The sequence below is a fragment of the Ranitomeya variabilis genome, chromosome 7 (genome assembly GCF_051348905.1).
Source record: "Ranitomeya variabilis isolate aRanVar5 chromosome 7, aRanVar5.hap1, whole genome shotgun sequence".
Taxonomy (NCBI): Eukaryota; Metazoa; Chordata; class Amphibia; order Anura; family Dendrobatidae; genus Ranitomeya; species Ranitomeya variabilis.
In genome coordinates this window covers 37,612,416-37,735,200 of record NC_135238.1, presented here as the reverse complement: position 1 = coordinate 37,735,200, position 122,785 = coordinate 37,612,416, and the positions used below count along the sequence as shown (strand labels likewise).

Sequence of the window (122,785 nt, the reverse complement as noted above, 5' to 3'; positions counted from 1 at the left end):
TAACGGGGGAATTTACTAATGTAAAGCCCAGCTCTGCCCCTATTTCACACTATTTTTATCTAATCTTTAAAAAACGGGGTGATAGGTTCCCTTTAAGGGTCAGGCTGCGTGCCTGAAGAAACAGAAACTGTTTGCCTCTGAATAAGGGAAAACGATGTGCCGCCTCCTCAAAAGTGAGCATAGAAAAGCAATGGTTCAATAGATCTATCACTAAAACACATTTCTGCTGTGCAGATTGTAAATAGTGCAAAACCTTTTTCCTCTTAACTGGGGAATTGAGCCCATTCACAGTCCAAGAACACCAATATAGTGAATGCACTGATGACATAGTAAAATTTCTGGAGTCTGACATTTAACCTACACCTGAATGTGGTGCAGTCAACCAAAGTAGTATCAGGTGGGTGTAGACCCCACACTCATCCCAGCGAGTGGGCGTAAAGGTCATTATCTGAAGAATGAAATGAACATTAACTACTTAATCCAACTAATCATGCCCAAGGCATAAATGAACTTGAACCTGTTCAAAAAGGAAGGATCAATGTCTCAACAAGGGTAAAACATGGAGGGTGACGTCCCCCTATTAGGCAAAAATGTAAAGGAGAAAATATGTCCCGTGACCTCTGGTCTCGTCCGACGCCTGCGTAGTTGATTGGGTATTTGCCCGAAGATGTTGCAGTGCTTTTTCCGGGTCATTAAATACCCAGTTTTTCCCATTCATGGAAACGCATAAAATTGCAACCCAAAACGAATATTCTTTCCTGACAATATTGCACATGTACGGTTAAAGGCTTTGTGTTTAGTTGCAACAGCGGCCGAGTAGTCTGGAAACGATACCGCTTACGGTGATCATATGATAATGGCTGCTTCTTCATGTATGCCGATAATAAACTAATTTTATCTTGAAAATCTAAGACCTGAAATATTACTGGACGTGGTCTAGAGTCTGCATCATTCCTAGGAGGGCCCAAGCGATGGCCTCTCTCAATTTTCTCAGCCCCCGAAGGTGGCGTTAAGTTTAGTGCTTTTGGGAGCCAATCCAAGACCACCCCATCAAATCGATCGATTTAGAGTCCCACCAATTTCAGATTTACGGCGAGATCTGTTCTCTAAATCGTCAACTTTGTCAAGAAGGTATGTGATGTTTTTGTCTCTCTGATCTAACTTTCCTGAGAGATCCGCAACTATGTCCTCCAAATCTGACTCTTAGTTCTGCGGCCGTTAGGCGTGCCCCTTGTATGTTAACTTGAGGCAATAGCATCCAGAGCCGCCTGAAGCGCCACCAGCCTGGAGTCTATTTTTGGCATTAGTAGGTCTGTAATGGCCTGAGCAATAGATTGCGTATCCTCATGCTCCATGTCTGTAGTTATCGTAGGTGGAGAGGTCGTCTTCTGTTGTCTAGTTGAGGGCCGATTTGTTTTTCAAGATTTGGCCACGTACTTTTCCATTTTGTATGAGAGACCTGATGCACGAATGTAGATATGTCCGTGACGTCACTATTGAGTATTTTACTCACATTGAAAAAAGTCAAGCGTTCCGCACCTACAATAAAGAAGCTGACCTGGGAAGCACCAGGTGCTTTATTACCAAAAGGAGTGGGAATTATTCCATAACAGCATGTGCCTCCACAGTTATTAATGCAGAAGGCAGAACTTGAGACCAGCAAGGGCAATGTCCTTCAAGATTTGATCCGCGCACCGACCCCCCTTGTTATTATTATACATTTGTATAGAACCATTTATTCCATGGCGCTTTACATGCGAAAAGGGGGCAAATATAGACAAGTACAATAAACATGAGCAAGAAACAAGGCACACACAAGTACAGGCGGAGAGAGGACCCTGCCCGCGAGGGCTCACAGTCTGCATGGGATGGGTGAGAATACAGTAGGAGAGGGTAGAGCTGGTTATGCGGCGGTTCAGTAGGTTGAGGATCGCTGTAGGCTTGTCGGAAGAGATGGGTCTTCAGGTTCCTTTTGAAGGTTTCCAGTGTAGGCGAGAGTCTGATGTGTTGGGGTAGAGCGTTCCAGAGTGTGGGGGAAGCACGGGAGAAGTCTTGGATGCGGTTGTGGGAAGAAGGGATGAGGGGAGTAGAGAAGGAGATCATGAGAGGATCGAAGGTTGCGTGTAGGTAGGTACCGGGAGATCATGTCACAGATGTATGGAGGTGATAGGTTGTGGATGGCTTTGTCATTGTGAGGGTTTTTAACTGGAGTCTCTGGGTGATAGGAAGCCAGTGAAGGGCCTGGCATAGGGGAGAGGCTGGGGAATAGTGGGGAGACAGGTGGATTAGTCAGGCAACAGAGTGTAGGATGGATTGGAGTGGTGCCAGAGGGGAGACCAGAGAGTAGGAGGTTGCAGTAGTCGAGGCGGGAGATAATGAGGGCATGCTCTAGTGTTTTTGTGGTTTCGTAGTGAAGGAATCAGAGCCAAGTCACTGAATGAGAATTGCACAGCACAGTGACAGCACCTGAATCCAGCAGGGGGCAGCACCATCCGGGACTGCGTCCATGTGCCAATCTGTAGTGTCAAAGCAAAGGCTCCAAGTGATACAAGATTGATTGCTCAGTACTAGTGATGAGTGAATATACTCGTTGCTCGGGTTTTCCTGAGCACGCTCGGGTGACCGACGAGTATTTGACTGCTCGGAGATTTTTTTTCATCACCTCAGCAGCATGATTTACAGCTACTAGCCAGGACGAGTACATGTGGGGGTTGCTAGGGAATCCCCACATGTAATCAAGCAGGCTAGTAGCTGTAAATCATAAAGCTGAGGCGATGAAAACTAAATCTCCGAGCAGTCATAAATACTCGGAGGACACCGAGCAACGAGTACACTCACTCATCACCACTCAGTACCTTTATCTTTTTCTCCGTGCCTCGACTCCTCGAAGTTGTGGGCTCATATAGATGAGCACAGCCTGCGAGGCCCGGCACAGCCTGCGAGGCTCGGCCCAGCCCCGCTGCTCTCCAGATCCCACGCTGTCAGCCTTTCTGGCCCGCCTCCGACTTCACTCCGGTGTGTGCTTCTTTATATCGGCCACCGTTCTAACTCTTCTTCCGCTAGCAGGTATCCGACGTCCTCTTCTCCCCGTATACCTTGTAGCCCGGGGTGGTATGGTGTGCTCTGATGCGGCCTCTGGCTGAAGCCGCGTGATTCTCAGTGCTGCCTGCGTCTGGTACCTCCGGAATCCCCGGAGCGCTGGACCCGATGCTGGGAGTCTTGCCCGAGCCTTATCCCCGCTGCCTGCCGAGTTTGGCGGTGTGATGGCAGTGGACTTAGAGCTGCCGTCGGGGAGATCAGTTAAAATGTGGCCATCATACAGCTCCGCATCCCGGAAGTTCCTGTTTTTTTTCTTAATGACATTCTATGGTAAAATGACCGGCGTTACTCAAGAACCAATCCTGCAGAAAAGGAGAAAAAAAAGCTCTAAGGCTACGTTCACACGATCCTTTTTTTGCTGCGAATCCGCAGCGGATTTTGCACTGCGGATCCGCAGCCGTTTTCCATGCAGGGTACAGTACAATGTAACCCTATGGAAAACTCCAACTGCTGTGCCCACTATCCTTTTTTCCGCTGGAAAATCCGCGCGGATTTTCTGCGGAAAAAAAGAAGTACCATGTCAATTCTTGCTGCGGATTCTGCTCCTGTTTTCAACATGCACCAATAGGAAAGTGCTGTTGAAAACCCGCAGAGGAATCCGCAGAAGAAACAGTCGGAAAATCAGCAGTGCAGTTTTGCACTGCGGATTTTCCAAAACAGGACCTGAAAAAAAAAGGACCAAAAAAAGGATCGTGTGAACGTAGCCTTATACAGCTTTGTGGATGGGAAAAAATGTAAGAAAAGAAAGTGATGTCTTTTGGTGGGAAAAAACAAATTTGTCCAGCCAAGGAGGGGTTAAACACAACCGCACGTGATCAAGAAATGGAAAGTGCAGAACGTGAAACATTATCGGAGGAAAAGAATAAGTTGTGAAATGCGACGAAAGATGAAAAAAAATTACAATTATGGGAGGAGCCCCTAACAAATGCTTGGTGTGTAAGGTGTTAACTAAAGGCCCCTGTGGTCGGGCAGAGCCCCTAATGGTTGGTGCGTAAAGGGTTAAAGGTCCCGGTGGTCGGGCAGAGCCCCTAATGGTTGGTGCGCAAAGGGTTAAAGGCCTCGGTGGTCGGGCAGAGCCCCTAATGCTCGGTGCGTTAAGGGTTAAAGGTCCCGGTGGTCGGGCAGAGCCCCTAATGGTTGGTGCGTAAAGGGTTAAAGGCCTCGGTGGTCGGGCAGAGCCCCTAATGGTTGGTGCGTAAAGGGTTAAAGGTCCCGGTGGTCGGGCAGAGCCCCTAATGGTTGGTGCGTAAAGGGTTAAAGGCCTCGGTGGTCGGGCGGAGCCCCTAATGGTTGGTGCGTAAAGGGTTAAAGGCCTCGGTGGTCGGGCAGAGCCCCTAATGGTTGGTGCGTAAAGGGTTAAAGGTCCCGGTGGTCGGGCAGAGCCCCTAATGGTTGGTGCGTAAAGGGTTAAAGGCCTCGGTGGTCGGGCGGAGCCCCTAATGGTTGGTGCGTAAAGGGTTAAAGGCCTCGGTGGTCGGGCAGAGCCCCTAATGGTTGGTGCGTAAAGGGTTAAAGGTCCCGGTGGTCGGGCGGAGCCCCTAATGGTTGGTGCGTAAAGGGTTAAAGGTCCCGGTGGTCGGGCGGAGCCCCTAATGGTTGGTGCGTAAAGGTCCCGGTGGTCGGGCGGAGCGCAGCGTGCAGTCCCAGCCGAGAGGCCTAGGACGTTCTGACCGCACGGTCACTGCAGGACGACGAAGTAGGAACCGTATGTGAAAATTCCACCAATCAGCGACAGCGCCCGGGTCACATGACAAGCTGGAGCGTTCGCCATTTTATTGTTTTTGGACCGCGCTCGGCATCCGTACGACAGAGGCACGAGCGGGTGGGCTGATCTGCGCAGCTCAGGTGACGTCTCTGTGCCGTCCCTATGATGGCTGCTGCAATGGCGGAGCAGGAGGGCTCCAAAGGCAGCGCCCGGAACCGAGGCGGGGTGCAGCGCGTGGAGGGGAAGCTGCGGGCCAGCGTGGAGAAGGGAGACTACTATGAGGCCCACCAGATGTACCGCACGCTGTTCTTCAGGTACGGGAGGGGGAGGGGCTTTTGCTGTTCCACGATTCTTCCTCCGGACTCCCAACGTTCCAGAGCTTTCTAAGGCCTGTCTTTCCCTAAGTGACGTATGATTGGCTGATGGCGTTCTGGTTGCTAGGGAATAGGGCGGGGCCTTTTATAGCTTGGCTGGGATTGGCTGCGTGCTGTGTCACTCTTCTGAGGACTGTGGGTTAACCCTTTCACCGGATGAAGTTGTGACCAGTCCCTTGCCGCTGATTGGCTGGCGGTGTGTAGTTGCTATGGGGCTCGTCCTGCTCTGCACAGCCCGGAATCCGGCTCCTTATTGCTTCAGCCTGAGGCCTGACCATGTGTGGCCCCTAACACCCAGAGTCCCAGATTACTGCCACCATGAAGGATTGTGGGGGCCCAGACATAAATATGCAAATGAGCGCTCCCCCAGAAGAAAGAGTAATGGGGAGGGGGGGTAACAATTGGCCCTGGCTGATTTCTGGCCACTGGCAGAGATTCTGGCGGCGGCTTTTGTCATAGAGAAGATGGCAGCGCTGCCCTGTATGGGACGGATGACCCCTCTCCCCTGCAGCCGTGTAATGTGCGCAGGGGCCTACACCGACCTCAGGCTTCCTACAAGAGAAGCAAATCCAGCCAAGTGTCCTGAGATTCCTGCCAACATTCCCCGCTCCAGTCTCCGCACCAGAACATACTCACTTGGAGACTTAGGGGGTCTTCACTAGGACCCCAGTTGCCATGAAAAGTTACTGCCCCCCTGTGGTCGCACTGCCAGGATTGGGGGACAAAGGTGGTTGATTATGACCCGCGTCTCGGATCATCAGGGACACTGACCTGTAAAGAGCTCCGTCGACTATAGCGGGCAGCGGTTCTATCCATAGAACATCTGTGTATGTGGGGCTGACTGTTTAGATGCTATAGTTGTTACTGATTGCAGCATCTAAGGGGTTAAACTGCTTGGCTCGCGGCTGTGTAGAGGGTCCAGTCCCTGCGTGCGTCCCCCATTCCTGGATCACTGACCCTGTATTATGTCACTGTAACAGTAACACCCGGGCCTGTTCCCGTCTCTCCCCGGCGTCTTCATGGTCTCACCCTATAACCTGATGAGCGGCTTTATCAGACCGGACCGACCTGTTTTTCGATGTTACTCTGCAAATAACCGGAATGTTAGGAACCTGACGATACATTAATATTACTCTGCATAGGCCGAAGGGCTGAGAGGCTCACTAGCGCCACCTGTTTTTATGGACTGTGACTACATATGTAAATTGAGAGGAAGAGGACTACATTTCAAGTGTGTTTTGGGATATTGCCCCTCATCAGTGCAAAGTATGAGATCCCATTTGGCTAGGTGAGAGGCTCTGGACTTCACTCTTCACCAGTAGAAACGTTACCCCTTAGACCCCAGTCCAGAGCCTCTCACCTAGCCAAATGGGATCTCATACTTTGCACTGACGAGGAGCAACAGCCCGAAACACCACATCTGCAAATTGAGATTCTGGTTTGGCTTTTATCCTAAGTCATGTGACAAGGCTCGTTATAGGGTCGATAGTGACTTTTTGAATTGCTGCTTCCAATAGGTGGCGCTACAGTTCAAGTCCTCTTCTCTGAAGAGATAATTTGCATATTTAATTCCCAGAGGAGGATGCATGGCCTATAAGTCTCCTCACTCTGACATGCCCGGCCTGGCTTGTCACTCTCCACATAGAGATGTGTTTTCCCTTAGACCTTTGGGTTGTGACTGAATGTTTTGGGTTGTTTTTGTTGTTGTTGTCAGGCCTTAAAGGGAACCTGTCAGCACATTTTTATTGTGTATGGCTCTTTATTAGCTCATACGCCTATAAAAAAGTAATATATATTTTTTTTTTTTTTAGAGATCCAAAGTGCCAGTCATGGGAAATCTAGGATAGAAACTGTATGCAAATCAGGCTGGAAGAGCACTGGGGGCGTGCCAAGGTACTTGAAAGAAGTCAGAGTATTGACACGCCCCCAGTGCACTTCCAGCCTGATTAGCATATAGCTTTCACCCTAGATTTCCCATAACTGACACATCGGATCTCTACAAAAAAGATCGTTTTTATTGGATGAGCGTGCTGTACCGCTGCTGACAATCACTTTTTATACAGAAGCCATGATGCTTTGACATCTGTTTTCGGTGACTCCCGTTGACTTTGATAGGGTCATCTGTGTTTTTTTGAATGGAAGAGAAGTAATTAAAGGGTTCGGACATAACAACTATTGTGTGATGGGGGGGTGGAGCTTCTGTCCATTCACTTCTATGGGGTTTCTGAAGATGGCGGCGCACGATAAATGAAACCGTGTAGATCACAGGAGCGGATCTGGGGTGACGGAGTGGTGATGATAGTGACATGTCAGCGCTGCCATTATCCTCCCTCCTGGTTGCGGCTCGTTCCCGCCATAGTTGATGCGACTCCATGCGGCGGTCACATGGCGCGGCGGTCACATGGCGCGGTGTGTATAATATCGCACCCGGCCCCATCATGATCCGCGGCGTCTGCTCTACATCTCCTGTTTCCTTGTGTTGCAGATACATGTCACAGAACAAACACGCCGAGGCCAGAGAATTGATGTACTCCGGGGCTCTGCTATTCTTCAGCCATGGACAGGTACGAACATGTTCCGTATTATTTATCGGTGACGCCGCTTCTCTGTAGTGAGCGGCGGCATTATGGGGAACACTGTACAAAATATTTAATGGAGCGTTCTCTTCTTTCTTCAGGAGCGCACCGCTACTCTGCCTCCTTGCTTGCTGTGGCAGCAATGCGCTCCCAAAGATCGACCGTTCCGACCACAGCATGGTCGCGCCACTGCTCCGAACTGGGGGATTGGGGCGGATGGGATCCAGTTAGCCTGCCAACTCCAGAGCATGCGCTCCTGGCTAGTCATCAGCCAACAGCACTGGTGGCCCTCGCGTCACTATGCTCTACAGTCTCTTAAAGGAGTATTCCCATCTTCAAGATCATATTCCAATATGTAGTAGGTGTAATAATATTAGCAAATACCTCCAATTAGAAATGTAGTTTAGTTCTTCTGATTAGCTATGTCGCTTACCCCATATGCAGGGTGTTGCAGCAGCTTAGGTATCCATGGTTATGACCACTTATAAAGTGACAGTTATTAGTGGTCATCATAACCATGGATACCTAACCTACTACACATGGGGTAAGTGATATAGCTAATCAGAAGAACTAAACTACACTTCTAATTGGATGTATTTGCTAATATTATTATTATTACACCTACTACATACTGGAATAGGATCTTGGAGATGGGGAGACCCCTGTAATTTTTGGGATTGGAGATACACTGTCACTTTATGAGATGGGAAATTCCTTCTAAATATATGCGCACATGGGACAGAAAAAATTATATTGCAGATTCCCCTCTTAAATGCAGCAGCGATTTCACAGCAAAAAAAAATGTGTGTTTCTTGAGAATTTTGTCATAGATGTACAACTTTCACCCCATGGATTGCAAATGGTGACGTCCACGGTGACAGTCTCCAGAATGAAGGGACATGCTGCGAGTATAGACATTGGCGCCATTTTTCTGGAGATGGTGGATGAGAATTGTTCAGATTTTGTGGTTTAAAGGCCTCTAGTTATTCACCTTCAGGAGCGCAGCGCTCCTCTGCCTCCCGGCTCCATGCTTTACGGGGAACGGTGCACTCCTGAAGATCAGTGTGAGGCGGCGGTATGGTCAGGCCACTGGTCTGGACTGTGTGCTTTCTTGGGGTCGGTAGATGGCGTGGCTAGGGTTCATAGGCGGGAGGCGGCGTGGCTGGGGGTTGTAGGCGGGAGGCGGCGTGGCTGGGGCGGGAGGCATTCGTGGCTGGGGGTCGGGAGACAGCGTGGCTAGGGTTCATAGGCAGGAGGCGGCGTGGCTGGAGGTTGGGAGACAGCGTGGCTGGGGGTCGTAGGCAGGAGGCAGCGTGGCTGGGGGTCGTAGGCAGGAGGCGGCGTGGCTGGGGTCGGGAGGCGGCGTAGCTGGGGTGGGAGGCATCGTGGCTGGGGGTCGGTAGATGGCGTGGCTAGGGTTCATAGGCGGGAGGCGGCGTGGCTGGAGGTCGGGAGACAGCATGGCTGGGGGTCGTGGGCGGGAGGCATTGTGGCTGGGGGTCGGGAGGCGGCGTGGCTGGGGGTCGGGAGGCGGCGTGGCTGGGGGTCGGGAGAGTGCGTGGCTGGGGGTCGGGAGAGTGCGTGGCTGGGGGTCGGGAGAGTGCGTGGCTGGGGGTCGGGAGAGTGCGTGGCTGGGGGTTGGAGGTGGGGCGTAGCTGGGCACGTCCAGTGATCTCACTGCAGAGTAGAGTTTGTAAGTGCTGCGCTTGTTACCTGGGAGGCCGCAGCACTGGCAGGTACCTATAGAACGATAAATCACTGTTTTTGGGAATCACTGTACAATTTCCCTGTGTAACAGCCCCGTTACGTGCCGGTAAGATCCAGCTAAAGATGGAGTCGCCCTCTGTGTGTCCAGTGCTGTAACTTTACATGTTTCATCTTTTTTTGTCTCTTGAAGCAAAACAGCGCGGCCGACCTGTCCATGCTGGTCCTGGAAGCCCTAGAGAAATCCGAAGCTAAAGTGACGGACGAATTGTTAGGTGAGCGCTGGCAGCGAATCGTGCGCTGATTTGTGTCCTGTTCTCACCAGGTCTCATTGTTCCGGGTCAGAAAATGTCACTTTGTTTTTCTCTGTTTGGAATAGATTTCCTTAAAGGGATATTGCCGTCCTATAAGATGAGGGTGCATTGCTAGGATATGCCATCACTCTCTGATTGCTGGGGGTCCGGCCAGTCCTGAGAATGAGGGCCGCTGCAGACGGCCGTAACTTCTCTCATCTGAGAGGATCGGGCCGGTTATGTATATGACGCTCTGACCATAGTGTGATCCAATTCTCTCAGATGAGGAGAAGATGGAGAAAAAAAATCTCCATCTTCTCTTGTAACAATGCGTGTGAATCAGACTGCACTCAGATGTCACCCGAGTGCAGTCCGATGGTTTTCACAGACTCATTCACTTGCATGGTCGAGTGCGAATATTGGATCACACTCTGACATGCAACAACTTTTTTTTTTTTTTTCTGTACTTTAGAGCTGTAATCACAATTCTGATGACTTTCATCTCCAAGCAGTAGACAAACAGCTTAGTTGAACCTCCATTGTGCAGTTCAGTACCCGCTGTAAAGGCGATTCCCAGAATGCAAATCACCAGAAAACATTCTTTCCAGGGCATGCTGGGGGATTTCAGCTGGGATGATGGCTCATAGTCCGCCCCAGATCAGCTGATCTCGATACCTTATCTTCCTTTTAACCTTCATTTTTATCGTTTTCTTTTTCTCCTGATTTCTGCAGAAAATTTGGCCAAATTGTTCAGTTTGATGGATCCGAACTCCCCGGAGCGAGTGGCTTTCGTATCCCGAGCCCTGAAGTGGTCGACCGGAGGATCTGGGAAATTGGGCCACCCCAAGCTGCATCAGTTACTGGCCATTACACTGTGGAAAGGTAGGCCGCGGGAGTGGCGGAAGTACTGGCTCCAGAGCAGAAGTCTACACACCCCCTGATGTTCTGTCTCCTTTTCCAGAGCAGAACTACTACGAATCTCGCTACCACTTCTTGCACTCCTCCGACGGGGAAGGCTGCGCCAACATGTTGGTAGAATATTCCTCCACCCGAGGCTACCGCAGCGAGGTGGACATGTTCGTGGCCCAGGCGGTCCTGCAGTAAGTCCGCCACTTATGTGACCACTCCGCTGCGTGGTGGGAAAAAGCTAATGGCGTCTCTTATTATTCCAGGTTCCTCTGTTTAAAGAATAAATCAAGCGCTTCAGTGGTCTTCACGACGTACACGGAGAAGCATCCGTCCATAGAGGGGGGTCCTCCATTTGGGCAGCCCCTGTTAAACTTCATTTGGTTTTTACTACTGGCTGTAGAGGGGTAGGTCTCGCTGTAGGAGGGGGGCAGCAGGCCAGCGCCACATAGTGCGGCATTTATCAGGCGCCATCCTAAGGGCAGCCCTATGTCTCCACTAATCCAACAAACATATATAATAATTTTTAAAAAATGTATTAATTATTTTTTATATATTTTATTTATTAATTTACCTTTTTTTAATATTTTATTTATTGACTTTATTATTTATTTGACTTTTTATATTATTTATTAATTGACTTTTTTTATAATTTATTTGACTTTTATATATTTTATTTATTGACTTTTTATTATTTATTTGACTTTATATTTGACTTTTTTATATTTTATTTATTGACTTTTTTATTATTTTTGACTTTTTATATTTGACTTTTTTATATTTTTATTTATTGACTTTTTTATATTTGACTTTTTATATTTTATTTATTAATTTACCTTTTTTAATATTTTATTGACTTTATTATTTATTGGACTTTTTATATTAATTGACTTTTTTATAATTTATATTGACTTTTTTATATTTTATTTAATAATTGACTTATTATTTATTTGACTTTTTTATATTTTATTTATTGACTTTTTTATATTTGACTTTTTATAATTATTAATTGACTTTTTATTATTTATTTGACTTTTTTTATATTTGACTTTTTTTTATATATTTTATTTATTGACTTTTTTTATTATTTATTATTAATTGACTTTTATATTTTATTTTTTGACTTTTTGTTATTATTTCTTATTAATTAATTGACTTTTCTTTATCTTTTATTGATTGAATTTTTTATTTATTGATTGATTTTTTTCTTTATTCCCAGTGGGAAATTAACCGTATTTACAGTATTGTGTGAACAGTATCAGCCGTCGTTAAAAAGAGATCCTATGTATAATGAGGTAGGTGGACGCTGACCCTCCGTGCAGCCCATATACAGATCCGTATACAGTCTGAAGTCGCTTCACTAAAATATTCAACAGTCATTAGATCAGATCTGCGTGGTAACATCAATGTTGTAGATTCATGTGGTCAGTGGGGGTCCCACAGGCAGCCCCCCAGCCATCAGCGGCTGCTGGATGTAGACATTGATCAGATGTGCGGCGGCGGCGGCTGCTGCCCGGTGTTGCAGCACAGATCCTGTTCACTTACTATTGGCATCCGGCGCTGTCAGAGTTAATCATTGGTGATGGTCCGAGGTGTCAGACCCCACTGATCTATACGGCAAGTAGTTTGATTTTTCTTTGGTGGGCCTATTCTTGGGGCCCATTCACAAGTGGTACCGACACTTCAGACTGCCCTTATCTCTATCTCTCATCAGAGAATGAGAATTCATAGGAAACATTATTCACAACTATCGAGCCGTCCAAAAAAATCCAGTGACCACCTGACAGACCAGCGAAATGCTCGATTGTGGGGTGCAATGATTTTATAATCTTACTTTAAAATCCTTATTCTCGGCTCATATGTCTGTAAATAGTAAGTGAACAGCTGGCAGAATGCAGTGCCTGCTAGGGCCCACCGGAGGATTTCCCGGTTCTCCGATTGTCCAGTCCAATGCTGGGTCTATATATGACCAAACCCCTTTAAACTGGTAATTGTGGGCAGTGATGGAATATGTGTGCTGTATTGTATCCTGTGCACATAGCGCCATCTAGTGCACATCTCAGATCTGTCCCCTATAAGTAGCATTTATAGATCCATCTTATTACATGTCTATACACAGGTCACAGCTTCTCCTCTTATTCTCCTTTGCAGTATTTGGACAGGATAGGACAGATTTTCTTTGGTGTACCTCCTAAACAGTCGTCTTCCTATGGGGGATTATTAGGTGAGTGTTGAAAAAACTGTCTAAACATACAACGTATGTACACAGCTTCATCCTCCCATGAAATGGCGTCACTCCTGCCCGTGTTTGGTATGAATGGGACAGTATCAGCCGTGGCCGTGCTGCTTGTGGGCACATGTTCGACCGAAGTTGTTCTATGGGTCACGTTAAAGGGTAGTTTTTAGAAAAGTAAATATATTACCCATTGAATACCCCACCGCTCTGGTGGTTCCTGACAATCCCGCAATCAGGAGTCTGACTACCATACAGAATGGCTGGCCTCAGTAGTCACGTGCCGGACAGTGATTCTGCAGGGGTCTGATGATGATGGATGGAACGTGGGACACTGAAATGTGGAGGACTCATGAGGTGTTATATATTTATGGAAAGTTTTTTGTTTTCCCCCCCCACGCCTCATTTCCGCTGTAACTGAGGCCAACATTGTTTGTGCCCCAGTTACACTAAAAATACCGTCTGATCAGGGTCTTCTAAGAACCAAATATTGGCCGTACTGCAGCAGTAGGTGCATTGTCGCTTCTTTATCGTTGGGGTCTGCACCCATTAAAAGAGCAATTTTATTCCTGCTCAATTTCAATTTTTGGACGCCCGACCACCACGCCATTCATTCTCTACGGGACTGTTGGAAAAAAGCAGAGTGCAGCCCAATAGGGAATGAATGGAGTGGTGGTTGAGCATGCAGTGTGTTTCCCAGCAGCGGGACCCCCACCAATCAATAAGTTATCACCTATCCAGTGGATTTTTTTTTTTTTTTTCTACCGGAAAACCACTTTAATGAAGAAAAATTATATAATCTCAAACTTCCTTGTCTTTCCCCATAAATATAATAATTACATTGTTGTCTTAAATTTTTAATATAATTTTTTTTTTTTCTTTCTAAAGGTAACCTATTAAATAGCCTAATGGGAGCCGGGGATGAGGACGAGGACGTGGACGACGGGCCGGATGACAGCAGTCCCATCGAGCTAGATTGAGCCAGAGCGAATATTTGATTAGGAGCTGCATGATTCAGAACAATAAAACAAAAACTGGAGCCCAAAAGACTTCATTCCATGATATCCGAGTCTTTGAGGAGTCGTTAGTGGGCAGCCGTAATGAGCTGTCCTCTTATCCCGACGACGGAAGATTAAACTAAATAAATGATGTCCCGGTGGGAATAGTGAATAGGGCGAACCTTCCCGCCTCTGCTATATATATATTTTTTATTCTTTCTATGAATGCCAAGCACATGGTTTTCTTACAATGTGATAGCCAAGCAGATCAACCTTCCTCTATCACGTCACTCGTCCGCAGCTTAATGTCACAGCCGAGCGCTAAGTGTTATCATGAGCACATAAATCATGAGGATTTGGGACTTCTCCCTCCCCGCCGCCATCATGTGAATATCTTGTTTGTTAGGGGGCACCGCCAATATAAACACCTCTTTCAATTTATTTAATTACGGTGGACTTTCTTTTAATATGCAATATTTATTACCGATTTCAGTGATTTTTTATTTTTTTTTGTACATTTTTTTTTTTTTTCCCCCTCCCTTCAGTACAATACCGGGGCGTCATCTCGGCACTGAAACTGTCATTTTATTTATAAAAGCAGAGAAGTGCTGGAATCGGTGGGACAGAGTAATGCAGTGCTATGGAATAAATCATACAGTGTATCTTATGATCGGCCGCCGCTGCTTGTCTTTTCTGCTTCTAGGATTACTAAGAATTGCAGTTTTGCATAGGTGCCCGAGTCTGCTATATGGAAGGTGGGTGAATAGATGAGACCGGGTGCTGGGGAGTTTTTATAGATTGACCCTATTATTATAATTTTTTTAATTAAAAAAAAATATATGTTCACATAACTGGGCAACTGTAAAGATAAGAGACTAAATCTTAATCCATATCGCTAATCATCTAATATAACTAATGCTTTCTACAACGTCATCACAAAATGCCATTTTTACTGACAGCTGCAGCCTCAGAGTTATTCACCTCTTCATGGGAAGCATCTGTAGCACTTGGTGGAGCCCTCTGGCTGTTATAACCTGCTGCACACATGATGCATAGCCATAATCCGCTTTTAGCAGCGTCCATTCCTCAGTCCATTGTGGAGGCAATGGCTTCTAGCTCAGGAATATTCCTTGGATTTGCTGTAAATGCTTTATTCAAATCCCACCATAGGTTTTCTATGGGGATCAGGTCAGGCGACTGTGAGGGCCACTCCAGAATCTTCCAGGAGTTTTGCTAAAACCAAGCCTTGGTGAACTGTGAGGTATGCATGGGGATCGTTGTCCTGTTGCAAGATCTTATCGTGTGAAATCTTCTGCTTCCTGATAGAAACATGTTTACACCTAGGGTTTCCTGATCCTTGATTGAATCCATCTTCTCCACACACTGCAGGTTTTTAGTGACAGAGAAAGCAAAACAGCTGGAGAGCATCACCAAGCCACTGCCATGCTTCAGTGTAGGCATCACTGAGCCAAAGTCATGGTTTACTGTAAACATCTCCAAGCCACACATTCTTCATTGCTTTGTTGTAGTCATCACTGAGCCGCTGCCATGCTTCACTGTAGACATCACCAAGCCACCGCCATGCTTCATGATGGGCATCATTGAGCCACCTCCCTGCTTCATTGTAGGCATCACAGAGCCACAGTCATGGTTTACTGTAAACATCCCCGAGCCACCACATTCTTCAGTATAGACATCAACGAGCCACCACCATGCTTCACTGTAGTCATCACTCATCTGCCGCCATTCTTCGCTGTAGGCATCACCGAGCAACTACCATGCTTTACCATAGGCATCACTGAGCCACCATCATGCTTCATTGTAGGCACCACAGAGCCATAGCCATGGTTTACCACATTCTTTACTATAGATATCACCAAGCCACCACCATGCTGCACTGTAAGCATTACTAGGCGAACCCCATTCTTCACTATAGATAGGGTGACACAGGTCCTACTGCAAAATATTGCTTTATATCGCTGTTACATCTCGGGACATGCAATGGTATGGGGTCACATTGTGATCTGCAAGGTGCTGCAACAAGAAAGTTACAAAAAAGCCAAACCATTGGGATTTTTTTGTGACCAAAATCACTGTGTTGCCTTAGCCTAAAAGAGGCATTTAGTGCTGAATTTGGAGAAACCCCTTGTTATATCAGTTATATTGGGCTACATACATTGTTCTTGTTTCATTGGTTTATGGCAGATACATTTATACATGTTGTTAATAACCCTAATTTTCAGTGAATAATGTTGTTAATAATTGTATATGCGCGCATCCTTGAGCATGTACTTAATAGGGGTCATTCCCAATTTATTGATCTCCGCACAGTCTATTGTGAACCCATAGGATCGCCTTCTGTGTGGCGCTCCTGTATCCTCGCTCACCTTGTAATGCAGACGACAGCTGTCAATCATTAATCTATTCCAGCAGGGGGCGCAATCACAGGTTTAGTGTAATAATTTATTGATCAGAGTTACATTTAGTATCACTTATTTGGGACCAACCAAAGTGTGTACACCATAATGAATGATCATTTACAAACACTGAGCCCAAACCCTATGTCACAGTCCAGGGGCGCCGCTGCGGATGGCATAACATGCTATATACAAGACGGACGTATATCCTCCCTCCGGCTGAGCCTGTGCTTAATTACATGTACCGGACAGTCAAATATTATATTAGTAAATTGGATTAAAATTAATAATAATGCATTTACACAGCGGGGTAGATTCATAATACATGGAAGGCATCTCACATCATATCAGAGACCGGAGGTTTTTATGGTACATTAATATATTGCATGACCCACGCATTGTTTGTTTTTTCTTTTACATCAATGACTAAAGTAAGGAAAAACCTAAGGTATAGTATCTTTTTTTTTTTTTTTTTTTTCCTGGCACATTGCTACAAATTCCCTGCATAGACAAAAAAACAAAACGCTGGCTTCCCGTTTTCACCACTAGAGGGAGCTGTAACACAGAACGCCTGTGCGCCCTCTAGTGGCTGAAATAGAAACTTGCAGAAAACTGAGTAGTGATCACTACAGTGAGATTTTGAGACCATGATGGGGGCAGAAAGTAAAACCTACGAACACTGAAACAAAAAGGAAAAAATAATCTTGTCATCTGTGCGTACGCTTTGTTCATCCGTATGACATCTGCATTTTACATCACCAATTTAATAAATAACTTAGCATAGTGGTGAGCCTGGTCCGAAAAAAAGAATCCAAGTAGTGCAAGCTGCGATTTCATATATATATGTATATATTTTTTTTTTACACGCAGACTATCATAAAAAACATTAATGTGAATGACCACATTGACTTGCATTGGTCCTTCTGCCATCATTTTAGCATAGGAATTGGCTGCAATGGTGGACACATCCCTTTAACTAAACAGGCTCCACCATCAGTAGGTAGAGGACTTCCACTTAAAGGGGCTGTTCACTATTATGTTTAATTGTATGAATTCGATCGTGGTAATCCAACAGGCTCCGCGTTTCCTCTTTCATGTTAAGTGACCGCTGCAGCCAATCATCGCTGACTGTCATTTGTTTGAACCTTCTGGTGCTCACTGACCCCATATACCATGTTATATCACGTCCGACACTTGGAAATCATGAAGACCACCCAGAATCTGCTGCCACTCCATGGTACATGGATGGATGTGGTTATTCTGCTTGTGACACCTGATGACATGCAGCTCATTAATATGCGGGAGGTGCTGCCTGATTGTACGCAGCAGACAATGAAGGGGAGAATATGTACTAGACGGGACTTTTACATTTTATGTATTGTGCATCTTATCTTATGTGTTGTGATGGAAAACCCTGAAGGGAATGTTATATTTTTTGTAATTATAATTCATATTTCCAGTACACAACTATGTGCAAACCCTGACTGCCTGCAGCCACCACTAGGGGGAGCTCAGGACGCTATTGTATTCTGTTCAATATAGCCACCACTAGAGGGCACTCAAGAGCCTACTGCATGCAGTTCCTTGCAGCTACCACTAGAGGGAGCTCAGAAGATTACTGTATACAGTTTATTACAGCCATCAATAGGTAGAGCTAAGGAACCTAATGTATACAGTATATTGCAGCCCTTAGAGGGGGCTCAGATGCTTACTGCATACTATTCATTGCCGCCACCACTAGATGGAACTCAGGAGCTTACTGTATAGTGTCCCTTGCATCCACCTCTAGATGGAGCTCAGGAGTTTCTTGCATATTGTTCATTACAGCCATCAATAACAGAAGTTCAGGAGCCTAATGTATACTGTACGTTGCAGCCACCACTAGAGGGAGCTTACTGCATACTGTTCATTCCAATCACCACTAGATGGAGCACAAGAGCTTCTTGTATACTGTACATTAAAGCCACCACTAGAGGGAGCTCAGGAGCTTCTTGTATACTATTCATTACAGCCACCACTAGAGGGCGCTCAGGAGCTTCTTATATACTGTACATAGTCACCACTAGAGGGCGCTCAGGAGCTTCTTATATACTGTACATAGTCACCACTAGAGGGCGCTCAGGAGCTTCTTATATACTGTACATTGCAGCCACCACTAGCGGGAGCTCAGGAGCTTACTGCATACTGTTCATTACAATCACCACAAGATGGAGCACAAGAGCTTCTTGTGTACTGTTCATTACAATCACCACTAGATGGAGCACAAGAGCTTCTTATATACTGTACATTGCAGCTACCACTAGAGGGAGCTCAGGAGCTTACTGCATACTGTTCATTACAATCACCACTAGATGGAGCACAAGAGCTTCTTGTGTACTGTTCATTACAATCACCACTAGAGGGCGCTCAGGAGCTTCTTATATACTGTACATTGCAGCCACCACTAGCGGGAGCTCAGGAGCTTACTGCATACTGTTCATTACAATCACCACTAGATGGAGCGCAGCAGCTTCTTATATACTGTACATTGCAGCCACCACTAGAGGGAGCTCAGGAGCTTACTGCATACTGTTCATTACAATCACCACTAGATGGAGCGCAGCAGCTTCTTATATACTGTACATTGCAGCCACCACTAGAGGGAGCTCAGGAGCTTACTGCATACTGTTCATTACAATCACCACTAGATGGAGCGCAGCAGCTTCTTATATACTGTACATTGCAGCCACCACTAGAGGGAGCTCAGGAGCTTACTGCATACTGTTCATTACAATCACCACTAGATGGAGCGCAGCAGCTTCTTATATACTGTACATTGCAGCCACCACTAGAGGGAGCTCAGGAGCTTACTGCATACTGTTCATTACAATCACCACTAGATGGAGCGCAGCTTCTTATATACTGTACATTGCAGCCACCACTAGAGGGAGCTCAGGAGCTTACTGCATACTGTTCATTACAATCACCACTAGATGGAGCGCAGCAGCTTCTTATATACTGTACATTGCAGCCACCACTAGAGGGAGCTCAGGAGCTTACTGCATACTGTTCATTACAATCACCACTAGATGGAGCGCAGCAGCTTCTTATATACTGTACATTGCAGCCACCACTAGAGGGAGCTCAGGAGCTTACTGCATACTGTTCATTACAATCACCACTAGATGGAGCGCAGCAGCTTCTTATATACTGTACATTGCAGCCACCACTAGAGGGAGCTCAGGAGCTTACTGCATACTGTTCATTACAATCACCACTAGATGGAGCGCAGCAGCTTCTTATATACTGTACATTGCAGCCACCACTAGAGGGAGCTCAGGAGCTTACTGCATACTGTTCATTACAATCACCACTAGATGGAGCGCAGCAGCTTCTTATATACTGTACATTGCAGCCACCACTAGAGGGAGCTCAGGAGCTTACTGCATACTGTTCATTACAATCACCACTAGATGGAGCGCAGCAGCTTCTTATATACTGTACATTGCAGCCACCACTAGAGGGAGCTCAGGAGCTTACTGCATACTGTTCATTACAATCACCACTAGATGGAGCGCAGCAGCTTCTTATATACTGTACATTGCAGCCACCACTAGAGGGAGCTCAGGAGCTTACTGCATACTGTTCATTACAATCACCACTAGATGGAGCGCAGCAGCTTCTTATATACTGTACATTGCAGCCACCACTAGAGGGAGCTCAGGAGCTTACTGCAGACTGTTCATTACAATCACCACTAGATGGAGCGCAGCAGCTTCTTGTGTACTGTTCATTACAATCACCACTAGATGGAGCGCAGCAGCTTCTTATATACTGTACATTGCAGCCACCACTAGCGGGAGCTTAGGAGGCTACCTGTGGGTGCAGGCAGCCATAATTCTATAATTTAATTCTATGTCTGTTCGGGATATGTAGCTCTGACCGCTGTAAAGATATATATAGAAATTAATCCACCTAAGATATTGAACCTACAAAAGAAATGATGTTAAAACATAGACAAACGCCTCAAAAATAGACATCACCCACTACACTAACACTTAAAGGTAACTTGTCCTATTGGCCATGGTGTCTGATCTGCTCAGATCATGTGATAACACAGAAGGAGCTGAGCAGGTTGATATATAGCTTCATGGGAAATGATTCAATAGAAGTTAAATTCCTGCTCTTTCGGTGCTCGGGTGTCCAGTGGGCGGTCCTATCTAAGGATTGACAGCACAGTCATGCATGGACGGCTGATTTTAATGAATAAAATACAAGGTATAATGAATGTTTCCCCACAAAAACCTTTATAAATCTGCTCAGCTCCTCCTCTATTTTTACATGCTGCTAAAGATAGGACCGCATGAAAAATGTGACAGGCTCCCTTTAAGAGTGCGGCCTCCAAGCTTTGAAGGATTATTCAGTGATATATCTTAACCTGTGAGCCTTGGATATAACAGAAATGTCAGATCTTGTACTACCAAATCACCGTCCTAACCAAAGTTTCCAAAACCTTGGTCCTCCTGCCATTTTGCAATCCCTCCATATCAGCAGCAGCATCAAACACAAAGGTACCAGCTCAACATCAAGTCTCCATGTAGGTAAGTCAGGAGAGAGCATTGGTTTATGAGCGCCAATTCCTAAAATGAACAGGTCATTTCTCTCCTTCTGGGCGAAACGTTCCACCGCTGACCCCCTGATGAAGCATCATGATCTCGAAACGCAAAAAAAAAGGACGCGTGTTTATGATCCGTCTCTGGAGGTGGAACGTCTCTACATCGAGGGTTAGGGAGCCGATAGAAAACATGGATCGTGAGAGTAAAAAGCTTCTTGTGCCTAAATGAAGGTTTGCTATAAGAGGCGCGTCAGATCCTTCGCTCGTCTCATGCGATGGGAGAGGTTCTCCGTCGGAGAAGCCTCAGGACGGGAGTTCGTCTTGGGGTCTTCAGTGATAAAATCCGTCCATTCGTTAAAAAGTTCTCCAAAATCTAATGCTAAGAACACGATGAATGCAGGATGAGGCCGCAGGAATGGTCACCTGTCATCTCCGCCAGTCTAGCCGGACCGCGGCGCACACACAATATGGCACGAGACATAAGACAGACGTTATGCTGATGAGCTCAGTCCTGGCTGAACAGCTGTAGTGGACAGTGCGTATTGGTTCGGCCGAGCCGGTGCTGGGCTCGTCACCATCATATTCACAATTATCATTGGGTTTTTCTCTTCTCCACGACACTTCATGGATTCGCTTTCCTTCTGCCGTTTCATAAATGTTTGTGGAAATGTCTTGTCCTATGGTTTATGCTTAAAATGAGCTTCCACTGTAAAAAAATAAAAGAGACACAGGATTAATGAGGTGCCCTGATTGTGGGCAGTTCAATAAAGCTAATTCTCTCTGCTGCCACTAGGGGGCACTCCCACAATGCGTTTAATAGAGGCTGTATACATAGATAGAGAGTGAGCTCCCCCTAGTGGTGGATGCAGGCAGAATAAATTTTTACATTGATTTCAAAGGGGTATTCTCAAGTTTGTAAGGTATCCCCTATCCATAGAAATGAGCTAATTTCTCTATAGCTGGAGTCTGACTGCTGGGATCCCCACCGATCCAGAGAACTGTATGAATGGAGCGGTGATCGATCATGAGTACATCCACCCCATTACCGTAATTCTTATAGGAGTGCTGAAGATAGTCGAGGTCAGCGCTCGGCTGATCACCACCATAAGAATGAATGTAATGACAGCGCACATGATGGACCACCATTTTCAGAGCCCCGATTCTCTGGATCAATGGGGAACCCAGCAGTCGGACCCACCAGCGATCAGGAAATGATCCCCTATTCTACAGATGGGGGATAACCTCCAAACTCGAGATTACCCCCTTCATGGTGTAAAAAAGTAAATGGAGCCAAGACCCCTATAAATGGAGCAGGTTGGGTGGGGAAACCTGGTAAAGAACGGCCTTGTCCCCTGCCTGGTGCACCCCTGACAGGTGGGATATGGCTTCATCTGAAATTTGGAGGATTGGTATGTAGTCGGCCCGTTCTATACCCAACGGGGGCCGGCTGTTTTACACAGCAGGAACTCGATGACTATTGGAGCGGTAGCTTAACCCCTTAGTCGCTGTGATGTACAATGACCATGGCGTCTACGTGGTTGGCACTACAGGTCGTTTGGCACGGCGCAGAGTGGTCTCGTGTCCCCTGTACTGTGCCCTTAGTAAAGTGCTCTGACCTGCGAACTCCTGGGGAAGCATCGGCTTGTTGAGGACCTTGTGGAAGGCAGCGATCCACTCTGTGCGCTCCAGGTCGCTCTCGCAGGTGAACAGGAACTTCCTGTCCGGCGTGGTAATGGTGATGCCGTACTGCCAGTGATTCCCTTGGGTGGAGGGAGGGAGGCCTTCTTCTACTTTGTAGTTATTTTCGGTGCTCCCAATAAACACTTCTCCTCTGGCGAAGGCGTCCTGGAAGGGGGACAACAAAAGACCAGTCTTACCAGTAACACCAGTATCTATGAGGATCGCTGGCCGGGGGATGTGGCAGTTCTCACTAACTGGCCTGACTGGAACTAGTTAAAATCCCAAACAAAAACCATAAGTTTCCATGAAATATTCACAGTCACATGGTCCTGTTCCTCCAGACTGAGCATTTACACCTATCTAGAAAGATCACTCGTCCTTTGCTCAGACCGTCGCTTTCAGAAATCAATGGCGCACATGAACATAAGAAACTCTGCAGAATATCTTATCAGAGAAATCGGCTTCTTCCTTCACCAGGACGGATCGTTCATTACCAATTCATGGAAGAAACGGTCTCCAGTGAATACAGATCTCCCCATTACGGAGATAGGAGGTGACAGTTGGTGCCTATAAAGTTCTATGGAGGAGCTAGTGATGAAGGTTATTCCTGGATCCACCAATCTCACAGCGCTCCATTACACAAATTCTTACCATTGGATCCTTGAAGTACATTAGTCTGCGGTCATCCAGGGTGAACCATCTCTTCTTAAAGCCTTCCGTATGCTGGGAACACAGACATGTACATCAGACACTGCCTCGGGTGACAGCTATGGGTCACATGTGGTCCAGAACATGCCATCATCATCATCATCATCATCACTCCAATTAACATGGTCTTAAAGGAATACTCTGGGCAGAAATGCCATACTGTGTTATTCATAGAGCGAGTCCCATAGAAGTGCACGGGGTCTCTACTGTAGCTATGTCTTCCCCAATATCCAACAGCACTAATATGTCCACAGCCCGGGTCACTGTGGGCCCAGGAGCACAGACGTAAAAGACTAGAACACTGCACTGCCAGCACTTGGTTCATGTATCCAGACCAGATTCTTCAAACTATTGTCTGTGACCTCTATTATACGTTTAAAGGGGCTTTAGGATAAAAAAAAAACATGGCAACCTTTTTTCCAAAACAGCGCCACCCCCATCTGTGTAGTACAGCAGCTCTACTACATTCACTTCTATGGAGCCGAGCTGCAATACCGCACCCAACCTATAGATGGGGTGGCGCTGTCCTTCTAATCCTGGACAAACCCTTTACCCTTGGCCACTAATGTGTGGTCGCTTCCAGTGTGGTGCGCGTGTCCTGCCATCTCGGGGACAGATTCTTCTTCCCTACTGCTCGTTATTCTGGATTTTCTGCTGTTGGACTATTAGAATTGCAGGATCACGTTTTGGCCCTCATTAGATTTTCATTCTCCCCATTAGACTCAATTACATTTTCCCCTTACAATTTCAGGATTATGCCATTTTCTTTACCTTGGGCCCCGTCTTTTCCATAAATCCCTCTTTGAGAAAGTTCCTTGTCAGCTTTGGCACCAACTGGTAGGAAAAAAAAACCAGAATAAATCATAGATATGATCATCTGACCAGATAATAGATTAATGTACAATCTATTCCCATTCACACTTCAGTGTTTTATCCGTTTTAGCTCTGGGCCCCATTATAGTCAATAGACCATAAACCATAATGGGAACATACACCCCAAAAAAATGGGTGTCACATGGGTGGTAAAAATGTTCACCTGGATCAAAAACGAATTAAAAGCGCTGATCAAAATTGATCCAATTTTCTTGAAAACAAATGTCTGAATGAGTCCTTTCTAAAGGCGCGGCGGCGCCCCCCGGTGGATAAACTGTGCAGTACTGATAGCTTGGATTACATCCTTCTTTACCCCTTAGTGACCAGACACTTTTAGAGATTTTTATCAGGATAGAGGCCCTCACTTTTTTATTTGTTTGAGCCACCATCATAATTGGGTTTTGTTTTTGTTTTACTCTTTTTTACTGCATTTGGGAGATATAAAAGTGCAAAAAGTAAAAAAAAAAAAAAAAAAAAAAAAAAAAAAAAAGAAAAGTTTTTCAATTTATACTTCTCTATTCTTTAAGTTTTGTACGCTGCCCCCTTGATAAATAATATGTAAGGAGTGGGTGAAGGGGTCAGTGAGGGCATCTTTACTTTATTTTTTTTATTTTACTTATATACAGTATATATATTTTTTACATTTTCGGGCCACGATTTGTATCCCAAGAGTGGCCCCAGGACCCTACCATGACGCCAGTCAGTAGGAGAGTTGATTCTTTTGCCAAAACCTAGCAGATCTATTCTGCCGCGGAGACAACCGGTGATCATTTATGGAAGAAATAATGGATAAAAATAAGGTATGGCAATAATTATAACAGGTATGGATGGTCCCTCTCCGGACCCAGACTGCGGGGTCACCCCTGTAGGGTTATGGGTGGTAGTGAAGCATATTAGGGCTGATGTGAGAGGTTGTGTACAGTCATATCACCCAGCGCTGATGATGTCCATGTCTGGACTCTGGACCCTGTTATCAGGCTGAGCTCTCCCTCTGACTTAACTCTTAAAGGGAATGTCTCGTGTGTGGCTCATTTGACTTTGACTGTTAAGCCACAATACAAGTGAATATGGTTGAATAACGACCCTGAGGGTACTGCAACTGCGACAAGCAAGTTGTAAAAATCCAACCTGGCCAAAACCCAAAGTCGCCACAAAGCTCCAGATTTAGTCTTTAGGGTGAATTCTCCCAGAGCATCAATGAATGCATCTGAAAAGTGGCTTTACCTCTTATCACCATGCTTTAGAAATTCATCGTTAATGGCCGCTTGCAGATTTACCTGCAAATCTTGCAAACATTAAAAGGATATATATCAAGCTTGGAGGCTCCCTATCTTTGGCGGGCCGGCCGCTGGGACCACCACCGACACCCGGAGAATGAAGCATTGGTCGATCATACCCAACGCCGCTCCATTCAATCTTCTTGGAGTCCTGAAAACAAGCGTGCTGCGCTCAGCTATCTCCGGCAGAGAGATTAAGAATGAAAGGAGCGGCAGTGCGCATGATCTCACCATTCACATGAGGCTCTTCAGAAACTCAGTTTTCCAGCGGTAGGACACCCAACGATTAGGAAATTATCCCCTATCCAATAGATAAGGGATAACTTCCAATCTTGAGAATACCCCCTTAAAAATAAACATTCAACTTTAGCTTATTTTTTGGACACCCAGTGTGTCTGATCTGCTTCATAATCCTCTCCAGGGATACCAATATCAAGGCTTATCAATGCATCTCTAAGATAAAGATGGAAATATTCTCAAATAATTACATTTAGTTTTTATCTAAGAACAAGAACAAGAGCAAAGAACAAGAACAAGAGCAAAGAACAAGGACAAGAGCAAAGAACAAGAGCAAAAGCAAAGAACAAGAACAAGACCAAAGAACAAGAGCAAAAAACAAGAACAAGACCAAACAACAAGACCAAGCGCAAAGAACAAGAACAAGATCAAAGAACAAGAACAAGACCGAAGAACAAGAACAAGAGCAAAGAACAAGAACAAGATCAAAGAACAAGAACAAGACCGAAGAACAAAAACAAGACTGAAGAGCAAAGAACAAGATCAAAGAACAAGAACAAGACCGAAGAACAAGAACAAGACCAAAGAACAAGACCAAACAACAAGAACAAGACCAAAGAAAAAGACCAAAGAACAAGAACAAAGAACAAGACAAAAGAACAAGACCAAACAACAAGACCAAAGAACAAGAACAAGACCAAGAGCAAAAAACAAGATCAAAGAACAAGAACAAAGAACAAGACCGAAGAACAAGAGCAAAGAACAAGAACAAAACCAAGACCAAGAGCAAAGAACAAGATCAAAGAACAAGAACAAGACCGAAGAACAAGAACAAGACCAAAGAAGAAGACCAAGACCAAAGAACAAGAACAAGACCAAAGAACAAGACCAAGACCAAAGAACAAAAACAAGAGCAAACAACAAGAACAAGAGCAAAGAACAAGAATAAGACCAAAGAACAAGAACAAGACCTGAGTACAAGAGCAAAGAATAAGACCTAAGAACAAACAAGAACAGGAGCAAAGAACAAGAACTGGAGCAAAGAACAAGAACAAGAGCAAAGAACAAGACCCAAGAACAAAAGCAAAGAACAAGACCTAAGAACAAGAACAAGAGCAAAGAACAAGATAAACTTACATCGACGTCCACTGCAATAGGATATGCCACTTGCAAGTAGTGAAACCGCGCTGCTCGGATAGCGTTAAACCAATCAACGATTTCCTACAGTGGGAAAAAAATTACAACATTTTATAGAAATCAAGAGCAAAAAATGACAATAAACATCACAAAGATATCCCAACCACAACTTCTGAGTGAGGAGGACACAAGTACAAATTGCATGCAGTTTTACCACGGCACCACTAGGTGGCAGCAGCCCGCCACCCTGAGGGCAGGAGCTTTGTCATATGGGAGCAGTTCTAGCAAGGAGCCAACTCCCAGTGGCTGCACCCTAGACAGGTGCCTGGTGGATAGCCTTTGATTCCTTACACTGATTAAAAGTGATATGAAAGGGCAAAAAGCTTCAAGATCCATTACTAATGTCCTTTGGCTGCGGCTTTCTCTGACAGCTGCACAGACATGTCATACTCGGCAGCAGGAAATTAAAGAAAGAAGCTCCTTACAGTGATATACATCTCGGATAGAAAAAATACTATTCTTGGAGAAGTCGAGCAAGTCGCAAAAATCGGGCACATTTTTATTGATCCTAGAAAACTGACATGGCCACATGGTAAAATGTCATCACAGTCAATATGAAACAGGCGCCGTCTCCATGCAGAGGCCATTTCTCTCACTGCTCCGCACAGATCACCGTCTTCTGCTATTGCTCCATGTTATTCTAACATTTCAGCTGACCCCGTTTACCCCCATTAATTCCTCTCCCTCTCGATCGCTCACCTTGCCATCCTCGTGGTACACAAAGATGTTCCGGGTGCTGTTGTCCCGCAGGTACGTGATCTGCAGGCCGTTGGGGTTTCCTATCTTGGCCGGCTGGAACGTGGCGTTCAGATGCTCAATCTTTATAATTGCTTTGGGCTCTCTGGCCTGGAAAACACATTGAGATCCATAACATTCAGAGAGTGCCGGTCATTTACCAATCAAATGCTCATTAACAAATGGAGAAGATGAAGTGAAGAGCGGAGTGTGATGAGGCAGATAATGTGCTGGGACTGCCTGGAATACCGCCATACAGCGCTACCAGATCACAGGGTCCTCCTCCCTCTGTGTAAGTCACAGTAATTGTAGGTACAGGATGCCCTGTGCTGCCCACTATATGCCCTGTGCTGCCCGCTATATACCCTGTGCTGCCCGCTATACGCCCTGTGCTGCCCGCTATACGCCCTGTGCTGCTCGCTATACGCCCTGTGCTGCCCGCTATATACCCTGTGCTGCCCGCTATATGCCCTGTGCTGCTCGCTATACGCCCTGTGCTGCTCGCTATATGCCCTGTGCTGCCCGCTATATGCCCTGTGCTGCCCGCTATATGCCCTGTGCTGCTCGCTATACGCCCTGTGCTGCTCGCTATATGCCCTGTGCTGCCCGCTATATACCCTGTGCTGCCCGCTATATGCCCTGTGCTGCTCGCTATACGCCCTGTGCTGCTCGCTATATGCCCTGTGCTGCCCGCTATATGCCCTGTGCTGCCCGCTATATACCCTGTGCTGCTCGCTATATGCCCTGTGCTGCCCGCTATATGCCCTGTGCTGCCCGCTATATGCCCTGTGCTGCCCGCTATATGCCCTGTGCTGCCCGATATACGCCGTGCTGCCCGCTATATGCCCTGTGCTGCCCGCTATATGCCCTGTGCTGCCCGCTATATGCCCTGTGCTGCCCGATATACGCCGTGCTGCCCGATATATGCCCTGTGCTGCCCGCTATATGCCCTGTGCTGCTCGCTATACGCCCTGTGCTGCCCGCTATACGCCCTGTGCTGCTCGCTATACGCCCTGTGCTGCCCGCTATACGCCCTGTGCTGCTCGCTATACGCCCTGTGCTGCTCGCTATACGCCCTGTGCTGCCCGCTATACGCCCTGTGCTGCTCGCTATACGCCCTGTGCTGCTCGCTATATGCCCTGTGCTGCCCGCTATATGCCCTGTGCTGCCCGCTATATACCCTGTGCTGCCCGCTATATACCCTGTGCTGCCCGCTATATGCCCTGTGCTGCCCGCTATATGCCCTGTGCTGCCCGCTATATGCCCTGTGCTGCCCGCTATATGCCCTGTACTGCCCGATATACGCCGTGCTGCCCGCTATATGCCCTGTGCTGCCCGCTATATGCCCTGTGCTGCCCGCTATATGCCCTGTGCTGCCCGCTATATGCCCTGTGCTGCCCGATATACGCCGTGCTGCCCGATATATACGCCCTGTGCTGCCCGCTATATGCCCTGTGCTGCTCGCTATACGCCCTGTGCTGCCCGCTATACGCCCTGTGCTGCTCGCTATACGCCCTGTGCTGCCCGCTATACGCCCTGTGCTGCTCGCTATACGCCCTGTGCTGCTCGCTATACGCCCTGTGCTGCCCGCTATACGCCCTGTGCTGCTCGCTATACGCCCTGTGCTGCTCGCTATATGCCCTGTGCTGCTCGCTATATGCCCTGTGCTGCCCGCTATACGCCCTGTGCTGCCCGCTATACGCCCTGTGCTGCCCGCTATACACCCTGTGCTGCCCGCTATACGCCCTGTGCTGCCCGCTATACGCCCTGTGCTGCCCGCTATATGCCCTGTGCTGCCCACTATATGCCCTGTGCTGCCCGCTATATGCCCTGTGCTGCCCGCTATATACCCCGTGCTGCTCACTATACGCCCTGTGCTGCCCGCTATATGATATCACAGGGTGGTCTCTCGTGCCCGTGCACCACACTGCATGGCACCACTGGTCACACCTTGCCCTCTGGTGCCCCATTCCTGGCACTGTGCCTATTAACACTAATGCAGATCCCTGGTGATTGTGTACGTGCGACTAAAAAGGGGAAGTGTCACGACTAAGAACGTCCGTACATTGTGCGGTGACGTCATCGGCCGGTCACGTCCATGGCACCGCAGTCTATAAATTCATCTGGGATGCACGAGGAGCGGAGCACAAAGTATCTCTGTCCTGCCGCAATACATCATTGCTAGACAGATCTCACAGGCACTAAGGGAGCAAATGTGCCCAGGGGGAAGGGGGACAAAAACTCACAGGCCATTTAATTTATTAGCTGCACACATGATTCCTACTCTCTCCAAGTCTACGGGGAGTGAATGTGATTATCGGCGGATCCTGCTGAAATTTTAGGTTATGGGAGGGACGAGGTTGGCATTGAAATAAACTGAACAGGTGAGCCAGTTATATGGCACTGGACCCAAGCTATGGAGCTGCCAGCCTTCAGCTCGCGGAGCAGCGTGCCAACTGTCTGCCAGCAGATTTATGCCCTCTGTAAACATCTACAGAAGCTCGGGCATCAGGCAGAGCAGTCTGACTGCCTTGTAAAACAAGATCCATGTTTGTAATATTCCACGTAATGGCGGGAACATGATTAAACTCCTTGATTATGTCACGCTCCATGAACAAAGGAACATCAAGATCTCCGGAGATGGACTTGCAACCTTGAGATTGTCGATATTGTTCAACAATTTTGGTTCTCAAGTCCTCGGACAGTTCTCTTCTCCTCTTTCTGTTCTCCATGCTTAGTGTGTAACACAATGCAAAGATTCACTCAACTTCTCCCCTTTTTATCTGGTTTCAGGTGTGATTTTCATATTACCCACACCTGTTACTTGCCACAGGTGAGTTTGGATAAGCATCACAAGCTTGAAACAAAGTTGTTTACCCACAATTTTGGAAAAGTGCTGACAATTTTGGGGGTTTTGTGTGAAATGATGTCCCATACAGATTTTTTCCTCTTGTTTTGTTCCAATAGTGCATGTCGGACGTGCCTAGGGGTATGTTCACACGTCGTCCTTTTCAGGTGGATTCCGCCTAAATAGTAGTTAAAAAAAAAAAAAAATTGACAAACAAATTGAACATAATTCACAGCAATGTAAAAACGACTTGCTGTGCACATGTTCTGCCTTTTGTCTCTTCTTCAGCCTTCCATAGTGAAGTGGTTAAAAGAAGTGAACTGACCATTCTTCAGAGGGGCTTACGCCACAAAGCCGCATCAAAAACGATGCAAAAGACATCAAGGAAGACGTAAAAACATTTTCTGCCTCAAACTCCACGTAGGTACGCCGGCGTCTAAAAGACGTAGTGTGCACATACCCTACGGATGGAACCACACGGGCTGTAACTTTAGGTTTTTGGTAAATCTGCTGCAAATTCTGCATGTCTTGTATGCAGATTTTGCCATGGAAATTCTGTGAAATTCCCAAACCCACCTGTAAATGCCCGATCCGTGCGCCTCCCCTGCACAAGGCACAATAACAGCAGCAGAAAGATTTACTCACATCATTTTTATTGAAGTATTTGAGCGCGCCTTCTCTTTCTGATAGTACAAACTTCCTGCTGAGAAACTGTCCATTGTCTCGTCCTCTCTTCCACAGAACTCCTTCTCGGTAACCTGCAAAAAAAAAAAAGAGACGTGATCAGCTTTTTCCATCCCGAAATCAATCACTCCTGACGTGGGATCCGGTGCTCACCTCCGCAGAGTCCTGGCAAAAAGACAGAGCATGATTTATGTATCGTGCCCATTACTGAGCGCACACTTAGCATTAAGAAAAGGCCCCGGGATTCATCAGGGGTCCTCAATCTGCTGCAAAACCACAATTCCCAGCATACCCTGACAGCTGCAGCGGGATAGGCAAGTGTCAGCTGTCCCGAAAAGAGCAGCTGGTAGAACCTGGTCATATATGTAGTCAGACTGCTTTATTTTATAGGGTTTATATTGCTTTTTTGTTTTGTTTTTTCTATCAACTACTCCTTTAGTAACAGAACTTGGTATATACCGTAATAGACATCCGGAGCTTGCCCATGAGAGCTGGCAGCCTGGCACCGGAGCGTTGGAAAAACTGCAGGAGTCTGGCAGGTTCTCTCGGGCAGATTTATAGCTGCAGGTGGAAGAGGGAGCTCGGATCGCCCTGTCTGGAGTACAGAGCGACATAGTCACCTGGCCGCCTATGAGTCACTATCATGGATGGTGGAAGTTCACAGAAGATCTCATTTTTATCTCTGCAGTAGTGATGAGCGAATGTGTTGGGATAAGGTGTTATCTGAGCATGCTCCGGTGCTGAGAGTCTTCAGCGTGCTCAAACAATATGTTCCAGTCCCCGCAGCTGCATGTCTCGCCGCTGTTTGACAGCCACAACACATGCAGGGATTGTCTGTTTGTTAGACAATCCCTGCATGTGTTGTGGCGGTCCAACAACCACAAGACATCCAGGATCGGGAATCGAACATATTATTCGAGCACACCGAAGACTCTCAGTTAGCACCCGAGCATGCTCAGATAACACCTTATCCCAGCACATTTGCTCATTAATACTCAGCAGAGCTACACTTAGATTATTTGCGGATCCAGTTACCTTCGGATGGATCCGCCAACATTTATTTCAATAAGCAATTCTCTTCCCGCTCGAGATAAGCGGCATCAGATGCGACAATCTGTCAGATGTTCCTCTGCAATAAGCCATTAAAGGCTGACCCAAAGTGCCAATACTAATAAGTGTAAGTGGTCAGAAGGGCCGAGATGTCGTGTAGGCAATCTGGCAGCTACATCCTCTACGCGCTGCACGGGAGCAGATACGGGAGACTCGCTGCGTATATCTGGACACAGACACCAACATTTTGGAAAGCAATGGACACCACAAATTTGTTAACATGGAAATCCCCTTTAAACCAAACAGACCATGTGGCATGGGTGCTACGACCTGCAGAGTCCATGTATAATTGGCCTACTGTATGGGATTTTTAATCCATCTGTATGGGAATTTTGGGGGGTCCGCTGCAGCTGGGCATTATTTTGCTTGGACGGCTCTGGAGACTGCTCAGTAGCTGCTCTCGATGGCACAGTGGTGTTCTTACTATAGAGGATATTCTATTGAGAACTATTCAGCTACCTGTTGAAATTTCCGTAATCCCACTAAGAGGCCGAAGACTAAACAGCGGAAATCATGACATTAGGACTCGCTGACCATAACGCAGAGGGTGACAGGAGCTCTATTAATATTAATTATAGCATGAAGTGCATGATTTATACCGCAATGCAAAGTGCATGAGGACATCCCAACATTTGAGAGCTTAAACAATGTCGGAGGGGTCAGGCCAACAACAGGAGAATGTGGTATGTGTGCAGCGGCAAAAAGAAACCTCAGGTGAATGGAGAATTAGGCAGGACGGTACAGCCGGAGGACCAAACACCGCCATACTGTATAGTACCCAGGACCAAGACCGATCACATACAGAAACCCCCAAAATTAGTATACAGCTCTGCAAAGCACATACATTATAGGGGTGCACCATTATACTACCCACTGTCCTGGTTCATCATTTGCAATTTTTTTTTTAATAAACTCCCTTCTCTTTTACCTTGCGGTATTCATTATGGTTTTATTATTTTTCTTTTGCATCATATTCTTCAAAATGGTGCACGGGGATAATGAATTTTGCACAAAGTAAAATAAATAAATCTTTCTTTCTGTCTTTAACCTTTTTGTAAAATCATGAAGACACGTCCCATGTGGATTTCAGTTTCAAATCAAATTCGGCAATGCGAGTCTATAGGTGCGTGACAAAAATTGGGCAGCACTTCAGCGTCATCCCAGTGCAGTCTGATTTTCACGGATGGATAGGAGAAGCTGGAGAAACATTTTTTCTTTTCTCTCTGATGAACCATGGACCAAACTCTTCTGAAACTCGAATCAAAACCACTGATGAAACTCGGTCCGTTTTTCACATCCATTAAAAAAGCAGGACGTCTGAATGGGGACTTGGCGGTAACGTATTTACCGCCTCTGGGCTGTGAGCAAGGTAAGTGACGCAAAATGTTTGCAAAGTTTTACATATAATTATAGTCACTGTCGCTTCAATCAACTTTTGTACACTAGAACATGTAATATACTTTCTTTACCCCAAATGTTTTGGAAGTGAAAATCTTCTGTAAAGTTATTGCTCCTTTCTACACAACGTGCTGCCTGTTGTTGAGACTTATCTGTCTATCGTTACAGACTAGCAGGACCTATTGCAGAAAGTGGGAGAGAATCCTTGCACATCTGATGCCATTTCCTCAAGTGTTACAAGACCACTTTGGAGCATACAACCACAGCAAGCTGCCGCACTGTTACCATGACTGGATCTATCCATGACTGCTTTCATCAGTCATTTGCTTGTTACATTCAATTGTCTACCCTCCTATCATCCCCCGGGCGTATTTCCATTGTCTTCTCACTGCAAATTTACCAGTTCTCTGAATGCTGAGCTCTGTATAACCCCGCCCACACAACGGATTGGCAGGTTTCTGTCTGGGGGCGGAGTTGTACAGAGCTCATGAATAGGAAGGACTTCCTGGCAGCAGGTTTACTAGTCCTCTAGTGATAATCTCCTGCTGATAAAACAGTGATTTTATCAAAACCACAGCAAGCACCCCAGTAAGTGACACATTGCTGGAATCAGGGTCTCTGTCTCTACATTATGCAGCGCTCAGATTAGGTGGCAAAAATCAAGTGGCAAAATCCCTTTAAGAAGCATGCACTATAGGGGCAATAGGATAAACTTGGAGTAGAAAACAGAAAAATGTCAGCACAGCTCTCATGAAAGGTCTGTTGCTTGTTTCCTCTCCCAATCTCTTTGGCCAAATCTGTCACCTTTCTTATAGATGTTGGAAAAGGAAAATTGATTTGGGCTCCTGCAAATGGTTCCCCCCTTCTCTATGGACCCCCATTACTATATTTAGTAGCACAAATTGCGGACCCCGCAGCTTGCTCCGCACCACACAATTTACATGCACGTCAGTGGAATTACGTAGTTAGGGTCCCTCACTGGAGACCAATAACATGAATATTATTGGTCCAGGAGGAAGAAATTACTAATAAATCAGGAATCCGCAGACCCATAAATTAAAGGATAAAATATATTTTTCATTCATAACATGCCGCGTTCCATTTGTCTTGCCCTTTAGGTTGGCTACCTATGATTAAAAGAGGCTTTAGAGAGTGACTCAGCCTCTGTACTTTCCAGCAGTGATTTACAGTAGCGGGGGAATAAATGATGAATAATTCAGAATGGATGAGCTCAGCGATCGATGCTCCCAGACAGGATATTTATCAAATGATCAATTTCTTTCCATGACAAGAATCGCCACCGCGTCTTAACTATAACTATCCAAACGCCTCAGACCCCATTGTATCCACCCCACAGACACATTATCTGCTTAACCCCGTGTGTACCGCGCAGCGATGGACATAATGAATTATAGTCGATCTCAGTACATCTGGAGATCTGCAGAGGATAACACAAAAGAAAATGCACCTTAGGTGTGCTAGAAATAAGGACCAGTGCTGTTGATCAAAGGCATCAGCCTTTAAAAGGACCTGTTACCAGGTCAAAAGTAAGCCGTTTTGGCTCTTATTTTATTCCCGCTGCTCCCCTGAGCATTTCATTTTTTTATTTTTCTAAATCCGTCATACGGATCCACAGATATGGGCCATTTTATTCACTATTTTTGGTCTGTTCAAAGAGGGTGTGGCAGCCTAAAGACACGCCCCAGAGGATCCTGTGAGCACCGCCCTTTTGGTTATGACCATAAAAAATAGCACTGGATAAAAACGTGCATATCTCTGCAGCCGTATGGCGGATTGTAAAAAGACAAACAACAGAATACTCAGTGGAGCATCAGGTATAAAATAAGGGGAAAAATTGCCAATTTTGACCCGGTGATAAGTTCTCTTTAAGAACAATTTACACGGACTGACAATCGACAAATGAGAATGAAACATGCCGCTGTTCTATCACCAAATGAGCATTGTCTAATCAGATCATCTATGTCATCATTGTGTACAGCACATCTCTCATCTAAACAGGGAATGTGCTGCCGACAACACACATGCTGTATCGGGAATGTATTAATGACTATAGTGCCCCTATACAGTTTTGTTAGCTTGTGTGAATGGGACCTTAAAGGAGCCCCGATTAACTAATTTATGGACAGAAAGGTTGGATTGTGCCTTGTGCTGTACCTTCTACCAATAAGTAGCAGAGGAACACAGTGACTAAATAACAACCGCCATACAGTGCTCAGATAATACCAACATACAGCAACATAACACATAGATATTGTATGACCCATGATGCCAGTTTAGTGCATTAGAAAGGTATAATAGATATGTGTTGCGAATTATAATGTTGATTATCCTCCATCAATAAAAATAAAAATATCAACTGTTTTTAACACTAGTCCCTACAGAGGCTGTCATCTCTCAACATTTCCATGTGAATAACCACAGGTCACTTCTGACGTGGCCCCTGCGGGGAAAATGAGCAGATGTCAGCAACCAGCAGAAGCCAGGCTGACAGGGATCAGCTCGTATACTAAAGGGACTTCTGTGATGAGATGACACCTTAAAGGAAGAGGGCGTTAAAGGGGTTGTTCACTTTTCAGATATGTTATCTTTACTTGGGGATAAAATCATTTTTGCAAATGGGTTTCAGTAAACATTTCGCACCATTTCCTTTCTATAGCCTCTCGCACTGCCTATTGCTGGCTGCATTTTATATCTGACACCTGTCATAACCTTCTTAAAGGGGTTTTAGAATTTTTTTTTTACATTGATTAGCTGCAGCCTCTTCGTTGTTTATCAGATATAGCGCCACGCATTTTATAGTGGCAGTGCCTGGTATTGCGGCTCAGTCATAGTCACTGGGATCTGAAGGATGAGGCCCATAATAATAAAGAGATCCGTTCAGCTGATCTATGACGGTACTGGAAGTCTGATCACCACAGACCTGATATTCACAGATTAAGGATAGGTCATCAATGTATAATTTACTGTAGTGCAGCATAACGTGATAATCATTAATGAACCCCTTTAAAAAGTAACCATTGTTTTAATTTTTATTTCATAAATAGTATAAATAAAAATAAGCAACTTTACAATATATCTTATTAGATAAAGCGGCTCTTTTCTGCTCCAGGACTGATCTTTCAATCACAAATCATTGGAAAATTTGTCTTTACTGAATACAAATTTTCTAATTACTGAGACAGGAGATGAAAGTTGGTGTTTTTAAAATTCTATGGAGGTGGGAGGAGCTAGCGGAATACAGTATAAAATTCTATGGAGGTGGGAGGAGCTAGCGGAATACAGTATAAAATTCTATGGAGGTGGGAGGAGCTAGCGGAATACAGCATAAAATTCTATGGAGGTGGGAAGAGCTAGCGGAATACACAGTGTAAAATTCTATGGAGGTGGGAGGAGCTAGCAGAATACACAGTGTAAAATTCTATGGAGGTGGGAGGAGCTAGCGGAATATACAGTATTAAATTCTATGGAGGAGGGAGAAGCTAGCGGAATACACAGTATACATTCTGCTGCAAGCTCTCCAGAAATGACGGTTACAATTCTCCATAGAGCTTTATAAGCACCAACTGTCATCTCCTATCTCAGTAATGGGAAACTCTATATTGACTGAAGACAGATTATACTTGTGAATTGAGAATTTTGAGACTGATCTATAAGTCCAGGAAGAGAAAAAAAACAGATTTCTCTGATAAGATATATTACAAAGTTTCTTATTTGCACGTGTACTATTGATTTATGAAAAAAAACAAACAATAAAACGACGGTTACTAGTTAAATAATGGGAGACGTTACTCCGTATATCTAGCAGTGCGTGCCTTCACATGCCGAGCGGCGGCTCTCCCTGTTGAGTTTATTTACAGACAAAGCAGCTTTACTCATAAATCACTATGACAAATGGCGGCCGGATAATTATCACGTTCTGACCTTAGGAGAGAACATAGAGGTGGCCCGACGTCTTCTCTCATTTACAGGATTCCTACACAGGTAATAAACTGATGCCTCCATCATCCAAGTATCAATGCTTTTTTAAAACTAGAACTCTATGTAAACAGCTGTTTTTGCCCTGCCTGGAGCATTGTAAAATCTGATCATGGGGATTAGTGATGTTATCTGAGCATGCTCGGGTGCTAACAGAGTGTCTTCGGGGTGCTCGAATACTATGCTCCAGTCCCCGCGGCTGTTTGACAGCAGAAACACATGCAGGGATTGCCTAACAAACAGGCATTCATTCCTGCATGTGTTGCTGCTGTCAAACAGCCGCGGAGACCCGAACATAGTATTCGAGCACACCAAAGACATTCGGTTAGCACCCGAGCATGCTCAGATAACACCTTATCCCAGCACGTTTGATCATCACTATTGGAGATCAATGCATTATTTACATCACACACTTACAATTATTGACTGCGTCTCCATGATTCTGAGCAAACCAGCAAGAAATACTAATTTATTCCTTTTTTTTCCCCAAATTTTTTGCTTTGAACAATCTCCTTGCATATTGGTGTAACTGCTTTGTCTATAAGTAATCAATCATCAGCCAGACTCTCAGTCTTACACTTCGTCCGGTGACACTTTGATGTCTTTGATGTGTTTATCCACTGAGACAATCGATAAATATGTCCAATATTAGACAGAAAATCCTGTGTGGTAAGTAATCCCCATGCAGCGGTTCTTGAATACTTATTTTATGAGACTGGCTGGGAGGAAATATTTCTTTTTTTTTTAAAGGGATTGTCCACCCTAATTTTATTTTAGCAAATGATTCTGTGGCGCTCACTAGTATACAAGTATTACGCGAATCTCCTTCTCTGATTGCTGGTGGTGTCTTACTCATACACTGCGCGGTTCTCCTGTTCACATAATGGCCAGTGGTGATGGCGCATGTGACCAGACTTGTCATCCGCCTCCTCCAATGGAAAAGCACTGTGTACGGGAAAGCTGTCTTTCCATTGGAGGACGTTGATCACAAGTCTGGTCACATGTTCCTCCATAAGTAGCCATTCTGAAAACAGGAGCGCTGTGCAGTCTGTGAAGGAGGCCGCACTAATGAGAGGGCAGAGCTACACAAAGGAGAAGAACGTGTAATATTTATATATTAGAAAGTGCCACAAAATCATTTCCCCCAGGGAATCTATCACCAGGTTTTAGCCACCTAATGTAGGGGCAGAGACCCTGATTCCAGCGATGTGTCACTTACTGGACTGTTTGCTGTAGTTTGATACAATCACAATTTTTTCAGCAGGAAATTATCACTAGAGGACTAGTAAACCTGTTGACAGGTAGTCCTCCATATTTATGAGCTCTGCATAACTCCGCCCCACTACTGATTGGCAGCTTTCTGCCTATGCAGAATCAGTGGTGTGGGCGGGGTTAAACAGAGCTCAGCGTTTAGAGAACTGCCAGATATGCAGCAGATAAAACTGTGATTTTATCTAAAGTGCGGCAAGCAGCCCAGTAAGTGATACATCACTGGAATCGGGGTCTCTGCATTATGCTGCACTCAGATGGGGTAGCAAAAACCTGGTGATAGATTCCCTTTAAGGCATTGTCACCGCAAATTATATTTTCAGCGGACCTTCCTTTTTAGGTGCTTATGAGGGTATATCGACGACTTGTAATGCCGTTCTTCATGTGTGCTACAAACATGTCTACGGTAAAGGAAGCTTTGCCTAAAGCTGTTCATCAAATTTTGATCTCTGAAGCGAGAGGGGTGATATGGCGGGATAACAGGATGGATATGTAGGGGTTAACGCAGCCTGGCTCATTGTATGGATATCACACAGAACAGCAGATCCAATGTGAGAAGTGAGAACAAGTGTCTCAAAATCAGGGGCAAAATTCACATTCTAGAACATGACGTTTAGGACCGTGAAGCCCCCCTTCTGCCACAACCGGCCATATTTACAGAGCCAATCTTCTCCAGACTTGCCCACTTTTCAAAACTTTCCATCCGGGAGGGTTATGTTTTCCATTCTCAACGGTGGGACGTTTTTAGCAGTAGCCATGCCCCCTATTAAAGGCCAGCTCAGTGGGCTCAATGAATGTGAGATCGGATGCCAGGGAATGTGAAAGTCCTACAATCGTGGCTTCCGAGAGGTTTCGTCAGGGGCCAGGAGATATTCCAATTCCTTCAGAAGTCTAGGTAGACATCTCTTATTCTTGGAGCAGACCAGAGAGTCCGAGAAAGTTGGCAAATACGTCCTACTCTAGAGAATTGCTAGAGATATCTCCACCATACAGTGCCGTAGTGAGGCACTAAGTGGCGGCACATGGAGCGCCTACGGTGGACTAGCGTGGAGATGCCTGGATTCTGTCTCTCGTCCACCAAAACTGAAACAACTGGCACCAAAACTGCTTTTTCTTGACAAAAGCAGTATAGTTCACCAAAAGTAATTTAGGATGAAACGGTGAAATTTTGCGCTTTAGGTTTTAATGCCCATGGCATTGCCAGCAGCGTCCCTCAGACAGCAGCTGCCACATCCTGCCAGTGTAGGCGCGGACCACGTCATCAATATTTAAGGTTGTGAAGATAAGCCGCCTTCTGATATTGTGCAGCCCCCTTCGCTCACGTTTAGCGATGACGGACTGACCTACTTTATAGAAGGTGCGGATTATGGAGCCCGGAGGGATGGAGACACTCGATAAGATGCAGAATACACAAAACACATTCTGTTATGTTCTCGAAGTCACTTCTGGAGACCCGTCATCCAGCAAAAGGTAAAAAGTCCTCTCGAATCACGTAAGAGAGCAGGAATCAGCAATCTGCCCCGCCGTGGGTATATGTGTATAATCATATACAGCGACAGCGTAAAGTGAAGGCTCCAAACAAGTCCAGCCGTGGTCCACTAGGTGGTGACCCAAATCTCTGATGGCCATTGTCCATCACTACCATTGGATCTGCAGACGACTCGCCCATACTCAAGTGCTCGGCTCAGTCAAGGGTTCATGTGCTTTCAATGGGGAGAGAGAAGAAATCCAATGCCAGGTTAGTTCCACAATTCCGCCCTCACATCATCTGTCACGAGAGAGTCAAGATGAGAGAGGCAAACACATCAGCTCTTCTGCAGACCCTGCCGAAATCTGCGGGATCAGCCAACTTCCAAGTAACTTACCGTATATGGAGTCCTTTATTTCATTCTTCTTAAAAAGTTCAGCTCCCCTGACCCGTTTTTTGGTAAATACTTGTGCAGTTCCTCTACAGTTCCTCCTGGAAATGTGTAACTATACTGACATTTTCTGGTCATTATGTTGTGTCCTTAGGCCACGTTCAGTGTTTGGCCAGTATTTGACATCAGTATTTGTAAGCCAAATCAGAGGGATGGATCGAAATCAGTAATGGAAATCAAGGGGTCCGTGAAAAAAAACAAAATTGGACTGCACTTGGATGACATCCGGGTGCAGTCCGATTTTCACGGACCCTTAGAATGGAGACGGTGGAGATATTTTTTTTTTAGCTTCTCAGACAACACACTGATCAAACTGCGATCAGAGCCTGATCAGAATATTGAGTCTCGTACGCAAAAAAAAAAAATCGAAAGTGTGAATGAGCCCTAACCTTAAAACTCTATAAAAAAAAAATTGTGTGCTGCGGCATCATACATGAAAGATGGCGACTTTTCATAATGCTCAATCTAATATGTTAGAGGGTTAACGCTGCCACCTATCCACATAAGGAACAAGGGACAGAAAGGCTGTGAATAGGATTAGAGGGGGCTCGGGCCTTCCTGCAGGTCTCATCTCTCCTAAACAATACTTAATGGAATTAGCTGACACCAGGCAATCATTTCAGGTTATCGCTCCCAATACAAGGCATCATGCCTGACTGACAGCACAAGTGCCAGAAGCCTGCTGTTGGGCATCATTATTTACTTGCATAGCGTCAAACAATCCGCATCCTATGGAGGAGGACACTTTTTTTTTTATATACTTCCTGCCCTTTCAGAAAGTGTGCAAAGGTGTTTTCTTACCATAAGAGGCTGGAATACAATGACAGGTAACAGCTGATAACTCACCAAAAAACAATAGACTATATCACATCTGACCCTGTGGTCCCTCCCTTGCACACGCTCATTAGATGCTTCAATACAAAAGATAGGTCGGGCTCTAACCATTGTGGCTATGTGCATGTGTTGTTTCCTGAAACTAATGAAAAATGAACATGGTGAATTATGGACTATAGCGTGTCATGGAGATGGTGTATAGTAGGGACCTAAAATAAGATCCCGCGTCATCCCAAAATCAACGGAATGTTGATATCCCAGATCCTACAAAATACTTTCAAAGAGCCGGAGAGCCCCACGTAGCACGGTCAGGGGGCACTGACGCGTTTCCAGAGCTGTATCAAACGTTCCAAGCACTGTGACAAATAAATAAAAAGTGTGGCTGTACGGCGGCCGTCCTGCCGGGACTGATATTATCAGACTTGTTGGAATAATTAATTGCAGCAGTGACGTTCATTCATCATCTCCCCGGCGGACACCTCTCTTTGATTCATGACTGACAGTGGACGTTTTAATGGTCTGCTGGCAACTTCTCGTGGCAGTAATTAACGTTCGCTCACGAGGGTCAGATGTCTATTAAGTAAGTGGGGACGTCTGTCTGCTGCGGACGTGACGTGTAAACTCGCTACTGAGATTTTTTTCCTTACCACTGCGGCAGGTGTGTGTAAAGATGGGGTCAGGGGAGGACTCATTAGCCGGGCGACTCGTCTGCTTCTCAAAGTCAAAGTCCATCCCAAAAGTCAAAGCCGGAAACACAAGTATAAAGTAAAGGTGCGCTTACACCAGGCGACTTTTTTTTATACCAATCGATGGTCAATTAGCCTGACACAAACCGACCCGGCTTCTGATGTGCGCTTTAATAGATCGTTTAGTGCTGCGTTTGTTCTCGGCAGCGCTGGTTCCCTTTATACAGCATGATGTGCTGTCGAGAACCTTATAAAGAAGCAAAAATTCAATTTGCGCAAAGAATTAGAGTTTTGCTTATTCATAAAGTGCTCGGCGCCTGTTTACGCTACATCACCTATTGTGAATGGTGGATCCTGTGTTATCGCTCATTATAATCCTGCCTGTGACGATAATGAGACTTCTGAAAAGTCCTCTCTAGAAATCGGGAAATAGGAAAGCAAAAAGGGAAGAGTTCTCTTTTTTTTAATACTAATTGGGATATTAAAAAAGTAGTTTGGCAGAACATTTTTTAAAAAATATATATTTAACACAATAAACCTGATTTAAACGACAGGTAATTTCCTGCTTGTAAAATTTTCTTTAACAAGTTTCCAGTGTTTTCAATTACAAAAATTCTCCAGGAACAAACAAGATCAGCAAACAGAGGTCCTCATGTAGCGACATATTCTATGCAGGTCATGAGACATTGTCACTAGTGATGAGCGAACGTGCTGGGATGAGGTGTTATCTGAGCATGCTCGGCTGCTAACCGAGAGTCTACGCGGCGTGCTCGAAAAAAATACTCCATAAAAGCAAAAGAAAAATCATATTAAATTGTGTAACAGAGAGATTCTGCTTTCATCAGAACAGTCAGGAATGGATGCTGTAGTAATCCTCTGTGACCACTCACTGAGCGTTTGGAAAGAAACGTCAGAATGAAATGTGAAGAGGCCATTACAGCTAATGCTTTCCATAAATACATTTTTTTGCAAGTATTTTCATCCAGCTCATTTTCCTATTGAGTGTCTCGGCCTCCTGGGGACGGGGAACGTTGCAGTATGATATGAGGGCAGGAATTACTGTTGCCTTGCAATACAAGGGTCAAGGCTGCAAATCATGACATAATCATATTCATATAAGTCATTTTATTCAAGTTTCTGCATGTTCATCATCAAAAGGTGAGACCCCCAAGTCCACCTCCAATGGTCTCAAGAATCGCCACCATAAGCTTTGAATGGAAAAGTGCACGGGTGAATAATGCTTCATTCAATTAGGGCACGCGGATCAGTTTTTCATGATTGTTGAGGCTTCCAATGGAGAGACGGCCAGCAATGAGACACTTACCACCCATATAAACCCTTTAAAAGGGGTTGTCCAGCCTTAGGATACAAGTCTGCAGTCACTGTATGTGATTGCAGACTTGTGACTCCTCACAGTGTGCACAGTGCGCACTGTGAGGATTGGAGAAGACCGCAAGTTTGTAATTTGCATACCTGAGGTCACATGCCGACTAGACGTGTCCAGCCTCGTAGAGTGCAAGTGTATTGAGAGAGGTCAGACACGTCTAGTCGTAATGTGGTAAACTGCATACTTGTGGTCACAAAACTGGAGAATCCTCACAGCGCACAGTGCGCGCAATGTGAGGATCGCAAGTCTTTTTCTTTAATAAGGTATTTTTATTAAAAAATTTCCAAACATACATAATGCATAGTCAAAACCATATTGAAAAAAGAAGCTACATAGAAGGGCAAGGAATGGGAAGAGGGGTAGAAAGACAAGAACGCAACACAAACAGTCGTCACCTTACTGATGAAACATATCATAAAAGCATTTTTCTTTGAGTGTCATTTCAATATATACATTTCTATTATGCCTAAAATGTACACGGATCCCATACCGAACAGTCTTCTAAATCAAGCCAAGTCTATGTCAATGATCGCAAGTCTGAAGTCACATAGAATGACTGCAGACTTGTAGTCTTAAGCACATTCGGTTACCTATAACCACCACTAGATGGAGCTTAAGAGCTGACTGTAGACTTTTTATACTCCGGCTCCCCCTAGTGGTGGCTGCAGATAATAAAAATGTTATGCTATTCCTGTGCTGGGGAATGGAGGCAGTGCATTAGAAAAAAACACACAGATAATATAGCATTGGTGTCCAACACGCAGTAAACCTCCCAATGTGTATACAGACCTCTCTTTCAATTGGGGTCCTTAGAGAGTTGTCAGGGGCCACATGAGCTGTACATTGTGCGTGTGTATTTTAGAACAAGCATTCTGATAACATAAGAATTTTTTTTTTCTTGCAAGATGAAAAAAAAAATTCTCTGCGCTCCCTGCTAAAATTAACAAGTGTTTAATATCCACTCATCTTGGTCTTTTACTGCCCCTATAAATACATATGATGGAGCTGGCAGGTCATTACATGCACAGATTTATCTCCCGGCAGACGGAGAACCATGTCCGGCATGTCCTGAATATTAGATTATACAGTATGGCTACATCTCTGCATCCCATCACTCATGTCTATGTGAAGTCAATTCTTATTTTAATACAATGGAGCTCATCAGATGCGCGGTCTGGTTACTATATCGAGGCCATTAACCTCGTCTAGATGACGCTTATGGCCAAAACCTGCTTGATATTGCAGTAAACCTAGAATTGGAAACCCAGACAGACGCTGCTCGTAATCTGCTGTCCTGAAGGATCTCAACGTACAGTGTACAACAAAAAATAAGAGAAAAAATGGAATGAGTCATCTCCCCCCTGGACGGTCGGGTGACGCCATATGCCGAAATACATGTGGTAGCCATCCAGCCCCAGCATGGAGTCCGGCAGCCTTAGACTGGCCATCCAGCCCCAACATGGAGTCCGGCAGCCTTAAACTGGCCATCCAGCCCCAGCATGGACTGCAGCAGCCTTAAACTGGCCATCCAGCCCCAGCAGGGAGTGCAGCAGCCTTAAACTGGCCATCCAGCCCCAGCATGGAGTGCAGCAGCCTTAAACTGGCCATCCAGCCCCAGCATGGAGTCCGGCAGCCACTGGCCATCCAACCCCAGCATGGAGTCCATAAGCCTTAAACTGGCCATCTAGCCCCAGCATGGAGTCCGGCAGCCTTATACTGGCCATCCAGCCCCAGCATGGAGTCCGGCAGCCGACTGGCCATCCAGCCCCAGCATGGAGTCCGGCAGCCTTAAACTGGCCATCCAGCCCCAGCATGGAGTCCATAAGCCTTAAACTGGCCATCCAACCCCAGCATGGAGTGCAGCAGCCTTAAACTGGCCATCCAGCCCCAGCAGGGAGTGCAGTAGCCTTAAACTGGCCATCAAGCCCCAGCATGGAGTCCAGCAGCCTTACACTGGCCATCCAACCCCAGCATGGAGTCCGGCAGCCTTAAACTGGCCATCCAGCCCCAGCAGGGAGTCCGGCAGCCGACTGGCCATCCAGCCCCAGCATGGAGTCCAGCAGCCACTGGCCATCCAACCCCAGCATGGAGTCCATAAGCCTTAAACTGGCCATCGAGCCCCAGCATGGAGTGCAGCAGCCTTAAACTGGCCATCCAGCCCCAGCATGGAGTCCAGCAGCCTTACACTGGCCATCCAACCCCAGCATGGAGTCCGGCAGCCTTAAACTGGCCATCCAGCCCCAGCATGGAGTCCGGCAGCCTTAAACTGGCCATCCAGCCCCAGCATGGAGTGCAGCAGCCACTGGCCATCCAACCCCAGCATGGAGTCCGGCAGCCGACTGGCAATCCAGCCCCAGCATGGAGTCCGGCAGCCTTAGACTGGCCATCCAGCCCCAGCATGGAGTGCAGCAGCCACTGGCCATCCAACCCCAGCAGGGAGTCCGGCAGCCTTAAACTGGCCATCCAGCCCCAGCATGGAGTCCGGCAGCCTTAGACTGGCCATCCAGCCCCAGCATGGAGTCCAGCAGCCACTGGCCATCCAACCCCAGCATGGAGTCCGGCAGCCTTAAACTGGCCATCCAGCCGCAGCATGGAGTCCATAAGCCTTAAACTGGCCATCCAGCCCCAGCATGGAGTCCGGCAGCCTTAAACTGGCCATCCAGCCCCAGCATGGAGTCCGGCAGCCTTAAACTGGCCATCCAGCCCCAGCATGGAGTCCGGCAGCCTTAAACTGGCCATCCAGCCCCAGCATGGAGTCCGGCAGCCTTATACTGGCCATCCAGCCCCAGCATGGAGTCCATAAGCCTTAAACTGGCCATCCAGCCCCAGCATGGAGTCCGGCAGCCTTATACTGGATTACTGGTATGTCATCCCTTTAAATAAATTTTGCAACATTCGCTATGTGTGAGCATGAATAATTCTGCCGGTTTTCTTTCCACATTAGATGGAATAACAAAAAGTCACAATGAATATGCATCACCAGCTTTGACTTGGGAACAAAAAAAAATCTGTTCAGCTTTTACGACAGCGAGAGATTTAATTCCATTTTACTACTTGTTAAAAAAACACAAATAAACTTAAAGACAAGAAGTAAAAGAATGATGTCACAAATATAAATGTAAATGTTAAAGTATATGAACAGATTTTAGCAAGTGTCCAAGCGATACCCGGTACTCAAATCTTCTTAAAAGAATTGCTTTATTGATCCAGTAGTAAAAAAAGGCACTAAAAATGGTTGAAACACAAAAATTAAAAAGGCAGAAAAGAAATATCCGCTGCGCTTCCAGGGAATATGTTACAGACCTGCACTGTCCTTTGTGAAGCCGACAAAAGTCTGAAACAAGTTCAACGCTTATTTCAATATCTGGATTAAACAACCATGCTGACATAGATTTCAAAGGAAGTACACCAGCCTCATCAGTACTAAGACCGGAGATCAACTCTACTCACTATGGATGAGTAATGTTTTATTTTTTGAACTATGGAGGAAGGGCATCATACATTGGGTAAAAGGGGGCATTAAAATGTTTGCGTATGCATGGGAGCATTCTTGGGGCATCGTGCTATGAATGGGAATGCACTGTGGACTGTGGTGGGCATCATACATTTTGGGAACACCGTGGAGGTATCATACTGTTTGTGTGTGTGTGTGTGTGTGGCGTGGGGGGCCACTGCAGTGGGTAACGTGTGTTACACAATGGGGGCACCATACTGTATGGGTGTATGGTGGGGGGCTCAGACTGATACTGTATAGCGGACGTCACAGTGTAGAGGGATCATCCTTATTCTCATTTGCACATGGAATCACGAGAAGCAATGGAATGAAACTGAAAGGGAGAAGTTACAGATTAAATATTAGATAAAACTTTTTGACAGTGAGGGTGATCAATGAGTGGACCAGGCTGCCACGAGAGGTAGTGAGTTCTCCTTCAATGGAAGTCTTCACACAGAGGCTGTACAGACATCTGTCTGAGATGGTTTAGTGACTCCTGCATTGAGCAGGGGGATGGACACGTTGACCCTGGCGGTCCCTTCCATCTCTAACATTGTATGATTCTGTGTATGGCGGAATACAGGGTGGGGACATTATACTTTGTGTGGGTGCATCTTTGGGGTTACCATACTGAATGGAGGGGCAATGTAGGGGTGCCATACAGAGTGAGGAGACGTGGTATTGTACTGTTTTGGGAACACTAAGGGACATCTGTAGAGGCACTATTTGCGGGTGGGTGCACAAAAGGGACAGGGCAGAAATTTGGGTGTGGATTAGCATTAAAAAAAAATTTTGGGCACATTGCAATATGTCTATCAAAGTTGGGACTTAGAGTATGTGTTTGCCTTTGAAGATCCTTCATTTTAATTCTTCTCTCCTTGGACCCACATGAAATGCAATGGGAGCTCTACAAATACATAAGCACTGAAATCCCATTAGCGTTTTACAGGATGGGTGTGTGTATCGTATAGGAAAATTGGAGCTTTGACCTCTCTAAAGACAAACTATAAAAGCACACAATATCAGATTCAGAGAATAACAGTAAAGTATGCAATAAGAATCTATTTTTTTCCTTTGGACTCTATGCGCACTATTCACTGAAAAAACAAAAATACCCATTACCGAACGGTTGACATACTCTCTAGTAGGTTATGACAAAGGAGACAATCCGTACGTGAGCTTTATCGGAGGCATCCATCATCCGATCTTGGAGTCTGCCCCCTCGGCACACATCACTGGTGACAGGGAGGGCAGGGATGATTAACGGCCGCTCTCATACATAATGAAGCACATTACTGATTTCTAATTTAATGGTTTAACGATTGAATCTTTCACGACCAACGATCCTCGTCAACAATGAAGACTTTAAAGGGTCAATAGTTTGTGAAGAGTAGATCAATCCTTGAGAGTTTACCATCACATTGACGACATATATGGGCTCAGATTAAAAGGGTTGTCTAATTTTTTTTTTAAAAATCCATTTTTGAATACCCAATTAGGGCAATCTGAGATAATACAGGAAGGTTCTCTAGGTAGGACCTTCATTATCCTGAGCGGAGAATAGAATAGCTCTCGTTCAGGGTCACTCTTCACGTCCATGCACTACTGATGTGTTCCCTCACACAAGGGGTCCCATCGGCTTATTAGGGAACCCTTCTAACAAGGGTGGGCTAGGAATATAAAAGAGAGAGACTGCCCTATAGGGTTATATTCGAGTAACAATGCAAAGACAGAAGGGAATGGTACTCACCTGGTATGGTAACTACTAAAAGGTTCAAGGCTGCTGCACACCCACGGCTTGGAAAACAAGTAAGTTATATGTAAGGGTTAATTCAGCGCTGCCGATAAGGAAGGATAGAAAAGAACGCTGTCCAGGAATGTGTTTTATGAGTCAACGCGTTTCGAAGTCCCAAAGTCCTTCATCAGGACACTGTGGTTTGATGAAGAAGTTTGAAACTTTGAAATGCGTTGAGTAAGAAACCGGATTCCTGGATATCGTTCTCTTCTTCTATCCTTCCATATTGGCAGCACAGACTTAACCCTTACATTCCATGTACTTGTAGACCTCTCTATATTAGCACAGCTTCTACACATAGACACTCACCATCTGAGGACCATGTTAAACGTACCGATAACCGAGGAGCCTCGGTGCACCGGTCTGTGGGCTCCACTGTTGTGTTTGGGGACCTTCATGTAGAAAGATAAAGCCCAAATCAGATAAGACTAAGTGCACAAGGCATATTTGGCTACTCATGGGAGTCTGTGTCATAAGGTCAATGCCCGACAGTGGCCACAGCATGGGTGATTGCCCTGACATCCTTCCACCGCAGGGCCATAGTTACAAAAAAAGAGTACACATTTTTTATGCGATGCCCCTCTATATAGGGTAGGGTAGCGCTCGACTATCTTTGAGCAGGTCAGTGTGAAAGTTATGAATGAAGCGTCAGGGAGCGTGCATGACAGTCACTTGTATCCTCTCTTGGAGTCCTCTACAACAACGTTCTAGTGCCGTCACATCTTTTCAATAGTCTAAACATGAGTTCACTGTCTCCTAATGTTTTCCACCCTGCGACGTGCAGCTGTGCCACGCAATTCAATCCTACCTCAAAGGCTGTTATAATAAGGGGCAGGACTGTTATATTTACTGACCGCACATGTAAAAGAATAGTGTTTCCAAAATTTGGGCCCGCACACGTCACATTTTGAGTCTTGGATTGACGAATATCCCGGGATATGGTGTATCCTATTGCATAGGCATGAAATGGGATAAGTTACCCATAAAAAAAAAAAAAAAAGTATACCACGAGTTAAACATTTTTTTTTTTACTGCACCCCTTTGTATTAAATAGCATTGTTCACACCACTAAATTAATGTAAACCACCAAGATGGAGACCATAAGGACACTCTTTTGGCCTCCATTGTGTAAAATAAGCTTTATGGATACACTTGTTGTGTATGTAGAGTTTTTCCTGCACCAAGAGTAGAGCCATTATGTGATATGATCAGGGTTTTACTGTTGCACTATATAAACTACTTGCACCCTTAAAGGCAAAGACAATCAAACCCTTTAAATTTGGTACAAAAAACAGATAGGTAATGAATGACATGTCATTTAGGGGAAGGCGAAACTGGCTGCTATGGTCATGTGCCTATTTACAAAATGCTGGCAGCCTGTGATAAGAGCAGGAGGCAATGACACCGCACTTAAAGGGATCTGTCACTTGCCATAAGTATGTAATTCTTTCACCTGGTGTAAATGCTGCTGTTCTCCTGAATCTGCCGTAGTTTTCCTTTTGTTCCTGCTCCTCTCCATTCCTGAGATATGGCCTCTTCTTCCCTGTATATAAATCTGTTCTTTTTTAGCCAACTAGGAGTGGTCCTCAAGAACACACCCACTGAGAGGAAGTGATAACCATGCCCACTTGGCCAAAAAAAGTCTAAATTTATACCCGGTGAATAGAAGGCCATATCTCAGGAACGGAGAGGCGCATGAACGAAAGAAAGACAACGCCGGATTCAGGAGAACAGCGCCATTTCTGCCAGATTAAGAAAAATTACAAATTAATGGCAGGTCTTCTTTAAAGGGTAAGAATAAGTTTTTGAACAATCTGCAGAGCTCTGTTTTGAACTACTCATAAAAAGGCTCCTCCACGAATTACATGCTCCAACATAGATGTAAATAATCCTTATGGCAAATAAAAGTGATAGAATTAGATGGCTGATCAGATTCTCCTGGTAATAATGGCTGAAGTACAACTTTTGAACCCTTATCAACACTATCCTAAATATTTGCAAACAGTCATCCTTTTGCAAAAAAAAAAAAAAATGTTTCTGATCTGTAACTAGACAGAATCTTACGGTCATAAGAAAAGAGCGTATTTTGTGGTTTTGACAGCTGGGTGTGAAGAGTGCAGTTTACCATTATTTCAGTTTTCCTGTTGAACTAAAATAGTTTAGAGAAGATGAATCACTGACAATAGACAACATGCCGGATTGCATCTGGGACGTTCACCACAAAGAGAAATGTCAATCACAACCATGTTCCCAGAATTACTAAATCTATTGCTTTGTGATAAAGAACCCAATTCAGGTTCAGACAGGAAGCATTTAGGCCGGAGAGATGTGAGGCTTTACACAAGCTAAAAACCTCAGAAAGGTAGCTTTATGACCCAGACACTGTAGATCTTCAGGTTATGGGTAGAAAGTGATGGATTTATTAAATCTTGACAATTCTCCAGGCTGTGCAGCCAATAGAAGACACGCAGTGTTAGTAATAGATTAGATCTTTTTACTAAAAAGTATTTGGATTCCGCCATTACCATAGAAACAGCCGATTTGGGTCATCTCCTCGTCGCCACTCTCTTCTCTGACTAATAGATTATGATCCTCAAAGAGGGACATTCTCTTTATCTCATATTTCGCTAAGAATATCAGCGAAAAAGGGTATTTCTACTAAGACTACCACACCTACAGACACTTAAAGAGGACTTATCAAATGCCCTTCAAAATAAAAATAAAGACCATGTAAAAATTTGTAGGCTCCCATGATTCTGCTGCCTTTTTCCGTTCTGCACTGCGTCGCTCCATTGCAAAGATATTGACATTTGTTGCTCTCGGAGCACATGTGAAATTTCTGCTTTGCAGACCAACGGGATGTTACTTTAGAGTCTTCTCTGGGGGGTGTGCCCTTTCATCCCTCCCTCCCAGACTCTGCCAATCACAGACTGCTAAATCAACTGCTGAGCTGTGATTGGCAGCATTTTGGAGGAAGCAGGGAAAAGCACACGCCTCAGAGAAGACTCTGAAGAAACTCCCTGTTGACCTGCAAACAGAAACTTCACATACTGCACTCTAAGAGCAACAATTATAAATATCTCTGCATAGGAGCGACGCAACGGAAAACGGAAAAAGTGGTAGAATCAGGTAAGCTTGTCACGAGTGTGTCACGCCAACCTGGGAAATCTGGGGGTAGAAGCTTACTGCATATTGTGAATGGCAGATCTTCCATTCAGCTTGTGTATTTGGATCCCATATTAAATGAATTTGGTTTCCTTTGGTGCTGAAGAGGTTATTGACCCTTTCTATCCTGGTCAGAAACATGCAGCTCCATTTCATCTGATTCTGATCTGGTTGGTATTTTTTCCTATGAAACCTGGCCAAACCCTCTTTGCCTTGCCAGTAAAAGCTCTGCTTCCTTGCTCTGAGGAGACGCTGTGCTGAACAGAAGTTTGTGGTTGCTATTAAAGATTCCGGTGCTTAATCTAAGTGTGTTTTTTTAGAGAAGTTGTTGTAAAGGTGTTCTGCTGTATGTGTGTGTTTATCTCCTGGCCCATGGTCCAGTTTAGTTTATTCCTCCCTGTCCCTAGCCTTCTTCCTATTGTTGGTTAGTGCTTTTGTATGACAGATGGTTTCTGTTATCCCTGTTTTGTCTTGTGTGGCTTGTTCACATTACATTTCTGTCCCATGCCCCATGGGGTGGGGGAGGGGACAGACTAGGGATTAACAGGATCACAGCGAGGTCAGAGACTCAGGCCTCTCTACCATCAACAGTACCCCCAGGACAGGTATAGTCAGGGTCCCAGTTCCAGGGACAGTTTGAGGCCCCCTCCCCTACCTAATAACGTTACAGAGTGACAAAGCTCTGATTTTTACAAGGTATTTAATCCATTTTCTTGAACAAGTGACAGGTCTTCTTTAAGGCACATTGAGAAGGGCCGATGATTGGGGAACAAGTGTTCATAGGAAGTCTTGTTACTGACAATTGCCAGTCTAAACAGGCCAACCAATAGCCACCTTAAAAATTTTCATTATACACAGCATGATGTCCCATGTTGTGCTACCAATAAAATGATATTCTACATAGAATGATCATACAAATATTTTGTGCGGAAAGATTTGCGGCCACCTTGTCTAAACAGATGTTTACCCTGAAACTGAGAATTCTGACAATGAATCAGTCCTGGTGGAGAAAGAAGAAGATTTCACTGATAAGATATATAAAGTTTGTTATTGTCCTGTGTACTATTGATATATAGAAAAAGTGAAAACAACGTTTACTCTTTAAAGGGAATCTGTCCGCAGGTTTTTGCTATGTAACCTGTAGACAGCATGAGGTAGGGGATAAAACACAGATTTCAGAAATGGCCCTCTTATCAAGCTCTGTGGTTTAGTTTGCTTACAAAGATGCCCCACTTCGTTTTAAGCACCTCACTGTGTATGGACTTTGTACACGGAGAACCTGTTGTGGGCAGGGGCAGCTGTGGGCGGGTTAGCTGTGATGTGGGTGGGGTTAGCTTCCTCAGCTCTGCTGGATTGCTTAATCTAAAAACTCTGATTGTGTCAGAACAGCTGCACCCAGTAAACTAAGTGATACATCAATGGATTCAGGGTCACTTTGCCTACATCAGGCTTCTCTGAGATGAGGTAGCAAAAACCAGCTAACAGATTCCCTTTAAGCATCTTGAGCTATACTGATCACAGCATTGACAAAGGGAGCCCACATCACAATCACGAAACTTGGATGGTTTTGTACGGACAGCCCCAAGTCCAAAAAAGGCCCATTGGGCTGTGTTTTACTAATGCCTGTTAGAGTAAAAAAAATAAATAAATAACGGCTCTTTTAAAGGGAATGTATCACTAGGTTTTTGATACCTCATCTGAGAGTGGAATAATATAAAGAAAGAGACCCTGAATCCTGCGATGTATCACTTGGTTTGCTGAGTACAGCAGTTGTGATACAATCAGAGATTTTAGATGTAGCATAGCTCAGATAGCTAACCCAGCCCACACTACAGCTTTCTGTGCACATTGTATATTGACAGTAAGCTGCTAATCAGTGGTGATGGCTTGGTTGGATCAGGATGTACATGAGCGGCTAGTCCTGTAGTGATAATCTCCTGCTGATAAAACACTTATTGTATTGAAATAACTGCACACAGCATAGTAAGTGACACATCACTGAAATCAGTGTCCCAGCCCCTACTTCATGCTGCCCTCAGATTACATAGCAAAAACCTGCTGACGGATTCTTTGTACTCCAGTCCTACAATTTGTACCATCCAGGGTAAATGAGTGAGATTCTCCCACCACTGCAGATATAGACAGTAATCTCAGACAGAGCTTCATGCTATTCCAAACACGTCCCTGATAATTTAGGAATATCATTACAAGACAGGCAACCTCGTTTCCATAAATACTCTGTAAAGCTGCTTGCAGGGGATCTCCAAGACGCCTATCAGCACCGCAGTGCTTACATTTGGAGCCATCTAAATTTCAGATCAAAGAGTGAATTTATTCATGACTTTTATCAGCCTTGTAGAAGTGAATGGGAACGTCTTTGACGGCTGACTCGGAGCTGTCTTATTTTCATCCTCTCCTCACATTTAGCTGTTCAGCTTGTCTCCTTCTATACTTTTCCACTTGACTTCACTTATTCTTCCCTCCCCTACAATCAAATCGGTAATTATTTTTTCACGTTGTGCAGTAATGCTGCAATTTTAGGGTCTCTTTAAAAGAAGACGACATCGACGAGGTACTACTGGTGTAGTGTGAGATCTCTAGACCGAGACATATGGAATAATAGGACACAACAAAGTGACATTAGAGCAAGGACAGAAAATATCAACATTCTAGCAGAGAACAAAACACACTATCAGCTATAACCATCACCTTCTATTCTTCCTTCAACCTGTTCTACACTATATTACAACCCAAGGAACAAAGAAGAAAGTTTATTGCCCCCTTCTGTCATCCTCCCTTACACTGCTAGTGTATGTGAAGCAGTAAGTTTGGTCAAAAAGGCCTGGTAATAAAATGCCCATACCCCCAAGATGGTGGTTGGCCAAAGAATTCTCTCTCCCAACTTCCCCACACCCATTCGTAAGCCTCTCGCAAACACCTCTGGTGTTGGATACATTGATCATTCTCTTGTCCGATATCATTTACAGTGATGGTCAAAAGTACTGACACCCCTGCAATCCTGTCAGATAATACTCAGTTTCTTCCTGAAAACGATTGCAATAACAGATTCTTTGGTATTATTATCTTCATTTAATTTGTCTTAAATGAAAAAACACAAAAGAGAATGAAGCAAAAAGCAAAACATTGATCATTTCACACAAAACTCCAAAAATGGGCCAGACAAAAAGTATTGGCACCCTCAGCCTAATACTTGGTTGCACAAAATAACTGCGGCCAACCACTACTGGTAACCATCAATGAGTTTCTTACAATGCTCTGCTGGAATTTTAGACCATTCTTCTTTGGCAAACTGCTCCAGGTCCCTGATATTTGAAGGGTGCCTTCTCCAACTGCCATTTTTAGATCTCTCCACAGGTGTTCTATGGGGATTCAGGTCTGGACTCATTGCTGGCCACCTTAGAAGTCTCGAGTGCTTTCTCTCAAACCATTTTCTAGTGCTTTTTGAAGTGTGTTTTGGGTCATTGTCCTGCTGGAAGACCCATGACCTCTGAGGAGACCCAGCTTTCTCACACTGGGCCCTACATTATGCTGGAAAATTTGTTGGTAGTCTTCAGACTTCATAATGCCATGCACACGAAGCAGTCCAGTGCCAGAGGCAGCAAAGCAACCCCAAAACATCAGGGAACCTCCGCCATGTTTGACTGTAGGGACCGTGTTCTTTTCTTTGAATGCCTTTTTTTTCTCATGTAAACTCTATGTTGATGCCTTTGCCCAAAAAGCTCTACTTTTGTCTCATCTGACCAGAGAACATTCTTCCAAAACGTTTTAGGCTTTTTCAGGTAAGTTTTGGCAAACTCCAGCCTGGCTTTTTTATGTCTCGGGGTAAGAAGTGGGGTCTTCCTGGGTCTCCTACCATACAGTCCCTTTTCATTCAGACGCCGACGGATAGTACTGGTTGCTACTGTTGTACCCTCGGACTGCAGGGCAGCTTGAACTTGTTTGGATGTTAGTCGAGGTTCTTTATCCAACATCCGCACAATCTTGCGTTGAAATCTCTTGACAATTTTTCTTTTCCATCCACATCTAGGGAGAAGCATCACATGATTTTTCGAACAGTGCTAATACTTTTGCCCACCCCTTTTTTATGTTTGGTGTGGAATTATATCCAATTTGGCTTTAGGACAATTCTTTTTGTGTTTTTTCATTTAAGACAAATTAAATGAAGATAATAATAACAAAGAATTTGTATTTGCAATCATTTTCAGGAAGAAACTGAGTATTATCTGACAGAATTGCAGGGGTGTCAATACTTTTGGCCATGACTGTATTCACGAGGTCTCCATATATATTACAAAATCGACAGGTCCAGACAAAATTGGTGTTTCCAAAATTTTAACCTAACGTGTCTGGTGACCTAAAGGCTTCTTTGTCTCTGATGGAATTGGCGTTTCCAAAATTTTAACCTTACATGTATGGTGACATAAAGGCTTCTTTGTCTCTGATGGAATTGGTGTTTACAAAATTTTAACCTAACGCGTATGGTGACCCAAAGGCTTCTTTGTCTCTGATGGATTTGGTGTTTCCAAAATTTTAACCTAACGTGTATGGTGACCTAAAGGCTTCTTTGTCTCTGATGGAATTGATGTTTCCAAAATTTTAACCTAACATGTATGGTGACCTAAAGACTACTTTGTCTCTGATGGAATTGGTGTTTCCAAAATTTTAACCTAACGTGTATGGTGACCTAAAGGCTTCTTTGTCTCTGATGGAATTGGTGTTTCCAAAATTTTAACCTAACGTGCATGGTGACCTAAAGGCATCTTTGTCTCTGATGGAGAGGCAGCAGAAAGTTTCCCCAACGATGGAGGCCAAGCAAGCTCCAAAAGTTATCATCTTAACAGCAGTCTGTCAGCACCAAAAAAGGCTTTAAGTCGAAAAGTTCCGCTGTGGTCAAAAGAAGGCAGCAGAGAGAGACAGACCAATCAATGAAGAATAACATAATCTTGTCCCGCCCCTGAGGAGACATTCCTTATTATATAAGAAAATTGGTATTTAAAATGACTCCAAAACAGAGATGAATGGGTTTCAGGATATGATTACCATATAAAGATGGTAAACAAAGTATGTTAAAATGTTTAAACCAGAATAAGTAATGTTTCTCTTTAAGAAAGCTCCGTCCGATAACCATGGGATATAAATATTTATTACACACTATAAATCGAAAAGCCACGTGAACGCCCACTGAACCCCACTATGCTTCTTACATAACACTGACGAGTGGATGGCAGGAACACTGGGACGATTCTTGCTGGTCACTTGTGAACTCCTCAGTTCTGGGGTCTCCTTATACAGCGTTTCCTTTGTGACTTGGAAGCTTGTGTTCGAGTTTAGAACAACATGTCGCTGTGTTAACAGGACAATGCACCACTTGCAATTGTCTGTTATGTGAAAGGCAAGAAAATGCCAAATAAATGGTATTTTGTATCTAAACATAAGGTCATTCAGGGAGAACAAGGAAAACTTGCCTCTGCGTCACAGTGTATACTGGTGCTCTTGTATAAAAAAATATATATATATATCTCTGTAATGGGTATTTTCATGTTGGTAGATCTGGATTTATACATGACTATATTTATTGAAGCCTAAACATCAATTAAATAGGTGAAAACTGTTAGATCAGTGCCCCCCCCCCATGCCAATATGAGGAGACTTTTAAGCCTTGCATGATCTCTTGGGTAATTAAAGATGCAAATGGCCTCTTCAGAGAGAAGAGGGCTTGAACTCTAGCGCCACCTATTGGAAGTAGCAATCCTAAAATTCAGTATCGACCCTTTAACGAGCCTTGCCATATGACTTAGGATAAAAGCCAAACCAGAATCTCTCTGAAGAGGCAATTTGCACATGCACAACTTCCCACTTCATTTACATCCTTCTGGCTGTGGTCTTGCAGCCAAGGGTTAACAGGGGACGCAAGTCAGTGGAACTGGCACTAATCTCAAGCCCCCAATAAACATCAGAACCACTGTGCGACTGACAGCTATTTCGGCTGTCTCTCCCATCTACAGGAGCACTTCCGATCGCTGCAGACTAGTTTCATAATGGGTATATTTGTGAAAGTCTCAGCCCAATGGTGGGTCTAAAGAGTTGACCTGACTGCTTCAGTTTTTGGCACCTGTGGTCAATACAGGACATGCATCGGTTATACACAAATGTGCCCGTTATATGTTGTCTGAAACTAGCCTATAATATAAAGCATCTTGATTCAGATCTCTTTAAATACAATATGTGATGTCACTAATACAGGTGTAGTGATGTCACTGGCCAAAAACAGGTGTCCAAAGAGAAAAAAAACTAAAAATTACATATTTGTATAGGTACTATGCTAAAATAATGCCATACTAGAGCCTAAGACACATCACCTATTTTTATTCAAATATCTCAAAATATGCAAGAAGTGATCCAGATCTAGTGACGTCTGGGCACAGCCAGGTGCTCAAAGGTTGTCTCTACCCAACTCCGGTGCTCCTCAGATGGAATATGAATCTATATTAACTCCTCTGGTTTATAAATCACCCCAACTCATACTATAAGTGATGTCACCGATCCAAGTAGAGTGATGTCACCAGCTCCAGCCATAGGTGGTCTCTGCCCATCCCTGGTGCTCCTCAGATATTATAAGAATCTATAAGTGATGTCACCAATCCAAGAGGAGTGATGTCACCAGCTCCAGCCACCTGGCCAAAGGTTGTCTCTTCCCATCCCTGGTGTTCCTCAGATATTATAAGAATCTATACGTGATGTCACCAATCCAAGAGGAGTGAGGTCACCAGCTCCAGCCATGTGGCCAAAGGTTGTCTCTGCCCATCCCTGGTGCTCTTCATATTTATTAAGAATCTATACGTGATGTCACCAATCCAAGTAGAGTGAGGTGACCAGCTCCAGCCACGTGGCCAAAGGTGGTCTCTTCCCATCCCTGGTGCTCCTCATATTTATTAAGAATCTATACGTGATGTCACCAATCCAAGAGGAGTGATGTCACCAGCTCCAGCCACGTGGCCAAAGGTGGTCTCTTCCCATCCCTGGTGCTCCTCATATTTATTAAGAATCTATACGTGATGTCACCAATCCAAGAGGAGTGATGTCACCAGCTCCAGCCACGTGGCCAAAGGTTGTCTCTGCCCATTCCTGGTGTTCCTCAGATATTATAAGAATCTATACGTGATGTCACCAATCCAAGAGGAGTGATGTCACCAGCTCCAGCCATGTGGCCAAAGGTTGTCTCTGCCCATCCCTGGTGCTCCTCATATTTATTAAGAATCTAAGTGATGACACCAATCCAAGTAGAGTGAGGTCACCAGCTCCAGCCACGTGGCCAAAGGTTGTCTCTACCCATCCCTGGTGTTCCTCATATTTATTAAGAATCTATACGTGATGTCACCAATCCAAGTAGAGTGATGTCACCAGCTCCAGCCGAGTGGCCAAAGGTGGTCTCTGCCCATCCCTGGTGTTCCTCAGATATTAAAATAATCTATACGTGATATCACCAATCCAAGTAGAGTGAGTTCACCAGCTCCAGCCACGTGGCCAAAGGTGGTCTCTGCCCATCCCTGGTGTTCCTCAGATATTAAAAGAATCTATACGTGATATCACCAATCCAAGTAGAGTGAGGTCACCAGCTCCAGCCACGTGGCCAAAGGTGGTCTCTGCCCATCCCTGGTGATCCTCACATTTAATAAGAATCTATATTAACTTCCTTGATATAAGAGTCCCCCCAACTCATACTATAAGTAACGTCACCAATCCAAGTATAGCGATGTCACCAGCTCCAGCCAAGTGGCCAAAGGTTGTCTCTTGCCATCTCTGGGACATCTGATATTTACGGAAAACTATAATAAAGGGGTTCACCTTTTTTTCTTTTTTACTTTACTCTGATGTGGTCTAGTGGTCATAAATCAGCTGAGAGGAGCTCAGACAAAGACAGATAGTAGAGTTAGAAACACATACTCTACGTGATGTCACCGATCCAAGCGTAGTGATGTCACCAGCCCCAGCCAGATGGCCAGAGGTGGTCTTCACCTGTCCTTGGTGCAGCAGAGATTCCATCAGAAGCTATATTCATTTCCACGGTGTATACGGAAGAGTTAACCCCCCACTTGTAGTTTGTTTTCCAGCCTAGTGAAGGTGAGACAGAGATCATTTGCATGTTCCTCTGACAGGATAATTGGGCCCTCTACAGCACTACATCTATTCTCAGCAAAATGGAATTTTAAAATGTTTTCAGCAACGTGTTTATCAAGTGCCAGGTCAGCGGATTTCTCTATTTTTTTCCTCTTTTTTTAACCTTCGGTTTGTAATAGAATAAAAAGTGTGTGCTTGACTGATTTTATATGTCAAGGTGAACAGTTCTAAGAATGAAAGGCTCCTCAAGCTGTGACCGCAGATTATGCTGTCATATTAATATTATTATACCGCTATCTTCCACTCTCTTTTCATGGCTTGGTGTATTTCTAGATGACCTTCTGCCATGCTGGCTGTAAGTTTTACACCATCGTTAAAAATATGATAATATTTGATATGGTAGTTTAAAAAATAAAAAACTACGAAAAAAACGAAAAAAAAAATACAATATATTCAGCTTAAAGATTAGCAGAAATTTTTAGTAACTTTAGTAAAAGGCTCCTGTTTAAAGGGAATCTATTAGCAGTTTTTTTGCTATGTAATCAGAGAGCAGCATGATGTAGGGGTAGAGACCCTGATTCCAGCGATGTGTCACTTACTGGGCTATTTGCTGTCATTTTGATTCAATCATAGTTTTCTCTGCTTCAGATCTAGCAGTGATCAGAATGCTGAGCCCTATATAACTCCGCCCACATCACTGATTGGCAGCTTTCTGTGTTCCAATCAGTGGTGGGGGCGTGGTTATACAGAGCAACTGACTAGAAGGCACCTAGTCCTATAGTGATAATCTTTTGCTGATAAAACACTGATTTTATTAAAACAGCAGCAGCACACAACCTATAAAATGACATAATGCTGGAATCTGACTTTCAGTCCCCTACATCTTGCTGCTCTCAGATTATATAGTAAAAAACCCGTGGACACATTCCATGCAGAAACAATTACTTTAGTTGTGCACATTGCTCTATAAAGTGCTGCTAAATAAGAGTCTCCATCCACCAAAACCAAACTTGCCACCATTACTCATCCACATAAATGCAAACAGAAAAAACTCTGTTCAAACCATGAATAAACTACAAGTTTATATCAGGCTTACTGGAATTGCGAAAGGTTAGGACTTATACAGAGCCAGAGGGATGCTACCGACATATCGCTTGCTTTGTAGTATGTCCATTCATTGCATAGAAACCACAATGTAATGCCTTATATCTCCTGCGGGGGTGCTAAAGGTGAAGACTGTCTACCAGGTATTTGAAGACTGTGGCCCAGTCATGCAAGAATCAAAATTATTTTCTGTTAGTAACAGGGCTGTGGATTCAGTAAGCCAAACCTCCGACTCCTCAATTTCCATGACACCGACTCCACCAAAATGGGCTCCAACTCTGACTCCACCAAATTGGGCTCTGACTCCACAGCCCTGGTTAGTAAAGTAATTATGTAACACCCCAGGTAACCGGTTATTACAGTGATGTTGCCTTCCTTTCGCGGAGGGTGATACCATGCTTGGAGGCAAGGAGGATTCCCTTTATCAGGTAACGAACCTACATGCAACACATTCTGAATCCAGGCCAGAAGGGGGAGCTCTAAACCCGGATTAAGGGGTGGTTCACCAACTTTATGTATTCTGGTCTGGAGGAGGAGTCAAGTAGTCTGTTGGAGGGAGAGATAGGAGAAGGAAGTCTGGAGCAGACAGTGTGAGAGAGAACAGACAGTGGGGCCGTGCAGCCACGTGTGAGCTGCAGCTCCAGGAACGGAAGATAACCTGAAGGGCTGGAATATAGTGAGCATCTGAGGAAAAAAGCACAGGAGAGTGAAGGAGATTAGAGGGGAACTGTGACCGGGCACCCTCTGAGCTGAAGCGCAGGAACCGGTCACCGGGGGCCTGAGGTTGTGTTGTATTCTAGGTCGCACAGCAGAACCGGAGGACAAAGGACTTTAGGCAACTTGTCCGCACCCACACCTAAAGGTGCAGCAGTACATGAAGAGCCCGGGTCGTGATAGAGACCCTATTAAAAGGCTCACACTGCCCACCATATGGGTAACTGCCCCAGGACAGGAGAGAGAGGACTTTGTACGGAAGCCACAGGCAGCAAGGACCTTGCATACGAGTGCGAGTAGGAAGGCTTACGGACCTCACCTGGGAGAGGGATTTCCCATTGCCTCCAGGCCGGCCGAACCACATCACCACCTGTTGCTGGTACCCTGGACTGTGGCTGCTTACAACCAAGTAAATCAGGTAGACGTTACCACCTTGTGTCCTCCATTTATTTGCTGGCATCCACCACACCATCTGTACCATACACCTTCGGAGCCCTTGGGACCCAGCTTCACCTGTGGGAAGCTTCACCACCTTGCTGCAGTAACATCACCCCAGAGGACCCCTTTAAGCAGCGTTGGTCACCTCTGACCGAGAACTACAGGTGGCATCACGAATACAAACTTTACCAATCCCCTTAAAGACCTTCCACTTTTACTTGCACGCCCAAGCCACGGACCGGGTCGCTGCCACCGTGACCACCCCTTTAACTGCGACCGGACCCAGTACCGAGTACCCCACTGCCCAGGCGGGCGACTCAGTTACCCTGGCTGCAAATAAGGGGTATGTTACGGCCATGTCTGAACCCTATACTACAACCTCTGCAATTGCACTGGCCAAAGTATTGGAGGATACAGTCGTCGTGGTCCTGTTTTACATTAGTCTTGCTGGGACTTGTAGTCTCACCCAAACAGGGTGTCTATATATTACTCCTGGGTGCTGTTCATTGGTTATAATCAGCACTCTGCTGTGGGCCTTGGGTGGGAGCACTCTTTATTTAAACTCCCAGCAACTATTTCCAGCTGCCAGTTATACGCCATACTTACCTTGGTTCACACCCCTGCATTCTCCTGATCACGTCCCTGTCCTCTGATTGATTTTGCCCCAGACTTTGACCTCCATGATACGACCCAGCTTGATGACCCTTCTTTGTGCCAGCTCACTACCTCGGCCAGCAGCAACTCCATAGAAGTAACCCAGGATGTCTTGCGTAAATCCAGATCCCGATACAAAGGTTAAAGCAGGGCAAGCAGGGGCAATAAAGCTCTAATACCCTTTGCCATCCTCCCTGATTAAAACTGCAGTACATAGAGTTGATGCCAAGAGATGATTCCAGGATTGTAACTGAAAGCTTTGCAGCGCCACATCCTTATCATCGATGGCACCGCTTCATGCATAAGTAATTATTACAACACATTTCGTTCGAGCCCCTCTGCTGATTAAGAAAATGCTAAGCAAAACATTAGAAGGCGCTTGTTCTGCTGAAGAAGGGCATTCCAAATAAATATATGTATAAATTATTAATCCTGGTAAATTCTGCCCGCTCAGTCCTTTGCTCGTACATAGAACTGATATTGAGCAGGAAGGATGAATAATGTATGCCGAGGGGAGGGTCTGTGAATACGCAGCGTGCTGGGAGTCTCCATGCGGCCCCCACCAGTTATGTTATGTAACAGCATGTGGCCATAGACTGTTCTGCCAGCGTCTGCGGGACGTCAGCTCGTACAGTACACATAGCACCTACAATACGTCATTACAAGCACATAAGTCACAATTATTTGCACAATTCGATCACTTTCCCCCATTAATTTTCCACAACCAATATATATATATATATATATATACAGTATACAGTATATATATATATATATATATATTTTACCAGATCAGTGTGACACTGCTACATACAGATGCCCAGACTGTGCCTTGTATATGTAACATGTATCCAAATGTGCTGGTTAGGTACAGCATGCATCTGCAAAGTGGAGCTGTTGTAACAACTCTGCTGGCATCACGGCATGGCCTCTCATCTCACACTATCTTACCCACTGCTCCAGGTCATGTTTTGGTTTCCGTTTCTTGCCAGCTCCATATTCTCTTCATCTGCTCTCTGCATGCTTCCTGGCTGTGTGCATAGGGGGGCGGCTCCTGAACTCTCTGGTTCTTATAGGAATCAGGTGCATCTGTCTAATCTGTTCCTGACCAATTACCAAGAGGCCTCCATTATTTAGTGCAGCTCCTCCCAGTGGACTGGGCCTGTGCAATGTGTTAGCTCAGTTTGTGTTTATCTTCTGAGTTTGCCAGGCCTTGCTCTGTGTTACTCCCTCTCTAGAGGCTTTTCTCAGTGTTCTTGCCTTGATCTTGTTGTCCGCCCTCCAGGAGGCAGAATATCCTGGTCACTGTGTCTTTGTTCTTGTTCCTTGTCTTGTTCCATTTCCTTGTCTGAACTTAGTCCTATCTCTGTCTCCTTGTCTGTGGCTTCCTTCCCTGCTGTGTCTTTCCTTGTGTTCTCAGTCTGCTTATGCTCCGCACTCTTGCGGCTCTGCCTGCTCTGAACCCTTGTGACTTTGCATGGGTTCCGCTCTCTTGCAGCTTTGCCTCTGCTCCGCACTCCTGGAGGTTCTGCTCCGTTCCGCTCTGGTGCTGCAGAGACCTCTTGCTGCAGCTCCTCTCCGCATTCCTTGCGGTTCCTCTCTGCTTAGCTTTTGCGGCTGCTCCATCTCCTGCTGCTCTACCATTTCTATCCGCAGCCTTGCGGTTCTCTTCCTGTGTGAACAGGTCCCAACCTGTTCCTTCACACTCCATTCCTTCCTGCTTGTTTCCGTACCTGCATCTTCTGTGTGAACAGGTTCCTACACCACACCTTCATACACCGTTCCTGCCAGCTCTGTCTCTGCCGTGCCTGCCAGCCCTGTGTTCTCTGCTGTGCCTGCCAGCCCTGTGTTCTCTGCCGTGCCTGCCAGCCCTGTGTTCTCTGCCGTGCCTGCCAGCCCTGTGTTCTCTGCCGTGCCTGCCAGCCCTGTGTTCTCTGCCGTGCCTGCCAGCCGTGTTCTCTGCCGTGCCTGCCAGCCCTGTGTTCTCTGCCGTGCCTGCCAGCCCTGTGTTCTCTGCCGTGCCTGCTTGCCTACTCATCCAAGTTTCAGCAGTGCTCATCTGCCAGTCGCCCGCACCTGTTCTAGTGTTCCAGTCTCCCAAGTGGGATCAGCAGCCACAGCCAGACACCACCCTGGAGTAGCACCTGGCAGCTGCCTGCTGCACAAGCCTGACCTCACCATCAGAGGCTCCAGCGAAAACCCAGGCAGCTGTCATAGTCACGCCCCTTCCAGGGTAGTCTGGTTTGTGGCACAGTGGGGCCACAAACTCCCCGAGCTTTCGCCCACCAGTCAGGGCGTTAGCGTGACAGCTGTGCTTTCCTGACATATTATATCTGCAGCCACCACTAGGGGAAACTGAATGCATTTCTAGAGCTGCTCCCTGTACGCGGTGTGCTCCTTCTGGTGGAGGCAAACATATTTTTATATAAAGGGAAGTATCCACCCTCTATTCACTGCAGACCTCTATAGCACGGAGACTCCACCTTATACTAGCTGCAGACCTCTATAGCATGGAGATTCCACCTTATACCAGCTGCAGACCTCTATAGCATGGAGATTCCACCTTATACACACTGTAGACCTCCATAGCATGGAGACTCCACCTTATACCAGCTACAGACCTCTACAGCATGGAGACACCACCTTATACCAGCTGCAGACCTCTATAGCACGGAGACTTCACCTTATTTATACCAGCTGCAGACCTCTATAGCACGGAGACTTCACCTTATTTATACCAGCTGCAGACCTCTATAGCACGGAGACTCCACCTTATACCAGCTGCAGACCTCTATAGCATGGAGACTCCACCTTATACCAGCTGCAGACCTCTATAGCATGGAGACTCCACCTTATACCAGCTGCAGACCTCTATAGAATGGAGACTCCACCTTATACCAGCTGCAGACCTCTATAGCATGGAGACTAAACCCTATACCAGCTGCAGACCTCTATAGCATGGAGACTAAACCCTATACCAGCTGCAGACCTCTATACCATGGAGACTAAACCCTATACCAGCTGCAGACCTCTATAGCATGGAGACTCCACCTTATACCAGCTGCAGACCTCTATAGCGTGGAGACTCCACTTATACCAGCTGCAGACCTCTATAGCGTGGAGACTCCACTTATACCAGCTGCAGACCTCTATAGCATGGAGACTCCACCTTATACCAGCTGCAGACCTCTATAGCATGGAGACTCCACCTTATACCAGCTGCAGACCTCTATAGCATGGAGACTCCACTTATACCAGCTGCAGACCTCTATAGCGTGGAGACTCCACTTATACCAGCTGCAGACCTCTATAGCATGGAGACTCAACCCTATACCAGCTGCAGACCTCTATAGCGTGGAGACTCCACTTATACCAGCTGCAGACCTCTATAGCATGGAGACTCCACCTTATACCAACTGCAGACCTCTATAGCATGGAGACTCCACCTTATACCAGCTGCAGACCTCTATAGCATGGAGACTCCACCTTATACCAGCTGCAGACCTCTATCGCATGGAGACTAGACTCAACCCTATACCAGCTGCAGACCTCTATAGCATGGAGACTGCACCTTATACCAGCTACAGACCTCTATAGCATGGAGACTCCACTTATACCAGCTGCAGACCTCTATAGCGTAGAGACTAAACCCTATACCAGCTGTAGACCTCTGTAGCATGGGGACCCCACCCTATACCAGCTGCAGACCTCTATAGCATGGAGATTCCACCCTATACCAGCTGCAGACCTTTATAGCCAGAAATCTGACAATCAGCAAGGGGAGGGTGGTGCCAGGTAGGAAATGCAGCATGAGGCCCAGAAGCTACAGATGCATCGTCACGCTCCAATACACTGCAAGACAACTTCAAAACGCGATTGGAGCAGCACTTTGAGGTTATAAAGGGATCGAATGACTTATTTTCTAAAGAGCTATACAATCATATAAATTATTTTGAAGGGAGGGGGTTAAAGTGTTTGACAGGTTCCCTTTAACTCAACATTCCGGTAAGTAGATGAAAAAAAAAAAGGTGCTGTCACTTTAAGATTTATGTGTCCAAGCAAGTGTATAGAACAAAACAATAAAACCGAATCCTAAAATATACAGTATGTCTGACTGGCATGGATTTCCAGTGCCAACCAGGGGCATTAATAGCCTAAAAGTACACAGCAGAGCTGAAATTGTTATAATATTTATAAAGCACTGCTTGATCCCGGAGGATTGCGGAGCGGCTGGTGTGATGTGCTGCATTCTGGTTTATTTCACTGTAGGCGGCAAAAGGATTAGGCCAAGCTGTAGGCCGATAGCGGCCGTACCTGCAGAATACGGCTCCTGCTTCTCTATGTAGATGAACTCTTTCCTCTCGTACTTGGCTCTGATCCACTGCTCGCGGAGCACCCTGCAAGCACAAAGCACACACCGTCAATGCCGCCTTATCTGCGCACACGTGTTACTCAAGAGGACAAGGGTCGATAGGTCGCTGAAAATAAGGTCAGAAAGGGACTATTCCCCCCCCCCCAGTCATGATGGACAGATGTTTTGCTACCTTAAAGGGAAAGTTGTAAGTACGGTAGGTAAGGTGTTCTAGGACCTGTCATTAGCCATAAAGCTGTGGTTTCTGACCTGGTGTGACATCTGCTGCTCTCCCGCACCTCTCCACTCTTTTGCTCCTGAACCTGAGCTATGGTCCTCTCTTTCCACATGTTCTCTCTTCCCCCAGCGCCTATTTCAGCTGGAGGTGCATCCGAGAACGCACATCCAGGTGAAATGTACTGTGGTGCAGAGATCCGTCAGGTCATATATTACTGGAGGGGCCATTACAACAGGATGGGGGACATCATTACTGGAGGGGCCATTACAACAGGATGGGGGACATCATTACTGGAGGGGCCATTACAACAGGATAGGCACATTATTACTGGAGGGGCCATCACTACAGGATGGGGACATTACAACAGGATGGGGACATTATTACTGGAGGGGCCATTACAACAGGATGGGGGACATCATTACTGGAGGGGCCATTACAACAGGATGGGGGACATTATTACTGGAGGGGCCATTACAACAGGATGGGTGAAATTATTACTGGAGGGGCCATTACAACAGGATGGGGGACATCATTACTGGAGGGGCCATTACAACAGGATGGGGACATTATTACTGGAAGGAAACCAGGATGACGGACATTACTGGAAGGGGCCCAGGATGGCAGACATTATTACTGGAAGAGGCCCAGGATGGCAGACATTATTACTGGAAGGGGCACAGGATGGGGAACATTCTTAATGGGAAGGGCAAATGATGTTAGACACTATTTTTACAAGGGGGACTGGATGGGGGGCAGTGTTACTACAAGGGGCACATTATTACCAGAAGGGCCCAGGATGAAAGACATTATACCAGGAAGGGGCCAGGATGTGTCTTATTAGTACAGGATCGAGAACATTACTTCATTATGGGGGTGGGCAACACTTATGTCTTTATAGGATACATCTGACCAATATGTAGGTAGGAGCCCAAGTCTGAATTTTGCACATTGGACTCTAGTTACGCCTCTATATATATGGTAAATCTACTCTTGTTATTGAAGTGGGTATGGTCCTCAAGAAGGCGCCTACAGGGAAGAATTGAGTAACACACATTTTTGGCTAACAAGACTAGCTTTACGTACAGGGAAGAGGGGACCCGATCTCAGGAATGGCATAGGAGCGGAAAGGCATAGGAGCAAGAGTTTTTCTTAGCATAGGGTGCCATATGCCAACAATATCCAATGAAGTGTGGGTGACCCCTGTCCATTGCCATCATAAAGTGGCTGTGTCACTATGAAAGCGCCATTTAATTTGACAGCCTTCTGGATAGACGCATTGACAACCATTGACAACAATAAAATGACCATTTAGCTCCCCTGGATTAGGATGAGTACAGCTCCTGGCACTTTCCTCTAACAATGGAGACGGCAAATGGATTGTCTCAGGGTGAAGGTAGTGGGGCAACACAGCTCGGACACATTCTCTTCAGCGGAGCCAACAGGAGTGTCGCTGTTTCTACAACAAAGCCGACATGATTTCCAGTCTTTTTTTTCCAGTGATTTTTTTAACAAATATTTGTGATTACCTTCAGCTAATATAATTCCAGTCTGCAATCTCTAAACCTTCATTCATTATCAGATACCAGAAAATGCAGTGTGCCGCCTGATCCAAGTTTTAGGTTTTTCTCTTATGGGAGTTTCCCTCCCAGTAATATAGGCTGGACGTGAGGTCTGTGTTTATTTATGGCACACTCCCTGAGAGAAGTTATGTCGCTTATCCATGTTATGTAAATAAAAGCTGATAACATGACGTTAAATTCATCCATTGGTTGTATAAATTATTCTTTTGAAAGCTGAAACCCTCCGAAATGTGGTTTAGGTTAAGAAAATAAATTGGCATCAATGCAGAAATATTGATCAGTTAATGGACACAGAATCAGATTTTGGCAAGACAAAAGTTTTGTCGCCTGGTCATATAATGCATCCAATCCTAGTCTTCATGCTCACCTGTGCTCAGTAAATGATTGGTTAATTAGTGTGTGTGTATATAAAAAGAAACCCAGCACCCCAGACCTTCACTTGAACTGCAACTTGAGCTCTGACAACATGCCAAAAATCCACCCTGCGACCAAAGTCTGGATTATCAAGAGGCTGAAGACCAGATCCACTGCAGAGGTGGCGGGCACCTTTAATGTGTCTCAGCATCAAGTACAAAGAATTAAAAAAAGATTTGAAGAGACTGGAGATGTGTTTGACAAGCCCAGGTCCGGCAGACCCCGCTAGACAACTGCTCAGGAGGAACATTTGTTGGTTAGAAAATCCAAAGCAAGCCCCTCATCCACTGCAGCAGAGCTCCAACAGGCCTGGTCACCTCAAGTCCGTGTGTCAACTAGAACAGTTTGTAGGATTCTGTCTCAAAATGGCCTCCATGGTCGAATCAGTGCCCAGAAGCCAGCACTAAACAAAAGGCAAATAAAAACTGTGTGGCGTTTGCAAAGTCCCACAGCCTGCTAAACAGATGGACGCTGGAAAAGTGGCAGAAGGTGGATTTCTCTGATGAATCTTCAGTAGAATTACACCACAGCCACCGCAAATACTGCAGGAGACGTACTGGAGCCCGTATGGATCCAAAATACACTCAGAAAACAGTCAAATTTGGTGGTGGAAAGATCATGGTCTGGGGTTACATTCAGTATGGGGGTGTGCGAAACATTTGCAAGGTGGAAGGCAATATCAATAGCCTAAAATATCAAGAAGTATTAGCTACCTCTGATATTCCAAATCATAAAAGGGGTCAAATTCTGCAGCAGGATGGTGCTCCATCTCATACATCCATCTCTACAACAAAGTTCCTCCAGGCAAAAAAGATGAAGGTGCTCAAGGACTGGCCAGCCCAGTCACCAGACATGAGCATCATTGAGCATGTTTGGGGTAGGATGAAAGAGGAAGCTTGGAAGACAAAACTAAAGAATCTAGATGAACTCTGGGAGGCATGTAAGACTGCATTCTTTGCTATTCCTGATGACTTCATTAATAAATTGTATGAATCATTGTTGAACCGCATGGATGCAGTCCTTCAAGCTCACGGAAGTCACACGAAATATTAAATATGACTCTAATAGCACCACAACTTCATTCACCAATGTTATGCAACCTATATTTGTATTTTAAGTTAATTATTTGTTTGAATATCACATTACTTTCTGTGGCGACAAAACTTTTGTCTTGCCAAAATCTGACCATTCTGTGTCCATTAACTGATCACTATTTCTGCATTGATGTCAATTTATTTTCTTAACCTAAACCACATTTCGGAGGGTTTCAGCTTTCAAAAGAATAATTAATACAACCAATGGGTGAATTTAACGTCAGGTTATAAGCTTTTATTTACATAACAGGGATAAGCGACATAACTTCTGTCAGGGAGTGTACTATGGTCTTCACTTGCTTTCATATATCAGCATAGATAAAATAATGTAATTATTTCGTCTCCATGTACTTTCCTCCCTGTATATTGCCTTTTTTCTCTGCCCTCCCTGTGATACTTTCTCTCCTCTCCACTGCAGATCTGTGTATAACCCCCTCCCTCTTTGTGCCGCTATTTCTAACCACTGATTCAATAGCAGGCAGCTAGATAAAGGGCTTACAGCCACTCTGCAGCACCAAATTGGTAGAAAGTTTTTAATGAAGACTATCAATGAAATAAATACTATGCTAAAGTGTACAAAGTCTGTAATACACTATTAATAGTGTCTTTCTGTGTCATTCCCTGCTTCCTTACCTTAAGTCTTCCACAAGACGTAACACAGTTTTCTTCTTTAAAGGGTTTTTCTGGTTTTGGAAAGCCCCGATCCCCAGGACTGCGTGTTACTCACCCTTCCTGGGTCCAGCACTGAGTCTCTACCGCTACCCCTGGTGTCTGGTATTGTCCGTAGTGCTGTTACGTCGACAGCGCTGCAGCTAACCACTGAGCTCAGGGGCTCTGCCTTAGTTGATGGCACAAGTCGCTCAGCTCACCGATTGGTTGCAGTGCTGAGGACGAGACTTCAGCGCTGCAGACAATAAAAGATACTAGGAGAAACAGCAGTGGAGACTCTGCACTGGACCTGGGGAGTGCAAGTAAAGCACTGTTTGTTTATTTGGGGGGGGGTATACAAACTGCAGCAGATGGGTTCTCTGAAACTAGAAAACATGCTGAAAGCATAAAACAAAGGCCAATATAATGAATTACTCACTGGCAGTCAGAAGTTGTTGGCTTGTAATAAAACGCTGGCACTTTAGACTCAAACTTTGCTTGTGCTACTTTGTTTCCCAGACATGACATGTACTGAAAAAAAAAAAAATGAAAGAAATTTATGTAGCATCTACTTAAGAATGTCAAGGTGAAAAACAACGGCTCTGGGGCGATAAGTCGGTGACGTAACTGGGCAGCTTTTCTGATTAAATAAATAAATAGAGAAAAAAAAAAAAAAAACGCTGTGGGGTCTCCTCTGCATTTTTTGTAACCAGCAAAGGTAAAGCAGACAGGTGATTATCAGGCTGGGAAGGTCCTTGGCTTTTGGGCCCTTCCCAGCCTACAGCTGCCACTAACGTGGTGCATCACATGAGATGCTCCAATTCTGGCGCTTCACCTTGGCTCTTTCTGATTGTCCTGGTGCGGTGGCAATCGGAGTAGCGGGGTTTGGGGTTGATGTAAGCTGTGAATTGTCCAGAAACACAGCTGACATCAAACCCTGGGGTTAGTCATGGCGAGGTGTCTATCACACACACACCCATTGCCAACCCAGTAAAAAAAAATACTTTATTCAAATAAACACTCCCCGACACTATTCCTTGCTCACCAATTTATAAAAAAAAATCAAGTTCCCACGTAGTCCACCGAATTCGACGTAGTCCAGAGCGCAGAGTGACCAGGAACATCTGAAGAGCAGTGAAGTCAACATCACTTCTCTTCAGACGTTCCTGGTCGCTCTGCGCTCCGGACCACGTCGAATTCGGTGGACTACGGCGGACCTGCGTGGGAACTTTTTTTTATTTAATAAATTGATGAACGAGGGATAGTGTCAGGTAGTGTTTATTTGAATAAAGTATTTTTGTGTGTGTTTTTCTTTTTTCTTACTGGGTTAGTAACGGGGGTGCTGTCTAAACTTGCATGCAAAAAACACTACAAAAATGCAGCAAATCTGCAATCATTCCACATTTATTAGCTAAAAGAGAAAGAAGCTACGAAAAATGCCTATCATGCTGGAGGACCCAGCATATCTGTGTATTACACAGACAGATCATTGCTTCTGATAGGACATGTGTAATGCTTGCTTTCACCTGTGGGGGCGCTGCAGGGAATTCTACATATGATCTTCCGGTCTCCAGAGGTAATCGATGAATTTTGAGGGCCACAGCCATAAGAAATAAAGAGATCAACTTAATTTTAGGGTGGCATTATAACATAAAGAGATCACTCTTGACTATTTGTCTCTTTTACTGCCTAATGTGTGCCAAATGTTGGTTAGGAGTGACGTCGATCAGATATGTCCGATTGCATTATTCTCCTTGAGATAAGCTGACGGCTGACGTATAATTTGGCGGCTTTCTCATAGAGAACACAGGAGCGCTCGGCTGAACTCCTGTGTATGGGAGAGGCGGCTGAGCTGGCTGTCAGTCGTATGATCTTTTGACTGACAGCCATCTAATTTGTATGGCCGGCCTTATGCAGCACACGTAGGCACCGAATGCTGTTATCTTTTGTGTTGGCCACTGTGTATGAAATCACAGTCTTTCTGAAAAGGTATATCAATGTAAACTAGCCTCACGGAGGTGTCAATGGGGTAAATAGGGGCTGTATGGATATGCTTCATATATATACCATCATAAAAGGCAAGCTAGGGCCTCAGATGCAGTGTGCACAGGGGCCGGGCCTAAGATTAAAAAGTTGGTCAATGATCTTGTGTGTGTATGGGGCCTCTGGACTATACTACTAGCAGCAATTTCAAGGAAGGATTGGGCATAGTGAATTTCAACATGCCCGATCATTCATTCTCTTTCGGATACTTATTCTCCTCTGGGCTATTATCGAATGAATACCTGGAATACGGAACTTGCATTTGACACTCTGCGGTGGGTAAAAGTAATTGCTGACAAAGACATGAAACGTGAGACTAAAACTGATCTCTCATAACTTTGCCTTTGATATGCAAAATGTAATGGGCCACAATGAAAGCACGCTGGATTTCAACACTGCTTCCCACGAAATGCAATAAAGAGGAAGATGGAAGAGGAAATATAAGTCATGGTAAAATCTATCGCCCTGGCTGGATAGCTACATATTAATGATTGGATAAACCATGTCCCCCACCCGAGATCCACTTTAATAATAATGGATATAGCCAGGGCACCCTATAGATGAGGCACAATGTAATGTATAGGTGCACAGGCATCTACAAGTTGTCTGACTGTACTTAGGCCCTGTTCACACTGTCTTTCAGCCTTCATTTAATGTACAGTATACTCTGGAAAATTCTCCCAATATATATTAAATGGAGGGTTAAAGCTGATATTTCATCCGTCACCCATACACTATAATGACACCAATCAATAGATTTTCATGAATATCCGTTAAGTGGATGCCACAATGGGCTATAGGTGATCGATATCCCCGTGTGGCATCCTTCACAGGCATCCACTAAACAGATACGTCATGGAAAGCTTGTGATGGATGCTATACAGTGGCAAAAAAACAACAACACACAGATATATGGAATAGTGCCGTCTACATGCTGACGATGATTTCTCTAGGTCAGAGAGCAGCACAGACCAGAGAAGGTGGTGCAGTGTGGCAGGTCTGGCCAGACTATATGTGGGTCAGCGAGAACCGAGACAAGGGGTTTGTAGAAAGGCAGAGTGAAGTAGGAAGCATCTATGTAGCAAAGCCAGCTGTGGAGATACGAAGGAGCACCTTTGATGTATAAGCAATCAGGTAACTTGCTTGCAGAGACGCAGTTATATGCAGAAATAATAGCTGTAGAGGACATCTGATAACTTGCGTGCAGAGATGCAATTAGACACAAGAATAGTAGACATGGGGTTACGCACAAGAACAGAAGAGCTGAGAGTATGGGCAGCATAGGATGAATAATAAAGGGATGAATAATAATCAGGTATCTTGCTTACTGAGACAAAGGCGTGAGTTTCACCAGTATTAGCAGATATGGGTTCCTTATCAGATAACTTGTTGAAGCAGAGAGTACAGTAGCACCATGATTAATGAGAATGGTCTAGGAAGAAGTTGAAGAATGCTGAATAATGGGATGAGTTTTCTGGAGAGATGATAAGACACCTGGCTGGAGTTGAGCGAAGTGGATGATGAGACAAACTCATGCAAAGCAAGTGGTAGCTGGGAACCATGCTTCCTCAATACTGGCACACGTAAATGCCTAAGTTGGTCTTAAAAGGTCTTAGGAGATGGGGGCAAAGAAAAAAAATGGGACAATAATCAAGAAAGAGTATTTTTAGAAAAGAGCATTCGGCAATTATCGGCCCATGTATGCAGATTGTCATTCAATACTCTTTCGTGGTGACGAACCATTGTTAATACCATGATTTATCCCCATAGTTTGCCTATTCTCACCTATTTGAGAATATAGACAAGAAAATGTAATCCCAAGCCTAAAGAACTGAGGTGTCCGCTGACTCAATGGACCCTGTATGGCCGGGCTGGTACCCCAAAACATCAATCAACATTACCATGTGAACACACATAACTATCTATAAAAAAGTAGCCCCATAATAAATTTCTCAGCTCACCCCAGAGCTACAGATCTGCAAACACTTGACATCAATACGAGAAAAGTCTCCTGTGCCTACGTCTTAAGAATGATCAAATGGCTGAAGGAAGACTTTTCTACCTCGCGCTCGGCACAAGCCGGACAGAGGTGTCTGATCAGTCATGTAACCATTTCTTGAGAAGCGCATCAAAAAGTCATCGCCTGTCGAGATTTCACAGAGGCTTTTAGACATTGTAGATGTTATCATTAAGCAGCACAGTGTGAAAACACATCAGGCACAGGAGCGGACCGGATAAATCATACGCACGGAAATGATCTGCTTACTGCCTGAGCCGCTCAGTCTGGCTATAGAAGCACAGATAATCCTGACGATACGACTGGTAATGAGGATTAGCGCTGATCATCTGGTTGGATATAGTGTAAGGCTGGATAAAAGTCGGCCAAAACTGCAAAAGCATGATTAGGCATGTAGGAATCAGTGCATTTTCAGACCTCGGCTCTAGTGATGGGCGAACCCCTGGATTTTCAGATTGGTTCAGGCACCAAAACAGCACCCGGACCCCATTCACATGAATTGGGGGCCCAAATATCCGTTGTTAGCCACGCTGTCATCTGCAGCTGTCAGTTTTGCAAGGCTGGTTATCAAAAATAGAACAGACCCCACATCATTTTTTTCTGTATTTATTTATTTATTTATAGCGCAGGCTGATGAATACTCCCATCAGCAGCGCCTGCTCTCGCTGTTAGCCTGCTCTCGCTGTTATTAGTGGCAGCAGGCGTAGGCTGATGGAAGTAGTACTCACATCCGCCGATGCCTCTGTGACTGGGGGTAAAATTTTTACCGCCGGTCACAGCTGCTTACTGCCGATGAGTGGTGTTTCTTGCGCTGTCATGCCACTTCCTGGAGAAGTCCGTGTTCTGGGTCCGTGTCCGAACAGTAGGTGTTCAGTATGGACGCCGAACTTTACTGTTCGGGTTCGCCCATCACTACTTGGCTCCTCTTAGCTACTCCTCACGGACACCGTCCTCCGCTACTTGATTGAAAGTGGAGACAAAGGCTATGCTGCAAGACATCACCTCTGTTCTCCACTTTTAATCAAGCATCAGAAGGCGGCGTCAGGTGTAGCAAACAGGAGTCGAGGACTGCAAGTGCAATGATATGCCCAACAGTGCACTTGCAAACCTAATTTGCATATGAATAATATGGAGAAAAATGCTAAATAGTGCAGCAAAATAAGTATCCGTAGAAAAGTATTATACTGCCCTATCCTGCACTACCCCTTCTAACCTAGGACAAATGTTACTGACAGATTCCCCTTAAAGGGAATCTATCACCAGTTTTTTGCACCCTATGTGAGAGCAACATGGTGTAGGAAAAGAGACCCTGATTCCAATGATGTATCACTTACTAGGCTGCTTGCTGCAGTTTTGATAAAATCACTGTTTTCTCTGCTGCAGATCTAGCAGTTCTCTGAATGTTGAGCCCTGTATAACCCCACCCACACCACTGATTGGCAGCTTTCTGTGTACACTGTGCATAGGCAGAAATCTGTCAATCCTTGGGTTGGCATAGTTACACAAAGCTTATGAATATGGAGTACTACATGGCAGCAAGTTTACTAGTCCTCTAATGATGATCTCCTGCTGATAAAACTGTGAATTTATTCATAACTACAGCAAGCAGCCCAGTAAGTGACACATCGCTGGAATGAGTGTCTCTGTCTCTACATCATGCAACTCTCAGATTAGGTGGAAAAATTTGGGTAACAGATTCTCTTTAAGTGTATTGGGACCTTTCATTTTTACAGGATCCAAGCTAGACAGATCCAATCGGAACTGTCTTGTAGTAGATCCTAAGGATCTACCAGGTTTGCAAATTTTCAGCTGCATTTTACAGTACCAGCAAAGTCTATCAGCTTATACACTATATACATTTGGAACAGCAAAATATAGAAATTTATTTTCAAGCAATAAACATATTCATGTCTACAAATTATATATATAAAAAAAGTTTTCCTACTTCAATCTGTACATCGTCCCATGGGTCCAAGCGGACAGATTTCACTCGGCTGATCTGTGGGATATTGCGGTGAATCCCGGAGCAATTCAGACAGATGAATACCCCAATAGTGTATGAAGCCCACTCTGGATCTGTCAAGGTGACAACAAACAGATATTTCATATTAATTTACAGAAGGTATAGTAACACTTACTGAGTGTAAGCAAATATAATTATGGCTTTTCTTTATGGGAAACACTTAAATGATATTTTTAAATTTTAAAAGGCTTTAAAACACACGTCAAACTCTGGCCTGTGGGCCAAATCTGGCCTTCAGGGTGAATATATTTGGCCGCGAGGCAGGCATTATACTGTATGGAGAACTATGTGGGGCCCATTGTACTGTATGGAGGACTATGTGGGGCCCATTATACTGTATGGAGGACTATGTGGGGCCCATTGTACTGTATGGAGGACTATGTGGAGCCCATTATACTGTATGGAGGACTATGTGGGGCCCATTGTACTGTATGGAGGACTAAGTGGGGCTCATTATTCTGTGTGGAAGACTATGTGAGGTCCATTATTCTGCATGGAGGACTGTGTGGGGCAAATTATACTATATGGAGGACTATTATGCTGTATGGAGGACTATATGGGGCCCATTATTCTGTGTGAAGGACTATGTGTAGTCCATTATACCGTATGGAGGGCTAAGTGGGACCCATTACTCTGTATCGAGGACTACGTGGGACCCATTACTCTGTATGAAGAACTATGTGGGGCCCATTACACTGTATGAAGGACTATATGGGGCCCAGTACACTGTATGGAGGACTATGTGGGGCCCATTACGCTGTATGAAGGACAATTATACTGTATGGAGGACTATGTGGGGTCCATTATTCTGTATGGAGGTCTATGTGGGGCCCATTATACTGTATGGAGGACTATGTGGGGGCCATTATACTGTATGGAGTACTATGAGGGGCCCATTATACTATATGGAGGACTATGTGGGGCCCATTATACTGTATGGAGGACTATGTTGGGGCCATTATACTGTATGGAGTACTATGAGGGGCCCATTATACTATATGGAGGACTATGTGGGGCCCATTATACTGTATGGAGGACTATGAGGGGCCCATTATACTATATGGAGGACTATGTGGGGCCTATTATAATGCGTGGAAGGCTGTTAATACATATGTGAATAATTTGTCTGGAGACTAGGGAATGAGTAATCCTGTGTGAACATGTGATCAAGTAAAAACATATTTATTATTTAAAAAAATTAATAATACGCTTTTTTAAGGGATTACATGTTCACACACTGTTAATACATATCAAGGTTGGCCAGCGACTTTATCTACATTTTTTATTGTGGCCCTCTCTGTATTTGAGTTTGACATCACTATTGTAAAATATCTGCCTCTATAATGCGGAGAAGCATGTTTAAGGATCCCTTTAAGCAATGCCTATTTAGTAATTTTGCTTCAAGTTAAATACTGCTTATACATGTGGTAGTAGGTAACAGCTCTACCGCCAACTAAAAAAAGACTTAATATCATCTGCCACTTTCTTGAGCATATGGACTCTAAATCTGCCCACTCAAGAAATATAAAACAAAGATGAAAACTTTGAAATAAGACGAGCCATGGAATTTAGATAATGTCTTCAGACGGTGCAGATACACAGGACACATGGCGGAATAAACTCAAACTTCATTGTCTTATTGCACAGAGATTCTGATTGATATGACTGACATGTTATGTGGCATACAAATGGGCCAGATCGCCAAAAAGTCAGCTGTAAACGAATAATTTATGCCAGAATCAAAAATCTCTGACCAAAAAATCTGATCAACAATGCCTGACTAAATACCGTAATTAGAATAATCATGTCTGTATACGTAATCTGATTACTAATGCCTGACTAAATAATCTGATTACTAATGCCTGACTAATAATCTCTGATTAAGTATCTGATTACTAATGCCTGACAAACAATAATATGGCTTGAAACGTGCCAGTGTGTTCAGCGTCGAGCATTGTCAACCCGTCAATCCAATTAACAGCCATTATCTAATAATAATAATCTTTATTTATATAGCGCCAACATATTCCGCTGCGCTTTACCGTTTAATTATCTGAGACAGACTGGTTGTTAGGAATACATTCCATCACATCAAAACTAAAGACTTTAGAATGGAAGCTCCTTGATGCCAAGTTTCTAAAGGCCCTCACTCATAATCCCTTATTTCAGTGAGATTGACCGACCATCGAATGTATATGGAGGACGTCTGCCTCTTTCCTGATAGATGATGTCTGGGGAGATAAAGATCGAGCAGTTTGAGTTGAATCGCACAATCCTGATACTCAATTGTTCCAGCTCCAGCTTCGGGCTTCGCTTCAGATTCTAGCCTACTTGTCTTGGTTTAACCAAGGTGTTGTACTCACAACAACTCACTGCCTACCCATCTCTACTGATCAAAGGTCCTATCTGCCCACTCGATCGGTTGATTCTAGTACTTCCACTGATCCACATTGCCATTCTGCAAATCTAGCTACAATATTTTGCCCTGCTATCATGCTCTGCTGCATCGCCTCCTTTAGGCTATGTTCACACGTTGTGTTTTTTTGCTGCTTTTTTAATGCAAATATTAAGCCGCTTTTTATAGCACCAGCAAAGCCTATGGGATTTCAGATTTGGTTTTATTTTCATGACTGATTTGGCATTTTTAAAACTACAGCATGTCACTTCTTTCAGAGTTTTTTTTAACCCATAGGAAACAATGGGTAAATGCAAAAACGCAGCAAAAAACGCAGGTATCGGACTTTGTTGCGTTTTTAGTTTTTATTTCAAAAAAGCAGGTACAAAAGGATGTGAAACCCATTTATTTTTGTGATTTTCCCAAGTTTAATCCATAATGTCTTGGTGCTTATGACATTTGGAATTAGTATAATTTAATTAAATTAATGATGTGTAACAAGGTAAATATTCGCCGACCAAGGTGTGAAATTGAACAATGCCTGTGGCCGACCAAGGTCTGAAAGTAAACAGAGTCCTACAAATTCAATGCTCTGTCCACACCTTAGGTAAACTATTCCCGATCAATTCACCTCCCCACACTGTTACATTTGTAATTGTGTAATTTTTCATAAACTCATGTGAACTTTTTTTGTCCAGAATAGTCACTATTTTTCCAGACATAAAAATCTTTTTCCATTAAATAATTTGATCAAATTGCCCTTTTTCCAAAAATGGGTTCACATGTCTTCATGATTCTGTGCTGGAAGCAAAGCTAAACTTTGGAATCCTCAAAAACGCAGCAAAATCTGCTTTTTGTAAGCAGCTTCTTTACTGCCAAGAGAGCAGGTTTTGCGGGCAGAAAAAAAACCGCAGCAAAAACACAATGTGTGAACATAATCTGTGCTGCTCATCCTGACCTATGAATTAATGAATCTACCTCATCAGGTGATCCCATAGAAATCTGTTTCTGCAGGCAGAAAAGCCGCTTTATAGCAACTGTAAATGTAAAAGAAGTCGAAAGTCCAACCACACAGGATAAAATCATAACATCGTGAAAAGCTGGCGCGACGGACTGACACATTCTAATCGGTAAAACTGCTCTAAGTCATGGTATTATTGTGTATGGTGAGCGGATGATATGTGAACACATACATATACCGTACATATGCCATTATGTATAATTATAGCAGTTGTATCATCATGACAGCTTCCTTTTATTCTTGAGGTTGGATTGGCCATCAGCTAATCACCACAATTCACCTTCACAGACCGCAGGCCATCATGTGCGATGTGGGGAGGAAGGATGTTTTGCAGGAAATTTGGCATTACCTGTTGTCCAGGTATAAAGAATAAAGGAGATCTGAGTGGAGAAGTGAACTTACCATCAGAGCCAAGGAGAACAGGTCTAAATATCTAAGGTGGTATAGATCAGGGGTTCTTCCTACATTAGTTTAGCATTCTGTAACATGAAATTTACCAATGCCATGGATGGCAACCATAAATAATAACATCATGAATATCAATACCATGGATGGCAAGAAGAGCAAACAAATCAATTTTAGAACAAATCAAGCCAGACATGTCAATCAAAGCAAAGATGACCAAGCTACGACTTTCCAACTAAGATCACCAAGCTACGACTTTCCAACTAAGATCACCAAGCTACGACTTTCCAACTGAGATCACCAAGCTACGACTTTCCAACTAAGATCACCAAGCTACGACTTTCCAACTAAGATCATCAACTATGACTTTCCAACTAAGATCACCAAGCTACGACTTTCCAACTAAGATCACCAAGCTACGACTTTCCAACTAAGATCATCAAGCTACGACTTTCCAACTAAGATCACCAAGCTACGACTTTCCAACTAAGATCACCAAGCTACGACTTTCCAACTAAGATCACCAAGCTACGACTTTCCAACTAAGATCACCAAACTATGACTTTCCAACTAGGATCACCAAGCTACGACTTTCCAACTAAGATCACCAAGCTACGACTTTCCAACTAAGATCACCAAACTATGACTTTCCAACTAGGATCACCAAGCTACGACTTTCCAACTAAGATCACCAAACTATGACTTTCCAACTAAGATCACCAAGCTATGACTTTCCAACTAGGATCACCAAGCTACGACTTTCTAACTAAGATCACCAAGCTATGACTTTCCAACTAAGATCACCAAGCTACGAATTTCCCACTAAGATCACCAAGCTATGACTTTGCAACTTTGGACACATCATACGAAGACAGCGATCACCGGAGAAGGACATCGTGGTCAGAAGAATAGAAAGAACAATGCAAAGAGAAGGACCAGTAACTCAATGGCTTGATACGATCAAGATAATGGTGGAGAAGACCTTGGTAGACCTATCTAGGCTTGCAAAAGATTGATATTCCTACAGAACGTTAAACCATCAAGTCACCATGGTTTGAGATCGAGCCAAAGGACGTCACAAAAAAACACAATGTATGAAAAAGTATAATATAGAGCGGACAACCACTTTCAGAATATATTCACGCATAGCTGATTTGTTGTAGACATTTCCATGTCATTCATCTTAATAGGGCTTGCAAAAATTAATTTGATTGCTGCTTGACGATCCCCCAATAGGATGAAAGGAACCGATGTTAATGAATTAAAAAATGGGCGTAAATAGTAACTCAATAATGCTGCGGATTGCTTGGAGCCCCCACGATCAACTGACCATCTCCCCATATGGATATTGCAGGGGTCATGGCTTTGCTGATAGACAACAGTCTTATGTGATGAGCAGGAGGTCAATGTTTGGTCCTTGGCTGGAATTCCAACTTAAGATGTGTCACACTTAGTTATAGTACATGTAACCTATCTATCAGCAGTTTTTTGCTATGTAATCTGAGGACAGCATGAGTTAGGGGTTAAAACACAGAATTCAACAATGCGTCACATGTCAAGCTGTGTGGTGTTTATTTAGACTGAAAGATTTAATCAATTGGTGGTTATCACTGCTGTGACTAGTTGGCACGCGCGTCCAAGTCCGGCTCCGCCCCTCCTGTGATAGGCAGCTCACTGTCTATAGACGATGTGCATACAGAGCCTTGTGTGGGCTTTCTCAGCTCTGCTGCATTACTACATCTAAAAACTATGATTGTATCAGACCTGTTGTACTAAGTAATCCCAGTGATACATCGTTGGATTCATGGTCTCTTTGCTGACATCAGGCTGCTCTCAGATAAAGTAGCAAAAACCTGCTGACAGATTCCCTTTAAGCTTAATACTGACAAAATCAAAACCAAATAGACTAAAATGGTAATACAACCCTACAGCAAAAATATGTTTTACAAAACAAAATTACAGACAATTAAGTAAAAAAATGCCCTCTGATGGTGTCTGTATCTTTTAAATAATGACTAAGAGAATGCCAACATTTTCTCCGCCATCCACAGGATAAATGACAACTTACTGATCAATGGGACCCCCACTGATCCCGAGAAAGGAGCACTAAAATGCATGGTTAGAATATGGTGGGGGGCTGTGTGTGCGCACCACCACTCCTTACATTGTCTATGTGTCTAATAGAGATAGTCCAGTACTATCTAAGGCAATCAATGGAGCTATGGTGGGCACATTCTCCATTCCAATGGGACATTTTAGAGCGCGAGTCCCATTGCAATCTAATGATCAGCAAGTTGTCACTCATTCTCTGACAACTTTCTTAATTGGGAAAAAGGCAGATGTGGGAGGATACTGAGGAGAGGGAAACATACAAACCACCATTTAGCAAACTTGGGTTTGCTACTCCGCTTACGTATAAGCCAGCTCCGCACTTTGTACTGTTTGCAGCATTTTCCGCGGTAACTTTTAGGATCCGTCTAATTACATGATATCATTAAACCGGAATTCATTCTGATAACTGTGTGACATTATGACTGAACCTCTTAAGTAGGACGGAACAGATTCTTGTACAGATTTGCGGCTTATTTAATGCCGTACCCTGCAGCAGATGGATGGATTGTTTGATGTTCAATAAAAAAAAGAAAGTCTTTAAAAGAAGCAAATGAGCTTTTAGCTTGTCTTTATGTATTAAAATCCGGAAAATGTCAATTCATCCCTGAGAGGAAAGTGCATAGAATAAATCTAATAAATCGCTGGCTTCAGAATCGCCTTCCTTTGATGTACATATGATTTACTTAGGATCAAGGCTGGAAAAACAATGAAAGGTGCAGAGACGCTGATTATTATAACTCAATTAACTCAGAAATTAGGATTTGTAGAGAAATATGAAGATTTTATGTGACATATTAATATATAAGCCATTTCAGATTTGCTTTATTTTACTTGGAGAATTATCCGTAGTGACGGGTTACACACATATACGAATGAGACTGAAATGTTAGTCCTCATTAAAAGGGTCATTGGACGCTCATCAAACAGCAAAATGAAGGGGTCACAGATAGAGACCCTTGAATTTTTTCGTCAGAAATGCATCTGTCTCTATTACTGCCTCCCAGACGAATTATCTCATCCAATTAATTCAGCTGACCAGTGGGGATCCCAAGGGTTGGACTTCAATTTCACATTAAAACTGTATGTTATATATAATCTGTCAGCATTTTTTAACTATGTAATCTGACAGCAGCATGATGTAGGGACAAAGACCCTGATTCCAATGATGTATCACTTATTTTCCTGGGTGCAGCAGTTGGGACACAATCATAGTTTTGCAAATCTAGTAGAACTTGGAATGTTGAACTCTGTATAACCCCGCCCACAGCACCGATTGGCTGCTTTCTGTGTACACTGTATATAGGTAGAAAGATGCTAATCAGTAGTGTGGGCACGGTTGCCCCTGTAGACACAAAACAGCTAGTCCTCTAGCGATAATCTCCTGCTGATAAAACACTGATTTTATCGAAACAGCAAAATGACAAATGGATGGAATTAAGGAACCCCAACTCTCTTCCCATTAGCTAATTGATGGTGCAACACATGGCACTCTAATAGGCACAGCTCCATGCTTTTATAATGGCTACGCCTGGTATTGTAGGCCCGTTATGATCAAGTAAATGGTACTGAACTGTAATACCAAAAAATATGCACTATGAAATGTTTCCTCCATGGTTAGTACCGTTGCTTTGCAGCACTGGGGTCCTTGATTCAAATCCCATCCAGGACAACATCTGCAAGGAGTTTGTATGTTCTCCCCGTGTTTGCGTGGGTTTCCTCCCACACTCCAAAGACCGCACTGATAGGGAACTTATATTGTGAGCCCCAATGGGGACAGGGATGATAATGTAAGTAAAGCGCCATGGAATATGATAGCGCTGCATAAGCAATGCAAAATAGCAAAAATAATAATAAAGTTGGATGTAGTCTTTGGCTTATAGTCAGGGAACAATTCACCCATAAAGGGTTTGGCAAAAAAGTGGACAACCCAAAGCACTTTTACTAGCCTCGATATATTCCGACCAGATACAAGGGTTAAATGTTAGAAATGCCAAGAAATATATAGGCGACTGAAAAGTCTCAGCATCATCTGAAAGATCACCGAGAAGATCGATGAGCTGGAATCTGCCATAATCAATGCGCAACGTCAAGATCATGACTCTATCAAGCGAGGAAGGATGATGGATCCTCGGAGATTAGGATTATAAAATTCTGCGATTCTTCTCCAGCAAACACGTAAAACTGTCTTGAAGACATAAAAGTCAATAGTGTTGGAAAGATAAAAGTGATGCAGTGATATCTGGGGGCTTGAAGGAAATTTGCTCATATTATAGCAGCGTAGTCACTAGGAACTTCCCGCCCTTAATGTGTTCGGCATAAATGAGTCTTCCTAAAAACCATTTGACTGCAAGCGGTCAAACAGGATAAAATGAATGACAAGCTTAAAGTTATCATGTCCTGAACAATTATCGCTGTCAAATTACATCCTGAGCTGTTGGATAAAGGGAGCCGTCCATTTACCGCGTGTGTGTATTCTCAGGTCAGAGATGAGGCACCAATGCTGCACAAAGCAAACGATTCCTGGGGAGGAAGTCTTCTTAAAAGGATCCTACCACCCAGGTAGGAGACGTTCTAGAGGAAGATTCCCATCCTCTATGAGCCGGAGCAAAAAGCTGAAAGTTGTTCGACAGATGTGTTGAGACAAAACTTTTACAGCAAAAATTAGAAGATCCAAAATTACAGTATATCTACCGTACTCATAACCAAAATGTATAAAAATACAATATAGTTATAGTGTTTGGACAAGACAGGAGGTCTCGTAGTGCCATAAAATATGGCTAAAGGTTTAGGACCTTGGTGATGTTGCATTAGTGGCTCACCATACTTGCAAGTAGGCCTGATTTTCAAGGGACTGAATGAAAAAATTGAGGCAATTTGGAATTTTCAGAGGAAGGGTAGGACTTAAAATGTCCTGTAATTGTAAGTATTGCTCTACTTCAGTGTTCCCCAACTCCTGTCTTCAAGAGCCACCAACAGATCGTGTTTTCAGGATTTCCTTAGGATTACAGAGGTGATGGGATTCTTGGTCGTCCAGCTGATGCAAGTATCTGTGCAATACTAAGGAAACTCTGAAAACATGACCCGTTGGTGGCTCTTGAGGACCGCAGTTGAGGAGTACTGCTCTATTTGGTTCACAATTGACCCAAACTTATGGTCCCATCTGTGGCTCCATTACTCTTAAGGCCTCCATAGACTTTAGATCAAAGTTGTCCTAAATAGATGACTTCAACAAAATCGATTGCTCATTGTATGGTTTTTAGGTGGCAAGCGATCGACTTTTGGGTGACAAACGATCGGAGTTGTCCAAAAGATCGATCGGGAATGTCTGATATTTTCGAACAACTACCATTCATGGCATAATGTGCATGTGCTGATTGTTGGGAAAACCTTATTTCATTAGATCCACCCCACTAATTAGTATGGCTTCATTTGTTGGGTAAACGAAGATTCGTACAAACGACCAATGATCTGTCATAATTCTAGTGTCATCTCATATTAATGGCCAGCTCAAATATAGCTAGCGATTCCATGGTTATGGAGATCAACCTTCTGGCTGCTACCAGTGCTGGGTCCTCTAGAGTGTGGAGCCATAACATGTTCTCTACCATCTCTACAATTTGTCATATATGGAACCGGTTTGGAAATGTCCCTGTACGGCTGATGGGCTGATATAATTCCTGTATAAGATACTACGATTGGCCATCAAGAAGACCCTCCACTTCTCTTTTTCATGCTAGGAGCCTTTATATTTACCAGTTTTTCCTTTATTTCTAATCATTTAGTCTTAATAAGGCCGGGAGTAGATGAAGTTGGTGGCAGCAAAGGTCGCAGGTCCAAAGATTGCTCTGTGCAGCTGCTATAATGCAGGTGAATGGGGCTTCATCGCGATCCCCATGCTACCACAATAAACAAGTTGCAAAAAGTTGGATTTTTGCTACTTACCTGTCTAGGGCAGAGGTGTCAAACTGCATTCCTCGAGGGCCGCAAACAGGTCATGTTTTCAGGATTTCCTTAGCATTCCACAAGGTGCTGGAATCATTCTGTGCAGGTGATTAAATTATCACCTGTGCAATACAAGGAAATCCTGAAAACATGACATGTTGGCGGCCCTCGAGGAATGCAGTTTGACACCTCTGGTCTAGGGTATGTGTGAACATGTAGTATTTACAGAAGATTTTTCTGCTTCAAAACCAGAGAGTTGGCAAAAAAATATGGGATCTAAGGAGTAAGAGTGACATGCCAGTATGAGGAGACTTAAACGCCTTGCATACTCCTCTGGGAAATTAAATATGCAACTTGCTTCTTCAGAGAAGAAAAGGACTAGAAATCTATAGGGTCACCTGTTGGAAGCAGCGATCCTATAAGTCACTATCGACCCTATAATGAGCCTTGCAATATGACTTAGGATGAAAGCCAAATTAGGATATAAAATTTGCAGACACATGTTTTGGGGTATTGCCCTTCGTCAGCGCAAAGCATGAGATCTGATTTGGATGAGGTGAGAGGCTCTGGACTGGGATCTAAGAGGTAATTGGTGGAAAAATACATTTATTTTCCCACTGGGTGAAACACGCTGCAAAAAAGCTGAAAGAATTGACATGCTGCAGATTCCAAAAAAATTGCTTTGATGGTTCAAATCTGCAAAGGAAAAATAAGCAGCGTGTGTATGAAGTTTCAGAAATCTCATTCACTTTGCTGGTAATGTAAAGAGCTGCACTGGATTTAGCTATAGACTTCACTTTTCCTTCAATGGTTTTTGGTCAAAGACACCAGTCCTTCTAGCTATAGTGAATCAGTTCACACAGAGAAGTAAGAGGACAAACAGAGGCTGAAAATGGCTGATCCTGCTGCTGTTAGTGATTTAGCTTGCTCCAGAGCTGGATTCACAGCTACACTGTTCAATATTGCTCTATAATCTCTTCCATGCTTCGTTCTGCTGTTACTTCTGAATATGTGCTAACAGAGAAAGAAGAAGGATTCGCTTTGTTTTTGTCTACTGTTTCTAGGACACATCATAGCAGCTAGTCTCCTCCTAAAAGTTCAGAGAATTAAATATTGCAGACAGAGTCTGCAGTGGGGCAAACTTGTGAAAAATGCAAAGTACAAGTCATATAATGACCAGGAATAGTTAGTTATTCTTCATGTTTGATGGCGTGACTAAAGGTAAGAAGTCGGGCTGTGTTCTCCTCTAAATTGTAATTTTGTAAGAGAAGGACAGGGATTGTTGTCCCAAATGTAAAAAAAAGGGTGCCCTGTAATAAAAAATACCTACCCTGTAATACATGTTATGTTTTTAACAGAATTTTTCAAACATTCGGGTTAGGGCACAGGGTAATAAAATGGTTGTATAAATAAAAAAAACAATAAAAAAATTAACAATATATTCGCTTTTTCTTTTTAACATTTTATGTCTGATTTCAGCAAAAAAAACAAACTAGAGGTCCAAAGGGCAAACTACGGCCAAATGTGTGCACAAAAGGGTGTGTGTAGAAAATTCCAATAATGCCCGTCAGAAAGGTTTATTCTTCTGCATTTCTGATATGGTGTACAAAATAATGTCAGGCAATATCCAGTTTTCAAAAACAGAATTTCCCTCTGGAATGTAAAATACATCAATGTATTTTAGATCATGTACTAGCGTAAAAAAATAAATAAAAAAAAATCAGCAGATTTAGTATCCATGTAATAAGGAAAAAAAAATCTAAAGGTTTACAAAAGAAAAAAAATTGCAAAAAATGCCTATCATGTATATCAACGAAAGAAAACTCATAGGGATGCATCCAATTTCTACAAAACCTGTTAAATAGTTAAATTTGGCCAGTTTGTCCAGTCTCTGCTGCTGCTCCCGATATCTGTTTTTGTCGGCAGCACGGATATCACATTAACAATGCTGCAGTCGAGCCAATCAGTGAGGTCAATAGCTCCGCCCCATCTCATCGATTGGCTGCAGCGCTGTTAATGTGATTTCAGTGCTGCAGCGGCTCAGACTCAGCGCTGGACGCAGGAGGGCAGAGTACTGCATAGTTTGCTTTTTTAAAAGAAGATGCTTCTGGGGACTGGGAACCCCTTTAAGGCCTGAAGAAAGGATAAAAAACAGACCTAAAACATTGTTTTTTTTTCAGGTGCACAACCCCATTATAGATCATCGAATCATATACACCACTGATGGGTTAATATGTGTCGAAACATTCACAATTGCAGGCAACAATTCAGGAAACTCTTTGACAATATCTATTGATGTAGAAACACTAAACAATGGGAGCTGGTGTCTATATTCACAGCACACACCACTGCAATAACAAACCCATGTGATTCCCACCAGTGGGACCCGGCGCGGGCGCTGTTCACGGCAGGAAACGCTCCGCTCTCCGACAATGCTAAGTGAACTGTTGTATCCAGAGACTGGGCAAGATGAACATTGGGTCTCGAAAGAAAAAAAAAAATTGTGTTTTACTGCAAAAAAACCAAACCATATACAGGCCATAATATACGTTGTAGCGCATGCTTGAAATTATAGTTCTGCAAAAGCTGGGGGCAAAATTGTGTCATTATAGAGAGAAAAGGTCATATTTAAAATAATAGTACACCGTCAAACTGCTGAATTTAAAAGGGTTGTCCACCACTCGTTTTGCACTTTCGGATTTTTTTTTGCAGAAACAGCGCCCCTATTATTCATATATTGTGCCTGGTATTGCAACACAAGTGAATGAGGCTAAATTTCAATACCAAAGTCCTTGGATAAGAGAAGAGCCGTTTCTGGGTTAGAGGCATCAGTATTGAGATAATTGTATATGGCGGGGATGGCCGCACTGTGGAGTGGAGCCATATACGGCTCAAAAACCTCTTTTTCCTTTCTAAGCAAAATTTAAGACGGCAAAGGATAGTCGGAACTGACCTGGAAAATCATACTTCATCCAAAAAAGTAATAGAATATGGCCCTGATTCATTGTTTCCTTGGAGCCCATTTTTTGTTTGCGCCCAATTCATTATTCTATTTGCGCCTTTTAAAGGGAACCTGTCACCCCGTTTTTTCCGTATGAGATAAAAATACTGTTAAATAGGGCCTGAGCTGTGCATTACAATAGTGTATTTTGTGGACCCCAATTCCCCACCTATGCTGCCAAAATACGTTACCAAAGTAGCCGTTTTCGCCTGTCAATCAGGCTGGTCTGGTCAGATGGGCGTGGTGTCTTCCTCCAGATCTTGCTTATTTTTCCGTTGGTGGCGTAGTGGTTTGCACATGCCCAAGTCCAGAATCCACTGCACAGGGGAGGGAAAAGAGCGCGATCTGCGCTATTCCCCTGGTGATCGGTGGGGGCAGCCATCTTCCTGTGGCCGCGCGTGCGCAGATGGAGTGCTCTGCTGCCTGGGGCTTCAGGAAAATGGCCGTGGGATGCCGCGCGTGCGCAGATGGAGATCGCGGCGGCCATTTTCCTGAAGCAGAGTTTGCACCTCGGCAGCAGGCACCCCGGGCAGCAGAGCACTCCATCTGCGCACGCGCGGCCACAGGAAGATGGCCGCCCCCACCGCTCACCAGGGGAATAGCGCAGATTGCGCTCTTTTCCCTCCCCTGTGCAGTGGATTCTGGACTTGGGCATGCGCAAACCACTACGCCACCAACGGAAAAATAAGCAAGATCTGGGGGAAGACACCACGCCCATCTGACCAGACCAGCCTGATTGACAGGCAAAAACGGCTACTTTGGTAACGTATTTCGGCAGCATAGGTGGGGAATCGGGGTACACAAAATACACTATTGTAATGCACAGCTCAGGCCCTATTTAACAGTATTTTTATCTCATACGGAAAAAACGGGGTGACAGGTTCCCTTTAAGTCTATTTTATATGTGTTCGCCTGATTTTTTTTTTTTACATTTCCGTTTCATGTGCGGAGTCTAGAAATTCCAAATGTTTTAGGTTGATTCGCCAATTGTGACTTTTTCAAAAAGTTGATACAAATTTGGCGCAACTCCACTCCAGTTTCTCCTAGGGTGTTTTTGAGTACAATTTTTGGGACTCTTTGGGGCCAACTTGTGACTTTTGGCCCCAAAAGCTCAAGACGGGAAGAAAGTCCATTTTTTACTTTGCGCCAAATTTATGAAACGCGTGCGACATTTTGATTATTTTGACGTCAAATACAGCAACTAATACCACAAGACATATAAGGAAAGTGACTTAAAAACAACAACAAATAACGGATCAGGGTCTAAGTGTTCCTGTACAGATTGGCCCTGGGAGTATTCAGTAAATCTAATAGGTTACCGACCGGCTGCTCGATTATAAGTCATTTTCGTAAAGTGGAGAGCTTTGCAGTACTACAGAGGAGATAAGAGTGTTATAATACAGGGGTACTGTGCCTGGCACATCTACATAGGCACAGCTTTAGCAGTAACTACTCTGGGGACACATTTTTGGGTATACACAATTGTATGGATAACTGTAAGGTGGGACAATGTCTATTCTGGGTTGATGCTATTATTTTGTTGCAGCTTTGGACTTGGATAGGATCCACCAGGAACATTGATACTGTGGGGCCTACTATTCAGATTTTAAGCTGAAATTTCCGGACCAAAAATGCATTTCCTTTCTTATCTAATGAACTCATTTATGCCTATGAGGTCTGGCAAAAGTGGTCTGTACATGAGGCATAAAATTTTGACTTGTGAAGGAGGGGTACTATGGGGACCGCTATGGGGCTGTCATCTCTGCCTATATTCCTATAGAATAATGAATGGAGTAATTTGTTAATTGAATGATGGGATGCCGTCTCCATCTGAGTATAGCGCATCAAGTGTATTGTGTCAAGCAATGCTCATGAAGGGAGTAAAGGGCCCACTCTTTCACGGGAGCCCACCGGGGGATACAAACGTTCTCCTGTGGGCCAGTCTCAGCCTGCTTTGCTGGCACTTATATTCTGCCTACCCCATTGTACTGGATATCCAAATGTGTCTTGTTATCCCCACTGCATGTACCCTGTATTCAGCGCTGAGAAGCATGGTGGTACAAGTTTCTATACTTTCATAACTGAACAGCAGCTTGCTAACTTTTAAAGCCAAGTATATGGCAGGAGCAGTGAACAGATTCTATAATACTGGTGCTTCTCACAAAATTAGAATATAATCAAAAAGTTAAATTATTTCAGTTCTTCAATAATGACTTTTGGGTTTTCATTGGCTGTAAGCCATAATCATCAACATTAACAGAAATAAACACGTGAAATAGATCGCTCTGTTTGTAATGATTCTATATAATATGTAAGTTTCACTTTATGTATTGAAGAACTGAAATAAATTATCTTTTCAATGATATTCTAATTTTGTGAGAATCACCTGTATGTATATATCAGGTTTTGCCTTCTTTACTGAATAGCTTTAGAAAGTAAATTATTTTCTTTGTAGAGTTACTCCAGAAAAGTTGACTTGTTCCTTTGACCCAGTGCAGCATAGACGGGAGGGCCCTGGAGAGTCTGAACATTCAGCTGTGAAGCATTCCCAACAGTGACAGCAGCTAAGAGCAGGACGAGAGACAGAGGCTAAGGTCACTTGGCAAGAAGCTGCAGTTACATATGCTATTGTCCACTGTTCATGGAGCTGCAGTCATTGGTGATCAGGGATGGTCTTGGTTGAAGAACCCTCACCTATCTTGTATCTATCAACTATGAATTGCAAAGGTTAAAAATGCTTCAGACTGGAAAACCGCTGTAGGAATTCTGTCCGTTAATACAGACATCACAGAAACGCGAGCGCCAATCTTGTAGATTAACACATAAATGTCTGAAGTGTCAATATCTTCTTAAGAGGCAAGCACGTAGTACTCCTTAAAAGGGGTACTTCTCTTTCAGTAAATGGATGTCCCCAGCTGCAGGTTATTAAAAAGAAATAAACCGCGGTGTACTCACTTTCACCAGATCCACCGACAAGCCTCTGCCGCTGCATCACACGACAGTACGGTAGCCAAACAGTGAGCTCAGCAGCTCTGAAGAGGGTGTTTCGTCTACACTGGCAGAGTTTCTGAGCTCGATGATTGTCTGTGTTTTCTCTGTCTGAGAAAAAAAAAAGGTTCTTGACCTTCTCCGTTCGGTCATTCAGTGAAAATCGGACCCATACACTTGCATTGCTGATTTTGATCTGACACTCAGATCAAAATCAAACATGTCACCGATTTTTGTTGCGGTCCGAAAAAAGAAATTGGAACGGTGCAAAGTCTCAAAGAATATCAAGGGTACAAGTGCTATCCGTGAACACCACAGATGGTAATCATACAAGAAAATCATTCATGTGCACGAACACCTAGAACAATAGTGAGGAACACCATGGTGCACTAGGTTAATAGCATAGGGGGTAGCAATTGCTACATTTATATAAAGCAACTTCAAAATAGTCTTGATTAGAAATCTTCTACCTATTGTGTCTACAGTTCCCATCCTACAATCGTGGTCAACATTATTGGCTTTCTTGATTATTTATTAGAAAAAAGCCAATATCTCCAGACATAAATGGCTAAGTTTAAAAAAAATGCTTGAGTCCCCGCGGCGTCATGTCTGTTCGACAGATGGTACATATGCAGGGATTGCCTAACAAACAGGTAACCCCTGCATGTGTTGCGGCTGTCGAACTGCCAAGCGACATGCCGCCACGGCGACTCAAGCATTTTTTTTTAGCATGCCGAAAATACTTGATTAGGACATGAGCATGCTCGGATAACACCTTATACGAGCATGCTCCCTCATCACTATTCCTCACCCATTAGCAGATTTTGGCTCTCCCCAGAGATCAGCATTAATTTCTGCCATGTTTAAAGTAGCTCGTTGTTTTCTTCTTATCCGTTCCGGTGTACTTCTGGATAAGCACTTTGGGTCATTATCCTTGATGACCCATTTTGTTCTGACTCAAATTTTACACTGTAAGATTAGTGTGAACGAACGTTCCCAGGACACAAGCTGATTATCGAAAAATTTGCAAAATGCTAGTTCGTTGGGTGAGATAACCAAAAAGATCATCGTTCTTGGCAGCACGTCGCCCTGCGTAAACAGGACTTGTGCTGCCAAGAACAATGGCTGCCTATGTGCACTGATCGATCTAATACAGATCACTTAAGTTGCATCAATAAAGGGAAACTGTCACTCGATTCATGAAGCCCAAACCAAGAGCAGCACGAATCAGAGCTTCGTTGCCCGACTCCAGCCAGGTATATTTTTCTCTGACACGGTCTAGTTGGCTTTCTCAAGCCGCTCCAGTGGACTCACAGGTCTCTCCCATGTGTACACTTAGCGAGAGACCTGTCAATCACCTAGATCAGTGCGAAGAGAAGTCGGCCGGAGACGATGCCGAACTAATCTCGTCTCTCCCTATGGTTCCTAAAACTGTATCTTCTTGAAATTCTTGAGGAGTATCAGAAAAAAAAAAATCTCATATATGCTTCCTGTGGTTTAAACTACTTGAATCAAGTGACAGGTTTCCTTAAAGCGTGGTCTTCCTGTGTAAACAGGCTATTAAATGACCAACGATGGGAAAATGTTTATCAATCGGCGGTTGTTTCATGCCAAAAATTGGTTACTGTAACGGACCCTTAGTTTTCTCTCACTTTAGGTCCTCATTTAGACCTCCAATTTTCACGCACAAGTGGTATCCGTGGTTTTCATTGATAGCACTCGCACTTGTGATAGTCTATGGGGCCATTCACATGTCTGTGGAAATCGCGGAGACAGGTCCGATTTGGATCCGAGGGCAATGATAGTCTATGGGTCCGTGAAAAAAATCAAACCACGCTCGGATGACTTCTGAGTATGGGCCGCCTTACACTGACTATTAAAAGGAGACGGTGGAGAACAATTTTTTTCTCCACGTTTGAGAAAAACAGATGACCATCGGACTAGACTCTAATCAAACTCTAATCAGGGTCTGCTCAAAATAAAATGGATGTTGTATGTGGTTTCTTTGCCACATCTAAGACCAACTTTCTTAGGGTTTTCTCATGAATTTCCTATATTCACCACATCCTGGAAGGTTCTTGACTGTTGCACCAGTAGAAAACTTTGAAAACATTTTGAACTGTTGAAGCCGAGAGGCCGAGGTCTTTGGCGAGAGACTTGTAACATTCGGACTGCCTGTGTTTGGTGATTTGGTGGCGATAGCATTTCTGGTCTACTAAGACATCTCATTTACCATCGTCATTGTGAAGATAAAATAAAACTAGTCTTTTTATACATCAATGCCAAAATTCATAGGCAAAAATAAAGGCTAGTGATCACCGACAAGGAGGTACCGGTGAGTAATGTCTAATTAATAACTGATTGATCTGAATTTGTCCTTTTGAACTGAACAAAGGATCCATTGTCAATGTGCTGGCAATGTCTTCATTTTACTATCCTTTTTCCTGCCAAGTTTTTATATTACATACGGTATTTTTTTTGTGTTTCTAACTACAAACGAGTGAATCGATGAATCACGATCCTTGTATCTATTTGTGCGGCTTCCCGGTTTTGCTGCCTTCAGTCTGAAATCTACTATGTGCACATTCCTATTAGAGCAAGGAAAACCATTGCATGGACAGGCGCGTCAAAACTTTCGACCGTAAAACAAAGTCTACTAGTCTGTCTTCAGTCTCGAAGGAAAGCAGCACACAACTGAGCGCTTCAGCATCTTTGCCTTAGCAATCAGTGGGGGTCTCAGCACCCGGACCCCCACCAATCAACATTTTCGATGATTCTATGACCTGTCCAAGGTTTTATGAAATTGCAGTTATTCTTTCGAGCCCAAAGCAAAATCCTTAAACCCATCTGCCTTGCAACATTTGTCATACTGATGTATTCGTATGTGACGGAGGGGCATCTAGGCTCCTCTAAGCACCAAGGTCATGGTGAAACTCCCACCTCTGACCCCCATACTGCTCTCTCCTTGTGTGAAGGTTTTCACGTGTTTATGATCAAATTTATTTCCATTAAATATTTTAAAATGTTCCATTTTTTGGCAATTTAGAGCTTCCAAAAGAAAGGTCTGTCATATCGAGGAAGAAAATGAATTCCAGATTAACTGACTAGGAATCCCATATCCTGCCAGCAGTCATTGTGCCTTCCAGGAAAGTTTCATATACCTAATGAATAGTCTTGGTTTATCAGTCACAGCTGAGTCATCTCCAGCTTCCCATACTCTCCAATACGGATGAAGTTATTGTGTAATGAGCTACTTATAGGGAGGCTCCACTTTTTATGGTGCTGCATAATATTTAATGGCAGCTATGATGCTTGGCCTCCCATACAAATGTATTTTCAGAGTGATTTGGAGCCCTTCAAATTGTCGAGGATTTGGGTTTCTGCTCACTGTTGATATGGGATTTTGTTCTCAACAAATTTTACATAAATTATTTTCAACCTCAATCTTTTCTTCAAGATCTGATGTGTGACTTAAAGGGATTGTCCAAATTTGGCATGAAAGTCTGCAGTCATTCTATATACCAGCAGCAAGACCGGGCAGTCATGTGACTGCAAGTATGCAATATGAATACTTCCGGACACATTCCGACTAGACGTTCACGACCTCGCTCAATTCATTTGTAATGATCGAGGCCACATGTCTAGTGGGAATGTGGCTGGGTGTATGCATACCACATTCAAAAGACCACCCCCTTACAGCGAAGGAGAATCCTGACAGTGCGACATAAGGACTGGCAACTCTGCAGTCACATAAAGTGACTATAAACTTTCAAGCCTAACCTCTGCAACCCCTTCAAGTGATTCCTTAAAGGAAACCTGTCAGTCGATTCATGCTGCCCAAACCATGGGCAGCATGAATCAGAACCTGCCTGCACAACTACAGTGGGGCAAAAAAGTATTTAGTCAGTCAGCAATAGTGCAAGTTCCACCACTTAAAAAGATGAGAGGCGTCTGTAATTTACATCATAGGTAGACCTCAACTATGGGAGACAAACTGAGAAAAAAAAATCCAGAAAATCACATTGTCTGTTTTTTTATCATTTTATTTGCATATTATGGTGGAAAATAAGTATTTGGTCAGAAACAAAATTTCATCTCAATACTTTGTAATATATCCTTTTTGGCAATGACAGAGGTCAAACGTTTTCTGTAAGTCTTCACAAGGTTGCCACACACTGTTGTTGGTATGTTGGCCCATTCCTCCATGCAGATCTCCTCTAGAGCAGTGATGCTTTTGGCTTTTCGCTTGGCAACACGGACTTTCAACTCCCTCCAAAGGTTTTCTATAGGGTTGAGATCTGGAGACTGGCTAGGCCACTCCAGGACCTTGAAATGCGTCTTACGAAGCCACTCCTTCGTTGCCCTAGAGGAGATCTGCATGGAGGAATGGGCCAACATACCAACAACAGTGTGTGGCAACCTTGTGAAGACTTACAGAAAACGTTTGACCTCTGTCATTGCCAAAAAGGATATATTACAAAGTATTGAGATGAAATTTTGTTTCTGACCAAATACTTATTTTCCACCATAATATGCAAATAAAATGATAAAAAAACAGACAATGTGATTTTTTGGATTTTTTTTTCTCAGTTTGTCTCCCATAGTTGAGGTCTACCTATGATGTAAATTACAGACGCCTCTCATCTTTTTAAGTGGTGGAACTTGCACTATTGCTGACTGACCAAATACTTTTTTGCCCCACTGTATGTTTTTCTCTGGAATGCTCTGGTGTTTCAGTGAAAACATAGTTTGAAGATTCGGCCGGGGACCATACGCAGAGAGACTAGTCGATGTCTCCCCACACTGGTTTCTCTCTGCCCTGCTCCAGGTGACTGATAGGTCTCTTGCCATGGGAGAGACCTGTCAATCAACCGGAGCGGGGAGGAAAGAAGCCAGCTGGGGGGGGGCAGCAGCGGACTAGCCTCATCTCTGCTATCGTGGCCGGATAAATCTTCAAATTATGTTTTCTCTAGAACAGTTCAGAAAAAAAAATATCTGGCTGCAATCGTCCAGCTCCGATTCCTGCTGACCGTGGTTTGGGCAGCATGAAACTACTTCTTCTGAGCAGTGTGTAAATGCATCCGGCACTTATGGCCAATACTTAGTGTCGGAGCTCTATTTTTTTTATTTTTATTATTATTATTTTTCCTTAGCCTGATGCTGGTGCGGGATCAAGCGGAAGCATTACACAGGCTGTAGAGAGTCACTGGATGGCCAAATATCTATTTCTAAATACTAACTGTAGTTCTACTCTTGAAGATCTTCAGAATTTACCCTGAAGGCGGAATACCTAATGGAGAAGCCTGTGATATCTCTCAGGTGTGTGCATTACTGTTTCTGGTACTATCAATCATCCACATGCAAAACTAATGTGACTACGTTCATTGCCTAAAGGCCAAGTCACAGATTCCACACATCACAAAAACTTATTTTTCAGGGTATTTCCATCTGATCGCTGGGGTATGCCATCACATAATGATCGGTCTTCACCTGGTTTAGCACTATGTTCTCTTTCTTTAATATCATGCATTTGTACTGAAGTATTTGCAATAAAATACACTTGTAATAAGGACAGTAAATGTCTCAAACATACAAGTAAAATCAACTGAATTTCCAGGAGACATAACGAAAAGTAAAACGACAATATTACAATATAAAACCCATCCACCTCTTGCCGCAAAGACACCACTGAGCATCACCTAAGAGTGAACCTGTCACCAGGTTTTTGCTTCCCCATCTCAGAGCAGAATACTGCAGGGGCAGAGACCCTTATTTCAGTGATGTTTCACTTACTGGGCTGCTTGCTGTAGTTTTGATAAAAATCACAGTTTTATCTGCTTTATTTACCAGTGCTCAGAATGTTGAGCTCTGTATAACCCCGCCCCCACCACTGATTGGCCACTTTCTTCCCTTGTACAGTGTACACAGAAAGCTGCCAATCAATGGTGGGGGTGGGGTTGGACTACCTGGCAGCAGGATTACTAGTCCTCTAGTGATAATCTCCTGCTGATAAGACTGTGATTTTATCAAAACTACATCAAGCATCACAGTAAGTGATATATAGCTGGAATCAAGGTTTCTGCCACTACATCATGGTGCTCTCAGAATATATGGCAAAAGCCTGGTGAGAGATTCCCTTTAAGACCAGTTAACATAACCCAAATGTGGAAACCACGCTCGGAACTTGTCCCAACTACATGTCCTAGATAAATGGCTTGTCATAGACCAATTAGCACTTAACGAGCTATACATGTGTATTATATGTAGATAATCATAAAACACACTCACTCTAGTGTTATAGGTTACTCTCCTGCCCATCAATACATACATCCAACAAATCTAGTCTCCTGCAAGACTCTGCAGGGGAGACCCTTGGGTCAATTTGACTCCCACAGGTGGCCTCAAGTGGTACACGTAGAGTATACTTTGGAAATAATCTTGGGAACCTCAAACTAGTATTGTCCCAACCTTGCCACAACGAGAAACAAATGAGAATTGTCTCTCGAGCATCCATGTCCTATTTTTAAGTGTTCACAGGGACATATTGCTACACTAGTCCAAAATTTCCTTCAAACTCTGGATCAGTAGTGGTCCCAAAAGGGTGGAACACCACCATTTATAAAGCCATTGCACAGCCTAATGATCTGCCTTTACTTTACTTTATAGGATGGAAAAACGCCTAGAAAAGGGGTCGTTCGTGTATACTCTTTCAACCAGTCAGGTGTGGAGAGATGTAGAGATCTGAAAAAATAGCACTTATTTGTGGGTATGATCATACTTGATAACTTTCATGGATGCTCCTCTAGGTCACTGAACATGCCTAAAATCATTGCCCCATAACCATGACCTCCACACATTTTCCACCCCACATTCATGTCCTCTCAATGCTTGGTTTGACACCACAGCACAACAAATCTTTTAGAAAATGCTGCTTTTCAATAAGTTTTAGGGGTCTTGACATTTCTACTTTGAGTCTTAGAGGTTTCCTATTTTTCGGGAGCCTTACAGACATTTTGAAAGAGTTGGTAAATATGTGTATTTTGATGAAGTGGTCTCCAGAGGTCCTGGACTTGCTGTCTCTTAATTACAAGAACATAAGTCCATTGCCTTAGGATTATACGCTCAATACCACAAACTTCAGGATCTACTCAATGTAATATTACTCAAGACAATCCAGAAAACATAATCCAGTCCAGTAGAACCAGGCTGGAGACATGTCGGTGGAGCTTTCTGGGCAAAATATTGGGTGGGCTCTCCATTTAATCACAGTCTAGTACAGTGTTCCCCCAACTCCGGTCCTCAAGAGCCACCAACAGGTCATGTTTTCAGGACTTCCTTAGTATTGCACAGGTGATTGAATGCTTGCCTGTCCAGGTGATGCAATTATCACCTGGGCAATACTAAGGAAATCCTGAAAACATGACCTGTTGGTGGCTCTTGAGGACCGGAGTTGGGGAACACTGGTCTAGAAGAAAACTACATCTTAGATATTTATGGCCTATCCCTAAGATTTACCATCAATGTCTGATAGATGTGGGTTCCACCTCTTGAGAACGAGGTCTTGTCCTTTGCCACCAGGAATGGAGAAGTAGCGATGCATATTCCACTCTCTCCATTTACGTCTATGAAAGTCAGGTAAACAAGCCTGTATATATGGCATAAATGAACTATTTCGGATAATAGGATTTAGGTATTTTAATTATTTTTAATTGGGGGTTGGTCAAAGATCTTAATACTTCAAGAGATAAAGATCCTAAATCAATTATCGCATTTTCCTCCATTAGATCAAGGGTGGACACTCATCAGAATCCCCCCAAAAAAAACTTCTTTTATGTATAGATTACACAAAATATTCCTTACAAAGCGATTCATGATTGCCGCCTTCCCTTAATTAAACTTTTCTACCATCTGTGCACGTCGACTAACTTTTATGTTCACACTTCTATTTTCCTGAAAGGTTAAACAAGATAGTTGTAAGTGCTGTTTTAATTAGCAGATCTATACGTGCCAAAGCAGCATTAACGCGGAAGTGAACTCAGCACTTCACCTCGGCTTTAATGATAAACTAAAGCTTGTTGACTTTGCCATCTTGGTGAAACTCATTATCAGGCAAAAATATGTAAATATCTCCTTTAGCTCCGCCATTAATAAGAGTGAGGCATCTTCTACAGTGATGTGTGTTCAGTAATTAAATTCCACTTCTTAATTGAATAAATGGCAGCCCATTAATCTACAATAGAGAGACAATAAATATTTGCACCGTAATTAATAGGCAGACATGTTGGTGGTAATGGTTTTGTTCGAAATTTGGATTAAATTGGGATTATTAATTATTTACAGCAAACTTTTGTTTACATGAACTTCGCTGTAATTATTAATCAGTTGTCTGTATATTTAATTTTGTATATACTTAGCACTTAATGAGAATGGATCAAATAACTTTATTTGAAAGTTTTCTCCAGTCTTGAATGATTTGGGCAGAATTAAGGCGGCAATACCGGCTGAACGCTCGTCTGGCCGCCAGATCTTTTTTTCTCTGTCTAAACAACATTACTGAAGCCCTCTATGCTTTACTCTAAAACACCACGATGCTTCAGAGACATACTGTGAAAAACTGGTGGGGGACTATGCATCTCAGAGTACTGCCCTGAGGCCGGACCCCGCAACTGTTCCACTAGAATGACCGCTCCATTATGTGTGTGTACTGTCACGGTTTCATAACTCACTGTGGTCTAGGGACGCTGTGAGTGACCGCTCAGCTGCCATATAAGATATGTAGGATGTCGGACTGTCAGTAGTGTAAGTAACAGCCCAGTCCTTCAATATGAGACTGGGGCGTGCAAGGCTGTCAGCATTTTGATTGACAGCCCTGCTGCTCAATCTGGCCTAGCCTGCGGGTGTTCCTCCAGGTGTCTCCCGTTCTTGTTAATTTGCTAGCTATTTAGCTGGCTAGGTATGAACAGACCATTGTCAGCTGTAGCTTTGCTCTATGATGTGTGCGCTTTGCTCTGTGTCTGATTTCCTGATCTTGTTGCCGAACCTTGGATTTGACGTTACTATTTGTTTGTGTTATCCCTTTTGCTCTTGACACTCTCTGACCTCAGGTACCCAACTCCGGAATTGACCTCTGACTATCAGTTTCTCTTATCTTGACATACCCTCCCGGCATAGGACCCCGAACGGATACTTGACCATGCCTTTGTATTGTCCCTCTGTACGACGAGCCCTCCTTGTACCTGACCTCGAACCTCCTGACTACCCTCTCTCACGGCTTGTCCACTCAGCGAAACCTGCAGTTTGGGGAAGCAGGGTGGGGAGAAGCTGTAGGGGATCTTCTTCTTGGACTCGTCATCCTTAGCATATGGTCTCCTAACAGCTATTAAAGCATATTTTCTCAGAAATGCTGCAGTATTTAAAAGTTGAGCATACATGATTGCAATAATGCTGCCAGTGCCTCATTACGCCAGCGGTTCAGACAGCATGAATCATTGGACATGTTCCCTTTAATGGGAGTTTCACTATTTAAAAAAAACTACATTAAGGAAATCCTCCTTGATGTAAGACCCCATCTACGCTTTCTGAGGGGTTACTGAGGAGACAGGAGACCCCCTTTTTCTGCCAACATTTGGGGGCTGCAGAGAAATTGCAGAAAATATCTGTCATTTCTCAGCATTAAGCACCACTCCTCTGGTCTTTGGCAGCCGCCAAATACAAGCAAACATGACTGTGACCAGATGGTTGGGAGACACATAGAATGGCATCGCAGGCCACACGGGATCAGAGGTTGCAGCTTGTGAAGACATTGAAGACATTACTGGACTTTTATCTCCACCTTTTGGAGGTTCTTTTAGCCCTGTCCATTTTTTGTATCTTTTCTTTATTAATAAAATTTATTTTTAATCTCATATTCATTGGAATCTCTTCTGGTCTAGTGGTAACCAGCCACAATGGATAATTTTGATATATGAGGTCAGAGGTTGCAGCTTGTGAAGACATTAAAGACATTACTGGTCTTTTTAAGAAGTGTGCAAGTTTGAGGTGCTAATAGACGTAAGATAACTGTCTGCTGACAGCATCCTCTCTTGACTCCCCTATACAGCTCATGAAGGCTAAGTTCAGACAAATATGGCTGCGTTTTCGAAAGCGAGAGTGGAATAAAAATGTAAGGTGCTCCCAAAGATCTTTACCTGGTGGCACAAGCCCTTTCATGCCCATGTGGAACTATGTACAGTACCTATATCCTTACCCAAAGGTCTACTTTTCCAGTAATGGCACACAACTTTGTTAGTTATGCAATTAAAAGACAGTAAAAATATTATTAAGCTCTTGTTGGACAGGCTCAGCACAGTCGGCGTCTTTCGTGGAGACCAGCAATTTGAAAGAGAGCCGTTTGGCTTTTAATTAAATCTCTTTGTCTTGAAATTGCTTTGCCACGACCTTCGCGAGAGAGCAGCAGCCCGGTCTCACTTTAATTACACCGCTGACTGCAACACAATTCAGTTAGCTGCCCACACACCGCGCTCTATAAGCAAACAGCGACGGGCCACCAGCGGGTCAGGTCTGACTAGATGTGTATAGATGAGGCTCCCGGATGGAAACGTCATTTGTAACTCTACGGCAAATGACCAGTGTGGACATCCTGGGTTTTTCCATTAGGTTTACCTGTGAGCTGGAAGTCGAGCTTTATTATTTGCCGAGAAACGCAATCACATTGGTGGAATTTATGGATTTTACAGCACCCAAGGGACAAATACTCTTTTACTGGAAAGAGCTCATATTAAAGGCAATTGCATAAAGTTTTCGACCCCCTCTAACCCAGTTCCCTTGAGTCCTTCCCAGAAACTACTTCTCAGCAAGATGTAGGACATCATTGCCAGACTGTAATATTCCATATAGCAGAAAGAAAGGTCTACCAACACGTACCAGCCCGACAGAGGATGAAAAAATACACCCTAAACCTCCATTGGGGGAATGGGGGTCTTGGGATACGCTCAATGGCACACAGGTCCCTGTAGAGGGAAGCTAAAATGCAGTCAAGCCTACAGGCACCATGTTTAGAGAGAAATGAGCTGAGCAGATTGTTATACATATTATTAAAAAAAATCAGTACAATATAGTTAATAAACCTATGTCATTCTGGGCTTAAGAGTCCAGTGGGTGGAGCTACTCATGATCGACATATCTCTCTATATGCACACTCACTCAGGGAAAGCAGTCATTCTCTAATGAAACCACCCAAGTTGGTTTTCCATAAATAAATAAATAAATAAATAAATTGCTTACAAGCTCTAATATTTTTTCTCATTCCCTTATTCCAATAATTTTGGAATCTGTCAACAGGTTTTTGCTATGTAATCTGAGAGCAGCATGATGTGGTTGTAGAGACTTTGATTCCAGCAATGTATCACTTACTGGGCTGCTTGATGCAGTTTTGATAAAATCCTTGTTTTCTCTGATGTAGATGTAGCAGTGCTATGAATGCTGAGCTCTCTATAACCCCGCCCACACCACTGATTGGTCGCTTTCTGTGCACACTGTGCAGTGTCAGCAAGCTACCAATCAGTGGCGGAGGCGGAGTTACATAGAGAACATGGACTGCCTGGCACAGGACACCTAGTCCTGCACGGATCACCTAATGAAACACTGACTGTATTGAAGCTGCTGAGCAAGTGACACATCCCTGGAATCAGGGTATCTGCCTCTACATTACGCTGCTCTCAGATTAAATGGCAAAAATTTGCTGACAAATTCCCTTTAAGCACTGCATATCATGAAAATTAATTTTTACATCATTTTAATTTTTTCGCAATATTTTGAGAAAATGTATAAAAAAAAAAGGGAAACATGTCTATTTTGTTAAATTGCATTCCCATTCTGTAACAATTCTTTTTCTATAGGTACATATGAATTTTTTTATTTTTGTAGGAGACGGGACTAGAAATAGCGATTTGGACTGGTGGTGGCTTTTTTTTTTAATTTATCTATTTAATGTAACTTATTTGCTCCCTTTTTATTATCGCGAAGTTCCCCTGTAATTGGAATTGACATATTAGCCCCCAGTGTCAGGGGAAATTCACCCTCCTGGTTGCACTGTTGAACTGAGCAGGAGACTCCTAAAACTTCTTTTTATCCAATTGGCTTTGCCTGACATCGGGCATTGATATTATATTATTATATACAATCAGGATGTCAGCTGTATACCGTAACGATGGCCTAGGGATATCAGTGTAGATATATCATGGTATAATATAAGCTGCTTACCGCCAATATACAACATAAGCAGCCTAATAAATCACTGCAATAATGTAGTTAGTTAGACCGTTGTCCTACTTGATTCATTGCATGTTTTCATTCTCCCAGGCAACACAATCTATCCCTGTGTCAATAAAAGGCTTTTAATATTTTACCGCAAGTAGATCTGGCCCATCCTTCGTTTTCTGTTTCTGCTCTTGAGTAATGCTATTCATTGAGGATATATCATATATCCCACAAATCCCCTGGAAATGACTGTAAGGTGAATTAAAGGGGTTGCTTACATGGGGTCACATTCCGACTAGACTCTCTTCCGCTTCTCAATGTTCTTGCAGAGAAGAGTCTAGTTTGCATGTGACCGCAAATATGTAAATCGAACATATGCAGTCACGTGAGCGCCCATTTTGGGGAACCGTTACATTGGGCACCACCATCCATCTGCTGTTATACGTTCCGGACAGATGTGAACAGAGAATGCAGCCCAAATAGCACACATGAGGGTACCAGGTATCGGACCCCCACCAGTTCTGATACTGAAGACCTACCCTAAGAATAGAATTAATCTTCCTATACATATCTAGGATTGATAATTTTACAGCTCCTCTATAAAATGAAAAACTTTTCCTTACTGATTATGGGTTATACGATGTGTAATATACCAGACAACGACGTGTGTGTTCCCCGGTTATAAAACCTATTAATGTTTTATGAAATCTGGTCCCAGCCTAAATTTCTGCATAATGGAAGTGTGCCGCTTAGATGCTCCTAGGGGACACCATTAGGGAAGTTAGGGAAATAAATACCAAAATTGAAGAAAAAAAAAAAACCATGCTGGAACAAAGCGTTACCGTGTAATAACGGAACTGTTCCTGCTGCAGCTACACAGTCATAAAGCGGGCCTTGATTTATAGAGTAATAAAATGAAAAGCTTATATCTAATGACATTAAAGATCACATTATACCATCGAAAAATCCCTGTATTATGCTGCATACTGAATCCACAGATGTGCGTGGTAGTTAAGGAGATTGCGGCATAGTCTTGAGAAGTTTAACTGGAGAGACTTAAAAGTAATGTCCATCATTAAAACTATTACTTTCTATATAAGCATCCAAGCTCCCTTTTAGTATACAGAGTTCTGCAGTGTAAAGGAAAAAATTGCCACCACTAGGGGGAGGCTATACATAACTCATAAGTTGCCAGCATTTCCTCTTGTTTAATTCCTGCTTTTCCCCTGAGTATTCCGGTTTTTGTCTTTCTAAAATCCGCCATACGATTCCAGAGATATGGACCTTTTCCTTTAGTGCTAACTCTTAAGGTCTTTATTAAGTGGGCGTGTCTCATAGGATCCTCTAGGGCGTGTCTTTGAGCTGCTCTGCATAATAAGCCACACCCTGTTTGCAAACATAAAAAATCCCACATCTCTGGAACCGTACGGCGGATTTAAGAAAAACAAAAAACAGCATACTCAGGGGAGCAGTGGAAAAATAAATAAATGCAAACACTGGCCAATTTATGTCTGGTAACAGGTCCTCTTTAAAGTGGTTTTCAGATACTTACCCCCCCAAAAAAAGTAAAAATCTTCTAAACAGATTTCTAACAACTTTAGCAAAGAGACCCATTTCTGCCAATGTCTTTTTTAACCTATAAATCTGTGTGTTCTGTGCGCTGATGTTAACAGCTCCTTTGGCTACAGGGGGGCTTTTTTCAGTGTGACACTAAAACTACATTTCCCTTCATACAACAGTGCAGAGCATATCAGTTACATTACGCCCTTGTCGTGCTTTCTCCCTTTTTTCATGCCTTTCCTTCATATAACGATTTTTTGATTTGTGACAAATTTATGTAAAGATTTGCACTTTTTAAGGCTGTCTTTTGTCGTTTAGTTTGTTTTTTAATTTTTACGTCAATTTGGCTTTTTCCAGATGTTTTAACTTTGTCCTCAAACGCAACTTTTTTAAAAAGTCTCAAAATTTGGCATAAATGTACTAGAGAAATTTTACGTATGCCAGTTATATTGGTGCTATTTGTCTGCATCGTCTTGTGAAATGTTCAACTTTGAGGGCTAAAAAAAAGTGCAAAAAAGTGCAAAAAATACATTTTTTATTTTGAGTGAAATTCATGAACAGAGTGCGCCATTTTGAAGAGCTTTGCTCAAAAAAAAGAGCAACGGAAAAATCAGCGCGAAAAAGCAAAGTGACTTAAAAGACAAAACACAGAGTTCAAACGCAGCAGAAAATATTTGCAGCTTACAGATTTTATTGTGGATTTATGGCAAAATCAGCATTTAATCCATATAGAAGTGTGACTACACAGCATGGTACTTTTAACACTCTAAGGCTAAGGTTTTTAATGCCATTTTTTCTTTGCAGGTGCCTTGTATTTATGATCCACTCCTGTCTTTGTCATCAAAAACTGCATAAAAGGCTGAATATGGAAAACATACTATTGGAAATTCTTATGATATCTTATTGCAGAAGATATACATTAATAAAAGATGATCAAAAAAAGCTCTTATCTATAAAAAGCCTTGATAGAAAATTCAGAATATAGGATACATCACGGATCCAGCCGCTCCAAGCTAAGCCTGTTCTCATACCAAGCTGATGTCACACATTTCCATTTCCTTACCCACCTGATAATAATGATTACACGGAGATAAGAAGCTAAAAAAAAGTCTGTCTATTCTCCATGATGGGGTTTTATTCTGATCGTAGTTTACAGACTATAATAAGTATTGAGTATAATGATTATAAGATCTCTTGGCCCTGATATAAAGACCGGGGGGAACCTGTCAATAAGAAGCCATTTTTATAAATTGGCTTATAATTTAAAGTGATCCTGATTTAAAGGGGCTGTCCAGGCTTGGGGATCTATTCTGCAATCACTATGTGACTGCAGACTTGTGAACCCTCACTGTGCGCACTGTCAAGATCCTCTAGGGTCGACAGTCATGTGACTGCAAGTATGTGATGAGAATACATTATGACTAGACTAGACATGTCTTGCCGCCCTCAATTCACTTGTATTGAGCGAGGCCGCGCACGTCTAGTCAGTATGTGACTGCATGTATACAAATCGCTAATTTGCGGTTACTCACCGCCCCCCCCGGAGAATCCTGACACTGCGCACTGTGAGGATTCACAAATCTGCAGTCACATACAAACTCAAAGTATGAACGTGGCCTTGGGTAGGGTCCAGTTGTTGATTTGTTCGGTTCAGCTGGGTTGAATTCTAAAATTAGTTTTGGACTTTTTTTAGATGAATTGGGTTTAGGCTGGGCCCGAACAAAGATGGGTTTAAAATTGAAATTAGATTTAGGTTGGGTTTTAGATTAATTAGTTATAGCCTGGGTTCAGACGTTGATTGTTGTGTCCACCTGAAATTAGTTTTATAAGGGGTTTTCGTTGACTATTACAGGCTGGGTTCAGACGTGGATTATTTGTTTCTGTTGGGTTGAAAATTGAAATAAGTCTTAGGCTGAGTTTTAGATGAATCAGTTATAGGCTGTGTTTAGATGGTGATTGTTGGGTTGATGGTTAAATTTAGTCTTAGGCTGGGTTTTAGCTGAAGCAGTTTTAAGCTGTGCTCAGATGTTAAATGCTGGATTATTATTTAATTTAGTTTAAAGTTGGGGTTTTTTTTAATCGGTTTTAGGCTGTGTTTGGTCATGGAAATTCCAGTACTGGGTCTGTGTGTAGCTTTGCAATTAGATTATATGCATTGTTGTAATCTCTAAAACGGATGAATATAGCACAGGTCCATGAGAAAAATTGTGCACTTGCACAATCCGTGTGCTCTTCAGCAGCTAGCTAACCAAAAAGCTTGCCATACCCATATAATAGCTATAGGATGAATGAAATTGCTCCAGACTCCACCACACGCATGGACTTTGGGTTGGATCAAAATTATGGGCACCATAAAAAACTTCCCATGTAAGCTCCTCGATGGCTCAAAAGAACACAGATTGTGAGTGTTGACATGAGGGCAGGTTCTGGGGTCACTTACTTTTTCACAGCTCTTCATACTTATAGTTTGCACCTAGCTTGCTGATACATTGAAGGAAGATAACACTTTGGTAAAAACTGTTTGAGATTTCCGGACAACTCGAATATTTACCACAATTTCACACCAGGCTGTGAAACTACTTTCTTATCAGGCTCGTCTGATAAAGTGCTGCCTACAACAGAAGTGATTGATGTACAATACACTAACACGCTTTGTAACAGATTTATGATCATGGATAGGACGCCAAAATCAGTAAGGAAAATACAGGGGTTTACCAGAAATTCAAGATAGCAGCACACCGTAGATTCACCGCAGAAACTTTCTACTTCACTTGTCATTACGATCTGGTTCTGCAGCCATGTCCTATTACATACGCAGAAGATAATGGTCATAAGTTTTCTGGGGACCATGTTCATCTTCCGATCTGGTCAGGGCTCCCTGTTCATCTTCAGGGCTGGTCAGGGGTCCCTGTTCATCTTCAGGTCTGGTCAGGGGTCCCTGTTCATCTTCAGGTCTGGTCAGGGCTCCCTGTTCATCTTCAGGTCTGGTCAGGGCTCCTTGTTTATCTTCAGGTCTGGTCAGGGGTCCCTGGTTCCATCTTCAGGTCTGGTCAGGGGTCCCTGTTCATCTTCAGGTCTGGTCAGGGGTCCCTGTTCATCTTCAGGGCTGGTCAGGGGTCCCTGTTCATCTTCAGGGCTGGTCAGGGGTCCCTGCTCATCTTCAGGTCTGGTCAGGGGTCCCTGCTCATCTTCAGGGCTGGTCAGGGGTCCCTGTTCATCTTCAGGGCTGGTCAGGGGTCCCTGTTCATCTTCAGGTCTGGTCAGGGGTCCCTGGTTCCATCTTCAGGTCTGGCCAGGGGTCCCTGTTCATCTTCAGGTCTGGTCAGGGCTCCCTGTTCATCTTCAGGTCTGGTCAGGGCTCCTTGTTTATCTTCAGGTCTGGTCAGGGCTCCTTGTTTATCTTCAGGTCTGGTCAGGGGTCCCTGGTTCCATCTTCAGGTCTGGTCAGGGGTCCCTGTTCATCTTCAGGTCTGGTCAGGGGTCCCTGTTCATCTTCAGGGCTGGTCAGGGGTCCCTGCTCATCTTCAGGTCTGGTCAGGGGTCCCTGCTCATCTTCAGGTCTGGTCAGGGGTCCCTGTTCATCTTCAGGGCTGGTCAGGGGTCCCTGCTCATCTTCAGGGCTGGTCAGGGGTCCCTGCTCATCTTCAGGTCTGGTCAGGGGTCCCTGTTCATCTTCAGGGCTGGTCAGGGGTCCCTGCTCATCTTCAGGGCTGGTCAGGGGTCCCTGCTCATCTTCAGGGCTGGTCAGGGGTCCCTGCTCATCTTCAGGGCTGGTCAGGGGTCCCTGCTCATCTTCAGGGCTGGTCAGGGGTCCCTGTTCATCTTCAGGGCTGGTCAGGGGTCCCTGTTCATCTTCAGGGCTGGTCAGGGGTCCCTGTTCATCTTCAGGGCTGGTCAGGGGTCCCTGTTCATCTTCAGGGCTGGTCAGGGGTCCCTGTTCATCTTCAGGGCTGGTCAGGGGTCCCTGTTCATCTTCAGGGCTGGTCAGGGGTCCCTGTTCATCTTCAGGGCTGGTCAGGGGTCCCTGTTCATCTTCAAGGCTGGTCAGGGGTCCCTGTTCATCTTCAGGGCTGGTCAGGGGTCCCTGTTCATCTTCAGGGCTGGTCAGGGGTCCCTGTTCATCTTCAGGGCTGGTCAGGGGTCCCTGTTCATCTTCAGGGCTGGTCAGGGGTCCCTGGTCATCTTCAGGGCTGGTCAGGGGTCCCTGGTCATCTTCAGGGCTGGTCAGGGGTCCCTGGTCATCTTCAGGGCTGGTCAGGGGTCCCTGGTCATCTTCAGGGCTGGTCAGGGGTCCCTGGTCATCTTCAGGGCTGGTCAGGGGTCCCTGTTCATCTTCAGGGCTGGTCAGGGGTCCCTGTTCATCTTCAGGGCTGGTCAGGGGTCCCTGTTCATCTTCAGGGCTGGTCAGGGGTCCCTGTTCATCTTCAGGGCTGGTCAGGGGTCCCTGTTCATCTTCAGGACTGGTCAGGGGTCCCTGTTCATCTTCAGGTCTGGTCAGGGGTCCCTTTTAATCTTCAGGTCTGGTCAGGGGTCCCTTTTAATCTTCAGGTCTGGTCGGGGGGGGGGGGTCTCTGTTTATCTTCAGGTCTGCTCAGATGTACTTTGGGAGAATCTTTCCTTTTAGAGTTTGGAATCTGAATATTTTGGGGTCTCATCATAACTGCGTTTTGGAGTCTGAGCTTGTATCCATTTTGGAGCGCAATGAAGGGGACATATGTAATACTTGTCATTCAAACGCATTAGTTAGGATGCATTTTGAGGGTATGGTCTACATAGATATGGAGCATATGTTTAAGCATATTGTGCAACCCTTAGAGACTCAATGAAGCTCTCTTAGGGTATGTTCACACGTTCCTGATTTCAATCCTTTTTTTTGAGGACTAAAACCGCAACTCTTGGCAGAAAACGCAGGTGCGTTTTTGGTGCGTTTTTGATGCGTTTTTTGATGCAGTTTTTGATGCGTTTTTTTATGCAGTTTTCTCTGCAGATTGTCTGTGTTTGACACAAATAAAGCTTTAACTGCAGTGGGGGAAAAAATGATGTCATTTCCTTGTCCAACCCTTTTCTTCTTCCATCCTCCATTTTGGGACTAAACACTAAAATGAGTGGACGTGTTTTGAATGACAGCGCTCCGCAGAGTGCTGAGCGTAGGCCAGATCACAGCCCGCGGATCCAGCTATTTAAGTCTACGTTCACATTTGCGGTCTGCGCCGCAGCGTCGGGCGCCGCAGCGTCGCCGCATGCGTCATGCGCCCCTATATTTAACATGGGGGCGCATGGACATGCGTCGCACTTGCGTTTTGCGCCGCATGCGTCACTGCAGCGCACGCATCCGGGCGCAGAGGACGCAGCAAGTTGCATTTTTGCTGCGTCCAAAATCAATCAAAAAAAGGACGCATGCGGTGCAAAACGCAGCGTTGTGCATGCGTTTTGCTGCGTTTTTGTTTGCGTTGTGTGTTGCGGCGCCGACGCTGCGGCGCACAATACAAATGTGAACATAGCCTAAGTGCCACGTATTTAAGTGCCACGTATTTAAGTGCCACGTATTTAAGTGCCACGTATTTAAGTGCCACGTATTTAACCCTGCTGTTCTGTTTAGATTTCACATACACTTGTACTGTAAAAATTGTACCAAATAAAGTAAACAAAAATTAAAAAAAAATTCCCACAGAGAGTATCCCCCTAATGACGAAAAGTCAGGGAGCCTCAAGTCTCAGAATCACACGCTGAATTTTTATAACATTATAGAATTTCAAAAACGGTCATTTTTGACCTAACAGAACAGCAGGGTTAAGTGCCACGTATTTAAGTGCCACGTATTTAAGTGCCACTTATTTAAGTGCCACGTATTTAAGTGCCACGTATCACGTATTTCAGTGCCACGTATTTCAGTGCCACGTATTTCAGTGCCACGTATTTCAGTGCCACGTATTTCAGTGCCACGTATTTCAGTGCCACGTATTTCAGTGCCACGTATTTAAGTGCCACGTATTTAAGTGCCACGTATTTAAGTGCCACGTATCACGTATTTAAGTGCCACGTATTTCAGTGCCACGTATTTAAGTGCCACGTATCACGTATTTCAGTGCCACGTATTTCAGTGCCACGTATTTCAGTGCCACGTATTTAAGTGCCACGTATCACGTATTAAAGTGCCACGTATCACGTATTTAAGTGCCACGTATTTAAGTGCCACGTATTTAAGTGCCACGTATTTAAGTGCCACGTATTTAAGTGCCACGTATTTAACTGCCACGTATTTAACTGCCACGTATTTAACTGCCACGTATTTCAGTGCCACGTATCACGTATTTAAGTGCCACGTATTTCAGTGCCACGTATCACGTATTTCAGTGCCACGTATCACACATATATATAACGTATAACACACTGACGGGAGCCATAGTTCCTGTCGGTGTGTCACTGCGCATGCGCGAGTTTACCGGCGGTCATTGACCCCGGCACTCTCGCTTAACGGCAGTGCTGCGTGGGAAAGTTCAACGCAGCTGTACTGCCGTTAACCGAGACGCCGGAGCCATTGAACTCCGGAACAGTACGCGATACACTGCTAGGAGCCTCGCTCCTGGCAGTGTATCGCCGGAGAGCAGCCGATCGGCGTGGGACACTCGTTTTATGGATTCTGCGGACAGGGAGTATGAATTTGATTTTTTATTTTGGGATTTTATCTAGGGGATCGAGGGCTTCGCCTACCAGTGTGCTGTTGGTGAGTATATACTCTGTGTTATATGTTGTATGTACTGTGTGTCATGTATGTGTATTGTGTGTGTTTTGTGTAACTTTACAACTGTGCTAAGTCGCCGGACACAGGGACAACTCTCCCATCCTAATACCGGATGGGAGTAGTAGTCCCATACGGCGACTTAACACAATGGTGGCACTAGCGTCGCATGGGGACACACACACACACACACACACACACACATACCAAATCAATCAAACGGCCGACACGATCCCCATGCGACGGTATGCCTCCATGTCTCTCCGCCCAAGCACTTCCGCCCACGCACTTCCGGCTGCTTCCCCGCACTTCCTGCTGCAGCGGTTCTGCACCACAAACCGCAATAAAACCCGCAGATATATTTTTGATCTGCGGGTTTTACTGCGGGTTTGACCTCACAATGGAGGTCTATGGGTGCAGAACCGCTGCTGTTTCGGACAAAGAAGTGACATGCTCCTTCTTTTTTCCCGCAGCTATTCAGCGCGGCTTTTTTTTTTAAATTCAGGATCGTGTGCACAGTGGTTCCTGTTTTCCATAGGGTACATTGTACTGTACCCTGCATGGAAAAAAGCTGCGGAACCGCGGTAAAAAACGCACTGTGTGAACATGGCCTTAGAATGTGTCTTCGTTGGAGTATGCAAATTGCCTCTTTAGAGAACAAGAGAACTTGAACTCTATAGCGCCACCTGTTGGAAGCAGCAATCCGACAAGTCACTATCGACCCTTTGACGAGTCTTGCAATATGACTTAGGATAAAAGCCAAATCAGAATCTCAATTTGCAGACACGGTGTTGCCCCTCGTCAGTGCAACGTATGAGAACTGATTTGGCTAGGTGAGAGGCTTTGGACTGAGGTAACTTGCAGAAACGTAAAACCTCGGCCCCTGTGGTCAGACCGCAGTGCGAGAATTTATAATACCGTATATATACAGATATCAACATTTATTGTCATTGTTTAGGTGTAGGCAGCGTGCACTTCTAGGAAAAATTCCTTGCAGCGCGGGGTCTGTAATTTCACAAGGAAAAGGTTTAGCCGAAATATGAAAGCAGAAAACCATGGAGCCAAACGTGCGGAGAGAGGTCATTCTCTTTAACAGGAAGTTACGTAGCGAAGTCCCGGAGGTTATGTCAAGTCATTAATATACAGATACAAACATCTATAAGTGAATTGTGTAATGCAAAAAAAAAGGCTATGCTGGCTCACACCATGTACACTGTGCCGCCATCGCTGTATACCTGCTTATAACTATAGAACTAGTGTACAAATAACATAACCACAAGGTATAAAACCCAGAGGACCTCTATATATAACAGCAGCATCGATAAACTAAAGGATTTTCAAGTGGGCTTAAGAATGATTGTTCTCGGCAGCACGTCGTCCTGTGTAACCAGGATGATGCGCTGCCGAGAACAATGAGAGGCTATTCACACAGAACGATCTACGAATGATCTTTTCTGTGCACCTAGGAAATGCTGGAGTTCAGAAATAATCATTAAGGTACATCGCTGTAATCTCTTCAGTCTATACGCCCATTATAAGGATATGTTCACACGCTTTTTTTTTTTTGCATTAAAAACGCATCTCTTGGTGTTAAATACACGCGGATTTGATGCATTTTTTATGCATTTATTTGAATGTGTTAAAAGTGCTGCAAAAAATGTCGAAAGAATTGACATGCTGCAGATTGATAAAAACCCTCTGCAGCTCAAAAAAAAAAAAAAAGAAGAGGAAAAAAAACTGTAAAACGCAGCATTTTTTACGCAAGAAAAAACACACTGAAAGAAAAATGCTGCAAGCAGTGCATGAACATAACTCAGGGGAGTTATTCATGTGGCGGGGGTTTTTTGGGGGGCTTTTGACTCTGCTTCTACAACCAAATAAGAAATGACAAGAGGGTGTTCCCTTACTCCTAGGTAGCACGAGTAATTATACAATAAAGGAGGTCGCCATGACACAGGAATAATATTGTCACAACTCTTACGGAATGGGCTGGAAAGCAGAGGAGGAAGGTGACTGTATATTCACAGGGAAAATACCTCCCATTATTATAAAGCACTCCACTGTGACGGACAAATCGCTGCAATGGAATCAATGTATTGGTCTAGATACAAAGGTATTACACAAGTATTGAAATATAGCAAACAATGTAAAAACAAACAAACAAACACACCAAAAGACACACTATCACTGTAGCAGGGTGAGGGGCAGCGCAGCTATTATACAGCCCCCAAAATACAGCTATATCATAGCTGTCGGAAACCTGCATTGTGTGGGGTGGTAAATCACGCTTCTTGTAGTCTTGTGCTCGGCCATTATGAAAAGCCTTAATATTGCTCCCTACAACAACACACACGCAATGTTTTCAATGGACGTCCTATATCGTCCAGAGCTTAGCCGCGTGTAGAGGGGACCGCTCCATACCCTCATCTGCCCCTAATAAGTCTTATAATGATGCAATTTAAAGGAGCTTTCCACCTAAATGTATCTATTATTGTGTGACCGATGTGGTAGTATACGCCTGCATAACCACAGCTCCAGTCACTTCCATAGGACAGACCCGAGCACAGTGATCTGCTGTCTCCTCCTGTCCCCTAAAAGTGAATAGAGGGTGGTCACACATGAAAATAAATGCTCAAATCACATTAGGGACCTTGAGACCCCTTTTTTTGGAATCCGTGCGAGTCCCAGTGGTCCGAACCTGAGCAATTATACATTTTTTACCTATTCAAAGTAAAGTTAAAGAATGTATATAGTAGGAAAACCGCTTTAAATGGAGTCTGTCAGCTCATCTGAGAGCAGCATAATGTACCTGATTCCAGCGATGTGTCACTTACTAAACTGCTTGCTGTAGTTTTGAAAAAATATATTATTGTTTTATCAGCAGGAGATTATCACTAGAGGACTAGTAAACCTGCTGTAATGTAGTCCTCAATATTCATGAGCTACACACTTCAACCCAAATTTCCTGCCTATGCACAGTGTACACAGAAAGCTGCCAATCAGTGGTGTGGGCGGGGTTATACAGAGATCAGCATTCAGAGAACAAGGAGATCAGGGATTTATCAAAACTACGGCAAACAGCCCAGTATGTGATAAATTACTAGAATTAGGGTCTCTGCCCCTACATTATGGCGTTCTCAGATGGGGAAAAAAAAAAACCCCGACGGATGATAGATTCTCGTTAATAAAATCTGAATTGGTCAAAAGGGAACTAGTCATTTTAATTCCAGAGATCCAAAGTTTTCTCTGACTTACTAGGGTCATCCAAGGACTTTTTTTTACAATGCGCCTAAGCAATAACAGGCAAGTAGTTGCTAATTACCTGCTTGTTGTGCCCGGCGCCTTTTCCTGTCGGCACAGAGCTGTCACTGACGGCGATTCGGCAGCTTCCACTGACGTCACGCAGCGGCTTCTTTTCCACTCTGCTCTGTTCATGGGCGATAACATGTTGATTGACAGATGCCTCCCCGCTGCCTAACTGCGAGGAGCCGGCTGTCAATCAGCATGACATCGGCAGTCACACCCTGTCAACAGAGTAGAAGAAGAAGAGCTGCTCTGGTGACGTGACGGCGCTGGGCACAATAGGCAGATAGCTGCCTCTTTTAGTAACCATTTGCCTGTTAATTTTTAGCCCCATAGTAAATAAAAAAAAGAATCCTGGACAACCCCTTTAACAATTTGATCAGTGAATCACTGGCATTTCCAAAACTGACCAGTGAAACATAAATACTACTCGGGCCATAACTTTTTTCCTGAGCCCTCATATAAATGCACACCCCAAAAAAACTTTTTGACAGTGACAGTGATCAATAAGTGGAACAGGCTGCCACGAGAGGTGGTGAGTTCTCCATCAATGGAAGTCTGTCTGAGATGGTTTACTGACTCCTGCATTGAGCAGGGGGTTGGACGTGATGACCCTGGAGGTCCTTTCCGTACCCAAACATTCTATGATTCTATGAATGTGACATACGAGTCGTGACAATGTTCCTCATTGTTTCCCACCACATCATCATTGTAGTGTATACAGATGCAAGAATCCACGGTGCCCTGCCCCTGATAGATGACAGCGGGTGACATCTCTCTGAAAGTAAGCTGCCATCGCCCCCAGCTAGAGCTGTCACTACTCTGTCACCTGCGGCAAGTGATGTCAGAAATCCCCACTCCACTGTTATATATAACACAAGACGTGAAAACAGACGAAGACAGAAACCCCGGGACTCTCTGTAGGTATGGAGTCACTGTCCATCTACATGCCCATCAATTACTTCTCTGCTGGTATACTATGCCAGCCCATAATATCCCCACGGGAATAGGATGCATGCCAGCCTATGACTTCCCCATAGGTAAGAATACATGCCAGCATATGATTTCTCTACAGACAAATATATGCTAGCCTATGCCTTCCCCAGTAAGAATACATGCCAGCCTATGACTTCTCCACAGGTAAGAATACATGCCAGCCTATGCCTTCACCATGGGTAAGAGTACATGCCAGCCTATGACTTCCCCATAGGTAAGAATACATGCCAGCCTATGACTTCCCCATAGGTAAGAGTACATGCCAGCCTATGACTTCCCCATAGGTAAGAGTACATGCCAGCCTATGACTTCCCCATAGGTAAGAATACATGCCAGCCTATGACTTCCCCACAGGTAAGAATACATGCCAGCCTATGCCTTCACCATGGGTAAGAGTACATGCCAGCCTATGACTTCCCCATAGGTAAGAATACATGCCAGCCTATGTCTTCCCCATAGGTAAGAGTACATGCCAGCCTAACACTTCCCCAAAGGTAAGAGTACATGCCAGCCTATGACTTCCCCATAGGTAAGAGCACATGCCAGCCTATGTCTTCCCCATAGGTAAGAGTACATGCCAGCCTAACACTTCCCCAAAGGTAAGAGTACATGCCAGCCTATGACTTCTCCACAGGTAAGAATACATGCCAGCCTATGACTTCCCCATAGGTAAGAATACATGCCAGCCTATGACTTCCCCAAAGGTAAGAGTACATGCCAGCCTATGACTTCTCCACAGGTAAGAATAAATGCCAGCCTATGACTTCCCCATAGGTAAGAATACATGCCAGCCTATGACTTCCCCATAGGTAAGAATACATGCCAGCCTATGACTTCCCCATAGGTAAGAATACATGCCAGCCTATGTTTTCCCCATAGGTACAAATACATGCCAGCCTATGACTTCCCCATAGGTACGAATACATGCCAGCCTATGACTTCCCCATAGGTAAGAATACATGCCAGCCTATGACTTCCCCATAGGTAAGAATACATGCCAGCCTATGACTTCCCCATAGGTAAGAATACATGCCAGCCTATGACTTCCCCATAGGTAAGAATACATGCCAGCCTATGACTTCCCCATAGGTAAGCATACATGCCAGCCTATGACTTCCCCATAGGTAAGAATACATGCCAGCCTATGACTTCCCCATAGGTAAGAATACATGCCAGCCTATGACTTCCTCATAGGTAAGAATACATACCAGCCTATGACTTCCCCATAGGTAAGAATACATGCCAGCCTATGACTTCCCCATAGGTAAGAATACATGCCAGCCTATGACTTCCCCATAGGTAAGAATACGTGCAAGCCTATGTTTTCCCCATAGGTAAGATTACATGCCAGCCTATGACTTCCCCATGGGTAAGAATACATGCCAGCCTAAGGCTATGTTCACACTTTGCGGTTTTTGCTGCGGATCCGCAGCGGATTTGACGCTGCGGATCCGCAGCAGTTTTCCATGCAGGGTACAGTACAATGTTACCCTATGGAAAACAAAAACCGCTGTGCCCACATTACGGAAAATCCCTTTAAAAACCGCGCGGAATTGCTACGGAAAAAAAGAAGGAGCATGTCACTTCTTTCTGCGGATTCCGCAGCGGTTTTCAACATGCACCAATAGGAAAGTGCTGTTGAAAACCCGCAGAGGAATCCGCAGATGAAAACGCAGGAAAATCCGCAGTGAAAACCGCAGCGGTTTTTGCACTGCGGTTTTTCCAAATCCGCTGCGGAAAAATCCGCAGCAAAATCTGCAAAGTGTGAACAAGCCCTATGACTTCCCCATAGGTAAGAATACATGCCAGCCTATGACTTCCCCATAGGTAAGAATACATGCCAGCCTATGACTTCCCCATAGGTAAGAATACATGCCAGCCTATGACTTCCCCATAGGTAAGAATACATGCCAGCCTATGACTTCCCCATAGGTAAGAATACATGCCAGCCTATGTTTTCCCCATAGGTAAGAGTACATGCCAGCCTATGTTTTCCCCATAGGTAAGAGTACATGCCAGCCTATGTTTTCCCCATAGGTAAGAGTACATGCCAGCCTATGTTTTCCCCATAGGTAAGAGTACATGCCAGCCTATGTTTTCCCCATAGGTAAGAGTACATGCCAGCCTATGTTTTCCCCATAGGTAAGAGTACATGCCAGCCTATGTTTTCCCCATAGGTAAGAATACATGCCAGCCTATGTTTTCCCCATAGGTAAGAATACATGCCAGCCTATGTTTTCCCCATAGGTAAGAATACATGCCAGCCTATGTTTTCCCCATAGGTAAGAATACATGCCAGCCTATGTTTTCCCCATAGGTAAGAATACATGCCAGCCTATGACTTCCCCATAGGTAAGAATACATGCCAGCCTATGTTTTCCCCATAGGTAAGAGTACATGCCAGCCTATGACTTCCCCATAGGTAAGAGTACATGCCAGCCTATGACTTCCCCATAGGTAAGAGTACATGCCAGCCTATGACTTCCCCATAGGTAAGAGTACATGCCAGCCTATGACTTCCCCATAGGTAAGAGTACATGCCAGCCTGTTTTTCCCCATAGGTAAGAATACATGCCAGCATATGACTGGCATGGGTCCATACATACCCAGGACTTCTCTGCAAGTTTAACCTATATGCCCGCTTATGACATATAGGTGGGCATGTGTCCATACAAACCCAGGACTTCTCCGCAGGTATAACCTATGTGCCCGCTTATGACGTATAGGTTGGCATGTGTCCATACATACCCAGGACTTCTCCGCTGGTATAACCTCTATGCCCGCTTATGACGTATAGGTTGGCATGTGTCTATACATACTCAGGACTTCTCCGCTAATATAACCTCTATGCCCGCTTATGACATATAGGTTGGCACGGTATATACATACCCAGGACTTCTCCGCTGGTGTAACCTCTATGCCCGCTTATGACGTATAGGTTGGCACGGGTACATACATACCCAGGACTTCTCCGCTGGTATAACCTCTATGCCCGCTTATGACGTATAGGTTGGCATGTGTCCATACATACCCAGGACTTCTCCGCTGGTATAACCTCTATGCCCGCTTATGACATATAGGTTGGCACGGTATATACATACCCAGGACTTCTCCGCTGGTATAACCTCTATGCCTGCTTATGACATATAGGTTGGCACGGTATATACATACCCAGGACTTCTCCGCTGGTATAACCTCTATGCCCGCTTATGACATAGGTTGGCACGGTACATACATACCCAGGACTTCTCCGCTGGTATAACCTCTGTGCCCACTTATGACATAGGTTGGCACGGGTACATACATACCCAGGACTTCTCCGCTGGTATAACCTCTGTGCCCACTTATGACATAGGTTGGCACGGGTACATACATACCCAGGACTTCTCCGCTGGTATAACCTCTATGCCCGCTTATGACATATAGGTTGGCACGGGTACATACATACCCAGGACTTCTCCGCTGGTATAACCTCTATGCCCGCTTATGACATATAGGTTGGCACGGGTACATACATACCCAGGACTTCTCCGCTGGTATAACCTCTATGCCCGCATATGACGTATAGGTTGGCACGGGTACATACATACCCAGGACTTCTCCGCTGGTCTGGATACCTGCCAGCCTATGACTTCTAGATAAAGAAGAACATAACGTTTCCAGAACTATATCTAACCTGCACTTGCTAAAGATGTTCTGCAGCAGCAGAAACACAACTCTTGCATGAGACAGAGTGTCCCCCAGTGAGTGTCTCGCCCCCCCACCCCGGACCCCCGAGCAGTGCGGTTACCTGCAGCCCGGCAGTCGGCACAGACCGTGTTCCCCGGCTTGTGGGCCAGCTCCAGCAGGGCTCTCCTGTTCCTCTCTTCCGCCATGGTGCACAGCGCAGAGATGCCGTTATCTGCTGCTGCCTCTGCTCTCCTCCCCCACAGACTGACACACACAAGGGCTACCGCAGGGGGCTTCACCTCGTCCTCATGGCTGCAGGTCTGTCTGCCCTCAGCCGTCACCGTCCACCCGGCTCCTCCTGTCTCCTCATTCAAACTGGACTACTGGGCTCCTGACACTTCTGGTTCCGCATTCCTCCAAATAGCCAGAAAGTCGTGAGGAGATGCGCTGCTCGGGGGCGCCACCTGGTGTCCGCGGCGCCACCTGCAGGCGCCGGGCATTCCCTCATCTCACCACTGTACTACACTAGAAAGGCTGACGTCATAGGTTTTACCATATAAGGACTTGGGACTTCCTAGCCTGGCCATGGGGCTGGGAGGGCTGCAGATTGGAGGGCTGCAGATTGGAGGGCTGCAGATTGGGGGGCTGCAGATTGGGGGGCTGGGAGGGCTGCAGATTGGGGGGCTGGGAGGGCTGCAGATTGGGGGGCTGCCCTGCTGTGTCTGATTCTAATCTGCAGATGAGAGACT

General features: G+C 44.3%; 2 protein-coding genes across 2 annotated transcripts; one reads left to right on the top strand and one right to left on the bottom strand.

Moving 5' to 3' along the window:
- Positions 1–4,690: 4,690 nt before the first annotated feature.
- On the top strand, positions 4,691–14,563 carry GET4 (guided entry of tail-anchored proteins factor 4). Its single transcript, XM_077274858.1, has 9 exons — positions 4,691–5,118; positions 7,664–7,742; positions 9,652–9,733; positions 10,484–10,633; positions 10,713–10,851; positions 10,924–11,064; positions 11,877–11,952; positions 12,809–12,881; positions 13,779–14,563. The coding sequence occupies exons 1-9, from the start codon at positions 4,967–4,969 to the stop codon at positions 13,868–13,870; spliced, it is 984 nt and encodes a 327-aa protein (XP_077130973.1). The 5' UTR covers positions 4,691–4,966; the 3' UTR covers positions 13,871–14,563.
- Positions 14,564–16,330: 1,767 nt separating this feature from the next.
- ADAP1 (ArfGAP with dual PH domains 1) lies at positions 16,331–122,530 on the bottom strand. The gene is made up of 13 exons (XM_077274856.1): positions 122,158–122,530; positions 77,570–77,700; positions 72,004–72,095; positions 67,554–67,636; positions 31,100–31,212; positions 27,571–27,717; positions 26,812–26,895; positions 24,059–24,121; positions 23,231–23,302; positions 22,516–22,744; positions 19,803–21,605; positions 18,772–18,988; positions 16,331–18,295 (listed from the first exon to the last, which is right to left on the bottom strand). The coding sequence occupies exons 1-11, from the start codon at positions 122,240–122,242 to the stop codon at positions 21,577–21,579; spliced, it is 1,128 nt and encodes a 375-aa protein (XP_077130971.1). The 5' UTR covers positions 122,243–122,530; the 3' UTR covers positions 16,331–18,295; positions 18,772–18,988; positions 19,803–21,576.
- Between the last annotated feature and the right edge of the window lie 255 nt (positions 122,531–122,785).

Bases quoted from the DNA above. Each gene is read 5' to 3' on its own strand.
- GET4 (XM_077274858.1), top strand. From the start codon at position 4,967: ATGATGGCTGCTGCAATGGCGGAGCAGGAGGGCTCCAAAGGCAGCGCC. The intron at 7,743-9,651 runs GTACGAACATGT...TGTCTCTTGAAG, and splicing joins TATTCTTCAGCCATGGACAG to CAAAACAGCGCGGCCGACCT. The intron at 11,065-11,876 runs GTAGGTCTCGCT...CTTTATTCCCAG, and splicing joins TTACTACTGGCTGTAGAGGG to TGGGAAATTAACCGTATTTA.
- ADAP1 (XM_077274856.1), bottom strand. From the start codon at position 122,242: ATGGCGGAAGAGAGGAACAGGAGAGCCCTGCTGGAGCTGGCCCACAAG. The intron at 77,701-122,157 runs GTAACCGCACTG...TCACCTTGACAG, and splicing joins TGCCGACTGCCGGGCTGCAG to ATCCAGAGTGGGCTTCATAC. The intron at 26,896-27,570 runs GTGAGCGATCGA...TTCCCACTGTAG, and splicing joins TGTACCACGAGGATGGCAAG to GAAATCGTTGATTGGTTTAA.